Raw genomic sequence first — 122,794 nt, forward strand, 5'->3', positions numbered from 1 at the left:
ATTGAATACTACTACTTAACAAATTTTCTAATAAAAAGCTAATTTATATTTAAGAAAATTTTCCCGTATACAAATCTTAAAATAATTGTAACCCAAGCTATAAAAGAACTACATTATACTTCTATATTTTTAAATAGCCTTCTACATTGCTTTTCGGGACTCTCCGAAATATCTATTAAAAGTAATTACAAAAGTTTCAACCGAACATTTTAGTAAGCGAATTATTATATTTGAGGATGACACACGATTTTATCAGAATTTCAGGAAACGACATGATATTCCCACGGTGCAGGAAAAAATAATTCCATTTAATTATTCAATGCTGTATTATGAGCTCACGCAATTATTAATCATCAATTTACAAGTACAGTCAAAACCGTTTATAACGACATCGTTTACAACGACCTATCGGTTATTACAACCAGATTGTATGGTCCCGTCCGAATCCCTATGAAACTATTCAGTAAACAAACCGCTTATAACAACATCGGATACAGCGACATATCGCTTACAACGACGAAATTTTGACGAAAATGATCTATATTCATCGGCTATAACGACCAACCGCTTCTTGTCTCAGCAAAACAAAACAATACAAACGATTTTAAATAAGCATTGAATGAATATTTAGGCATATTATTACCTACGAACTTTCTCCCAACGAACAGTTTCACCCAACAACGATTTCCGAGGTTCTTAAAAAAATTTTGTTGCCTTTAACGAACAGTTTGATACTGTTGATACTCATACCTTGAGGAGTATGAAACGTAAAATGCAAAAAATATTTGAGACTGGGTTAAAAAAAAAACAGACCAAAATGACTGATTACTTTTGTACCTAATTATTTCGTAATAAATGTTTTTGTTTCTTTTTTGCCTCGTTTACATTTTATAATAGTAACATACCATATTATAACCCATACCTACCTATTCTAGATCGATAACTATGTACATACATATGTACTGTACTTGTGTATATGACATTGCTTATAACGACTATCGGATATAACGTCGGCAACTACACGGTCCCTTCAATGTCGTTATAACCGGTTTTGACTGTATTAACAAAATTACACATGTATCAATACGTAGCATTGTATAGTTTACCTTAAACGTAACGTAAAGGACGAAATAAAAATCTAGGTATTTATGTTTTGTACCTTTTGTTTTACCGTATACCCATATTCGTTAAAACTAAATTAGCCTAATTGTACCATTTTATAGTACAAATCTCTTTTTATTACAGCGTAAAATGCTTTGAGAAAAAGAGACAAAATAGTACCATATTATGCGAGTGCAATTCGACTAACCTAGTCCCTACGGATTTTACATCACATTTGGGTAAAACAGTGAGTGATTTGGTTAGAGTTTTACCTTGCAAATAATACCAACCATATAATAAAGGCGATAATACAATACTTCGTAGTGATTCACCACAATCATTCACAAATAGGTGACCTTGCTCGCTTCTCGTGACCAACTGACCGACGAATTGAGGAAAAGTGCTTTTGGGAATTAACAATTATGAAGTGATAGTATTCAGATGATTCCAATAATTTATAACAATTTGACTCAGCATTAAACATAAGTTTGTATAGAAATTTATGTTCAGATTCTATAAAATACTTTTAATTTTACTACTGACTTTTCCGCTACTTCTGTCCCTTTTTAAATAAAGTATGTATCTGTATCCGAGGTCATAAGGTAATCTTGACGTCACAATAGTGTCAGAGAAACTATCTAAAAACGTAGAAATACATTTAAAGTTCCGAATATTACAAAGCTTTTTAAATTTAAATAGTTTTATGGATTTTATGTATTACTTATATCTGCTAGCATTCAAAATATTTAATGTGTTTTTATGTTAATTGTGTAGGAAAAATCATTGTTGTAACTTTTACATTAGTTAACTGCATTTTTGATATTCATGTTATTTTCGTATTGTCAACTAACTTTGTGTTTTTCTATTAAATTTAAACATGAAAATTCCGAGACAAATTATAAATTGTTTAATACAATTCGCATGAAACCCATTGCCATTTTTCATATTATTTTTATAGGTACCTGTATAGGTTTAGTCTTACCCTGTGATTGTTTGTTGTTTTGTGTGCTCTATGTATTGTGATAGCATTTATAACTAATTCAATGAATTGATTAAACGGAATATTTTAAAAATAACTACAATACCTTCTATACTATAAGCGCCTCCAAGTCACTAAGTCTAATTACATTTCTAACTTTCTATTACTGGGAGACGTTATGTCCTGATATTGCAAGTAATACACACAATCTATTTAATGGCGTTATATTAATAGTACGACAGATCAAAGACATATTGAGAACAGCAGGTGGGACTTGGCCGCGCGTGCGAATATCAGACGCAATGAGCCATGCGCCTGCGTCTGTGCGTGCTTTCAATATAATGCGACAGCTGTCGGCGGAATGATAACTCCCCTACATAGTACTAATACTGACTTGTCTCGATGTTATGTACACAGTTATTGCCATGCGAAATTTCCGCAGTCTTTGGAATCCTTATTCTCTAAATCACCGATTTCTTCACCTCTCATACCATTATCCCACATACGGCTCAGCGCACTGTTTTAACGTAGTGTTTTAACTATTATTAGCAAGAAAGATATTCATCATTTAACATCGAATGAGGATACTACCCGTTTGTCTAAAAAATATACAAAACTCTATCAAAATACAACATAAAAAAATATTTTAAGCCATTTAAACGTTTTCAAAGTCAGAAGTAACAAATTAGTGTATTGTAGTTTCAAATGCAATGCTAATAATATACCAGAACACGATGAATGGCCGGCTAAATGAATTACTAGGGCGGCATCATAAATTTGTCGCGATGGGTTTAATAGATATGCCTAAATTATTAATGTGCAGAAAATGTCATCGGAAGTAAATCTTCTGTAATCGGTTTTTGATATGTCAAACTATATATATTTGAAACTCATTTTCTTTGTATTCCACCGAATCCTGCCTTCTGCCTATACCAAGTGAGAATGTGCAGGTCACGTTTTATACTTGTTCCAAATTTAAAAATCATTTGTAGGTAGATATCTATGGTAAGAGATATGTATAAAACCTTTTTTAGTCTTGAATGTTTTCAAGTGATATTCTTTTATTTTCAAATAGAAATAAAAAAACACTAAAGCTAACTGTGTGAATGCGTGATGACTTTTACCAGGTTTATAATTTTTACTCCTCTACGTCGTTATTCATTGGAGAAAGAGCCACATACAAATATTTCATTATCACTTCTCCTTAAATACACAAATTAATTTTAAGATACTTGTTGATCAACGTTCTTATTTGTTAATTATTTTTATACCTATAGCTTACTTTTACTATTTTGCAAAATGGAGCTGTTGTTCAGAGTAGGTTCGAACCCCGGCTGTGTACGGTGGGAATTTCTGTCTACGTGCGCATTTATCTCTCGTACGGTGGAGTAATACATCGTGAGGAAACCGGCATGACTTAACGCCAAAAATTTACGTGTGTTAGGCACAAAAGGCCTGATCTATTAGAAAAAACGATAACGAAACAGATACAGAAATCTGAAGCCCCAGCCTAATTATTGTAGCTCCTTTCTTTTCATCGCAAACGTAAAATAACGTAGTATGACAATTCAATATTCAATCTCAAAGTTACTGGGTAAGCCTGTTGTCTCATGCTATACCAAAGTGTCGTAACAAATGGAAATGTTTGTATTTGAAAATAGAATAATAGATGCCATATAATATTTGATAGGCATTTCAAAACAGTTGGCGATGGTGTGACGGTGTTTTGAGGATTAGCCTAATCCAGCTCAGAATTTCTTGTAAACAACTGTGTTGTAATCAAAGAGAATAGGTTTTATGTCCTTAGAGATATAAAGAAAACGATTCCAGATTCCACAGCCCGCTTGATTAAATAATCACACATAGGCTTCATTTGGTAAATACAAACACGGTCTTTGTCATCTTTGGTTTTACAGCCGATTGAGAATTCGTTTCTTACGAAGTTGTTAAAAAATATCAATGGCGCTACAACCTTTTTAGGTCTGGGCCTCAGAATTCGGGATCTGTTTCGTGATCGTTTTTTGTAATAGGTAAGCTGGTGATCAGCCTTTTATGCCTGACACACGTAATTTTTTTGGCGTTAAGACATGCCGGTTTTCTCATATCATGATGTTTTGCTTCATGATCTGTTTCATCATCATTTGTTAATCTAATAGGCAAGTTAGGTGATCAGCATTATGTGCCTGACGCACGCCCTCGACTTTTTGGGTCTAAGGCAAGCCTAGCGTTGTTTTCCTTCACCGTTCGAGCGAGTGTTATGTGCGCACATAGAAAAAAAAGTCCATTGGTGCACAGGACAAGTCCAGATGGCCATGATCGTGTTTAAATTCACCAAATGAAGCCTATGGCAAGGGCACGAACTGACAAATAAGTCACCAACTGCTCAACAAAATCATGTTCAATATTCCAAGAGTTATTTGTTACACCAAAGATGTTTAGCTTTGATAAAGACAAAGTATAGTAACCTTGTATTGAAATGCACTGTTTATCGATGCAACAAACTGTTGTTGGTTCATCAGAGCAGTCCTAGCGTCTGTTCTATTCGTGTTTCTAGCTCCGTTTGAGCTGTTGAGGACGGACTATGTATTGGGGCCTCACAATTATGTGTATTTTTGTCTTGTGTTTTAGTAACCGCTTCCCATGGGTTAATTGACGAAGCATTTATTTCAATAACAACCATTGTTTAAATATCACTGTTTCCAACCGGAGGTTCAGGCTTTAATTACCAAAGAGATATATTATTTATTTAATATTTCTTTAAATAACAATAACATTATTAATCAGCTTCGATTCTTACACTGTGTACGTTCTTTACGTAATAATATTTGCCTTTACTTAAATAGTTCATAAGATTAGATTAAAACAAAATTATTCAATATATTATTGTGTAATTATCATCAAGATTTTTGTTTAACTGAATGTGCTATTGCACTCTTAGGGCAATAGCGCACTATGGGCAGCAAGGTTCGCGGCCAAGCACCGCGGCCAAAACCGAAAGGGATTATTTCATACATATTTCTACAACCTTGAGCAATATCATGACAAGTTCTTTAATTATTTGTGGATGAGCAAGTCTTCGTTTGAAGAACTGTTAAGAAAATACGTCACGGCCGCCACGGGCCACGGCTAGTGCGCGCACACTGGTGTTTATCTACAGGAAATTTTGATCTCAGTGGCCGCAACAGCCAGCGACCAACCACGGGCCGCAGATACGTCGCTTCAATCTCGTTAGCCGCCGCGGCACGATGGGGCCGCTGGCCAGGTGAGGCCAGGTGCGCGTGATTCATGGCGATTTCATAATAATCCATCTCGCTGGCCGCTAGTGCGCTATTGCCCTTACACCGGCACGGCTACCGACCGGATTCCCTCACAAAGAAGGTCCCATAATCTTTATTCGTGTAGCGTTTAAACAAATAATAAGAACATTTTAACTCATAATAATCTGGAAAGATAAGGTTGATATGTTCAAGGTTTTATGGGGCTCCTTGCGTCCAGTCCGGCCCTGTTCTATTCAGTGCAATCAAACACGTGATAAACGTTATTGCATTTTGCAAATGCACTTTACTGCATTTGTATCCACGCTTATATTAGTTTGTTTCGCTATCATTTATTTAAACCAACTTCAGTAGATGCATTAATAGCTTTTTGTTTGTACACCAATTAGATTTTAAATGATAAATATCCAGTGGCCCTACCCCTATATAGCACTTGGCCTCATCGGTTTCTTTGATCATTTTTATTTATAGACACGTGATCAGGCTTCTGTGTCTGATACATGTCATCGATTTTAGGATTTTAGACATGTTTTCTCATGATTAATAGTTATTTCCACGATTTAAAATTGAGTAATATTACCCGTACCTATATCGCATTATACGAAGAAATGTAGAATTAGCTCGTATATTATTATAACTTTAATGTTTTATATATAATTTTTTATACAACTTTCCTCAAGTCAAACATAAGTAAATTTAACCTGAAATTATAAGATTTGTTCGTAGTATATGAAATTGTTTGAAACTAGGTATAACTCGACTTTGTATTAAAAAAGTTCCCTCACTATATAAACACACTCGTTCATTACGCAACAGTTTCAAAAGCTACTATTTTCTCCAACCTTCAAAGTTCTGTCCAACGCATTAGGCTTATTTCAAACTAAAATAAATCACCAGAGGACGCAAACTGCCAACAAAGATCAATCAGCTGTAGGGAGCTATTGACAGACGAACTAACAGATCATTTGATATTGAGGAAATATTATGAAATTCGAGACGTCGTAACTGCAAATAATATTGTCTTATTTACGAATTTAAAATCATAAATAGGCATCCTGCTATATCTTCGTGTTAAGATTGCCCAACATTGCGTCTCTTTTCTACATGGGTAAATGGGATTTATGGTCTCAAAAGATTGATGTGCCGAATGGATCTCGGCACCTTCCAGTTACTATACGGTATTGGTGGAAAAAGTTTGCACATATATACAACCTTATTAACCTTAAACAGAGACAAAATATAGTGGATTGCGTCCGTTCACCCTTTGCGTTAGCTGTTTTATTATCAACGCTTAGGCGACGTTTTACCCTGGCCGGAAGAAGAATTGATTTAATTAAGAATTTAAAAAAAAATGTGTGTGTGTGTCAGCTACGACGCACGATTGGATCTTACTCCTTATGAACGATAAAATGGCGATAATGTTCTGTGGCTGTCGACCATATTTTCATACTAAAGGTGGTAAGAATATATGTTTTATAATATAAATGTTTGTAGTAGTAATAAAACGTACCTACATCATCTATGCCCAAATAGGATTTTCTTTCTGTGACCAAAGTTACCTTTATAGAAAGAGAAGAATAAGAATTAACAATATTTTTAGTTTTAATTTCACTGACCATTACTATTGACAAAACTCTTAGACTACAAGCCCATGCTAGACAATCTACTTTTATTGTTTACACCTGTCAACACTGACAATGTTGTAACGTGGCTGTCAAAACGTGAATTCAAAATAGAAAAGTCTACATAACGCCTCAACTTTTCGTGTTACACATAACGCCTCAACTTTTCGTGTTATACTTGATTTTACTCCTCATAAAATGTCCGTACCGGGCCTTATAACTCAAATCGTTTCTTAAGGAGTAAACTCCAAAAAATACTTGGCCATATACAAAAAACTTTTTAAAAAAGAAAAATAATAGAGTCTACGGTTTTGCGCCGGATATTGCGCAGTTATGTCGTTATTTACTTTCAATATTAACTAACAACTACGGTGACGTCTGGGACTAGTTGAAATAAATCCTTGAAGGGATTTCTTCATATCCGATGCTTTGACGATCGATAAACGTATTTCTATCAACCGATACTCGTCATATGCATGGACTAAGAATAAAATATAGTAAATGATTTCATAACTGACAAAAAAGTAATGTGAATATTATTTGTTCTTTTATCGTTTTGAAATTTCCGCAATATTTATTTTATTAGTCTAGTCTATATTTGCAATTACAAGTATACACAATTACAACTGCTGCTAATTGAAATAAATTGGTGTGTGTACCTCTTACATAATAAATACAATTACGAGTAACTTAACCTTTTTATAACTTAAGGCAGTTTTTTTTTAATTTATTGGTAAAGCCGCAAGCAGTAGCTAGTAAAAAATAATTCCGGTTATCTTGAAGTAATCAGATATCTCATACTGATTCAGTCTGTTATGCCTACGTTGTATAATTAGTTACATTAATCCGTTGCCATGAATAACTACAATCATTTAGCAAACTAATACCACTAATCCCACATTAATTTAATATATTATGCACGAATCCTACTACATGCGTGATTCATTTAATAGTATTACATAAGTCGCAAACATCGATTGATCTATCAGTTTTTAAAAGTCATTAAAAATTGGTAAAATTACGCGATTTTCAAGAACAATTTGATGACTGAGACCATGATCTTTGACTAAGACGTCTTGGAACCATGGAATATAGGCGCTTCTGTGCTTATTAATAATAATTAATCGCCATAATGGCCTGGCAATAGTATGACCATAAAATAGTTTTAGTTACAACGTTCATCAAAATAATTTAATTGAATAAAATACTTTAATCAACGTTAAATAAAAAATACTTCTTTGGCGTAACAAGATAAAAATCTTTTCAAAAGTTTTATTCCACGTTTGTAGAAGAAAGTACACTAACGATAGAAAAAAATGTATTTAATAAATTGTAAGTTTTACTATAACCCATTATATATTTAAATATCAAAAAAAAATATTTGGACATTTTTTATTTTAGCATGCAACTAATACATTTTGATATTTACTATTTAATTCACGACCATTGGTTGGAGTTCAGTAGACATGTGAGTTACAAGAGGCTTATGATAGCTAAAGAATGATACAAATATTCTTGTGGAACAATGTCTAAATATCGTACAAATACAGCATCAATAGTTGCATTCAAAAAAATTTTGACTATAGCTAAGTGTAGGGTGTTGGTTTTTTGTGACGGTGTGCGCGCGCATCGTAAAAATTTACTCGCATCAATTTCATCATCGTTCAAAAACCTTTACAAGTAAGCCTATTTAGTTACTTACCTACTTTAGTTATATATAAACATTAAATTATTTGTTTATTTCCAACACACAAGTCTTTCTTAACCTACCTATTTTAAAAATTAAAAATGGATAAAATAAAAAATAAACAATTTTAATAGGTTTGGTCATTTCTTAAATGCTGGCAGCATTTTCTCGCTGTATTGCGATCCTTATTCGTTGAGCGAGGAAAGCACCAGCTCTGGGGTCGCCAACTTACGTTTATAATTAGCCACGCCCAAGACTCTTAACTCCAAAGGGAACACAAGCAAAGTTGCCGCCGTTATAAATATAGTAATTCTCGTAAAGCAAAATATTTATTTATTAATTTAATTATTAGTAATAATTTATCCCGGTTTTACGTATAAAATCAGCTATATTTAGAGTATATCTCTTAAGTTACAATATTCTCGATTTCGAATCAATCTCAGTGAATTTCCCTAGATGCGGGACCAGGGATGGATTTTGATACAAATTAGAAAAATACGTCCCTATGTCAATTGCTATTTTTGCATATAAATTTGTAAATATTTTATTTTTAATTAAAATTAAGTAATAGGTACCGATTTATGAAGTTATCAATCGGTGTCATTGTTAATTGAATACTCAGTCCAAATTTGGGCCAGGAGTATAAAAAAATTACAGAAACTTAACATTGTTAAGATATTATAATATGACTAGCTGACCCGGAAAACGTCGTTTTGCCATGTATATTATTTCTAGAAAACATTGTTTTTGTGCAATAAAAATAACTATCTACAATAATAAAAAATAGGGGTTGATCGTAGAGGGGTGACAATTAAGGGTGGTATGTATTTTTGTATGCTGTATCATAAAAAATTATAAACAAAAAGTTTTGTCCAAAAACAAACTTAAAAATTTTGGTGTAGTACCACCCTTAATATTTAAGGGGATGAAAAATAGATGTTGTCCGATTCTCAGACTTACTGAATATGCATGAAAATTTCCATAAGAATCGGTCGAGCCCTTTCGAAGGAGTATGGGAACGAACATTGTAACACGAGAATTTTATATATTAGATGTAGATATCATTACATCTTGGTATTTTGATAATATGGCATCAGACCAAAATTTCTACATTCTAATGCGGGGGCCCTGATAGGTCAAGATACTGCTCTGTACGGAACTTTTAGCTGTCTGTCCACAGGATGATGGATGTCATCTGATCCGGGAGGGCCTTGAACTTCAGCACTAAGCGCTGTTTTACTGAACCGTTTAGACGAAAAGTAATTTCAGTTTCGTTTCGTCTCTCATAGGAAATAGACCAGTGCCGATAATTTTTGAAACCTAAAAAAATTACAGTAGGATGAAACCCATTAGAAAAGCTGAGGAATATGATCAAAATGAAAGGAAAAATAAATTACGGTCGATCTGAGGTCGGGAAGGGGTAGGGGGGGAGTTTTAAGGGTAAAAAACGGTTTATCTCGATTTCCGGCAAAACTACAAGTCCTATCGAAGAAAGTTAAATGGCAAAGTTGGAGGTAATAAAAAGATCTAAAACTTTTGTATTCACACATTTTTCACATAACCTCAAAATTTATGTGAAAATTTCAAAAAACCAAGTTTTTGGTTTTTTATTTTTATCTTTAACAAAAATTATTTTTTTTTAACGAAATTTGGTGAAAACTTACCTTTCTATGTCCCAAATACACTGTAATTTATTTGATTAAAAATATTTATTTGTTCACCTTATTTTGAATTAATATCGAAAAAACACCCTAATTTTCAATCGAAAATTCTGACGTCAAAATTTCAGCTTTTTTCAAAAAGTTGATGTGCTTTCAGTTCGTTGAAATCTCTACTTTCCTATGGTAAAAAAAAATATATATATTACCATAGTAAATCTTCTCAGAAAACTCAAAAAATCGTATACAGTAACGCCCAGACCTGTCATCCCCTTCCTTACTTCTCTATGAAATACGAAAATTTTAGCCCATCTAAAGGCAAAATTTTTTTTTTAAGTCACTCAGGTATATATAAATTATCTTAAAATAGTAATAAATAGCCATCTGATTATAATTTAAAGAAGATTCATAGAGAAGTAGGGAAGGGGATGACAGGTCTGGGCGTTACTGTGTACGATTTTTTGCGTTTTCTGAGAAGATTTACTATGGTAGTATATATATATTTTTTTACCATAGGAAAGTAGATATTTCAACGAACTGAAAGCACACCAACTTTTTGAAAAAAGCTGAAATTTTGACGTCAGAATTTTCGATTGAAAATTAGGGTGTTTTTTCGATATTAATTCAAAATAAGGTGAACAAATAAATATTTTTAATCAAATAAATTACTGTGTATTTGGGACATAGAAAGGTAAGTTTTCACCAAATTTCGTTAAAAAAAAATAATTTTTGTTAAAGATAAAAATAAAAAACCAAAAACTTGGTTTTTTGAAATTTTCACATAAATTTTGAGGTTATGTGAAAAATGTGTGAATACAAAAGTTTTAGATCTTTTTATTACCTCCAACTTTGCCATTTAACTTTCTTCGATAGGACTTGTAGTTTTGCCGGAAATCGAGATAAACCGTTTTTTACCCTTAAAACTCCCCCCCTTCCCCTTCCCGACCTCAGATCGACCGTAATTTATTTTTCCTTTCATTTTGATCATATTCCCCTGCTTTTCTAATGGGTTTCATCCTACTGTAATTTTTTTCACTTTTTATTTATTTTAAAGGCTATCTGCACTGGTCTAAAAGGACAAGAAAAGGAGAGAATTATTCGCTTTTGTCTCTGTTGCACTGTTGAAATTCGAAAATGGAACTCCTAACTTCGTAGATATCCAATATTGTTTTAGAAGGTATATTGATACTTAAAAAAAACGTGTTTAAAGCTAAATACAATTTATGTTTTATTTATCATTAGCAAGTAGGTGGTTAAATAGATTCTACTCATGTAATGCTTGAAGTGACTTCTTTCTTCAGTTTTGGGCATACTACCAATTTTATTATAGAATTTTTCCAACTTCGTACGTGTGAAAAGTGTATCCCGTGGGATTATATAGGTAGGCGATAACACGGTTTAAATGTTACGAAATGTAGTGTTTACATCAAAGTTTGTTTAGCGATAAATTACTGCTTATTTTTTATTATATTATTTATTTATATATTTTATTATTTTTTATTAGACTGCCTTGACTTCATTGACTACGGCAATCAAGAGGCTTAGGGATTCCCTTACTTTAACTGTCAAGCGAAACCCCACGCAACTGCTAGTGACGTAATATAAATCCTCTCCAAAGAATGTACCGTTTTATAGTCGAAACTTAGGTATTTCTTTAAAAACAACATCCATCATATTATTGTTCTGTAAGCAATACTTTACAACGAATAAATATCAATTTTGTTTATGACCTTATGCATGATAAATATTTATTTTTCTTGAAATCTTCACTGTACTTTATTTTAGATTTATTGGCAAGTTTTATGTAAGTAAAAATCATACAATATGCAATGTACCTATTATGAGAGACCGCCATGGCTAAATCTCTTATTTAGACTTGATAGTTTAGTCCTGGCGAGACGTTAACTGTTTCGGGTTTTAAAGTACAAAAGCAAATGCCTGATCATCGAAATAAATTCAGAAATGCGTCTGCTGGAATATATATATATGTATACTGGACTTAAACAACTATGAACATACTTATGAGCTTTTTATCTTCAAATGAAGTCTCGACATAGGATTTATGCATCAAAAGATGTAAAGGATTTTGATCTTGTTGACTAAAGGTTGAAGTTTCTGGATAATTGCATTGTTTTAGTTGATCCAAAACTAATTGTGCCGTACTTTTTGTAAGATTATGAGAAGGGTCTCAACGCTAAGTCTGACTTCCATACGTCAATAATGGCTTGGATTTTGACATACGGGAGAATTTCACTCAGTTGATAGTTAATACAAGCTTGATTTTTTAATGCAGTTACATTGATGTTCTTAGCAAATAAACGCATACAGAAACTTAATTGTTTAGATCGAACCTAGGTCTTCCACGGTTAATGAAAATAATTAAACAAATACAAAATTCAAGGCTGCTATATATATCTTAATACATTAATTATTTTATATCTAACCATGAAACACTAAATAATTTTACTACTATTTATTCTTAAGAAAACATCAGACTTGGGACAGTAAATATAACTGACATCAATTAAAATAGTTGAAATTCTTAAATGTCACGTTAACAACGAAAACAAATCAAATTAAAAATAACTCTGCTGAATTTATAACAATCCGAAGTATTTAAATCATTAGTAACGTTTGAAACGATTAAGAAGTACGAAGAAAAATGTTTTTGGTAGAAATTTATTTACAGTTTTGGTTGGTTGTTAAGTTTGCATAGATTATACTGTGTGTTTGGTATGTTTTTTTTATCTACAGCCTATTGAAATGTTACACATTAAAGTCGATCCATCTGTTAAGTAGTTGGTAGTGAAAAATCGATGTTTTATATAGTTATTATCTGATAACGTATCTACAAATTAAAACATACTTTTTATCAAAATCATCAATGAAAAATCATTTGTATTTTATATTGAATAAGATTATATAATTAAAAGTTATGCGTTAACATTTAAAAATTCGCTAGCAAATATGATACATAATTAGAAATACTACAGAATCATATTTTTTTAAAATCATAGTTAAATATTTGTATGAATAATTTACCTACACGTGAGTCTTGATTTTAATTCATAAAATTCAAAAGACAAGCTGTACTTACTCGTGTAAAAAACAGACTAAGAACAAGGCGGGAACACACGCCACTCGCATTATACTCGATTGGTTCGATTTTTATCTGTGATAAACCAAAAGCATAGACACTGAGATTGTTTATTACATTTTAATAGATTCAAATCGCTACATAATATTTCATAACTTTTGTCTCCGATTTTAAAATACATACATGGAATTTATAGAGTGAAAACGAGACGGACTTTTGTAATTAAAGCGTTTCAAATACGAGCGCACTCAAGTTCCTTTTATGTTTTAATTAATAGGCTTTGCTTTGTACTCGTACTGTTATTTCGACATGACCGCTACTAAAATGGCTGTGTTACTAATTATACTTAATATACCTATATAATCCAAAGCGAGCTTACTACATATATATTCATTTTCTAACCAATTTTAATATCGAAATTGAGTTTTTACTACACGCAGCGCTAAATTCAGCCAATTATTGCAAATCTTTATTTATTTCACAGAGTAGCCCTGGTGTTTTGCTGTTTATAAATAAGCTTCAACATTGCCCATTTGTGATCCCCGATAAAGCATTTTCAATTTATTCCCTTCGTAAAAATCTGTTCTGAATAAAAGGTAAACAAGATTCAAATAAAAACTTTAAGGCTATTATCGGAAAAGAATAATGTAATAAAATTCCCGCAGACGACAGAAATAATGTAAGAGATGCTGACATAAAAGCCTTTTTTAACGTCAAGAAAATAGCCCTTGTGGATACCACATTACATGTGTTTAAACAGCAGATTAGTGGCCTCAGATACTGATACAATAAAGAATAATTCCAGTTTCCGTTAAATAGTTTAATTCGTATGCTGAAGGAGGAAACCCAGATTGATCTGACAGGTCGGACATAGCGTGAAGGGGAAGATTCGAATACTTTTGGCTACCGGTAAAACGGCTGATAGATACAGCTTCATTGAATAATTACAGTATAATTATTAGAATTTTACACGAATAGTTGCGTGAACAACTAGGCTTCTTGACAAGATTTAAAACCCATTTCAGATTATTGATTTATTAGTATTGATTAGTAACTATAAAACCAATACAAGTGTTATTTTTAATTCTGTTAAGAATCCGACCAGTACCTCACGCATGTAAATACTTAAACAAACTTCATGTTTTTACTAATTTAATTTTTTTGTTAATTTTCATTCTGCGATATGTTTTAAATTACACAAATACACATATATTTCAATGAAAAACAGTCTCCGATTAAATTAAATTCCAAGACAGTAATAGGATTAGACAGACGAAGACGTTTTACTTACAAGCATTCTACATCATCGTCGATTCGACTAATCCTGACAGTTTTGTGTCACATGGCTGACAAATATCAATATTTTTAACTATGGATTTTTTGATAATTCAATTGTTATTTACAAGTCTTAGATAACATTTGCGTGCTGACCACATCATCATCTTTTGGTTTGTTTTATAAATTAAATTCACTTTTGACTGAGTCACGGTATACATATACACAAAAAGCATCTAGATTCTAGACAAAAGGAAAGCTACAGTATCCAAATTGTTTACGATTTTTCGAGATTATAGGGTCGCAAGAGGGTTAGGGGTCGCAATTATCGGGATGCGGATTATGTACCGTTCACTACGTCCTATCATAAAATTTTGAAGTAGAGAAAAAGAAGTAACTGATTGCTGGAAATGAGGATAAGTAATGTTAGTTCCTAAATAAATTTTACTTTTAGTAAAAATTGACACGTTTATTTGAGGAAAAAGTATAATACTATATATTCTTTTGGAGTTTTACAAATAATTCTCTTACTAAACAATTCTTCGTATAATATGATAAAGTATTTAGACTAAAAGTTTAAAAACCAATTTAAAATATCATACCTTTTATTTTATTATAATATGATAATTAATGTGACATTTGGATGCTTATATTGCTAATTGTGCGGGTATTTTTATAATTAATCAATGTTGCATGTACTTTCTTTTTAAATAAATGATTTAATAATTTATTATTTTTACTATATTCTACTTCATATTTGCTATCTATCTATTGTAAGACAAAAATATATTTTCTATAAATTATAACCAGTTGCTTTTATTGTTTGTAAGTTTTCATATAATACAATTCTGTGAAGCATTAACTAGCACAACAAACACCTTGCAAGATTTAAATAATACGACTCGAAAGTTAAAAAATAAGGTTTGCCAACATAATGAAAAGCGCGTCTATTACGCAAATATTCAATCCTTGGTTTTAAAAAGATCTTTTAAACCCCTTTATCAACAATACACAACAGTGTTGGCCAGCTTCAAACATAAAATCGATTTACGCCGAAATTCTACGTGTTCGCTGGTTAGCAATAAAAATATCAGATAAGTTAGTATATTTTCCTTGTTACCCGCAGGGGTGACGCGTATTCCGTTTTTGACATACGAGAATCATGAATCATTTTAAGTTTTCTCTTAACAGTTAATGCCCCATTGAATATCATATACACACAATACACAACAGTGTTGGCCATCTTCAAACATAAAATCGATTTACGCCGAAATTCTATGTGTACGCTGGTTAGCAATAAAAATATCAGATAAGTTAGTATATTTTCCTTGCTACCCGCAAGGGTGTCGCGTATTCTGTTTTTGACAGTTAATGCCCCAATAATGCACATCCGCAATAGCAAACAATGGGAGACTTTATAATTATGAATATATTATATTATAAAATGTTATGTTATGTCTATGTCTAATTAAAGTTTTTCACATATTTTTTTACCATTTTATCTAATTACGAGAAGAATTCTCGAGATGATAGGATAATGTAAGGTACCTTTCCTACATCAACTGTCGGTCTAGAATTTAAGCAATATAATGTCCACTAAACCATACACCACAATGGGGTCAGAACAATTAATTCCGCACGAATTTGCAGCCTACATGTGGGGTGAATGACCGATTACAGACTGTGGTGAATGGCCCATTACGTCTTGGCGATAGGCATAGTTTGAGCGTCGCTAACAAATTGAATTTAGATGTGATTCAATAATGTCTCCATGGACAATGGATGTACGAGAAATATGTTACATTCCAAGGCTTCACTTATTCTTAGATAATATTGGATTTTCTATGTAAGATAGAAAAGATATTGTTGATCACCGACTCTTTCAGTAATATTTATTCTTCTTCTTTTCTAGAACATAAATTTATCTGTTCATTGCCGTCTCCGTGGTTCAGTTAGTAATATGACGAGACCCTTCATACCCCTGAGATCCTGGTTTTGATGGAAAATATCTATAAAACAAACAAATATACAATTTCAAAATTATATCAGATTCAGTTACATGTCCATTCCAAAAAAACTATCCCAAGTCCTTCAGACTAAACACTTAAAATAGCCAGTGGTTACTCAACTAAGCGACGGAGAAAGTTAAAAACAAGTAGAAATAAAACCTTGCAAAAGGGAATCCATGTACCGTAAACTGTTGTTAAATGTGGTAAAAGGGTTCGTATAAAACTCGATCATTTGTTAGCGTGACAGCCTATTACAGTGTTGCCAAATTTATCATTCCAACCAGAATTACAATTAGGGAGAAATATTAAGCACAAATTCTATCAAATAAATTAAGCGTATACTTCCGGTCTTCTTAAAATTGAGTTTAATTATATATTATAGTCACATTTTAGCTTTTAATAAATACGGATAAAAATTACAAGGGTTTCGTAGCGAATAGAGTGGCAGACGAAATATTGTAATATGCAGAAAATTACTCTTTAATTGATGTTTTAATCATTAGTCTGGGATATTAGCATAATGACGAATTAATAACAGAAAAATAACTTGTTTTTAAACGACACTGATGTTCAGTTCAGTTTCAGCATTGAGATATTATTAAAATCTTAGGGTGATTGCGGGTCACTGACATGGCCGTATGTAACTGTCATTGTCATTTGTGACTAGAATATTCCAGGAACTACTAATAAGCTTGGCCACTGCATTTTTTTCCATGTGTTACTGTAATTTTATATACCTAAGTACTAAGTAGGTGGGTCAATTATTAAACAAATGAATTATCTTATATACAACATACAATGATCAGTGTCTCTCATTGTTCTAGCCAAGTCTAGCAATTCTACAATTAGGATTTGCTTCCATATCATAATATGAAATATCTTCTATATTTTTAGCACTTCGGACGACTACATGTTTTTCGTTTTTACAACTTTAAGTCCGAAACGAATAAAGAAATGAATAAGACGGTTTCAAGTTGTTTCGGTTGTTAGGTCAGATCTGTTTTGATTTGTTAATTTATTGTATAAAGCAAATCTCATTTAAATTAGATAAGATTGGTTAGCAGCACTATACAATATACATATTATAATATCTTACACAGTTTCATCACCATAGTTTTTCTTCAAAACTCGTCAAAAAAATTATTTATTTAATTAATAAAGACAGTTATAAAACTTATGTTATAATATTTCATTAGGGCCTGTATTATAGTTGGCCTGGTGATTTAAGCGTGCGACCCTTAATTCTGAGGAGCGTTCGAATCACCTAGCTATGCACCAATGGAATTTTCTTTCTACGGTGAAGGTAAACATCGTGAGGAAGCCGGCTAGCTATTTGTCTATGAAAAATATAATACAATAAGCTAAATAATTGATAATCCCTTATTATAGCTTTAGGTGGACCGTGGCGAATAAACCCAAACATTTCGCTTGAACAAATATATCAACGCAAGATTTACATCTAACACTTATATACGAATTTAGACTTATTTACACGTTAATAAGACTCAAAATAGAATAACGAGTCATTTCAATTAGTCCTGGAGCATTATCACTAATCATTAGAAACTGAGGATAGATTTGAAATCAATTTTAGTCTACGAATTCGGATTACTTTTATATTAGTCTGACAATTGACCGGTCAAAGAGATTTGTTTTATAACTTGGAAAATGATTTAATAAATAAGTAACTTATTTCTAACAAAGCAAAGCAACAATTGTATCAAAATGTTATTAAATAATTAAAATTTGTTCTTGTTTTGGTCTTGGCGCGTTATTAGTAGATTCGCGTCTCTAGGTACTTTACTACTTACTACTTGTAGGAAAATGAAGTCATTAATGATTTTGTGCATTTCTCACTCTAATTACCTTTTTAGAGAACTTTTTCTTTTAAATGCACTCGTGTGACGACACGTTTAAAACAAACAACTTACCATATAAATAAAGCTTAGGTTTCCTAGAAAAGCGGTGCCGTTAACTAACGGCCGTCATTTTACGATTGTTAAGTTTAGGTTTCCTAGGAAAACGGTGCCGTTAACTAACGGCCTTCATTTTACAGTTGTTAATAACAGCCGTCTTTACTTTTTAACATAATGCAAAAAAACAATCATTTTCGCTCGTAACACGCGAAAAACGTTGAACTAATGTTTATCACCGCTATGACGGCCATCATGCAAATCTATTTGACGTTACGGTGACACTCAACGTTCTCTAGGAAACCTACTCCCGATGTTATTTAAAGACAACATATGGGTGACGTCAGCCAACGCTACATTACGGCCGTTAGATAGCGGCACCACTTTTCTAGGAAACCTAAGCTTAAGGGGATTTATTTCAGTCAAAAGTTTTTACATTCTGTTAACCGCTTTCTTGTTTCTAAAAACATACCTATAAACCGCCCTTCATACGTACGTAAATAACCAGACATTACCCCAAATCTGAAACACCTATTAAGCATAAATTTAAGAGTTTTGTTTACACGTCTGCGCCTGGTTTCAGCTATTAGGAACACCGAGCATGTCATTAAAATGTAATACCTCTGTTTGGGAAATGAATTATTTCAGCTGGCACTGTCATGTGTAATAGCTTGGAGTGTCTGAGAATTATTGCGCGAGGTATATGGTGATTATATGATAATACTTCTGAGTTATGAGGATGCCTATATTTTATACGTCTCTATAAGATATCGTTTACTACGTTCTATTTGCAACCGCTGCAATCCGAGATTGTTGTTGATATTTTTTTTTTTTTTTTTTTTAAATGACAATTCACACCAATTGACCTAGTCCCATGCTAAGCTGGTGAAGCTTGTGTTATGGGTACTAGGCAACGGATATACATACATATTATAGATAGATATAAATACATATTGAAACACCCAAGACCTAAGAACAACACCAAATGCTCATCACATCGATGTTCGCCTCAGCCGGGGATCGAACCCGGGACCCATGGATTCGCAGTCAGGGGTACTAAACACTACACCAATGAGTCGTCAAATCATCAAACCATATGAAGAAAATTATTATTAGTATCATTAATAATTATTAAAGTGTATATTGTCAGTTTTACGATCTTGATTTAAGAACTTGCAGTAGATGTAAGTTTAGAATCATTCATAATTCTTTGACGTTCATAAGAGTAGGTACAAAAGCCATCTAAATAAATTTACGTATTTTGGCTTTGACTGGTCCAACCAACAATTTTCTATGAAATACATCTTGTTGGACTATAAAGCAACCGCAATTTTCAATAAATCGTTGACAATTAACAAGCAAGTGGTATCAGTTACAACAGATGCCGTTTTCCGGCGGCCATTACGAGTAACCGACACTCGTATTTGTTGCTCACAATATCGGAAAATTAATTTTCGCGGTCTGAACCCGATGCTCACTCGCTGGAAAACTTATTTGATATTTCCTATTATATATACGCATTTTCAGATTTTCCGCTTATTATTTTTCCTTAAGATTTTATCTTTTATATGAAATATGTCATAATATTATGAAGTCCATTATGGATCAACAAAAAAAAATCAAAATACGTTTATTCAATTTAAATGCTTACACCATTGATAGATTTGGATCTCATGGTACTTGTTTGCATTTAAAATAACTATAATTTCAGTCATGTGTAGTAAACCATAAAATATGTTTATCTGAATTCTAAAATATGGAAAGGTATTTGGCCTTTAAAAGCAAATGGTTTCTTTATAATATTAGAGGAAATGAATAAATGCGTTGTGCGTAATTGGTATCATGCGTAGAGTAAGCCCGCTGTGTGCATTATCTACAGAACGGTTGGGTGATGATAGCACGGTTTGTTACTTCTTTACAGGTTACTTGGGGCCGTATTTTTTATTACTTATCTATCTGTCTTGTAATTGTTTGTTTGTCTTAATTCTAATTTCAAAATAATCTCAAAATGATGTAGCAACGTTTTCTGTGCCTGGGCGCTATCTCTTTTAATTAAATTTTATTATTATCCATCCATTTTGATTTGATTTGAAAGGACCGGCAAAACAATATGAACAACTTAACTTCGTTCAAAATCAGGGATTTTTATTTCTGATATGAAACAAGTTTGTCGGCGATTACAATAGCACTTTCTAATTCAATAAGGACATTTTAATTTAAGGAAACGATATACGAGTAAAGTTTTTATTTATGCAGCCGTAAAATGAATATGAAATACTCTGTATGCACAATAGTCCATCAGGGCCAAACATAGTGGATAAGTAATTTTCTTTGCCACGGTCGTCGTGATGAAATATGCCAAAACTCCCGCGCCTGCTGTGTACCAGCCATATTGTCTCTCATTTTTATGGGAATACACGCACAATGATACAATATTGCAGGCGATTAATAAGTTTCCTAGGTTCTGATCATCTTTTCCTCCTAAAGCCAATGCAAAAGGGATCAAGCCGGAGGCAAGGTGAAGCGTACTTAATGCCGCATCACCACGATACAAATCGGCGTTCAGGCACGGAAGCGCTAGATATCTAGAAGCGGCGTAACTGATCGCATAGGCTGACTTAATATCCTTATTGAATCTTCCACCTGGAAGAAAATTTAAAAAGAGTAATGATTTTTTTTTAATAATTAAAAGCGATCTTTGCTTGGACGTGCAAACGAGCAGGCTAACTATTAACCCCCGTCGCCATTGAACACCAACAACCCCAGGGCGTTACCGGCTTTTATGATGTGGTACGCTCTTATGTTGAAACCCCTAAGTGTAAGGGGCAAATAGTGCAAGACGTTGAGGTAATACTGATTTAACGATCCGTAATGAAAGATAAACAAAATGAAATAAAAATCCCACTAACTCTGATAGTGCATAAATCCGAGTATGCCATGTATGAAGAAGTTGGCATGCATTCCGGGGTGTGTGAAAGACTTGGAGTGCATACGGCCAAGACCTTGTCCGGCAACACAGCACAGCACAACATGCGCAATAGACGCATTAATATCGTCATTATCGCTCATCGTAAAAGGTTACATCAGCATATAAAAATGTACAAAGCTATTGCCCATTTAGCTAAATATTTTTAATAAAAGTTCAATATGAGATCAACAGATCAAAACCCAATTAAAAATAACATTTTGAAGTTTAAACAGAACCGTCATTATATCTTGGACAGTATTATAAAATATTGTTAATATCAGCTGTTGTGTAATTTTGTATCTTTGGAAACGAAACGTCTGTATTATTAGTTAGTTTTTGTAATCTATGTGTTAAATATAATATAATCTATAAATTTAATACCATCTGTTTGTTAGAGTTACCAACTTAGGATTGCTGGCCCTGAAGTTAAGGAAAATAAGATGAGTTGAGAATGAGTAATTGGGGGTATTTTGAACTTCAATGACTAGTACATCACATACATAACCACCACAAAATATATTTGTAGCTAAGTTTGAAATGGTATTGTTATTGTATTAGATAACATTAACGTCAGATTTAATAGGATACAAAAAGCCAATCACAAACAAGTAATTTATTATAAACATGACAACAAAATGAAGATGAAGTAATGTCTTCTTTTTATTAAGTGGATTAGAATTAGAATATATTAATTATTTTATTGAGATGTGTGTGAAATATTTGATTAGAGCTGGTAACACTGTATATAACTTTCGTTGTCTGCTTTCATTAATCCATAGACAAAAACAGGCTTCCATTTTATGCTGAAGGCGTAGGAATTTAGTAAAAATAACGATTACATATAAAAAAGACTCGTTTGAATCGAAGAAGAATCATAAATAAACTCTACTAAACGCAGTTGCAGTGAAAAATGGCAGCCAGTGACTCGGGAACAGATGAGTCACTTTATCCAATTGCGGTACTCATTGACGAACTCAAAAACGAGGATGTACAATTACGTTTAAATTCGATAAAGAAACTGTCGACAATTGCCCTCGCCCTTGGGGTTGAAAGAACCAGATCTGAACTTATCCCCTTCCTCACTGAGACAATTTATGATGAAGACGAAGTACTCTTGGCACTTGCAGAACAACTTGGTAAGTACATACTCTATAGTTTTAAACCTTATTCCTTTGTGAAGGCTAGTTCCGAATATTTATATGCAATTTCGCAAGAAAAATTATCACCTAAGGTCATCTAGGCTTTAAATTACTATAAGCGTTGTTTAGTTTTATCTTTCGTACTGTAATGTAATATTTTGGTTTGTTCATTGTTGACTACACTATTAAACATTCATTATAAACCAAGTAACTGACTTTTTGTATTTTATTGAATATTTATATAAATATGATTGTTGCTGTACACTCCCAGCAACCAAGTGGCAAATATTAATAGCAAATAATAATAAATAAATTCAAAAAGTATGAGGTATATTAAAAATTATTCTAATACAACATAATGTACATTCTTATAGGAAGTTTTATCAGTCTGGTTGGTGGTGGTGAGTTTGCCCACTGCCTCTTGCCTCCACTGGAATCTCTTGCCACTGTAGAGGAGACAGTTGTCCGAGACAAGGCAGTTGCTTCACTCCGAGCTGTTGCTGCTCACCACTCCCCACAGGCCTTGGAGCAACATTTTGTTCCACTGGTGCAGAGGTTGGCTGGTGGAGATTGGTTCACATCAAGGGCATCTGCTTGTGGACTATTCAGGTAGAAATGTATATTAAATCACATTAGAATTATAAATACATGAAAATTTTATGAAGTGAAACAATGCTTGTTAAATCTATTTTCTATTATACATTGGGTTTTTATAACAATTTTCTTCAGTTAATATAAGCTTTACATTATTAATAATAAAAACATTAATATATGTGTAAAAAACATTAATATATTTTATCTTAATTTGTATTAAGATAGAAAAATATCAAAGTAAATAACAAGCCTGACCCACTGTTCTACTACGGGACTTAACTACTGAAATCTGCATGTTTGGGAATTTCATTACAAAGCGCCCTGATTCGTAAAAGGTAGGACTAAGAATGATTGGGACCACGTAAACTCAAAGGTGATATTCTAATTAAAGACTTGAAAACCTAGGTCCATTCTGACATGTAATGATTGGAGACACTATTAAAATTTACTTTATCATAGGTAGACATTTTAAATTAAGTTTTGCTGTCATGTTTCATTTGTAAGGTACAAATAAACTAAAGTACACTACACCTTGAGGACTTCGTTCCTACCAAATATAATTGTAACAACACAGTAATCAAGAAGTGGGTTTTCACCAGGTAACTAATAATAATAATCCTATATGGGACTTTGCCACACAATGCATCCATTTCTTTATTAATTTCACAGATTAATTATTAATTGATTGATCAGTCTTCTGTGCCTGACACATGTTTTTAATTAATGATATTGCCTTAACATTAAACATTGAGGAAACTTGCCTCCATATATAACAAATTTAGGGTTGATTGTTGCATACTAAAGCCACCAGGCCAATACTCCTCTTTTCACTGCTCGTGATATTCTGACTAATTGGTAAAGCTGACTATCTGGCTTATAGAGTCCAACCACATTTTTATTTTACACTCTTATTCTTTGTCTCTAAGATTACTTATAATTGGTAAAGATAAATTATGGTGTGAAAGGAGTTTTTCTTTCGTATGTATTCCTGAAATCTAAGAATTCAGGAATATAGACTTACTATAAATAAAACTATTGCGGTTCTACCACTTAAATGGGTCATAATCGCGGTTTATCACTGGTAACGAACAATAAGAGTGCAGTGCGATAGCTGCATTAAACCTGCCATCTTGAAAATCTTCTATACCTCTTGATGTAAATTATCAGGAATTTTTGGAAAAGTGTTGCTATAGGTGTGATTTTAAAAATACATATTTTTTTATAATTCCAGTGTGTGCTACCCACGTGTGTCAGCGCCAGTAAAGGCTGAATTGAGGGAACATTTTCGCACACTGTGTCAAGATGATACACCAATGGTGAGAAGAGCAGCTGCATACAAACTTGGAGAGTTTGCACGAGTTGTTGAAGTGGAGTATGTTAAGAGTGATCTCATACCCATGTTTGTAACATTGGCACAGGTTAGTTTACAGATTCAGTATTTTCTATGAATACATATAATCCTTCAAATTTAACATATAAATATATCACAAGCATATTTTGATTTGAATAAAAATTTTGAACTGATTCTTCTGCTGTGGTATGTAACAGAAAAGGATAATTAACATTTGATTGTCTATTTTTAGAGTGTGATATCTTACATATGTTCTGAAAGGTTATTAACACTTTAGTGGTAACATCATTGTATAAGTTACTTATAATTTTTATTTTATTCTACATTGCAGGATGATCAGGACTCAGTCCGTATTCTAGCTGCAGAAGCCTGTGCAGCAGTAGCGGGCTTGCTTCCAGCTGAAGACTGTGAACAACTTGTGATGCCAACTGTACGTGCTCGCGCTGGAGATTCGTCGTGGCGTGTGCGATACATGCTAGCTGACAAGTGAGAAATACATACAATAGAATTTAAATATTATATATCTTGGCAAATGAATTTAATACATCCAAAAATTCAACAAGATTTGTAGGTAGGAATGGGGCAATAATAAATTTTGAATAACAAAATAGTTTAAAATTAGTAGTTCAAATTTAACTTAAATCATTGGTAAGCACAGTTTAGCTTGGTTTATTTTAACCTTTGCTTACACTGGTAATGGTATATCCATTACTATATAACTGATATTATTTCCTCTTCATAGATTTGTAGAGCTGCAGCAAGCAGTAGGCCCAGAACTTGCCAGATCCGACCTGGCGCAAATTTTCCAGGCTTTGCTTAAAGACTCTGAAGCTGAAGTTCGCGCTGCTGCCGCTGGAAAGGTAACTACAACTCTTTTTTATTTTAAAGTTGGATTACTAAAATATTACAAACCTATCATAACACATTTCTATTATACATGACATTTGCCGCTCGGCCTGATGCATAAAGCAATATGATTACTATTCTAGGTAAAGGATTTCTGCATGAATTTGGACAAAGCCCACCAAGAGCACATTATCATGAATATGATCCTGCCACAGATCAAGGACCTGGTCTGTGACCCTAACCAACATGTCAAGTCTGCCCTGGCCTCCGTGATCATGGGACTCAGTCCAATAGTGGGACGTCAAAACACCATTGAGCACCTTTTACCCCTATTTCTGATACAACTTAAAGATGAGTGCCCAGAAGTTAGATTAAACATCATATCTAACCTTGAATGTGTCAATGAAGTGATTGGAATACAACAATTAGTTCAATCCCTCTTACCAGCTATCATGGAGTTGGCTGAAGACACAAAATGGAGAGTCCGCCTCGCTATCATTGAACACATGCCCTTACTTGCTGGACAGCTGGGACAAGAATTCTTTGACGAGAAACTCACTGGTCTGTGCATGTCTTGGCTCTTTGACCACGTTTATGCCATCCGTGAAGCGGCAACTCTAAACTTAAAGAAGCTTGTTGAACAGTATGGTCCTGCATGGGCAGAAACAAACGTCATACCCAAAGTCCTAGCAATGTCACGAGAACAAAACTACTTGCACAGAATGACCTATCTATTTTGCATCAATGTTTTAGCCGAAGTTTGTGGCAAGGATATAACTACTAGAGTTCTTCTTCCCGCCATATTGTCTACGGCCGACGATAGTGTTGCCAACGTGAGGTTCAATGTCGCGAAGACTCTACAAAAGATGGCGCCGTATTTAGATGTAGCTGTCATTCAACCACAAGTTAAACCTGTTTTGGAGAAGTTGAACGTAGATCCCGATGTTGATGTTAAATATTTCGCCTCGGAAGCCATTATTGGTATTGCCGGTTAATTAAAAATCATCTAGTATTTATTCCAATATTGGAGCAGTGGTTACTTCATTCCAGCATTGAGATCCACTTATAAATTACAGCATTTAATTTACACGAGCAACATTGTAATACTTAATCATAAATAAATTAAACTACCCACATGTTTTTTCATTTATCTATCTTACCTTGTCGTCTTGCCTTAAAACAATCTAATTTCCTACCTATCTCCTGAAATGCTTATAAAATGAAATTGGCAAGTTGGATCTAAATCGCCTTTTAGGATAGACGTAGGACACATTCAAGTAATAAATAAACTTAGAAGAAAGTACTGCTCTTAACTATTTAGTAAATTGTTCAACAAGAAAACGAAAAAATCATGAAACTGATCAAAAATAGATAACAGAAATATTGCATTTGTGCATGTTAATCGAATTCTGGTAAAAAAATAAATAATAAAGACATAAAACGAACGTGCTAAATGGTTTATCCTTAATTTTGTTAAGCCCTACCTAGACGTATTAAAAAAACAGCCACATCCCATCCTTCCAACGAAAAACAATTTAGGCTCTGAGACAAGAGCAAGAGATCTGTTTTCCGTTCTCTTTTTTTTCTTAAAAGGCAATAGCCTGAATTTATTAGTGTTATAAATTTACGCGTCACGTTGTTTGTCCGCTATGGACTCCTAAACTACTTAACCGATTTCAATCAAATTTGCACACCGTGTGCAGTTTGATCCAACTTAAAAGATAGGATAGCTTACATATATATATATAATTCTACTGTGTGTCACTGAACTCCTCTTAAACGTCTAGTTCGATCTTAATGATTTTTTTGTATACGTTAAGATTTAGCCCTGGTTTAGATTCAAAAATCAGCCCGGCAGATGGCGCTGCAGTCGGTACTTACATACTTTGATATCCTAATCGCTTGAAATATCATGCAGGACGTCTGTGGGGTCCGCTAGTATATTTATATATATATATAACAATTTCTCATAACATTCAACAAACTAAAATTTATTTTGAATATAGCTTTCATTTAAAAAGTTCTTTAGTTATTACTCTTTCTAATAAAATAATAATATCCCTTAACCCCCCTAATTTTGAAAGTCGTTTACGATGACGCGCGCAATAAATTTCACCGTTATGTCTTTCGTTTTGCATTCTCATTTCTCAGCACCCCGACAGGGCAAGTACTTACCTCGTTTTCATACGAGTGTTGTCAGGAATCTCTTGTTATTACGTAGAAATGGAGCTTCGCACTCGCAGAATCTATTACTGACATTGATTGTGCATAAATTCCGATTTTTTTCAAGCGTCATGATCAGGTAGATAAATTATAACCATAGGTTAGCCTTCACATGAGCGAAATAATACAATTATGAATTTCTATACTTTATTTCCATTCAAACAACAGTATCCTAATTCACTTTATAGAATAGAAGCTTTGGAGTGAAAAGGAATTTGGAATGCAACATTTGTTCCTGCGTATATACACGTGTCCTCTCCAAGCTATATCACATATCGTTTCTGGATATTGAAAGCAAAACTTTGCATCCGGTGTTGCCAGTATACAATTTTGCTTTCCCACTTTTGTGCAAATAAAAATTGAATAGAGCGAAAAATATATTGTCTTTAAAACGTTCTAGCAACACATATATGGCTTTAAATATCAACACGATATAATTTTATTGTTACACATGAAATACATTAACTATTAACAACTTACTAATAAGTAATATCTTACAAGGACGCGATACGACATTCTGTTCAATCGTTGTTAATCAACATTCAAATAAATATAGCTTTTTATATGTAAATAAATAATTTAATAAATCTCGTGAAACAGTTTAACTAAAACCATGGCAACCTGTTTATCGAGCCTGTGCTGACTTTACGTTTATAAGGCTCACAGGATAACCATCGCGTCGGCGGATAAAACCTTGTAAGGGGATTAATAAATACCGCGAACATGATAGCAAAGGGCTAAGAAGGTCGTATCAGGGCTATAAAGGTTTTAATGACGCGAGTCTCGAGGGTAGAACTCCGCAAGAGTGGCGGCCGGAATACGCTTAAGCATCTCCTTGGGGAAGATACGCAGGAGTTGCCAGCCGATGTCCAAGGATTCAAACACGGTGCGGTTCTCGTAGTTACTCTGGAAATATTATGGATTTTAGTATTGCTCATAACAATCCAGTGTTGCAATATAGATAAAAATATTTATTGCTTTTAACTAAATAGAACATTCTGTGGTACAGACCCTCCTATTTAAGTGCTGGTGAGTATGCTCTTAATTATTTACAGTAAATTCTAAAAAATATATAATCCTACATTAAAAAAAAACGTACAAAAAAGTAATAAAAAAATAGGCCGTGTATTGTATGTATGTATCTGTATATGTGACGTTTCATTTTTAAACAGTATCTTGTTATCCATTTTAGAATTTACATTGACTTTAGACTAGATATTTAGACTGTAGTAGCTCGTTTTGTTTTCGTTTCACAAATTTCATTAATTTGTGGGTCTAAAACACAAGACATGCTCGCGTTTTTGTATAGCAAAATGTTTTACAAAAATTCTGAAAAAAGTTATAGTACTGTTTACTCATTTTTGAAAAACAGTTGTAATAGGGCAATCGAAGTGCAGATTAAATATAAAATCCGTAGGATATGAACTCACGACCATCGGAGCTATAATGTAGATCACATAGGCTTAATCGCAAACTTAAATAGCTAAAATAGCTCGATTTTACTATCTTATATATTTTTGCCCTAAATAAATGTTTAACTTAAACCTACCGTAAATGGCAACAAAATAAAATATACAGTTAATGTTTTTGTGTTTTATGTATTACCTGCGTGATGAAGTTCTTCTCAAACTTGGTAAGGAACTCGAGGTAGAGCAGGTCATCGGGCGTCAAAGCCTCTTCTCCCACGACGGCCTTCATCGCCTGCACGTCTTTACCAATGGCGTAACACGCGTACTGAAATGTAACAAAATGTTAATCACTTTGTTATTACTATAGACGTGAATGTTTTGCATCAGAGCCAGACTGCTATAGTAATGTAAAATAAAGATTTCATTATACTTCGTGAGAACCTTGGGTAGCTACGGAAATCATTAGTTAATACCTAATTAAGTTAAAGAGTTTTACATTTTTTTAGCATTTACCATTGAATAGTATTCCTCTTTAAATAAAAATGAAATAAATCAGTGGCACTACAACCTTTTTTAGGTCTGGGCCTCAGATTCCATTATCTGTTTCATGATAATTTGTCAATCTAACTTTTTTACTTTTTGGGTCTAAGGCAAGCCTGGTTTCCTACGATGTTTTCCTTCACCGCTCGAGCGAATGTTAAGTGTGCACATAGACAGAAAGGGATGAGAGTAGCACTCTTCGCATCTTAGCCAAATTAATTTTATATTTATAAAGAAAGGTGTTGAAAGCGTGGTAATTATAGATTTATAAATAAAAGTACTCGTTTATGAAATGCATGGTTAGACTTGTACTAATTCGTTATTGTAATACTGACCAGTTGGTTGGAGACTTCAGAGTGGTCCTTTCGGGTCATGCCCTCTCCGATAGCAGACTTCATGAGACGGGACAGAGATGGCAGCACGTTGACTGGAGGGTAGATCTGACGGTTGTGCAACTGACGGTCGACGTAGATCTGAGAATAGAGGAATTAAATATTAATATATCCTTAGTTTGATAGAATTCGTCTAATACCTATCAACATTATTTACTTAGGTCAAAAGACTATTAAACCGAATTTGCTTAAAGTTGGGACTCTAGTCGGAATATAGCCGATTTACGAAAAAGATCTCAATAGAAATTTAGTACATAGAGGTGCTTGGAAACCTAAAAAGATCATAATACTCAAATACTATCCAATTCCAGTACTGGTCAAATTGATAACTTTTTTAACGGTTAGAAGTACACATTCACATATTCACTTTAAAACAAAATTAAAATATATAGGAGATATATTAATTTTTTATATTTCACGCTACGAAGAGACAAGGATAGGAGCATCTTACGTCATTGAGGGTTATCTTAATTATTGTAATTGATATTTAATTTTATCATGAATACATAATAATATAAGCGATCACAATAACCTGTAATTGCATGAAATGAGGCAATACTAACCTGTCCCTCAGTAATATAACCCGTCAAGTCAGGAATTGGGTGAGTAATATCGTCGTTAGGCATAGTAAGAATTGGGATCTGTGTGATTGATCCGTTACGGCCTTCGACACGTCCCGCTCGCTCGTAAATTGTGGCCAAATCCGTGTACATGTAACCTAGGAAGAGAAAATACAAAATTAAAAAAAAAAAAATGAGTATATATATATATTTTTTTTATTTATCTCGAGTGAGATACCACAAGCATGGTCTAATCTATATATATATAATAATAATAATGTTGGTTTGTGTACGCTGAAATTTTACCATGATATATATTCCGCATCAAGGATTGTGTTTATCTATTTTGATTTTATCTTTTTTTTTTAAATTTTTTTATTTATCTCGAGTGAGATACCACAAGTATGGTCTAATCTATATATAATAATAATAATGTTGGTTTGTGTACACTGAAATTTTACCATGATATATAATCCGCATCAAGGATTGTTTTTATCATTTTTTTTCCACATGTATTGCAAAATTAAACAATGTATATGAAATGTATTCTTTGTTTTGTTTCTCATTTCTCAACCATTCAATCACAATGTGCCACAGCGAAGCGTAGCAGGGTACAGCTAGTATAAAATAAAACTAAAAAGTTTGACATCAATTTGTGTTTTCTAAAGCAAATGCACACATTACTCTGAATTCATCAAAAAAAGACATTAATGCTATTTAATAAAATCAAAATTGTTATTGCAAAATAAAAAAACGGTAGAAATCACGTACATATATTCTTACGCCAACGGTAGGCTGTTCCAAATATGTGTATCTAAACTAGAGCCAATCCAATAGATTTTTGACATATGGGATAATCACATAATAATCTGTGTCAAACAACTTACCTGGGAAACCTCTTCGTCCGGGTACTTCCTCACGGGCGGCGGACACTTCACGCAACGCTTCAGCGTAGGAAGACATGTCAGTCAGAATTACAAGTACGTGTTTCTGCAATTAATTTAACATTTCAGTATAAGACCCATTTTTTTTTTTAAAGACAATTCACACCAATTGACCTAGTCCCATGCTAAGCTGGTGAAGCTTGTGTTATGGGTACTAGGCAACGGATATACATACATATTATAGATAGATAGACATATAAATACATATTTAAACACCCAAGACCTAAGCACAACACCAAATGCTCATCACATCGATGTTCGAAGAATAACAATTGACGACTCATTGGTCTAGTGGTTAGTACCCCTGACTGCGAATCCATGGGTCCCGGGTTCGATCCCCGGCTGAGGCGAACATCGATGTGATGAGCATTTGGTGTTGTTCTTAGGTCTTGGGTGTTTAAATATGTATATCTATCTATAATATGTATGTATATCCGTTGCCTAGTACCCATAACACAAGCTTCACCAGCTTAGCATGGGACTAGGTCAATTGGTGTGAATTGTCTTTAAAAAAATAAAAAAATAATGAACACTCAAATATCTAAACTTATACAATATTTGGAAGCCCATGATTTCATACAAATCACACAAAATGGAAGTATGTTGTTGAAGATTTTTATAGGTTAAATTTGTGTTTATTATCTTACCTCGCACTGGTAGGCCAAGAACTCAGCAGCCGTGAGAGCCAAACGTGGGGTAATAATTCTCTCAATGGTAGGATCGTTGGCGAGGTTAAGGAACAGACACACGTTCTCCATAGAGCCATTCTCTTCAAAGTCCTGCTTGAAGAATCGGGCTGTCTCCATGTTCACACCCATAGCGGCGAATACGATGGCGAAGTTGTCTTCGTGGTCATCCATCACTGATTTACCGGGGAGCTTTGAAAAATATTATTAGTTACTTAAGGTATAATTTTCCGTATTCAGAAAAATTTATAGGGCAGATCAATAAATATGTCAATATTCTAGAAATATAAGAAATAATGTTATTTTATTATAAATATGTAGTAGTGACAATCAGATTCCACCACCATTCAAAGTACTATGTGCTAACACAATGCCAAAACGCAGTCTTACTAAAAAACACGGGCAAATCAATTTTTTTTATATTTTACTACAATTATTTAAAATAATATAAAATTAATGAACAAATAAACAATAAGAACACATTTCAAGAATTATTTTAAAATATATTATACATATATGAAAAAAGAGCAATGCCATTAAACTTTTAATTCTTCCACAGCCAAAAAAATTAAGAGAAAATAAAGGAAGCTAATTTCCAATGACTAGAACAATCCCACATATCGCTTTACTGTAAAAAACCTGTAAATACCTTGACAAGACCGGCCTGACGACAGATCTGGGCGGCGATTTCATTGTGGGGCAAACCGGCGGCTGAGAAGATGGGGATCTTTTGACCACGGGCAATTGAGTTCATCACATCAATAGCAGAAATACCTGCACAACACACATGTATTATTTCCTTCATTAAGATTTGGAAAAAGATATCATATTATTAGTGTTTAAAAAAAAAAAATTTAATTACAATACAATTAAATTAATTTTTATTTTTATTTTTAGTGATTTTTGGAATCAAATACCACAACTAAATAATAATGTTTACCAGTCTGGATCATTTCCTCAGGGTAGATACGTGACCAGGGGTTGATTGGCTGTCCCTGAATGTCAAGGTAGTCCTCTGCCAAGATTGGTGGACCCTTGTCAATGGGCTTTCCAGAGCCGTTAAATACACGACCTGTGTAGATAATTGTTTCACATGTTATTTAAATAATAATAATTACCAACTTGAAAAAACTACTAAAGTGTTATTTTACCTTATGTGTTAATATTATATTAGTTACTGTTGGTTAAGTATATTATAAAAAATATTTATTTATTTTTGGATTTGAAATACATGCAAATTCCAATAGTACTTATTTGTTATTAAAACATATTTCTTTAAAACTCACCCAACATGTCTTCAGACACTGGTGTACGTAGAATGTCACCAGTAAATTCACAAAGAGTGTTTTTGGCATCAATTCCTGATGTACCTTCAAATACCTGGACCACAGCTTTTGATCCGCTGACCTCCAACACCTAGAAATATGATTTTATAAACAAATGAACATGTTCCAAAATGCTAATTTCATAAATGTATTGATCTTCTATAAATTAACAGTCTTAAGATTTCAGTTTGGGTCTTTTCAACATACTTATTTAGAGAACATACATATATATGTTTCTTTAAAAAGTTAGGGTCTATTTAAACTTTGTGACAAAACGCCTTTTGTACCCAGTATGATATATTAGTGTACAAATGAATTTAATAAATAAGAAAAATTTGAATGATCTTAATGAAAAAATGATAAGAACATAATATCTTTTACAAAATTAGTTACAAATCAATAGAGCTATCAAACAGCAACAAAGAACCTTAAAAGAAATGGCTCAATGTAATACACAAAAATAATTACCTGTCCTGAACGTAGGGTGCCATCTGCAAGTTTGAGCTGTACAATCTCAGAGAATTTAGGGAATTTCACCTCATCAAGGATTACTAATGGTCCATTCACTCCCGAGACTGTTTTGTAGGCTATAATAAAAATAATTATTTGTTACATAAATCTTTAAGCCAGCAAGCTTGATAGTCATCGTTATATAGAAGTCAGAAACCAGACTATAAGATGGACAGGTAAGGATGGTTTAAACTGAAAGAAATTAAGGTATTTTCAAACATACTATTTAAAAGCCAATCAGCTGACTGATAAGGCCTCTACATTAAAGTTTTGAACAGGTGCACTTAGTATTAAAAGAATTTTTACACTGGATTTTTTATTCTTAAGTCTACAAGCTCATTACATACTTTACTCAATAGACCATCACATGACAACTCACAACATAATTTTTCTTCACACTAATTAATTCCAGATTATCAGGTGTTATTAAAAGAATAATAGGAGAATAGAATGAGTAAAGATTAAGAATATTCTAATTAGAATTTAAAAAGGGCGTATCACAAGACTGGTGATTACGAGTTGCATTAACGTATATTTTTTAAACTGTAGCTAAATTTAGTGTTTTTATTTAACAATTATGTGATATTCATATGATTTTTATATCTAAAGACTAAGGTCTAAAATCTCAAAAGATAATGAAAGTACCCATAACACGAAAGCTTGGGGCTTATGGATAGAAATATAGCCTATTTAAATCTATGCATTTTAGAAAACATTCCTGAAAACTACTACTTTCAAAAACAGTTCTAAATGATTCCTGAAAATCAATACTTTGACATAGATTTTGTGCCAGCCACCCAGACAAGATATAGTAGGTACTCAAGAAAATTATATTACTTACTTAGACGGGGTTGGGAAATGAAGTCCCTGGATACAACAAGGGTATGCTCCTTATTAGCCTGTTGCAATGAGATGGTTTTCGCCATGATTTAGTTTCTTTTAGGCAGGCCGCTCAATAAAACACCAAACTGCGCTGCCTCTTCACCCGAAAACTGACGAATGGACGAATTGTCTATGAGATTTCACGTGCCGTCACGTGATCTATCACAAGGAAAACATTGCTATCGTAAAAATATACAATCACTAACCATAGATATACAAACTGAACAAAGGCTGTATGTAAGGATAGATAGATATAGAAACTAGGGCTTGATACAAAATCACTTTTCGACAGGCGTGACCCATTAACGCCAAATTATTATGAAAATTAGCTAATAATAAAAGTTGAACTAAGTTACTAAATAAATCAAAGCATAAGCTTACGTAATTATTCCCATACAAATTTGTTTTTTGTTTTTGTCTCAAGGCTCGACGACAGAGGCGCGCACGAATAATACCTACTTTTTAAAAAAAGCTTGAATCGCCCGTCACTTGAAACTATCCTAATAAATGTTAACAATCGTAAATTATTAAAACTAATTCTTAGTTTTCGGTAAAATTGATTATACGTACCTACATTTTTATTTGACAGCTATCTCCTTATATTTAAGGGGTAAATTATTTAAGCTGAATAGTTTATTGAGGCATTCTTATTTATTTGACACTTTGTTTTAATACAAAACCGTACTTGTTTGTAATGCAACACATGCAATTGAGAAATAAAATAAGGTAAGCGCAAAAAGTGCAAAACTAAATACAAGTAAAGGCCGATTTACATTATCTTAGTGTTTAGGAGAGTGCTTTAGGATAGTACTTTAGTTGAAACATGTAAACGCTACTTGCTTTAGTAAACGCTACTTGCTTTAGTACGGTTCTACTTGACTTTCAAGTTGAATCAAAATAGACGCTTTTTATTTTTGTTTCAAGTGATACCCCTCCCGCGCCCGCGCACCCCCCGAGATCTTCCCTCGTTGTGTGTAAACACGTAATTTAGTCAAATCTTTAGGAGAGTGCATAAGTGCCGTGAAACGCGTGCGTTTTTTTTTTATTTTTAAAGATGGCCAAATGGTCGGAAGATACAACTATTAAATTTGTGTCTGAATATGTTGTTCACGAATGTTTGTGGAACGTTAAAAACAATTTATACAAAAACAAACCGGCTAGGCATTCGGCATACACTGCCTTAAAAGAAGCTACATATTTAGTTTATTTATTTCGAATAAAATCTCGTCTTCTATTTGTTCCATAACTACAGTTAGTATTTTACGTAGAATAGATTGTATTTGCCGACGTCGTTGCGCGTTTTTTGTGGCGCTGTAATGATACTCTACTGGAAGAAATGTAAACGTTCACTCGCAACGGACTAAAGCACTAAAGAACTTGCCTTTCAAGTTGTACTAAAGCACTCTCCTAAACACTAAGATAATGTAAATCGGCCTTTACTATAAGTATCCAATAACTTAAACAATAACAAAGACTAAATCAAATATAGACCATGGTAAAGGACACATGAATTACGATAATTTCTAGATTATGTTAGGGATACGATTTGGACAGGTACGGTATGGTGCTTCTTAGGTAGGTATTTAAACGAAGATACAGTCAATTAGCAATATGATACTTTTAGTTTCATTGTTACCAATAAAAATAGGTCACTACACCAAAATCATACAATAAATAAAATATAATAATCTAAATTTTAAATATATATATTTTTTTAATTTGATATTAAAAATAATTATTGCTTGAAAAATCTGCACTTAAGTATATAATAATTTTATAATTTTACTAAAATTGATGCATTATGCCACAACCCTTTATTTTATTTTCCTAAATGCTCCATAGGTCTCGATCCTTGGCGACCATCTTCCAACTCGTAAACAATCCCATCACTCTTAAATCCTACATGCATTATAGTCCGGGAGGTAGCGTTGCATTTTTGGCAGTGATTTTACGCCGACTATTTCTCTTCTTTCACTATTAATCTCGAAATACTTATAACTGAATCAAGCGCCAGCTGGCGCACCTGCGGTGGGTGTGGAATTGGGAGGTTGCGAAAGAAGTAAAAAAATTAAAAAATTAAGTAATAGTACGCTGCCTGAAACTTTTTCCGTAAATAGTTGATGTCATACTGAGCACAAAAAAAATCGTCAGCTGCATCGTGAAGGGGGGATTATGCGTATTTTTTTTACCTCTTTCGCAGCCTCCTACACCCGCACCCACCGCTACTTGAGCAGCTGACGGTCGGTTCACTTATTGGTCATATAAGATCAACTATCGATGTTAATATCAGCCGGCTTACTATGACTTTCGCATTTGCAACGCTACCTCTCGGACTATTATTTACGGGACAACTTTTGTGCCACCATAATATTAGTGTGGTAAATTGTTTGCAACACAATAAAATTAATATCAAACATAAACCACACAATATAAACTCGTATGTAACGTACAGTAATTTTTGTTTAATATACGCAGAAATACTATTTTTTTGCTCGTAGCAATCCATTTTGACATACGAGTTATATTAGTTATCTGACGATTAAATTATTAAAATAATGCGATATGTTTAAAATTATATATAATTATGTTAAAACATTTTTTGGTCAATAATATTAAAAAGTTATTGTCTTTGGCCGCCTTATATAATATAGTCCATTGAAACGTTACAATTTGAGGGACAAACTGAACATTTGTTAATTTTATTAATGGGACATGTAGAGGGGGTCAATACAAGCTTAAACCCAAGTTTGTGGGGTTACCTCCCTTGTCCTGCGGCCGCCATCTTCGAAAAAGGGGTGAAAACACGTTTAGGTTTAGGAGATATAGCCATCTCCTAAACCATCGTACAAAAAATTTATGAGAACATATTTTGTAGAAAATTGCTGTGCCTACAATTGTATTCGTTTGATTTTTTATCATAAATCCAAAATTAAGCAGCACGATGAGGTTCACAATATTTCGACAGTTCACAATCTCGCGAGATAGATTACGATCTAACGGTGTTGACAATTTTACGGCGACATATATAAGTTAAGCTACTTACTAGATTCATATTTAGTTTATAAAGTAAATAACCCAACGATGTAAATGTATTTTTTTTTTGTATTTCGCGCGTATAAAGTGCAAATCTGGGACGTCGATCTTTGGTTGGTCATGACACCTTCCCCCGCTCTTAGGTCCCCACTCCCCGTCCTCCTCCATGCCGCAATGCAATGTAACGTTCAATTTTGTTGATAGCTGGGGGATTGCCGACCGCTCAGCTGTTACTAAAATTTCGTATTTGTCCCACATTTCGTTTATTAAAACTTAAATTATTACACCATTGTGAAAATATTAAACTTAGTGAATTAGTAACTGTTAGGATTAATTCAAATATCGAAATAGATCAGTGGACATGTCTGTGATAGGAAAAATAATCGCGCCTAATGTGTCGTATAAATTCGGAAAGTTGGGTGCGTCAATATTACCGGCGAAATATAAACGTACTTACTTTACATACACCCAAGAATTATCCCAACCTCTTGATAGATTACCGGAGTTTGTGACTGCTAAAGAGGCGTTTGAAAAATGTCTGAAATCTGGTAAGACATTTTATACCTACCTACTAAATTATTTTAGCAATTATTTGCCGTGTGGCATAAAGCAATCAGCGTGAGTCATCTGTTTGTATCTAGATCCCTTGCATATTTAATTAATAGAAATCCAACCTTCCAATTTTCCAAGGATAAAAAGCTGAGTAGGAAACAATATTTTAGTGGTTTAGTAGAACACCTACTGGTTCTTATTAATGGACTTTGTACTTGTTGACCTCTTAAGTCAAAAAGTTTTATGTAAATGTTCTTTATTGCATGTTTAGTTCAAATTAAAATACATATTACCTCATATGACATTTTACAATTTTTATTCCCTAAGTTAAAACTAAATATATCTGTAGTCATTTATTCCACTTTATTGTACAATTGTGTTAAACAGAACACAGTTATTGGTGAGCATGAATAGATGATTGCCCTATCATGATAAACTGGGGCTTAAACAGTTAACAAGCGGTATATAGGCAGTTAATATACATTGATTATTTGAACCTTGGAAGACAAGTTCATATTACTTTAGGGCTTGCAATTTGTAGAACTTAAGTAACATTAACTCAATAAAATAACATCAATTTTTTTACATCAATTTATTTATGAATATTTTTAGACTTTTGGTAAACTAGTGAAAAATCTTTGCATTTGTTAAGAAATGATTTTATTTAAGACAATAAAATTAGTTTTTTAAATATAAAAAAATGCCATGGCATATTATTATAATGCATGTATATATATGAATATAACATTGCATCAAACATCTCACTGAAAAACAGAAATGTTTTATTAATTATTTACAGGTATTTCTAAATTACATCTTATATGCTTCAGAGCATCAACACAAAGTCACATATACGTATGAGGTAAAACCTAAAAGTATTTAAAACTATACCAGCTCTTGTGAGCCTTGGCTCACACTGGAAATTAGCATTTTGTTGTGATAACAATAATATGTGTACATATCACACATACAATATGTTTATAAATATTAAAAACAAAAGTACCTTAGTAAAAATTCTTTATTTGTCTGCAAAATTAAGTGAGTGGATATAGAAGAAATCTGTTTGTGTACCATGTATGAAGGGTCTAAGGTTCATTCACCTCTAACCTGGTTTTTACATGTTCCCTTTGTAATAAGGTTAAGAACAATTTGTCGCCATTATAACCCTTATTGGTTCAATATTTTTACTAGTCTAATGAAAGGAATCGTGAAATGTGGGTATTTATGTAAATGACGAAAATTGAGGATAACTATGACGTCCTTTGATAACAATTACCTATATTGAGAGCACTCAACAGGCAATTAATCATAGGAACTATCATCTTTAGTATGATTATAAATGAACGCAAAACCAATTGCATTAATTTGAAAATGCCTTTTTAAGTTTTTGGATGCAATAGATGATTATGAATTTTAATAAGTAAGAATAGGTTTTTATATAAAAACGATTCTTATTGCAAGTTGCAGTGAAGTTTGTCTTAGCGATATCGATACGTTTACATAATTTATAAATTGCTTACACAACACAACTAACGAGTAATTGTACCACTGTACTTATTGTCTCCATGTAGACAATGTTATTTTTTTATAAAATTGCACAGAAGTATCCATTAAATACGGGAAAATAATGATAAATAAGCCTCATCACTCAAGCACTAAGCTTCAAACATTCATCCATCTTTACAAATCGATACACATTCAAATTTTAAATGTGTGTAACACTTAAAATTTTATACAAAAATAATTTTATTTTTTTCCAAGGACCTCTTATAGAGTATAGTGCTCCTTCAAACTAGCTTCTTCTCTCCCTATCTTGAGCATTTTTCTCCCAATCTCCCCACCAACTTTAAGCTCGTCAACCTACCAAGAGGAACGCGCTCGCGCAGAACACAGAACATCCTTGCGATTCTGTAACTCACTTTTTGAACTCTCAGCTTTCGCAGCGACGGTCGCGCTCAAATCAGTCCGTTCGTTCTTCTCATCGTGAAGCAGTCATTTTATCATTTGGCATTCTGATAAGGAGTGAGCTTCTAGTTTTTTGTTCATCAGAATGACAAATCGTAAAATGACTGCTTCACGACTGATTTGAGCGTGACCATCGCTGTGAAAACCGCAGTGAGAGTTCGAAAAGTGAGTTACAGAATCGCAAGGCTGAGCACACAGGAAAATACTCCATATTAATAGTACGAGTTTCTCCATAGGTTTATAATTACAATCGTTTAATCACATTTCCAAACATATTGTTTATGTTATCCCTTATCGTAGAGGCGAGAATAAAAAAACGTCAAATACTCCAGAAATTGTATGGGTTATCAAGATTGTGACTTGCTGTTTTTAAAGTATAAACTTATCGCTTTTATTGCTATTATGAACCTTTTTAAGGCCCAATTATGCATATTTAAATTTACTAAAATCTAATAACGCCTGAGCAGTATGAATTTTGGATATTTTTATGTAGAAAAGACTTTCAAATATGCTTCAATGGAATTTAGAACAAACTTGTATACGCATTTATAATATCAAGTTACATATCTGTTTTTTAATAGAACGAGCATACGTTTTTTGCATTAATTGACTTACTGCCCCTAGACATATACAATGATAGAAGCCTCTTAAGTTTTCATTAAGGCTGTCTTATTTCTTTGGAAATAACTCCAAAAAGTATAATATAAAATCGCTAATTTGCGAAAATGAACTGTACAAAAAAGGATTCATTTATGGAATTATGAAGGAATTTTTAAGGAGTAGGTAGGTACCTCTTGTTCATATTATCAGATAAACATATCCTAGTTATTCATTGTCCACAATACTAATATTAAATTTTCAATAACGAAGCAATATGTAGTATTATAAAACTATATCTTGCACTAATTGTTTATATACTGATACTCGTAATTGTATATTTCGATATATTTTTATATTACAACATTGTTGCGAGTTAAAGACGAGCCCACATGCGTGCCCAATCTTGATCTAATTATAGAAAACACGATGCGAATTTACGTGTTATTTTGAATCAAAGCAATCAACCAGATATCATTTGATATTTTTGTAAAATTTTAACGTAATTCGCTACCTTTTGTATACGGGTTCGAGGTATTTAAATGACGATTCAAAATGATTTTTATACAAGTCTCTTTGTAAAATGTAGTCCGATAAAATTTGAGTCAAGCTTTAGATAACACATATAATCACAATAACACAAAACAGGAGAAATATAAAATAAATAAAGACAAATAATGCTAAAATCGGCGGTCTTACTGCTAAAATCAGTTTCATCTATTTCATTCCAATATAAACATAAATAAAACTTAATTATGTACTTTATAAGCAATTCAATTTATATTTAAAAAAGGTTCGCAAGAATTGTTTTATTATTCTGACAGTAAGTTGAGGATAAATTTTGGAGGCGACCGTGGCATGGATCGCATTTTAGATAGGATGAGGTCTAGAAATCTTTCCTGTAAAATGATTCACGGAATGCAGAAAATGTGTAAATTAAAGAGCTCCAGGTCAATGTTGGATCTTTATTACATCAGTAAATAAAGTGAAATTAATCGTATTTATAAATGCTATATTTTGCCATATGAATATTTTAATACTATTTTGCGTAGTTGGGATTTCGTAATACACATACGTACACCGTACTACTTATTTAATTATTTACTTAATGTGTTACGCCTTAAAAGTAGTACTTACTATATCGTGGTTCGAATCAAATTATAATAACTAAATTTGAGACATATTTCGTTCCAGGTCAAACGGTGTTCTCCCAAGGAGCTGCAGCCACCCCCTACCGACTACTGGACGCCATGACAGATGTCGGCAAGGATGCTTCATTGAGAGATATCAAGGTCGTCCATATGCATACAGAGATGGACGCTAAATATGTTACGCCTGAGTGTAAAGATATTTTTAGGTAAATGACATTATAAATAAATACAGAATGATGGAATTTAACGTTCCTTCATTTAACCCAATTCATGTGACCGTAATAATAATAAACTACCGAAAACAATTTTCACTTGAACTACAAAACTGGTTACAAAAATTACTTATCAATATCAACTTATCTTTACTAATCTAATTCAATATTAACTAATCTAAAACTATTCTTTACAGTAATACGTACAATTAGTAATTATAATTATATTATTTTAGCAATAATTCAAAAGAGAAATGCGGGCTTAAAATTGGGTATTAAATATGTATTTTGTGAATATTCTCTTTCTTCCTTTACGTATATATTTTAACTGTAACAATACCTGTCCACGTGGTATTCCTTAATTTTTGTACTAGCTGATCTGAAATTATCGTGATTCATGTGCACTTTATCTTTTTCATGTGTCCTTTTTAATTATTTTCCCTATCACTTATTACTATGTTTGCATATGTTTTAATTGCTTTGTTACTATTAGTTCGCATTCGTAGTTTAATTTTGTTTAAATAATTAAATATGTCTATATGTTTTGCACTTCTTGTGCTCACCTTATATATTTTTTTATCACAGTGGTGGCCTGAAAGCATCGCTCGAGAGCGATAATTCCGCCAGTTGCTCTCCTTTTATTTAATAATTTTAATTATACGATATTCCAGTAGTTTTAATAAATAATATAATATTTTTTATTTTGGTCTATTAATCAAGAAAATATTATTTTGTAAAACGATTGATTGACTTGCCCATTAATTAGTGTAAAGCGACACGATAAATCATTTGGTTTTTCAAATCTTCATTAGACAAATATAATAAAAAGTATAATATCACTCAGGTGTTCAGAAAGCCCAATATTTGTTAACACGTTACAAACCTGTTGTCGAAGGACGAATTCAAATTTAAACAAAATAAATAAAACAAGAAGCAAATTTTCATGTTATTAGATAGAAAAGATATTCTAATATAAAATGGTTAAACTTATAAACATAAACTAATAATAATAAAATAATATACATTGAAATAAATAACGAAACTTAACATAAACTAAAATATATCATTAAAAGGAGTCCCTTTAGGCAAGGTTCCGAAGATACTGGCAGCGTTCCCCCTTAAATAAGTGAGACATAAGAAGCCGCTCTCCGACTTGAACCTCGTTATTAGAGTCACAAAATCACTATTTTTGAAGTTATACTTCTTTAGGCGCGTTATGAAAAATTTATGAGAGTGAAATTTTACGATGCGCGCGGACCGTGACACAAAATTAACAGAATGAAGTTGCCTACGGAAGATGCTACGGCATTGGACATAATTTAAAAACAACATTCAAATAATAATAGAATTTATGTTACACTTAATGTGAGAGAATAATGATAAATATTTATTTATTTAATTTTTCAAATGTAAACTGAACTTTATTGACTATAATGACTCCTTTTCCAGTCTTTGATAATTAAATTGTAATTAATTATTTGCATGCAAAAAAAAAACTATTTTTAATAATGCCAAAGAAGTATAACTTACATACGCGTACATAAGTACACGCACCCTTTTTTATCATATTAGGTACCTACATAAACACATAATAACAATAATAAACGGCTCGAACATGAACCTTTCCGCCAACATCGATTTTGTGTTTTAACACGTTCGCTGCGTTACGAGATCTATCAGATCTCTTGCAGGACTTTTGTATTGTGCGTTGAACATAATCGTGTTTTTTCACTCCTTGCGGGAGGGTCTAACTTGTAAAGTTCTTTAAGGATGAACAGGACAAATATACATATTTGCTTCCTACTTAAAGCTGAATTCAAGGACATTAAAAAATAAATTAGAGATGGATTAGGTCCCTAACGCACAGTTTTGTAATTATTTTAATTCCTTGCGTTAGGAGATATGTCGGTACTCGTGAAATCGTACGCCTCGTAGACGCAAGAGATGGAGGATGGGATTTTTAGTGTTGTCCTAGAATCGACATTCGGGAAGTCGCGGGCACGTTTTGGAAATAACACTCGCGTATATACCAGCGTGTTGATTATTTTTGTATGATAAAAAAGTGTAAAAAACCTATTTTATTGCTGAGGTTTCTAACAAAAAATCAACGCCGGATTATACTGCTGCATCGTCCAGTAAAATATTTGTTTTGGAAAATGTTCAAATTTGCCCCCCATTGACTAATAATGACAGTGATTCTGATTATGAAATATTTAACGATAAACCTTTTTCGTTGGAGCACACGCAGTTAAACAGCACTGACGCTTCTAAAAAAACTAAACGAATTGTTACCATTTGCGCGTAATGTACAAGCAATCAATGTGCTTACCATGTTTTAATGAAAAACACTTTGCATAATTAATAAAACTTTTAGAATCGATAACTGAGATATTATTTTATTCCCATCACTACTTACTACACATATTGAACTATCTTCGGGTGCGGTGCGAGATACAATCGATATCTAATTTTTTTTTGGTATTTGTAGTTTATTCAAATGTCGTAACTGCGTGCGAACCTAGCAAAATATAAAGCAATTAGCTATCTTTCACCCACAAAAAATTCAAAATATATGTCATTGTTTTTTGGAAGATATAAATTATTTTCAAAAGTGTATTTTTAGGAGACTGATTAGGTCTCAAACGCACCAGGGGATAGGCTTGTTACGAGATCTTTTAGGTCTCCAACGCACCAGCTGAAAGTTCTTTAAAAATGATGGCGCAGTGAACGTGTTAATAAATATAATAAGTAGGTACAATTATAAGCCAGAGCGTATCCTTAAAGTCGACTAATCTAACCTGTAAATTGATAACCATGAATTATGTATATTATATAAAACGGTTAAAAGTGTAATAAATGCAACATAAAGCATCTTATAAGGTAATTGACATTCGCTTATCACCAGTATTTGTAATCCGATAAGATTTCACTTATCTCGACATTGTACAAATATCTTTGACAGTTGTGATGGTATAAAAATGATAGATTCTATTATTATTTGGAATATTGTGGATCTTAAAAGTCCTAGGAGCTTTGAATGCTTTACTATTTTGAGGCTGATTTAATTGTAGCACAACTCTCTTCAAGTTTATTCTATTGTCTAAATTGTATATGTTAATAAAAAAGGTTCAAACTGCTTTACCGGCAAGAAAGCCCAACTAACTCGCACATCTTCGCAATCGCAATTAATATTTAACTTAATAATATTCATTTATAGCATTTATAGCCAATGTACAATTTATCTAAATGAAAGTTCACAAAATCACCGAGATAATACATATAACATCTAGGACTGCGGCTACCTCTCAATATTTTTCCCATCACGACATTAATAATATAATAACCCGGTCAGTAAATACTTCGTATAGGAATAAACAATCTATAGCATATAGTAATCAAATATGTTATTTTAGATCGGTATCACTATTTATGGCGGCGAATGTTCGCAAGGCAGTTTCTGAAGGGCGGTCTGACGCCATCCCCATATTCCTGCAGGACATCCCCAAGCTGTTCCACAGGAAGATCATCCAGCCTGACATCTCCGTAATTCAGGTGGGTTATACTGATGAAATTTCAATAGAATCCGGAAACATGACTTAACTGATAAAGGGAGCGTTCAAGTATTACGTCACGCAATTTTTGGAGATTATTGACCCCCCCCCCCATGTAACGGGCCGTAACGTTTTTCTGTACCCAAGTACAGTATTGTTCCCAAGTATAGTAAAACGTTTCGTGACCACCTAGTGACTCTTTATAGCTAAAAGTTACCATTATGTGGTGTAAAGTACTGGAAAGTCGAAAATAATATTAACAATAACGCGTATTTCAATCCCCGCCCCGCATCGTAACTTTCTACAAAAAGACCTCCCCCCCCAAATTCGTTACGAAATACTTGAACGCTCCCAAAGACAAAAAGTAATTTAGTAGAACAGTGTAAAACAAAAACTTTTTTTCTGTATCCCTTATAAGAATAATTATACTTTTTTTACAATGAAATGTTTTCGTTCGTTACAAATTGTATTAATTTCAATTTTCAATTTTTGCTTCCTTGATAGGTATCTCCCCCAGATCAGCACGGCTACTGCAGTCTGGGAACCTCCGTGGACTGCGTCAGGGCAGCCCTAGTTAACTCCAAGATTATTATTGGTAAGGGCATTTTGGCTTTCTTGATTCAAGAGTTCCAATTTTTGACCAATGTAATTTTGTCCTACTACGGTGCTGTTTATTTTTTTTAATTGCTAAGCTTAATGTTAACTTAAATACCTATTATGACAAATATATCCACCTAGTTTATAAAAAAAAACATTTTGACAGAAGATATATTTCAGTACAATGTAGATTTTATGACACGTTCTCATAACGATCTTGCATGGTCACGAAAGAGGATGAATCGAGAGACGTATGTCAGTACCGTGTGGTGATCCGTGGTCTCCGCCTACCCCTTTCGGGAAATATTCATATATTTTTAATACGCACCGCATAATATAAGTTTTTATGAATGCCGGTCCAGATATGTTAAGGGCGATGTACAATTGAATACTTAACCAGAAAGTAGTAATGAGCGACGATTCTACTCTCCGGTTTTTTACACGCTTTATATTACCTTCACCTGTATGTATGTATGTATGTAACCGACTCCTTCGGACTCGATTTTGACCCACTTTTAACGGACAGATTTAATTCAAACTTTGCGCACCTGTCAAAGATCGATGACAATGCAATAATCCGAAAAAAAATGAAAAAAATATAAAAAATTTAACTGAAAAATAAAAAATAAAATAAATATAGTTAAAAAAAACTATAAAACACGATTTTAAAGCACATCAAACTTAAAAGTGAAATATAATTCCTAATTGCTCGATAAACACAGAGCGCCCCACGCTTTTTCACAATAATACCAGTATTTTTTGTTCATTACCATTTTCAGTCTAAATTAGGAATTATTTTTCACTTTTTAGTTTGATGTGCTTTAAAAGCGTGTTTTCTAGTTTTTTCAACTATATTTATTTTATTTCCGTCTAATATTGACTAAATACGTTAAATTATTAAAGAATGTTGCCAGAAAATTGATCTAAATTTGTATTATTATTTCCAGCCCAAATAAACTCTCACGTGCCTCGCACATTCGGTGACGCAATCATCCACATTTCTCATGTGGACTATGCGGTACAGGACCATATTCCATTACCTGAACATGGGGGTAAAGGGGGAAGTCCCGAGGAAATGAAGATTGGACAACTTATAGGAGATAATCTGGTTGAAGATGGAGCTACTCTGCAAATGGGTAAGTCTTTCTCCATTATTTTTGTTTGTCAGTTAATGCAGACTGTATCAAGCGTTTTAAATATTAAAACTCGCCCTTATTATTAGTTTCGAAATATTTTGAGACAAAAACAAACCTCAAATAAGCGAAAGGAGTGTTGGCCTAGTAAAGTAAGAGCTTGCGTCTCTTGCGTTCGAATCGCAGCGTGGCCAGAGCCTTATCAAAATGAAACAATAAATAAGAGATACTTATATCTTTATGTTGTACTTTTAAATGCTGGACCATGTCGATTTGACATAAAAATATATATAAATTAAGATTTACAATAAATTACCAAAATAGAATCACCGACTAGAGTCTTTAAAAAACGACTTGGTGTATTACTTTTGGAAAAAATTTACTATTCAATAAATAATTATTATTTGCGTGAGACAGTGTAGTTGATATCAATTTAATAAAGTATGATGTGATATGTACGATACAAATAATATAGGAATTGACTTCGACTAATAATGTAAAATGTAAAATTCCTTAAGACAAATTTGCGCGCCATTGTGTGTGACAGAATATGCGAACTTACGACCACCTTACACATTTTTGTACCATATTCTTGCAATAAATAAATTATTATTATTATTATCATTGAAAGCTTTAATAACGTCATAAGATGTTTAAGATTTATAAAATATAAATCGAAATATTAAGGGTTAGCAAGGCAGTAAAAAATATATTTATTGTATGTTCCAGGTATTGGCAGCATCCCGGACGCGGTGTTGTCATCCTTAAAGAACCACAAGGATTTGGGTATTCACTCTGAGATGTTCAGCGTCGGAGTCATAGACCTTGTCAAACGTGGCTGCGTTACCAACAACAGGTAATTTTTTGTACTGATAAGAGGCCGTTCAAGTATTACGTAAGCAGATTTACTGCAATGTATCCCCTCCCTTCCTTTTATCAGCAAAGTTCTCAATAGTACATAAACGTATTATTTTTTTGTAGGAATCCTCGAAAAAGCATTTCGTTTTTAAGCATAGACAATGTTAGGGTAATATGTGTAAAAAAAGAAAATAATTACTGTCGACGTAGCAACCAAATAAGAAAAAGAAAATATACTTACGTAATACTTGAATAATAATCGTTCCTATGTACCTGTTTATATGTTACCTGTATATGCAATCTTTGAAGTTAATACCCTCTAGCCACTTTGGTAATTAATGACAATTCGTGTTATAGAACCTCTATAAGTCGAACATCAAGGGTGACGCCAAAAAATTCGAGTTATAGAGTTTTCAACTTATGGAGGATTTCGACTTAGGCGGATTTTGATTCGACATAAAGAGTTTGAGGTTTATTCTTATAAATTTTTTTTGTTCGAACAATAGAGATAATAATAAATTCCAAATGATCAAGTTGTAAAGGTTGTAAAATAAAACGTTCCTATGTTCGAGATACAGAGGTCAAATTTAATTTTTCGAGTTATAGAGTGAAAATATGTACCAAAATGGCTTGGAGGGACTCGGTGATTATTTCGATTAACAGAGGGTCAAGATTTCAAGTAATGGAGGTTTTGGTGTTTAAAGGGAAGGGAACAAAACATTTTTTCGAGATTTGGAGGTTTTTGACTTATCGAGGTTCGACTTAACGAGGTTCTACTAGGAGACATTTTTGTCCGTAAAATAGTTAACAAATAAATAACATCGGTATTATTTCACAAAGAATTTGAAATAAAAAAAAATACTTTTAAATTGCATAGGTTCCACTCTAGTAACATGTTAACATAACCATTTTATATTTCCCAATTATATCCAGTTTGACTTCGGTGTGAATATGAAAATACCGTTACAATAATCTCAATCTACTTTACTTTGAGTGCCTCGAGGTGAAATTAAAAACACTGTATAAGTGTATATATGTAAAAAATTTTTTTTCATATTTTCAGAAAAAAGGTCCACAAGGGTCGCATCGTCGGTTCGTTCTTGGTCGGTAACCAGGAACTTTACAGTTTTGTTGACAACAATCCGTTTATTGGTGAGTTATTTATGCCACTGTCCCGACACGGCTGCTGTATTTATTTAAAAAAATATTAAAATAGATTTATTTTATAAAGCCCGTGTTACTAAAAATTTAATTTAGGGGTGAAATAATATCCTAAATTCATGCAGTAGGTTTAAAGTTTATTCATCACAAACACACAAAAAACTTTATGATATTTGTATAGAATTCATACAAATAACTATCCTTACTCATAACATAACTTGAAGATCGTCCTGTTTTTATAGCCAGTCATGTAGATTTCTCTATAGAAGAGAAATGTCAAATGCGCTCACCATAAACAATTCTAGAACTTTTTTCATGGAATTAATAATATAGAAACCGGGCGTATAAAAATATTTAATTACTGAGAATATATAATATAAATAAATATGCTTAAAAAATAGAGATTAGCAAAACTGTGATATTTCTTCGAAAATCAACCCTCAACCTGCGTTATCTGGTATTGATATACTTGAAGAAGGGTTTAGTGTGCAGTAGGGAAGTTTTCAGTAGAAAAAAATAGATCATAAACAAAAATTGGTCATAGTCCATGAAATAAAAAAAAGGTTACTACTATTTTTACTTAATTAGCTTTATCTAAACTTATTTACATCCCCGATCAAGCGATAAAACCTTCATAGAATATTTTGAAATCATAAAAAAATATTTGCAAAAAGATTAATATTTAAATGTTTTTCCAGAAATGTTGGAGATTGATTACGTTAACAACACGCATATCGTGTCGCTTCAGCCTAATATGACTGCTATTAACTCGTGCATAGAGGTCGATCTCACTGGGCAAGTTTGTGCCGACTCCATCGGTAAGTAATATTAAAAAAAAAAAAACAGTATTGAGGAAAGGACGTTACCCTATGTTGTTCCCACGGATGTAAGTGCGTGCTCCTATTTCACCATGCCTCCTGCTGATAGAGGACAAATCTTTGTTTTTAATTTTTTTTATTATTATTAATTATTTAAGATGTCATGTGGAACATGGTGTAATGGTCGCAGCTCTTTACAAACGTTGTGTAAAACAAAAAACATGGCGATTAAAAAGTGTGGCGGAGAGTGAGAACTGGCAGTAAATGTAAAATTAGAAGCATTTCATATATATTTTTATTTTTGACGTCATAAGTGTGTTACCTATATGATTTTGAATTTTGAATATCTTTTATAGACATATTTTGTATAGACAAGTTGAAATACTGCCTGACGTGTAGTAGATTTTCTCACGATGACTTTTACCATATAAGTGTTAATTACGCACAAAGAAAGAAATCTACCGGCAGTTAAATGCACAATTCATTATTACCGTAAAATGTTTTTTTTAATAAGATATATCCAAATTCAATGTTTGAAATTAATACGAAATTTCCTTGTTTAAACTTTTTCTATTGTTCTAAATGTCTAATATGCCCTTTAGGTACAAGGATGTACTCGGGCTTCGGAGGTCAAGTGGACTTTATCCGCGGTGCGGCGGAATCTGTAGACGGGCGTGGTAAGCCCATCATCGCTATTGTCTCTGCTACAAAGCGTGGCGAGAGCAAAATTGTGCCTACGCTTAAACAAGGTAAGTGGCTAAAAATGACGAAGACCGTAGAATTTGTTAGATTTATTTAAATTTATTTCACAAACAACATTACTCATCGCGTAACAAATTTATTTTGATTTAATAAAGATATTATTACATATTATGTTTAATATGAGTGATAGAGATGTAATAAGATACATATGATTAGAATTTAAAAAAAAAATGTTTAGAATTTAACGCAAATGTAATTTCCCACAGTACAGTTTTTGTATGGTAAGATATGGACAGAAAATATATTCTATACTGCATTGCATTTAATGTATAGTATAAATATTAAATAAAAATGGCATGTATAGTGATATATTAATTCCCACAGGTGCGGGAGTAGTATCGACACGTGCGCACGTCCACTACGTGGTAACTGAACAAGGTATCGCATACTTATTCGGTAAAACATTGCGTCAGCGTGCATATGAACTGATCAAAATCGCTCATCCAGACCATCGCGAGTCTCTCGAAAAGGCAGCGTTCGAACGACTAAAGTGTATGCCTGCGCCCTAAAAAGCCTATAAAGTGACGAATATATTGAAATACAATAACGACTATCTATACAATATATATAGAGAATAGCATATATTAAATCTAAATTATGGTTTCCTGGTAGTATGTTCACTTTATTGTACTATCTGTAAGTTTAATAGCTTGGAACATTGGCGCTTTTCTGTTTATTTACTATGTTTGATAAATATCAAAAACCTGTTATGGTTAAGTGACAGTTGATGGACATTTTGCTGTTGAATATTATGAGAAGAGCTTGCTCTAATTAATCCTTTTCACCACAAAAGACACTTTAAAATGTATCCTATCACCGAAAGTCTTACATTTACTATAATAACACTATAGTTTTCGATGAAATAAATTGAGAAATCGTCAAAAGAATATCTACAAAAAAATAATTGAAAATTGATTTGTTTTTTTTCTTGTTAGATGTTATAAGTAAGTAGATTGGAATGATCATAAATAGGCCTAATATTTTATTTGTTTTTCTAAGAATATTTTGTATTTATTGTTAAACCTTTCTTTGTAAAAATAAGTGCAATCAACGAATTTTTTTTACAATTGAATTCCATTTTTTAGGCATTTGTTTTTTATATTATTTTATTATTCAGTAAGTTTTTAAATGTTTTTAGCTCTGTTTATAGGTCTTAATTAAACGAAATATATGTTAAATAGAAAATAAGAAGCAGTCGTTAATTAAATAAATATACCATTAAAATAAGTGTTTTACTCTCTTATATATTTTATTTTAAATTTCTGCAACTGAGTAAAAGTGTAGCAGTAAAATTTTAACTGTTGTATTTATACTTTAGCTTTGTATATTGGAAGAAACAATGACATGAATTGTGTATTTGAAATTTTTAAACTAAAATAATATTTAATACAAGAATTTGTATAGAACCTAAATATAGCGGGACTAGTAGGACTAGTAACAGGTCTACTATATCAGGAACAAGTAGTAGAAAACTCCCAGTGGGACACAGTTTTCTACAATAGTATCGCTTCTAAATAATGCTTTATGTTTTCATTATTAAACTTTTCATATATCGTCATCTTATTTTCGGAATTATTATTCTATGAGTCTATGCAGATTTTTTTTGTCAGCAACACTTTCATTTCTGTAACTTGACAGATGACAACTGATAGTATTTTAGTAAATAACAATTTGATTAGTTGAAAGGAATTTGTACAATCTGTCATATTTTATTTTTCCATATTTTCAATATATTGGTTTTTAATACTATATAAATCTAATTTTTTAGCAAGAAATGTTAACGCGTCAAAATTAACTATAATAGTGATCCCAGCCACTACTTTTTTTTTTTAATTTTAATTAAAGATAATAAAAATGTCGTTTATGCGATTATATGCACATGCAGACTGTCTTGTTGCTGGAAAATATAGGATAAATAGAAGAATAGGTGGTGGTTCTTTTGGTGATATCTATTTGGGAATAAACATTGGAAATGGCGAGGTGAGTGATAAATTTTGCAATGTTTGTCTTATGCGTTTAATCTCGAGAGCACTTATTGCTTACAACTTTATTTATGTATGAGAGATATCTGGTTTGAGGTTTTTTTATGCAATTCCTGAGGAATTGCAAAATGATGTATGGGCATGGTTCAAAATACAAATATTTGGTGTATTTCTTAAGTACCTTGTAACTCATAAATTTAGATAACATCTTTCTCAATTATTGGTATTTCAATTAAATCACCTTAAATAAATTATTTTAATTAAATGATTACTCATGAGTAATCAAAGATAAGATAGAATTTAGATCTTACAAAACAGTTTTCTACATGATATCATTACCATACCATATTAAATTAAATGTATTAAGAGTACTAAGTAAAACTATTCAGCAGGTACAATTAAATGTTATTTAATTAATGCTTCTATTAAAAGAGAGTATAAATTTGTGTAGAGAATTCAATTTCTATGTTTTCTACTTTCCTGCAATTACTAAAGCAAAAAATTGTAAATCATTTTGTTTCATTTAAATAAAATAAATATGATTATCAAAAAACTGTTAGCAATTTAAGTTAAATGTCACATTATTTATATTTGAAAAAAGATTTGAACTTGTTTACTTTCCCTCTTATGAATCAAATAGATAATGAGAATGAGTATGTCCCAGCGGGCATAAGTTATATGGGGAGCTAGTTTAGTGTATGTATATGTGTTGCAAGAACTTAGAATTGGCCATTTCATGGAATGTCAACTATTTTTTTTAAAAGATTTATTGAATATTTAAAAATATTTCAATTACTGTCTGGCCACTTCATGATATGGCCAATCATTAGTATTTAGAACTATTACAGGGTACAAAAATGCAACAGAAACAACATATAAACTGATAAGTATTAGATATGTTGTAGACTATATTATTTACATGGTTATGAAATACAATTCAAACTCATTATTATTTTTATTGACAACATACTTCAAAATGAAAATATACTAGTCATACTCCTTTATTATATCACTTTATTTTTTTAACTTAAGAAAATTAAAAATTTGAATTTTTTTTTAACAAATATACCAAACATTTAATTATAATGTATTAAATAATACGGCTAATCAGTTAAAACTACACCCTTAGCATATTTGTAAATACCGCCATCTGTGTTGTTGTTGGCACGGTTAAAATAATAGCAGTGTTGCCAGTTTTAATGTACTACTATTTTAGGTTGTGAATATGAAAATCATTCGCTCATTTTACTTCAAGTTTTCTAAAAGGTTGTCATAAAAAAAATACTACACGTAGATGTCATGTTTTTCATTCATTTATTAAATGATTTAACATTCAAACTTATTTGTAAAAACGGAAACTCTTTAAAACTTACATGTGCGTCGTCAAAAGAATTAGTAGGAAATATTTGGTAGCGGTCTGTAGAATTGGTAGGAATGATTTTCTTTATGGTCGATTTTTAAATGTGGCATCACTGCCATTGTGACGTCACGTAAAATAAGCTGACGACACCTTTTTACTAATCGCCTCAAAATGAATTTTATAGGAATAGCGTAGCTTATTTAAAGTGATTTGTGTTTTAATCAAGACTAAAGACAAAATTGAAACGTGTATTTGTGATATTTCGTGTTAGTGCGAAGAAATTTATTATAAGTTCGTGACAGCGAGTGATGAAGGCAGGAGAAAATGGCGATGTTCGAACGCATGTTGATAACCAGAAAACATTTAGTAATAGCTGATAAATTCAACCTCGTCCGCAAAATTGGCGGCGGGAGCTTTGGGGATATCTTCTTGGCGATATGCATTTCAGACGGAGAGGTAATTTCTTATACACTGACCCTATATGCCATTGTTAAGTCTACATTACGACACCTTACTTCATTTTAAATCCTGTTGTACGCGATGATTTCTCCTGTTATAGGTTTTATTAGTTTGTAAAGAATGATATTCTCATTCAACCTATCGATAAAGTCAAATCATTGTCGTAACTGGTGTCTTTAGATGGCTTTTTCCACCTTGATCGTCGATTGATTGTCTTTGTCGTAACATGAGAAGAAATATCACTACAGATGTTAATCATTTGTCTATTTGTGTGCATAGAATTCAGAGCAGATAAAGCCCATTTGCTAATGGCGCGTCGGATTTTCTTGTTCATTAAATATTTATATTTGTTTGTCCCTTTATTGATTGTAAAAATAGTATCCATATAAATTAGTAGGTCATACAGAATATCCAATAACTGCTTATTACAGAAAATCAAACTGGTTTAAATTACGTAGCAAGTAGTTCTTAGCAGTAGCATATTGTTTTTATTCTCAGTTTCAAAATACAAGTTTACTATAATTTAGGTCATATTTAAATTAGTAACAACTTAGCAGCTGCTAGGAAACAAAACTCAGTTATCAAGTGTATTGTTTCACATATATAAATGAAATCTATAAATATCAAATCTTCATATATTTTAACTTTTATTTATTTAATTTAAAATATTGTAAACAAATATTACTTATAAGGTCTCATATTTGGATTCATTCATACATGGCAGAACATATTCAAGGACTTGATTCTTGTGTAATTAATTGCATATTGTCCATATTATGTAGTTGATAGTTTCTTAAGTTTGATTTTGTTAATGAAGTAATTGCTGACCGTTTAAGAGTTTCAATATACAAAAATTTCATTATCAGCTGTGATGAAGATCTAAATTAAAAATGCTTTGAGTTATAACTTGTAGCTTCTAGAATTTGATGCATTAAAAATTTGCTTATGCAGTGTTTTAGCTGTTTATTAGCCTTCATAAAGAGAAGATCTTTTAAGATATTTAAAATTATAATAAAATCTTCATTTATACTTGCATATACACACATCATAACATGTTTATAGCTACTTAAATATTTAGTCTAATTTGCTACCAAGGTGTACTTGGTATTATTTATTGCATATTATGAAAATTATTGCTATTCAACCAAAGAGTTTGAAATAATGTATGTACAGAAACCCAAATAATGATTTTAAACCAAGCGTGGTGTACCAATATGTGGTATTGTGTAACTGATTAAAATTATGGTACTTTCCTAATGTCAGTCCTTTTTTATTTGGTAAGCCATGTTATAAAAGTGATTAGTGCTAGCAGGGAATTATTTAATGACACATCAATTTATATAAGATTATGATTAGAAATAGCCTTGGGCACATTGGTTATTGAGTATAAGTGTCAATTCTACTGTTTTATTACTCTTAGTTATAAAGGTAAATTCATTTTAAAAAATGTTCTTTTTGTAGGAGGTAGCAGTGAAGGTGGAGAGCATAAAGGCTCGGCACCCACAGCTGTTATATGAGAGTAGAGTGTATAAGATGCTCCAAGGCGGTGTTGGAATACCACATATAAGGTGAAATTTTTATTATGCTTTGTTTTTTGAAATCATTTACTCACAAATATCTAAATGTTGCAAGATTGGCCTATAGTCTACTAGTTTCTAGATGGTAAGTTCATTTCAGGTCCTGGCAGTTTTCATTGTTAATTATTAACAAAGCCAGTAAACATAACTCTTTAACTCATGAGAATTGTCTTACAGATGGTTTGGATTCGAGCGGGACCACAACATTCTAGTGATGGACTTACTGGGTCCCTCACTTGAGGACCTCTTTAACTTCTGCTCACGGCAGTTTACTATCAAGACTGTTCTCATGTTAGCAGGTGGGTTTTATTTTCCATACATTTGTCAAAATTTAACTATCCTATTTTGACTGCATTTCACAAGACCACTTTACACACAAATCTACTTAATAACTATTGATTTGGTCCTGTAATGTAAAGACTTTTTCATAATAATATTTTTTTTATTGTATTTAAAAATCATTGGTTTTGCATCAAAACACAAACAATTTCAAAATTTTACAACAAATATTTTTATATAAAAAAATAATTTTTAAAATATAATATAATTTTTTTATTGACTAGTAAATTGAAAAGTATTGAATTCAGGGTCAGTGGTAAGGTGAGATACAACTTGGGCCTTCAGTTCAAAGACTTGAAAAAATTTATTAATTGGGTTTATTGTTGGCAAGGATAGCTAGAAAATTGTTATGAATAGTCACAGGTTTATATGACTCAGGTTTACATATTTTGGAAGTGATTTGCTGTTAGTGCATATTTTTGTTTAATATTTAATAAATCTATCTCCTATTTCAAGTCTTCAAATCTTTTGGCCTGATGATCTGGCTAATAACAGTATATTATATAGCCACAGGGCTGTCTTAACATATTGACGTCTACCTTAGCCCTGCAGTTTTACCAGTGTAAATTCCTAAAGCCTACCTCGCCAAATGGACAATCCAACCCAAATAGAATTTTATTAACTAGAATCAGTAGTTCCTGAGATAAGCGTATTTACCAAACAAACAAATTTAGCCTCATGTTAGTATAGTAGAATTTTCTTAAGATCGAGTTAGATAAGACCGTAGGTATTCACTAACTCATTAAAAGTTTACTTTGTTTTTGCACCAAATTTAATTTTTAAATTAAAATTAGTAAGAAAATGTCGAAAAAAGTAACCACGACCTTTAAGCACGATTCCTAAAAACTGTTACATGAGCGTGTCCTCAGCGGTTTCCGGTGACATTGCATTTTGTGCAGGTGTTTTTACGTGGGAACTTGCGACATACAATTTGATTAATGTCAGCGTAACAGACCTTAGAAATTGACGATGTCTATTTCGGATTAAAAAAGTAGTAGGGGTAACTCCCTTATTTGTTTCATAAAAATAAACTATATTCATATCAAAATATGTTTATTGATTAATTTCATCCTGTTATTTTATTGCATTATGTGTCTTCTATTGGTATTTAGATAGTCTTTTACAAATTCACTTATAGTTCTCTAAAGTAACTGCAGGCCCACTACCAACACTTGTTGGTAGTGGGCCTGCAGTTACTTTATGCAAGTCATGTCTCGATACTCGACCAAATCACCTTTCAAAATCGTTAACGGTGGTTTTTTATTATGCAACTAAATCATACTTCTTAAAACTCTCAACTATTATTATAACTTAACTGCTGACATTTTCTTATCTATAAAACATTTACATTTTTCTAAACGTTTTTATGGGAAGATCAAAGTATCTATATATATATATATATATATATAAAAAGAAAATGGTGTTCGTTTGAGGCTCTTTCACGCTTAAACCACTGATCGTATCGACATGAAACTACCACCATTCGATGCGAAATTTTTCCTAGATGGTTTATGGCTATTTATTTTTTATTTCTTCTTTCTTTATTTTTTATTAATTCCAACGTTCCTTCATTTTTTTATTGCTGTTTTACTTTTATGAAAATTTATGTATACGGACTTCCTAGAACGTGAAAACGTCAACATCTGTCAAAAACTCGATTTTCGAAATATTTCAATTTTCTTAGCGGGAAGTTAAAAAGAAGAATAATAAAAATATGAAAAAAAATTAAATAATGAAACATAAAATTTATTTTAATTCGTCCAGCAAAGCGGGCGCGAAACGGCTAGTTTTTTAATAAATGAAAATTTAAGTTATAGTTACTCTTCCGCTTTATAGTTTGAAATGTGTCATTCTGTAGTACCATAAGGAGGAGGTTTTATCTTAATGTTATTTCAACGAAGTATGCACTTAGTCTTTAGCGAGATATTCCTTCTGTAGTACGAAGGAATAACTCCCTGACAGACACAGCTTCTGCAAAACATTCAAACAGCGAGTGAAAAGAATATTGTATAAATTGATAGTAACGTTTGACCTCACCATCACTGCTGAATTTAGCGGTGTGACTCCAAATTATTGTAATAAAAATCAATTATTTTTTATTTGTTGATCAAATATGTTTGGTAATTAATTGAACCAGGCGTTACTTTGCAGAAAACCATTTTATGCTTATGTAAATTACATGTATATAATTGAAAGAACAAAAATAAAGAATTGAGACACACAACCTGCGAAGCTGCGGGCGAGACCATTCCACTCAGCCATAGAGCCATTGGGATACTCCCTCAAGCTATGTAGTAAACTGCATGTGCTCATCAGGGCCATTTGAGATTTTGATATTTTTCTGAATGTCTCTGAAGTGAACAAATATAGATCGATGTTAATATTTAATATAATCATGTTTGTACAAAGTAAAACGCGAAAAAACATATCGAAGGAAAACTTGTTTAGCGTTTACTATACTGATTTTTTCTAAGTCTATTGTCTCTGGTAGAGACCCCGAGGCTGTAGCCCCGGTAACCATCCCCTATATCTGGGGCTGCTCACCATGTTACAATTAAATCATGTCTACAACTTGATCAACAGATCAAATGCTGGGTCGTGTGGAGTTCATCCACTGCAAGTGTTTTATTCACCGCGACATAAAGCCGGATAACTTTCTTATGGGCATCGGACGACACTGCAACAAGCTCTATATGATCGACTTCGGTCTTGCCAAAAAGTACCGAGATCTGCGCACACGCTCTCACATTTCATATCGCGAGGATAAGAACCTCACCGGTAAGTTTAATTTAATTTTTGAAATAATAATTTGATGAAGCTGCTATTGTTATTATGTTATTTTATATAGTATGAGCTATAACAGCATAAACGTATATGACTTCACCTTCATTGATTTTGTAAATTGCTGTCCTTAGAGGGTATGAGTGTACAAAAAACGCAAGAACTGTGATTAGTCAAACGGACGTAAACTACAGATATTGTTGACCAATCACTTTCAAACGGAGCGCAAAATCGTTTTACATTCTCAACCCCCCCTTATCTTCGCTATCGTTTAATCATTTATTATTGATTCACTATCATTCAATGGTTTTATATTTAAGTCAAAATTAATATTATTGTCTACACGTAACGCTGTGGTAAAATTTATTTTATAAATTTATTCCAAAATCAAATTTGTTCTTGTTCAAAAGATGGTACATCCACGGCTGAAATTGTTGTGTACATTGAGTTGGTTCACAAGCTTGAATGCCACACACGTAGCGTTTCTACGTATCTTTATATTTTCCTGGATATTGTGATTTGTTCATTGTTTAGGGATAAGATACTAGGTAAATTCTAGCCGGAAAATAATTAAGACATGTAATCATCACCTACTTGCCTCAATGACATTGACCAATATGGAACCAGCTGACCAATTAAGTACATATTTCTAAACCAATACGATTTAGCTTCCTTTAAGAAAATCAAGCGTACTAATTCTGGCAACGCCAGAAGGATTGTAAGTGTCCGTGAGCGGCGGTTTCACTTACAACAGTAGAATCTTTCCAGTTTGTTCGAAGATGTATAGCTTTAGTAGTTTTTGATGTTTATGACAAAAATGGTTATTATTAACTGAAAGAACTTTGTCTCTAAATAATATAAAAATAAGATTAATTACGAATAAATAATCTTATCAAGTATTTCGATTTTTTGAATGATATTGGAACATGACGGAGTTGCCAAGTAATGTATCAAAATATTCTTCATGTTTTGGACCTGACTTAGATACATGTAACCTAAATATACGAAGTCGCGGGAAACTAAATACAAAATAAAATCATACTATTACAATGAGAATACAAGGTTGGTTTCGTGTGAAGCAATACGTAAGGAGATTTCTAATTTGTGTTACGTAACATTTAAATGTTCGCAATGGTGAGTCACATGGCCCCAAATTTCAGCGAACTAACCGTGAAATTGGGTTTTTATAATCCTTTCTTTAGAAAGGCGTTTAATGTGATTGTATGTACGCACCTAATAAATGAATTACCTATCATGAATGTATGTGAGGAGACATGGAGCCGGTACTTCACTTGCTCTACTAATAAACGTTGGATCATATTAAAAAATTTACAGTATAAGAACTTGCAAAAAAATCGTGATAATCTCACATCTCACTAGATGTATTTTTTATTTTTTATTCAACTATTATATTAATCCTTTTTTTAATGAACACTACGCTGGTCTTGCAAAACATAGATATCTATATTTAGGCAAAATTTTGACAAACACCATAAAACATATAAAGTGCCCTGTAAACGATCAAATTGTTTGTCAAATTTTACGTGTTTGTCAAATTATTTGATAGTGTACTGCTGTGATTGACGCGTTTGTCAAACATTCTACGTGTTTGTCGTGTTTGATGAAAATCTGGATTGATGTCGAGTTTGAAACAAGATCTCACTCGTTATATTGACATCAAGGAGGACGCTACGCTCAGTGACAATATGAGTGTCAATATTACTAACAAAGAATTTATGTTGCATTTCATATCTGTTTATCCTGATTTTTTGTAAACCTATTTCTTTTTAGTAAACCTATATTATTTTGTATATCTTTTAGCAAGAAATAAAAGGCTTTTATTTTATTTATTAAATAAAACCGTATGGAGTATAGTCAGTAAATCTTCAAAAGTTTTATGGTCCATGCGCAGGAAGTTTGCGTAGTCTTCAGGTTCTGTACGCAATATTTCCCGTAGCAAATTCTCGTGGGTATATTTATCTCTTAATTTCAACCATTCTCGACTCCATCGTCTTCTTTTTTTTGTCTTGATACACAGTGCTAGAGTCAATGCCAAAAATGCGTCATCTGAATCGCTCGGCACGGCGACGTCACGTCACGAAAGGAGAATCTACTAGAAATTTAACAAATTTGATAGATATTTGGTTTGATCGTCTAAGCTATTGTTTGATGAAAACGTGAAGTTTGACAAACAAGTTTGTCAAGCAAATTTGATCGTTTACAGGGCACTTTACACACGTGGATTAAAGATATCACCGTATTGGTGCTTATTACCATGGAAACCAATCCGGTAACCATGGTCTGATAATAATTGAGCTGTATGTCCCTTGTTTGCTTGTACGTGGGTAACACTGAAAATGTTTAGAACTGGCCAGTTAGAAATATTGCTAATGAAAACTTTTTTGAATTTCAATTTTATGACTATTTGGCAACCTAATGTAGTATATTGCATTCATTTGTCATTTGTTTTTGTGAATTGGCGGCAAATCTAAAACTCTTGTTACACGCGAAAAATTTTTCGATCAATGATTTATTATGACTTTCGTTGTGGGCTTGTGGACTCAACAAAGCTATGATAGGTTGCGATTAGCATTTTTTAATGAAGCCCCACTATTTACAATTGGTTTAACGAGTGTACGCGTGGACGTAGCAATCTTAATGGTGATCCGCGTGATGGACGTCCTTTAACAGCGACTACTGAAGATAACATAGTGCTGTGCGACGCAGGATAGATCATAGAGGAAGAGAAGAGAGTGATCTATCAGCAGATACGGGCAAGCCTAGGCGTTGATAGTGTCGTTCAAAAAATATTACACGAACATTTAGGCGTCAGGAAGCTTTGTACCAGATGGACTTCTCATACTTCCATGACCAGAAACACCTTCGCATGGACTGGTGTCGCCAAATGTTAGATAAGTTCAACGGCGGTAACCGAAATGCTGTATTTGACATCGTCACAGGTGATGAAAGCTGGATATATTGCTACGAACCCGAAACCAAAAGACAATCAGCTCAGTGGGTGTTTCAATCAAATCAAAACACGTTTATTCAATTTAGATGCGTCTTAGGGCATGCTTATGAATGTCAAAAACGTTTACAAAATTCGCGAAAGAGCAAGACTACGCCATCCGTTCGCAAAACTACCAGGAGGCCTTGTTCTGTGAAGAACGGGCAAGAAACTCAGCAAGTTTTACCCTCCCTCTACATTACAATTATTATTCAAAGGAAAATTCATAAACCACAACGTCATTAAAGTTACATTAAAAAAAAACTGTTCTGTGATTTACCACATTCACCATTACACACATATTCACAACATTTCAAAGATAACAAAACAAATTATAAGAATATAATAATTAGAACTATTGCCAAGCGTTTTTATCTTCTACGTAGTCATTAACTGTGTAGTAATCACTAATCATTAAGTGTGTAACCTTTACAATGTGTTTTGAATCTGTTTTAAGGCAGGTATTTCACTAGGAATCATGTTATAGCAGCGTATACTTAGGCCCATAAATGAAGTATTTATTTTCTGTAACCTGTAAGATGGCTGGAAAAGTTTTCCCTTATTTCTTGTATTCCTATTGTGAATGTCACTGTTCTTTAAAAGATACACCAAAGAGTCCACACATAATAGTCATTAAGATTAACGTTATGTGAAAAATATCTATTCTACCATTTTCACACATGAAGTGCTAGCTCATTATAATAATAATTTCGTACAGGTACTGCTCGGTACGCATCAATCAACGCGCATCTTGGCATTGAGCAGTCGCGGCGGGACGACATGGAGTCGCTTGGCTACGTTCTTATGTACTTTAATAGGTTTGTGATTTTTATTCCGAGTTTACACGCAAGAGGCCGGAAGGCTCTTACACTACGCAGAGCAGTGTTGGCCTACTGGCTGCAGCGTGCGATTGTTATACCTGAGGTCGTGGGTTCGATCCACGACTGTGCACCAATGGAGTTTCTTTCTATGTACGCATTCAACATTCGCTCGAACGGTGAAGAAAAACATCGTGAGGAAACCGACATGTCTTAGACCCAAAAAGTTGGCGTGTGTTTCAATCACAGGAGGCTGTTTACCTACTTGCCTATTGACATGAAACAGACATCTGAGGCCCAGACCTAAAACGGTTGTAGCACCATTGATTTATTTTTTATTGCCTTACACGATCGATTATAAAAGAAAGAAACTCTAAGTTATAAATCAAAATCGACATTTCACTTCTAACTATATTAGTCAAGTGGAATTTTGGTGAGAGCACCAGGTATTACGCATTGAAGGAGCTATACTCAAAAGACAATGTATGAAAGTAATCTATTTCAGATTCTATCATCTAATTTGTACGTATTTCGTTTAATTATAGAAATGATAGAAGAATTTACATTATAGTTGTTAGATTGTGCGTTCGACATTATTTTTTTTGAAACGCCAGTGTTCTTTATCATTAGTAGCTTAGTATTTAAGTAGAATTTTCTTTAAAATGTGTCAAATACAATTGGTACTGGCATTTTGAAGATATAACTCTAGAGAAAGAAGATTCAAGTAATTGTGTTACAGAGGATCGCTGCCGTGGCAAGGTCTCAAGGCCATCACCAAGAAGCAGAAGTACGAGCGTATCAGTGAGAAGAAGATGTCTACCCCCGTCGAGGTGCTTTGCAAGGTACAGTATATATTTGTAGTCCCGTGTTCACTCTGGCATGTAGACAGACACTTTCTCGTGTTTTCTTGTTTTTTAATGCAAGCAGGTGTTTATTTTTTCCGGAAATCGAATCCGCATTAATTAACCAAAAAGCCACGGAGGCGCTGCTGTACAATGTGATTGAATCCAATCACATTGTACAGCAGATTGTTCCCAATATATTTCATTCATTTGCTGTTGAACTTTCTCACAAATATAGGAATAAAATACCGTTTTTTCAAAGCAAAATGTAGTTATTTACATGACGACATATTTTAACTGTATGTTAATCTTTGCCCTCGTCGCTATTAATTAGTTACTATTTTGTGTCATAATTTATTGTTTTAGTGCAGACTTTGACCCAAATATGATGAAATTATAAGTAACCAATATTATATTGGTTACTCATAACGGGTTATGCAAATCCTTAAATGACGTCACCGCTACATTTCAAGTACCTAGTTGAAGTCAGTAATTTTGGAATTGTGAAAGATTTCAGGCATTTCCTACAATACATCATATAATTAAAAACATTTAGTACATTATAACTTTAATATTCTTAAAAAAAAAAAGATTTTAAGGTTATGACAGGAAATTTAATAAATAAAGTAAATGAGAAATAAAAATACGGAACTTATATATCCACCTAAATGATTGTGTTTCATTATAACATACATGTGTACTATTCTGAATGTCGTAACATACTTTTTTTTAAATGATTCCTGTTTATATAGAGTATCATCGGCTTAGCGGCTTCAGCATAACTACTGAGAGTGAGATTATACAACTTACGCAATAATAATTGTTTTCATAAATGTGTATAATTATAAATGTATGCAGGGCTTCCCAGCGGAGTTCGCGATGTACTTGAACTACTGCCGCGGTCTCACCTTCGAGGAGTCTCCCGACTATATGTATTTGAGACAGGTGAGTTGCTACATTAGAAAATTAATGTTCCATCCTTTTGGATCGTGGATATTTAAGACAAATAAGTGATCATCCTAACTTAGGTTGAGGTATGACTTTTCCTTGCGATGTTTTCTATAATTTCTACTGTTTGGGATTTTCCGTCTTGCATCTTTCGTAGGTTAGATTTGGTTGTTCATTATTTCAATGAATTGTAAGTTTTGCCCTAAGTGTTTTCTAGAAGAATATTAAGAATAAGTAAATCAATCCAAAGTCTTTATTTTAGTTATAAAAATGATCTGCTATATATTAAAATACTGCGTATTATTAACCATTTATATTATGTCTGACGTATAAAGAAGTATTAATATAAAAAATTCCGTTGTGAATTTCAGTTGTTCCGTATCCTGTTCCGCACGATGAGCTACCAGTACGACTACACGTTCGACTGGACCGTGCTGCGCCAGCGCAAGCAGCACAACGAGTCTGCCACCCTCGGGGCGGCCGCTGGCGCAGCGCCCGACCGACGCTCGCCCTCTGTGCAGCGACGCCAGCCAGCGCCGCATCCACAGCCGCCGCCCATTAGCGATGTAAAATAAAAGTCATTTAGAAAAATTAAACCGACCTCGAAACACCTGGCAACATTATCTATATAGGTACCTATATGTCCCCTCTAGAAATGAATACCTGTCCATATCTAGAAAACTACTAAAGCTATTTTGATGACATGGACTGGTCATCATCAAATGATCGTCATTAATTTGACTTTTGGTTTTCGAGAAATTTGTGGACAAACCTATATATACTTACTAACACGTGCTTGCAATATTATAAACTCTTGCAAGAAAACGGGCACCTAAGGAAATTTGCGTTCTAAGGCCGATTTCAGTTAATTAATTTTTTTTTAATGAGTTTTTTAAAACCTACGTATACTGCCAAACAATAATAAGTGGTGGGTAATAAATACAAGATTATTTTCACTTCACTCATATTAATTTAAAAATAATCGACCTTCTGAGGTCGGAACGTAAATTTCCTTACGTGGCCCGTTGTTTCTGCAGCAGAATATTATTACTAAAATATGAAATCCCAACAATGTCACATACATATGAACATCTAACGTACTCCTTTACATTCGCATTTGACACGTAGCTTTAATATATCTTTGGCTAAGTGCCCAGGGCTGGTAGGAGTCTGTAACGCACAATAGCAATGCTATCAATGCTACGGATATGCAGAGAACTAAATTTCACACAAAAACGTAGGAATCGTATTGGTATTGAAAGTTTAAAGCAGGTAGCCATTGTCAATTTTTACTTGATGTCCATGCGCTTAGAATTTTATAGTACAAATAATACTTATTAATATAGAAATAGGCTTCGCTATTCAAGTAGTGTAAAAATACGCCTACGAAGATCTTGGCTAGGTTTCGATTTTACGTATTGTTCGCGATGAGAGTGCAGACCCAATACAAGTCCTTACATGATTTCTAGGTAAAGTCGGTGCAAGACACGAAAGCTAAGCAAGTAAAGGGCCATCAATCCGGGAGCCAGTTGAAGTTAAAACTAACTGCCATATCTTAAAAGTTTTTTCATATTTGGTGTACAATTTATAAGTGCGAAATTCTTGCGATTTTCCATAAGTTCCCTTCATCTTTGAATTAATAAAAATACTTAAGAACTTTTTTTCCACCTTATCTAATTTTTACATGTTTACTTTGCATTATTAAACAACTGTAAAATTTACTGATATAGGTTTAAATATATAAAGTTCAATGTTTGTGTTGCGGTGCCTGTTAAATTTATTTATTAAGTTAAAAATAGTTTTTTTATTCTCACTATATTTGGGATTAAACTAATTATTATTTTTTATACCTTTAAAAACTATGCGCAAGTCTGCATTAGTATGTCCTGTCAAAAATTTATAGTCAAATTTTGTTTATTTGTATTTAAAAAAATGCATAGATTATTGCACTAATGTTTCGATAGTCTGAATAAAATAGGAAAAAATTGAATAAATTACAAAAGAGACAGTGGTTTCTAAAACATAGAAATGTGTCAATTATTATAATTAGAATATTGTGAATTTTGTATAAATTGAGTAAATATTATGATGAATCTTTATATTTCAATTATGTAAATATGTTATCAGAGGACGATTCGAAATGAAATGGTAATTGTTTATGATTTTTAGTAGAGTTTGTACAAACATAAATAGTATAACGGTTTAGACGCGTTTAGTTAGGAGTAATAATACGTTTTTTATTTAAAATTATTTCATTCTTGGTATGTTTGTGATATTTCAGTTACTTTTGAACGAAGCTATATTAAATTATTTCATATTAAATATGATGTTAGAATAAATTAAATATATCATTGTAGGCTTAATTCGAAATAATTAGCGTTTCATAGGGAATCATAAGTATTCATATTTCACTGTAGAAAAGTTAATAATTAAGTGTCAGTGTTTGCGATATTATATCATAATTTTTTAAATTTCCATTTCAGTGAAAGAGATTACAACGTTCGGCAGCGGCAGGCGGCCCGGCGAGGAAGCGAGCCCGATAGCGTCTTGCGACGTGTGTCAGCTGTCAGCTGTCACGTGGTGTGACGTGCCGTGTGTACGCTGCCGGCGTAGTGTTGCATCGATGCGACGATATTGAAGTGCGAATTAAAGTGTTGCGTATCGAGCCCGTTAGCTACAATTGGCTAAATTTGACCAGTGCAGTATTACTGCTTCTGATTTCAAACACAAATGACCAGATGTGTCACAAAAATAAAATAAAAATTTGTTACCATGGTTATGATGTTTTCCTATGAAAATATTAGTCCGTGGTGACTAATAACGTACTAACGTACGCCCTGGTATTTAATTAAGCCGTAAAATTTAACAGCCTCCGACTGAAGATAGCGCGATGTCGGGTCATATTTGAACTAGTGATGCGCAATAACAGTTGGATCGTCAGTGCCTATAATGGCCAATCTGTAGCTAACGGCCGTCTAGTTCTATTAACGAACGCGTGGTGATCGTGCCCTAAGGAACACGAGTGGATTTGTGCGGGAATAACCGCCAATGAACACTATTATTTTTTATTGAGGCCTTTAATTTAAATAGTATAGTGATTACGGTCCCGTATTTAGCTTCAGTGATTTAACCTGTCCGTGAATATTTCTTATGTTTTTTGTAACATTTATTATTTAGAAACTTATTAGTCCATCGATTTTTATATTCATTGACATGTATAAACGTTGGGCCCCTATTCTCACGAGCGCACGACTCGCTTTTGGACTGAACGCAAAAACAATGTCGTGCGACTGACGTGCGGCGGGGGCTATTAATTAATTGATAGTTCGATAATTCTTGAATGTTAGTTTTATCCTTATTAGCTAGTGTTTATTGAATTTTAGTACGTGGTAACGGTCGCGAGCGATTATGATACTGTAATTAACAAATTATAATGTAAATAAAAATTAGGAATATTCATTTAGCGATGCCTAACGAGATGGGCTTGTAAAATAAAATTATAAGCTGTTTAATTAATTACTTCAGTGTCAAATATAAGGGCTACTTAAAGTACTGTCATATCGGGCAGCTCCTACATTTGACTTGTGGATTAATACGTGTGCTCGCGGGCGATATCAAATTCGGATTGTTTCAGTCGACTGTTAAACACCAATAAAATTTGACAATCTCAATGTTTTGCTTCTCTCACATCTCAACTCTAACCGAGATTGCGAAAAATAAGGTGTTCGCTGAATGCTCTAGATGGATATCGAAAGGTTATTAACTAATAATATAATAGGTTTCTTGTATTAAAATGCGAAAAAGTGTAAAAAAAAAAACAAAAAAATAGCATAGGACTTAAGAGAATATACCGGCGCGTCCCATAGTAGACTCATTATTTTTTCACACTTTCGTTAACATTGCAAATATGTCGGACGCGACGGACTTCGGTACAATTGTATCGTATATTTTAACTGCAGGAGTTTTGTAAATACAAGAGTGTTTTAACTTTTATTTTTAATAGTGTGTTTGTGTCGGCAAAAAGATGCGCACGAGTCAATGTACGTGTGGTATCTACGTCACTGCCGACGAGTGGTCTCGCTTATACGGCTGGATTCCACCACAATTTTTTTACACCTATACAAAAGTGTTATGGCGTTTAGAAAAAGCATACAATATTAAATAACCTAACAGACGTATAAGCGAGGCCCGACTGATGCTGGATTAATTAATTATTAATCAAATAATATTTAATTCATTGATTAATACAGCAGTATTAAATTTTTAGTTTGAGTGGTTAACGGAGACAAAGAGAGCCCATACAATGACTGGAATCTGTGACCAATTTCATTTCATCTCGTGATAATATGGATCTCACTATTCCTGATGTTGAAAATAAGTTACTTCATGCTGAATTTGAAAGTTGAATTGTCTCCGATGTTTAATGTACTGCACTTAATAAATTAAATAATTATAAACATACTTGTTGTTTTGTTTCTTCCACTGGATTTAAGAGCCACACTTGTTATACTTCGATAATTAGAAGCAGACCCGAAATTAAGTAAATATATTTGTTTTTGAACCGTTTTCGCGGGAATTAAACATCCGAATACAGTCATTTTACCAATTTTATTTAATATACATAACTGAAATTCATAACCCGATAAAAAATCTTAAACTTATGATTCGACTATCGCAAATCCTTGTGATATTTTCAATGACATCGGACACCTAAAGCAGACTTCAAATACGATACTTTGTATACTACTGGTGAATTCTATGAACTAGAAAAAAATACCAGGGAAATATAATATAATTTACAATTTTTATTTATAATTTTATTTGCTTTGATTATTATTAACTATAGGACTTTGATATAGGATGAAACAGATGAAGTCACAGGCCTCTAGGATACATACAATAATTGAGTAAAAACTACATTGAGCAAAATATAATTAGTTCGGAGCAAAATTCATTGTTTCATTAAATTTAATGCCAGGAAAGTTATCGGTATGTAGAGATATAACGTATAATTAGAGGCTCGCCCGTTAAAATTGAATAGCAAATGGTTTTAAAAAATATGTCGCCATTTGATATTTCGCGGTTTTATCTTTACTGATTTATACTGGACTTACGCGATCAACCGTTGAACACGGCACTCAACAGCCATTTATGATGTGGGACCTTTGTAGAGCTAGGGAAAGACTCCCTGTTCATAATTTATCTTTAGGCAAGTATCTCTACCTGACACACTTGACACAATATATTACTGATTTTTGTCTTTACTGAGCGAGCAAGTGTTAATTGCGCACATAGAAACAAAAATCTAATGATGCAGTCAGGGTTTACCCACGATGTCAGGGTTGAAAGTCGCGCACTAGGCTGAATTTGAATTATTATAAATCTAGGCACTGTAATTGTTATTGTTTATATTAAAATCTCATAGCCTCGCTAGGTAACTTAGTATTTTATATTTATAAAAACAAACATACTATAGACCAATTCTCTGGTACGCCCTCAGGGACGACAGCATCGACGCGTGAGCAGGCTGCCCGGTTAAGTCAATGTTCCCAAGGCTACCTGTGCCTTGGCTATTCGGAGTTTGACAATCCGTTCACACAGAACTGATCTGATCCACATAATTGTATCACCGAGGACTGCATTTCAGGCGCGCTATTTTATAGTCGGCTTCGGTTTTTAAAAACAGTTTAATAACCCTGAATAAAACAGCAACATTTTATATTATTGTTTATTCAACATCATATTACTTACAGTATTTAACAATAAATTCAAACAGGTGAGGAGTTTAAACAAATGAGAGTATTAGGCTTTATACACACTAATGTTTCTAACACTAACCACATTCGGTAAAACTATTAATTACTTTGGATATTTATATTGGGAGTTAGGCTCCACAAACACGACGATACATAGGTCATGCTAAATCAAGGCCAGAATTCTCCAAAATTTGTACCTACATATTATTTTAAACAAAGTTATTGATTGTTTAACTGTTCCACCCCGCATCTTTGGTAATAGAAAAAAAAGTATTAACTGACATAACGTCGGATGACTCTTACCCCTAAAGTAAAATTAGATTAAACCAAAAAACTGTGATTATATTGCATAAGAGAAAAATCAATAAGTTTTGTGGTTTATTTGCACGATTCAGACTTTATAGTAAATATGTGGATAACCAGACACATACCAAGCCTAATTAAAGCCAAAGCTACATGTCGATCTTGTAATTAAAAGTGTCGTGTAAGTGAAGGTGAGTAGTATAAGACGGTATAAAATTTAACAAATAGAAGTGTTAATACATCCCCTACGAATCGTTAAGAAATTTCCATCGGACTTTGTTCTTATATCTATAAAATCTATTACATCATAGTATATAACCAATTTCACAATTTTCATATTGCTTTTAAAGGTTACTTCTCATTATACCTGCATCTCAATGACGTCATAATGCAACTACATAAAGCTAAAAATACGCGACGTATAAATAGATGCAGACACAATGCCACCGAGTTATTAATATAAACATTCATTAGTAGGAAGTAAAATAAACATCTGGTTTTTTTCAACACTGTATTATTTTTATAATCATTGACAGACCTTCAATTGTCTTTGGTTATCCCGAAGGTGTCATAATCATATCTAACACTAGCAATACTTTCCTATTTAGACATGAATATTGTGAAAAAGGTACTAAAGATAATAAACTTTGAAGAGATAACAAAGATTTAAGAGCTAATACAAGTGACTAGTCTTTATATATAATCTACAAGATGCGTTAAAAATGCTAATGATTATTAAATTATAATGACTAGATTCTGCGCAGTTACAACACTTATAAATTACGTGGCGTTAGCGTTACTAATGTCATTGTCGGTCGCCATTTTATTTAAACTCGTATAGAACGCATTTGGCATTAATCATTAAAAATAATATTGAATGTATTTATTTGATTAATTAACAAATTTTATGAAACAAACATTTAAAATAATAATAGTCCTTGTAAAGTTACCAAACAGGCAATGAATAGAACAATCCAATTTACAATTGTGGACCTCTATTGTAGAACGCTTTAATAAAGCTATTTAACTAGAACGTATGTACAAGATGTTTGTTCCTATTGTTGTACTTGTTAAATACAAAATAGCACTCTACAATCTCTAGGCAGTGCGATTGCGTCTCTACAAAGAAAAATAATTCTATTTTTCCTATTAATTTACAAACCTACAGAGAGAAAATGGATTTCATCAAGAACATATTTTGATTAATGTAAAAATAAGTTATTGACTTGACATGCGATCGTTAATGAAATGTAAAGAATGTTTTTTTTTCTCTATTCACTTTAATTGACTTTTATAACATGGCATTTCAATAACAAAGATTAACATTTAACAACATTTAAATTAAAGTTTTGAACAGAATATTTTTTAAACACCTGACGTTTCTAAGATAAATTTAATTGACATCTGATAGATAAGGAACTTTTCTACTTGTTTCTTGGGATGACCTATGAAATAAACTTACTTAAATTATTTATTGCGTCGAAGAAGGACTATTTCGATTTATATTTTCAACAGATCACCACCAAACCTAATGATAAAGATAGACCTAAATCACACTATGGGGTAAAATTGAGTTTTGAAACCATGTCTAATGGACAATGGCAGCGAACATAATATATATAATTAGGGCTTTGACAGTTGACATATTCCGTTTTAAAGCTAAACATTGGTCTTTAAACAGGATAATTTAAATGTAATACATGTTACACAACATTAACTACTTATATACACACATTTATTATGATGAGTTCTAGCAGATACATAGACAATTGCTAATATACCAATAACATAAATATAAACTATAACTTAAATAATATTGAGCTACCTAGCATTGCCTAATACAATTATATTAGAACACACATTGTCACTTTACGACTAGTTAAGTTTATCAAGGGGCGTTTTATTTTTAAATAAATGAATCTTTAGATTCAACACAAGCTTTAAAATTTAATAAGGTAACATGTAACATATTTTTATACGAAGATAAATTTGATTGAATAATAAGAACACTATATGCGTCTACACATTATGCTATACTATTAGATATTGTGAAGGTACGTACCTACTGATGGGATAGGGAGAGCTATTCAAATATTTATATATACCTATATATAAATATTTGTAGAATTAGGTAGACAGGCTAACCGCAAAAAATATATATTTTTTTTAAATAATAAATTCAACTTACAAGTTTTTTATGATCTGCTATAATCATTTGTTTTCATAATTTCACTGTACTGAATTAAAAGATCCCCAAATGTACATAAAACTGTTAACTCGAAAGGAAACTATTTTCATGAGGTAGAGAATACGCTTTAAGTTTACACTAAAACTGAATAAATTTTAAAAACAAAATGTAAATATTGTATATCTATTAAGTACCGTTAACTACAGGCCAATTGTTTGATAAATAAAAATATATTGTCTGCTAGCATAATATAATTCGTCTTTTGTCGATGTATTAATTTCTGAGTGTGTTCTGTATATCTTGTCTCGTAGTGTAAATAAATAACTCTTCATTTTGTGCGAACATAGGTAAATATCTAACCGGTTCCCATATTAAAACTACGTGAAATAAATGTTATTCTTTACAGTCGCTCCAGGATCTTATGCCACTTGATAAGGGACATGATTGATCTTACTTTATATACTATTAAGAACGCGTAACTTGTAGCAATGTATGTATGGATGTTTAGGTTACAATTAATATGGGAACACTAACTACTCTAAAGAAACATCAAATTGTTAAACATTAAATTTCAAATTGATATTTCAAAAATTTATGTGTTTTACAATTAACATTAACAAATAATAATTACTAACTATTATTGTCGATAAAATGTTATTGTAGACAATACACGTTTATATAAATTCATTTTTTTTAAAAGTGAAACACAGACGCTCAAATTTGATGTTGCCCAAACACTTTTAACCAAATTAAAAATTTACTAATTACTAAATGTATTTTCTTACATAGAATCGTCAAGCACGCAAAGCTGGTATATACCTAACTTGAACTGAATTACTATAGCCCGTATGTTACGTATACAACTCATATCTAAATAGTGAATTGTTGTGTAAACAAATATGGGGTTGCAATTATTAATGACTAATAAGTCGTTTAAAAGAATCAATATCTAATGAGTATTTTTATGTAATGAAATCACTTTCTCAATATCAAAAAATATATAAAGTTAGTTCTCAGTGTCATGTTAACATCGTTCATTTGACTGCATAAAGGTGCTCAATCCACTTTTTATAGAGCTGTCATCAAATAATATAAAGTGTATTTCACAAGCAGTTTAACGGTTTTTGTGAAATTATAGTCTATAAATTATATTTAAAATTCAATTAGACGGTAGCCGCTCGTTAGTTATTTGTAAGATGGACGAATATGATGTCGCATAGGTACCGGCCAAGTCATTTCGCCTAAAATCAAAAGTTTTGGATGAGGCTTTTGGACTTAATAAGTTGAAAGACAGTCTGGTGGGTGGAAGTCTCCAAAGATATTCAACTCGTAGAGACTGGCGAGCGTGATGAAAAGTAAGTACCATACCTGTAAATTATAAATGAGTATTAAGTATTTGTTTTATATAAATGTAACTGCATGTATCAGTTTGTATCCTTCCTAAGTATATAACAAAAAGTCTATAAGTGAATATTGAAAGATACAAATTATAGTTATGGCCCCGATTTTAATACGAAAACTATACTTCAACTACCATCAAGTTAAATATTAAAAATAATATTTAAATCAAGTACTAGGAATGTTTGAAAACATGATCTATTTTTAGAACTCCATATGATATTAGGAACAAATTTTAGACAGCTTAGCAGGGAAATGCTATGTCTCAAACTTTGGGGTGAAATTTACTTTAAAGGTTTGAAATAACAGGTTGATATATTCGAATAAATTGTTTAAAAGGCTTCTTAATAATTATAGAAAGAGATATTACATTGTATGGCCAATGAGGCAAACAAATTCGAGTAATTATAACATTTTAGGGAGTTGGATGTTAAATCATGCAAATAGCAATACCAAACAAATTTAGTTAAGAAAGGGTATTGCATTTCTATTGTACGTAATTATTAAATAAATACCATTAGGACTGCACCAAATTTGCGATCCAGTTTCCAGCCATTGGCGTGTGTTGCAAGCACTAAGAAGATAACCGTAGAGAATAGCGATAGGGTAGAGTATATCAGACCTGAAAAGATCGACGTACTGTAATAAATAATTTTATAACATTAAGATTAAATACAAAGTATAAGGTTTATGGAATCCATTCCAGTTTTTAAAATAAAATTGAAATCATGAAAACCTATTAAGTAACACAAAAGTACAAATTACACTAAGTATCGAACGGTATTGAATATTATCGTGGTGATAATTTTAACATTTGGTCATCATAATATATAGGTATCAATTATTTTTAACCGTATCTCCACATAACTTTTCCGTTTTTAGACTGATCTCGATGGTACAGGTGGTCAGTTGCTATTTTTTTACTTTATAAATAACTTTAAAAAAATATTTTTTTTGGGTGATATAAGTGTATCCGACATAGACGCAGACTGTACAGAAACCATAAATATAAGAAGTGAGCTATAATTTTTACCTTTGCTGATGACATTGACGTGACTTCCGGGTTGTATGATGGCTGTTTGAATGAACCAAGGCAAGCCAAGACATACCAAAATGTCAAAAACATTGGACCCAACTGCGTTTGATACTGCCATATCACCATAGCTACAATCACCAAATATAATAATAACCCTTAGATCTTTATAAATATTTATAAACTTTATATTTATTGAAAAATCCTTTGGCGCTAGAACCCTAGATATTTTTATTTTTGAGCTTCCTTGATCGTTTTTCTTTATACTTATGAACCAACCAAAAGGCATTGATAATTTTTTTCAAAATAGGTTTTCTTATCTTGTTTTCCATGACTATATGAAGAAATATTAATTGCATACCTAGATCGAAACATCACTGTATCTAAACCAGAATAAATAATTTATAAAGATATTGATGTAACTTCAAAAAGCATTTAGTATCAGCCACAAATGCCTTACCCCTCCTTAATAACAGCCAGCGAGGATAATGCGTCAGGCACCGAAACACCAGCTGCTACAAATGTCAGTCCCATTACTGTGTCTGGGATGCCAAGAGTGTACCCTGCAACACCGGAATAAATTCCTTTAGGTCGATGTCTGCTTTAACTGTGCCTCGCGTACTACCGCCACCGAATCGTTTCTTGTGGTACAAAGTGTATATGGACGTAGTAAAAAAGGATACATTAATTTTATCAATTCAAGATCTTTGCTTTAATATATGGGTTTTTTTACGTGAGGATAAAATAAAAAATATAAAAAATAAAATAGGTATGTTTATTTTGGAACATAAGATAAGATAGGTACATGTATCACTTATTCCACGTTTAAATTTGAATTTTTAGGCATCCCTGCTCATCGGCAAAGAAGACAGAGGGTGTAGGCCGAGAGAAAAAGCCGGCGTAAAAAACTCGGCACTCTTTTAAAATAGCAAATCAATACAGCGTATAATAGTATAGCGACTACATATTTTTTCTAATCTATAGTCTTTATGCGCAATACTTACCAATAACAGTAATCATCCAGACCATAAAGTAGGAGTAGAAAGAGATCCACAGCATGGAGATGATAAAGGTAACTGGGTACCAGGGCCCACGGTGATCGGGCATCGTGTGTCGGCATGTCCAGTGGACGGGGAAGGCCACATACCAGCAGACTAGTTGTACCGGATCTGATAATATGTATCATAGAGTTGAGATACAAATGATAATATTGATAAATATGTATAAATAATAGTCATTTCAAAGTGTTCAGACGCTAGCCCTCATACGTTTGTGTTTCGGACGATGCTAGGAGCTTCCATGGTACATTTATAGTAGGTAAAAATCACAAAATAAATACAAATACTAATACTTAATTAAACAGTCGTATAGTTTCTCAAGATTTTCACTCGTTTTTAGAACATTTTAAAGAGTTCATGCTACATATGAATTTCATTATCCTGTTTTAATTATATTGTACATACGTACAGGATTTTCTATTAAAATTGACTAGACGCAAATAAGTATAACTATTGTATAACTCACTTGCTCCTTCAGGCTTTATAAGTGGGTTGACGGCTGTATCAGGGTTGTAATCCTTTGCTTTATAGTAAGCAGGAACTGCGGGCTATAGAAAAAAAAACGTACAAGATACCTTTGATTGCAAAATTGTTTTTATTTTTTGTTTTATATGTGTACTGCAAGGATTCATTCTCGGTCCTATTGTGTGTGTTTGTATACTATATTAATGATCTTAATTTTATATTGACGTGTGAGATAGTTTGGTCCTCACATGATTCTTGATTGCCAATTCTTCTTGACCGCTCTACGCCCATAACTGGGAACTGGTAGTAAATGTAAATTTAGAATCAATTTAACATCTTTTCTGTTAACGTTCATAAGTGTTCTTGGTTACCTATATGAATAAAGTCAATTTGAGTTTGAGTTTGATTAATGTAGAATAACTTCTACAAGAATTGGGTTTTAAGAAATAAAATAAAGCATCAGCGCATTATCGCGATACTCCGGTCGTGTTGTCGACAAGGTAGTTGTCACAAGCAGTTAGAGTTATGTAATAGAAAATGCAGTCTTTGTAGGTACTTCCTTCTGCTACTTTCATAAATCATTCGTGGATGGCCAGTCTCATTTTACTAACCTGCTGTGTTTGTTGTGGCTGTTGTTCCTGTCCGGGTGTTGATGGGGTCTGTGCAGACTGTTGTTGCTGCTGCTGTTGTTGTTGGTTCATCGCACCCCAGCCTTGGTTTGATGGATTTTGTTGCTGTAATTTTACATAAGGGTAGTTTGTATTGTCGTTACTGTTTAGGATATTTTTAGAGTTCCAGCAGAATTTATCATTCCAAATCTTTTTCGGTCTTTATAATATCATTTCACAGAATAACCACCAAGATGAAATTATAAAATTAAAAAAATGAAGTTATTTTTCTCTAAACGAGTTTAACTCGAACCAAACTATAAACTCGAGTCAAACTAACAAACTGTTAGAAGAAATCCGAAGAAGCATTCTGGTTGTATGTCAAATTAAAAAAAAAATGTTATCGAGTTTTTAATAATTTAATTCAAATATTACCATTGATGTCTCCTGGTCCCAGGCATTGTTAGGGTCCCAAGTGGAGTTGGGGTCCCAAACGGGGGCCTGCTCAGCGTGATACGCTGCGTTCTCATATGCACCGCTAGGGTTATACGCTAGAAAAAACAAAACATAAATTTGTCGAAACTCACACAGATGACCTTAAACTCGAATAAACACAGTCAACCTTGTAAGTTTACTAATAAAAACATAAATTTCTAATTGTGCACTGAGCTTTGAATATAACAATTTGTAACTTATTGAAACCTCAAGGTTGGACACTCAGTCCATACAGACGTAACAAGTAGTAAGTAGGTATAATAAGCGATTATAATGAATATATAACATACTCATACGAAAATACCACCGAAATTTCATATATAAATAGAAACTAAATAAATCCATGGACTTACGGGCTGGTTCGGATGATGATTCCTTTTGTTCTCCTTCCACGTTGGTGTAGGGTGAAGTGCCACCAGGCACCGGAGCTGGTACTCCGCTCCTAGTACACATAGTTTAGATGAATGTGGATTACCATACAAAATAAAGGAAAGAACACGCCAATTAATATATGTACTGGAATAGTGGAGAGTAGCGGATGTGCATAGATAAATCCAAGGTAATGGGCCAATTTTAACTAATGTATGAGAAACACTCTATTAATTTCAAAATCACTTTTTATTAATTAAAATTTATCTGTAAAATACACGATTGAGTACATAATATCAACTAGCACACAGTTCACACCGAATGTTGAATTTTAGATCAATGTTTGGTGCTTATTACAGTCGGTTATTGAAGGTCAGCTTACATTAAACGAATAAAGAGCTAGAGCTAGAACACAAAAACGCTTTGAAGATACCGCTCAGGGGCGCGAGCACTTCCGAACGCGCAAGAACGTTCTAAGCAACGCGTTCACGCGCTATAGCGTCATTTACATCGAGCGAGCAGTCTTAGAATATTCCATAGTATCTTTGGGTACGCACTGAGAACAAGGAAGGAATGCTCTACGCCTTACTTGTATGTGACGAGTGCTGCCTGTTCTTCCCGCGTTGGTAGTTTGAAAGGCAATGGCCAAGTCAACACCCACGCCTCTAATGCCGTGTTGAACCGCAAAGCCACGCAGTACACGGCATACATTATCAACATGAATAAAGCTTCCGGCCTGAAAAAAAATAATAATTTAATCTTAATGAATTTAGAGTATAAATCTCGACATGAAATTCAGTCAGATTTTGCATTAATGGTTGCTTTACGCATGTACTTTGACTAGGAAATTTACATAAAAAACTACTCCCGCCTTCTATCTATCTGTAAAAACTTACCAGGACACATAATTGTTTGCGATGGTGCACAGCATCACCAAAATTGAGATAGCGTAGAAGAAGCAGTCGCGGCATAGTGGCCACCAGTTAAGATGAGAAACTGTACCAGCGCATAAAGCACATACAGAGATCACGAACATTATGTTAAATACCGCTGAGCCAATGACACCCGACACACCTGGATTGACAAAAATACATTACAAAATTTAAAATACAAACACCTCATCAAAAAACAAAAAAAAACACTATAAGCTTTTATCATTTTGTCTTTCAAGTCCCCTAACCCGGATGGAGGAAGAACCAATTCTGTATATTTTATAACTTTTCCCTTAAGGCAAACAGGTGAAACTATTTTTACTACTAGAAATAAACCAAAGACCTCTGTCGTATGCAGTGTGCATTACCAATTGAGAGGCGGCGATTATGTTCACAATGTTCAAAGTACCCTAAATGTCCGATAAGCTTAAGCTTAAGCCTGATTGTCTGTTTCAATGAAATTTGTTTAAGCTATGTAATTTATAAAAAAATAACGGATATTAACTTACGCAAATTTATTATAATTTAGTTAACTCGTTTCAGGGTAACTTACCAATATCATCTTGCGCGCAAAATACTCCTATGACGACGGTAGCAAGTTCTGGTGCGGAACTACCCGCAGCCATAAAGGTTGCACCCGCTACGTCTGGAGTCAGCTGCAGCTCTGAGTATATACATATTTAATATGTAATCGATTTTGAAAATTATAATAATATACAGAAATAAATTGTTTTCTTAATATTTTCCATAAACAATGGCGTGTTTCGTTAGATTATCTCTTTTCATCACACTGTAATCAAACTTAATTTGTTGTATTATCAACGTACTTTATTAACTCAACACCAACATTTAAATGACATAATAATGCTTTGAATGCTACACAAGAAGACGAACTTAAATAAAACTGCGCTATAATTAATAACTTACACCACAGACGCCGATTACGAAAATGTTTGGTTATCTGTAGTCCGGCTTAGCGCAAGCGCGGTGTGCTTGGTTTTGGCGGCACGCATGTTTTAATAAAGTCTTCCTAGTCTATGGTAGTTAATTTTATCAAAGATACGAACTCTCTCTTTTTGGGGTTGGTTTAAGGTTATATATAATAGTAATAAAATGATATACCTTCGCAAATTCTGTCAAGACTGCTCACAAAATACTCGTCACATACAATGGCTAAACCGATGAAGGTGAAAACAGCCACGATGACGTGGAGGATCAGACCACCATGCTTTCGAGCGTTCTGACCCATGAGCGGATGCGGGAACTATGAAGAAAATATTACTTATTAATTTCATTTTTAAATATATTTATAATTAAAGTAATTATTTATATGTTTTGTAGGTAAGAAAGTAAACAAATATTCCTTAAATATATATTTGCGAACAATTATTTCGGATTGATAGACACATGAAACTAATCCCCTATTTGGCTTAAAAGAACAAATTTGGGTGGTTGCTTTTGTTTTAAGTCTTTAAACAACCGTTTGTCTCCTTTTAGTTTAATGTGGAAGACCAAATTGGATGAAAATAGAAATAAAAATGTTTACCTGCTCAATTGCGGGAGGAGTGCAATTCCTAAGTGGATGTACAGTAGCTATTGCTTCTTCCATTTCTTCCAATATCTCCTCTTTCCGGATCTCTTCCGTCTCTTTGTCCTATAGAACATTTTGTTTACTAATAATTTAATATTATGCACGAAATATGGTTTGTAAGAAAGTTACCGAAATTTTATAATATTCATAGCTTCTCTCGCTTCTTCGTCTGCTAACATTTTTAAAATCTAGGAATGAATTGTATATTCTAAAAAAATTAGATAAAGTTCTTTGTTTTAATATTAAATCATTATTAATTATTATTAATTTATTACAATGTTGAGACACTCACGTCAACATAGCCCGCATCTTTTTGTTTCTTCTTTTCACCTTCGTCATCTTCTTCTTCGTGAAGGCCCTTCATTGCCTTCTTCCCTCCCTCTGTAGCTTTTATTTCCTCTTCTTTTTTTGTAATTTCTGGTGTTACTCTCTGTTCCACTTCTGCAATAGAATAAAACTTGTCAAGGATTGATAGGGAACATCTGTATATTATGCATTCGAGAGAACCACAGAACCTGATTTCATTAATTTTATCTTGACTTGTCAAAACGGCATATGTATATCAACGCTACGTGGTGGAATTTGTATATTTTCACTTTATAAGATCCAATCTATGAAGTATTCTTCATGTATGGTTTAGTAATCATCATTAGTATTATCTATTACGAGAGTGCATGTGGTTGTTCTAGTCAAGTGTTATGCGCTATTGTAAATAAAACTATGTAATAAATTTGTTCCTTACGTTTAACGCTTTGCAGACATATCAATGATAATGTTAAGTAAAAATAATATACCTTTCTGTTCTGTAGCCAGGCGTGTAACAGGTGGCGAAACTATATCACTAGCTGGAGAAGGTCCAGGCTCGGAGGGTTTACCCAATACGGCTTGGAAGACGGAATATGCAATGAAGAACACTGACACCACCAGCCATCGGTGGCGACGAGGCCGGCGCATCCTCTGTAATATGACATACGGAAGCATTAAGTATTATCTCTGAATTCTAAAGTATTACCTCACCGTTACCTATAGAAAAGTTATATATTTTATTATTCACATATAATGGGTGTTTTTTTTAGAGGTATAGAACTTTAAATTGCAATAAAACAACGATGGATTATTGGACTGTCATGATTTTTTTTTTATTTGAAAGATAATCTTGTGGCAATACATTTAAAATATGATTTCTGGCATATGACTGCCACGGCTGGCTCGGATATAGTCAAGTATATATATTCAATGACTGTATATCGAAGACTATTGTGATGTGTACTAATAAAATAACAGACAAATATAATTTTACTAGCTGATCCGGCAAACGTCGTTTTTCCATGTAAAAAATAGGGGTTGATCGTAGAGGGGTGAAAGTTAGGGGTTGTATGTATTTTTTAATGCTGTGTCATAAAAAAATATCTAATAATTAAAAAAAAAAATTAGGTATGGACTACCCTTAACATTTAGGGGGATAAAAAATAGATGTCCGATTCTCAGTTATGCACACAAAATTTCATGAGAATCGGTCAAGCCGTTACGGAGGAGTTTAACCACAAACACCGCGATAAGAGAATTTTATATATTAGATTATACATTGATTTGTTAGTGTGCATTGGGTACATTCAACATTCGAATACAGAAACCGGAAAATAATAGTAACAATATACTTACATAACGTAAAAATTTATAGAGCTGACTAAACTAAAGTAATGCTGGTGTTTTATAATAACCTAAATAATGTCTACTTATTTTAGCCCAACAAACTTTTATAACTGACCTTTACGGTATGTACTTTGACTGTATATAGCTTTTATATATAAAGTTGTTGGAAGCCAGCCAAAAGGCCTATCTGTCTAGTGTAGCAAAAACTGGATAAATTTAGGTGAAAAAATGTAACTGCTACGAAACTTTTCCACATTTCTTTAGGTTCCAGAACAAACAAGCAAGGATTTTCATTTATTCTTCTAAATTCGTTGTAACTTTATTTGGTGAAAATACTTTCATTTTAAAATGACAATATATTATAATATCTCATATGTCTTACAGATAAGATATGAACGATGCCACAGTCACAAAAATATAGACATAATAATAGATATATATAAAGTTAGATACATATTTATTGATTTTATAAAAATGAATTTATTTTCCATCTTACGCTTAACACCATCAAAATTTTTTTTTTTAAATTATTCAAAATTGAATAAATTCATAATTTTTTTTATCTTACTCATAATACAAAGAAACGTAATATAATTTTGTAAGTTAAGACATATATATTATCAGACATGTTGTATGTCGCGAAAGATATTACAGTAGAACCTCTATAAGTCGAACATCAAGGGAGACGGCAAAAAATTCGAGTTATAGAGTTTTCAACTTATGGAGGATTTCGACTTAGGCGGATTTTGATTCGACATAAAGAGTTTGAGGTTTTGAAACAAATGACTGGCTTAGCTAAATTTCAAAGGGATTCAAAGTGAACACCTGACACAAAGCAAGCAAACACGTGTTTCCATGAGTCATAAATTTATTATTGTATACTCCTAAAATGTTTTCTAAGAAACAATAGTGTACTCACATTGTCGGCAAGTTCTTAAAGTCGGTAACTTATTTTTGTTCGAACAATAGTGATAATAAATTCCAAATGATCAAGTTGTAAAGGTTGTAATATAAAACGTTCCTATGTTCGAGATACAGAGGTCAAATTTAATTTTTCGAGTTATAGAGTGAAAATATGTACCAAAATGGCTTGGAGGGACTCGGTGATTATTTCGATTAACAGAGGGTCAAGATTTCAAGTAATGGAGGTTTTGGTGTTTTAAGGGAAGGGAACAAAACATTTTTTCGAGATTTGGAGGTTTTTGACTTATCGAGGTTCGACTTAACGAGGTTCTACTGTATTTGCAAAATTAATTGTTTTTGCCAAAACTACAAAATATCATACTCATGATGTTTTTATTAATACGAGATCAAAGCCAAAACAATCAAAATATACACTAGCTGACTGAAATATATATACACTTATCTCATAAGTGATGTAATCCTTATATACGTACGTAGATAACTTATATATAGATAACGCTTTCAGTAAATCCCACAAGGACTATACATTCGAATCATAAAATTTTACAGAGCAGAGCTTACGTAAACAAAGGTGTACGCCAAACCAACCAATAAGAAAAATACATAATAGGATTCAATTAGATGAACGACAATGAAGACTTTATTGATTCAAGCGCAACACCATTACGTGGTTATTACAGTGGAGGTGAAAGGGGTGGCAGAAGTTGAACACTGGTGTAACCCCCTGTATCCTCATTCACGTATTGTCGCAGTTTATATTAGTTTTCCATCGCGCTTTATTCTTTACTGACCTTTGACAATATTTTCATATTATGTTGATGATAAAATATGTTTAATTTAAAAAAAATTAAATCATGAATATTGAGTGCATGACATATGACATATTCATAAAAAATCTTATATCGACCCTGTTGGTTAACCAGTTATCAAATTCTCTAGTCGCTATTATTTTTTTTATACCTATATCACGTACAGATTTCTGTGTTTTTTTGTTTTTATACTCATTATTTTCTTTTTTGATTTTGTTTTTGTATATGTTCCGGTAGTACATTTGAATATGTGATGGTACTTTGGTGTACAGGTTGTCCCTGTACTTTCACTAAAATTATATTGTTCAATCAATAAATTAAAATGTATGATTTACGTAAATATTTAGCTAATATTACATATAATAGTTTGCTGTTTATGAGAAAAACGCTAACATATCGGCTAGAATCATTGCTCTAGTTGGGCTCGTCCTGGAATACGCTAGGGAGAGATCATCTTGTTAGATCTACGTGAGTATTATTTTTTTGCGTTATAACTGATTTTAATTTGCTCTGAACTATTCGTAAAGTTTATCCTGTATTGTTTAACTTGATATGGAAAGTGTAAAATAACATTATCTAAAAGTTTAAACCTTTATAAGCTCTTATATTAAAAATGCTATAAATAAAACGATTTTATTCGCAATTTTCTTTGAGCTCAAAGCTCGGTAAATTCGCTTTAGGTATCTCGCTCCAGTCTCCCCTTCACCGACCGGAATGTAATGCTAGTCTACTGAATATATTTAGCTGGACGGGTTTTATTACGAAATTAATATAGGTACTTAAATTTTTCATTTTATATACCTATGTTACGCGTTACGCACACATTTCCTAAATTTAATGTTTAGTCAAACCTTTCTCAAGAAACGTATTTCCAAATGCTGGGAATTCAAAAATAATTGAGGCTAAAACGCAAATGCGATTTGCCACAATTTGTTTAAAATTGTTGGTCACAAATAAGCCGTAGTGCGTTGTTGATTAAATTGTTGGTGATTGAAGTGAATCAAGAAAAAAATGTGGTGGTGGGAATGGGATGTGATGATCATTAAATGTTAATAAGCTACTCTAAGTGCGGCCGTCACGGTCGCTGTCTGGTGTAATAAAGTGGTTAGGTTAGGTTAGGTTTTCAGTTATGTGAAACTGTTACCGCGCCTACCGTCCATAGCGAACAGATGGGGCTGTTGGGTTTTAGTGGGTAGGTGTCCATTGCACCATACGGACCAAGGGCGGATCCAGCTTTGGTGCCAGGAGGGGGTCACATAGTCGTGGTCAAGTCAAGAACTTATAATTTAATTTTGATAACAATAGATACAAGTAAAAAGTAGATATTTTATTAATGTACGTAAGTATTGCACTTAAAAATATTTATTCTTTATTGTACACTTGAAAAACTTAACACATATTATTGTGTACATACAAGTTGGTCCAACTAGTGACGTCAATATTTTTTTTAGATTCCTCACTCCTGGGGTCATACAAAAATACCCCATGTATGTTCCGCGATTTTTTGTAGTTTTCGGGTTATATTTTTTTTTGTGTTTTTTTAATGTTTTTTGCCAGCGAGGTTTCAAAAATTCCTATCTTTTTTTGTTGTAGGTATTTTGCAGTTTTTTTTTCTGTGATATGATTGTCTTAAATGTTGTTTAAATAAAAAAATATATCAGCTTCCTAAAATTAGTTAAAGCTACTCAAAAATGGTTTTAAAGTTAGAAGTTTAGTTTTTAGCTGGATTTGTCCAAACATTCGACTTCAATTTAAAAATACAAAAAAAAGTTTCCATAGCTTCTGGCTAAATTTAGAAACTCCCCATGGTTCTAAGCTACTAAAACCATAGAAAAAAATGGTACTTATTTGGTATTTTTTTGTTGTCAACTTTAAAACCTTTTTTGAGTAGCTTTAACTAATTTTAAGAAGCTGGGATTTTTTTTACTTGAACATCATTTAAGGCAATCATTTAACAGAAAAAATACTGCAAAATACCTACAACATAAAAAGATATGAATTTTTGAAACCTCGCTGGCAGAAAACATTCAAAAAACACAAAAAATGTATAACTCGAAAACTACAAAAAATCTCGGAACATACATGGGGTATTTTCGTATACCCCCAGATGTGAGGAATCTAAAAAAATTTATTGACGTCACTAGTTGGACCAACCTGTATACACATTCTCTTGAAGACATCCAGAGAAACACTATTCACCTTTTTTTTTTAAAGTGGAATCTCGCTGTTGGCCTTTAGGGCCTTTACAGCTTAGCTCGGGCTGTTTTGGCGAGCTTAGCTCGGCCTGACTATCACGTAGGGAATGAGCCTATTTATATTACATAACCGTGGTGAATGATTCGTCATAACAGCTAGAGGTATGTCGAGGGGTATTACGCTAAACTTCGCAAAAGTGAAGAGATGGTACGACAAGGGATCCCATCAAACAAAATAGAAACAGACAAAATACATATATTTTAATAACGAAATCAATTTTTCTTTAACGCGTTTTCCCGAAACGCGTTATTACGTCATTTACGTCAACGGGTACGTTTTCATGAACGTGGAGAAGTGCCAGTCCGGTTAGGCGATCTTCAACCATTGAAGATCTTAGCGACGGTTTAATTCTGCGCAACGTAGAGAAAGACCTTTCTGCTGTCGCTTCGCTGACAGGGTAGTGTATCCAGTTTTCATATATTAGGATACATATTGATGTTACAATTTAAAATAAGACTATGTTATGATATGATGAAGTTTAGTCGTTCCGATTCCGATTGAGGCAAGGTCTAGCTAGACGTTTCATAGCGACAAACCCGCGCAAGTGTGGCGCGGAAAATTCAAATTTTCGATGCGTTCATTCCCAAACGTTTGCCATCTTACAAAGTTATTATATTATATTAAATTAATTAAATAATGAAGGTGTGTAGTTACATATTATCTGTATGGAGACAAATTTATATATAAAGTCATTATGTTCAATTAGTGGTCCACCTAAGTCCTGCTCAGGGGAGGGTCATGACCCCCATGACCCCCCCCCTGGATCCGCCGTTGATACGGACTGACTCCCACACTCCCTGCGCCACTTTTAAATCGTTGCCCCGGCGCGGGGGTCAGTAAATTGATTTCCCAACAAAAAAAAAAAAAAGGTTTTCAGTTATGTATTTAGAATAACTAATAATTTTCTTTTTTCTGATATTATACAAATTTAATAATTTTTTTAGAAGTATACAATAATATATTCGTGCTTAAGTATATTAGCCATAGTATAGTTAGATAGTTTTTCATGAAAAAAGTACCTTGTCTTGTCGATTTTATTTCTATTCGATTTACGTATAGTTCATTTGCCAAAGAGACGAACAAATTATATTTTGTTATGGGTTCCAGGGAAATTGGCTGCATGATACCGAGACTGGGCAATGCCACACGGCAATCATGAATAAGTGATCCTTATGATTTCGTATTATTAACGACACCCGTATTAAATAGGCCTAGGTTGAGTAGTTGGTGTCAATTGTAAGAAGGGCAAATAGATTAAACGAAGCCTTACTTAAATGCAAACGCTTTCATTGTAAAACATTACTACGACTGCATTATGAAAGAAAAAAGAAGAAAATTATAAAGAAATACTACCCATGACATCTACCCTCAAAAACTTGGGTAAAAGAATTACAAAATTAGAATAAGAGAAACGAAAAGAACCCTGAAAATTCTATTTTCAACAAAATGATAACTCTGTTTTGTTTTTAAAATTGGAAAACTTTATATAGATTTTCATACAAGATTTTACGACTTACAAGCCAGTTTTGTAGATTTCAATTCCGCGAAAAAGCACATTGATTTTCAGAGTTCAAGGATCCTATTCTTAGATTTCGATGACAGAAGAGCCGAGCCCGATTCGTGATTGGATTAGGATAAGCCGCCCCAACTCCGCATTATGTTATCTTTTTGATTGCTATGGATTTGTCCCTTCGAACAAATTCGATAAGTTCGTTTCGTTCGTTCGTTCACATAATATATATATATATATATATATATATATATTATGTGAAATTACTAAACGAAGATTAAGTATTTAGGTTAGTTTCACACATTTAAACGAAGGTACTTTTGCTTATTTAAATTGAGGTTTTATATCAATTGATTATATAATACTTACATTATCTCTTTTTACATTTTACTTTGCAATCCATTCCGGACGTCGAGGTGATGCGGGTGGAATTTCGTATTCTGCCTCGACGTCCGACGATGAAACTGCAGGTATCCAAACAACTCTACTGAACCCATAGTATGCCAGCCTTTATTCTTATAAATATTCATTTACGTTCGTCGACCAGGGAATTATTAAAACGTCAGACTATTCCTATAATATTACGGAATTTCTTTTTATTATCCTTTTATGTTCTTGTCGGCGATATAGCAGTGACGTAAAGCGTCTATGTGCCGCCATATCACGTCACAACTTCTTAATGGTGCCGCCATTATTGATTCAGCTTACGTCATAGTCATTTAAAGGAGACATTACCCGAAATATCTGGTTACTGTTAAGATTTAATATATTTTCTGCAAATCGATATTATATTCATTGTATTAATTAGCGTATCTGGGAACGTAAGCTCATCCGTTGGATTATCAAAGCCAGGTATCAGCAGTGCTTGCCAGAGATTATTTCAGTTGTTACTTTTTTTTTAAATAATTTAATAGACTTAATAATTACGCTGATATTCTATGCCTGTAAATTGAATTTGAAGGTAGCCAACCACGTCCAGCGTACTAACGAGACGTGACCCTTCTTCAATTTGAAATTTGTTAATGATTAATAAAAGGAGTTAAGTACCACTCAAATAGAAACGGAATATTTCAGTTTCCATCGGTGTAGTATCTCTTTTTACGTACTAAATATATATTAATTAAACAAAATAACGTTTTATAGTTTGCTTTTCATAAATCACGCGTTTTAATCCAATAAACTCAGCTGTAAAAAACTGTTCGCGGTAATGTCAAGTGAAGCGGTAACAAGTTGACCCCCGCCCCGACACCCGACCCCTTTTACCCGCGTGAATGAGGTCATGTTCCATATCTAACACATTTCGAATGTTTTTATAAAGGTTACTGTTCATATAACTGTCATTTAAATCTTTATGTTTTCTCATTTCAAATGTAAAATTAGAAGCATTTAATATGTATTTCTTTTTGACGTTCATAAGTGTACATTATACATTATATATTACTTAGTATCTACATAAATTGGATTACTTTATAATTTATATTTTCAACAAAATAAACTATAGACACATAAAACTAATAATAAAATAATATACATTGAAATAAATAACTAAACTTAACATAAACTAAAATATATCATTAAAAGGAGTCCCTTTAGGCAAGGTTCCGAAGATACTGGCAGCTTTCCCCCTTTGAATTGCTAGACTAATTCTTTGTCCGAGGTAGCTGCCAGATCTTCGGTCTTCTGTGATGTCGACTAACCTTTTTGAAATTTCTTTAAAAAGCCTTAAAGCGCTAGGACCCCACGGACCAAGGGTCTCGACACCGAATGGGACAAAATCATATTCTGAGCCCAGACCCCTGTATTTGCATGCTTTATTTTTTTCAGCCACTTCACAAGCCGCACCAGCTCTGTAGTTGGTTCCATGTAGATGGGAAGGGGCCAGCGTGTCTGAACAGGTTGCATCCCATACCAGTACCCGACCCATCTTCCATGGAATCAAATCTGTCATTTTATATGAATAACTTCTATGGCTACAGTTAATATACTGGGAGAAATTTGTTTAATAATGACTGACCTATACAGCCGGCTTTTGTATGTTATATATAAAAAATGTGAAAATGTAGTTTTTAAGGAAATTTTGGCTGAAACTTGGTTTAGCCCCCGACGTCGTATGGAAAACAAGTACCACAATTTGAATAGTCTCGTCTTAAATTGTTTATCGTAGATTGTGTTCATACTTCATTCAGCCATTCAAACGCGATTGAGTCTGAACAATACAACGAAACATTGATCCAGACTCGTAACTGAGATTATACAAAATTTTAGTAATCCGTAGATAAAACAGCTTCAAATAAATAAATAGAACTTGACGTTATAACTTAAACAGATATTCCTAAAATAGTTGATAAAATCATTGATCTTGTGACCTTTAGCTGATTAAAGGCAGTCTTTCTGCGTATCATATTAAAATTATGTTACATTTTCGCTATCTGTTCAATATTGAGATTATAATTATATAGTCTAGCCCAAACATTAAATATATGGAAACTATAATGTAAATTAAACACGAAAATTCAATACTTATTTTGTGTTTGAACTGGCTCGTAATTTTCCTTTTATACTTCTGCTGACTGCTACAACTAGTTTAATATCTAGTTACCGAATACGTTTCAGCGTTTAGACCTATTAACATTGATAAATATGTTTTTAAAAACATCTTCATTCTTTTGAGGATTAATACATGGAGGAACTGCGGTTTAAACGTATCAGTGCTGGCTGAATAATAATATTTAGTGACGCAGATTGACCTTTGGCCTTTGTGTTCATTTACGGGATTTTAAGTCAGATATTTAGGTATAGAAAAATATGCATACTCTGGATAAAATTACGATACGTACCTAATGCTCTTCTATCACAGCATACTTGATGTAATATAGAATGCGTTATCAACCTAGCTAGCGGTTGGAAGGAAGATGGAAAGAAACCTACTCCCAAGAAATATCTTTCGATATGGGCGGATGCCAATAAAGAAAATGTGTACATTGTCCCACTTATACCAATAATTGAGTCATATACAATTTTATTGATGTAAATAGTGTGTAATAAGTTTTTTAACTATAGTAACGGGAAATTGGTTTTTGACAAGTGAAATATATTTTTAGCTTTCGAAATTGTTGTTTAATTTTATCCTAATTATTTTTTTTAATGATTCTTTAAACAATTTGACTCATCTCGTCAGAATAGGAGCAAAAAGTTTTGTTATAAAAAATTTGCTTATTTATTCGCAATCTTCATTATTTTTGATCAGAACTTTGTTACATTATATGTCACAATTACTCGACGATAAACTTAAAAAGATTATCCTTATTTCTATAATTGTATAAAGTAATAATAATGATTATAAAACTATGTTATAACTTACGAAGAAATGTAATTGGCAATTACAATATTATATGAATTGATTAATTGATGAAAAATAAAAACAAGTTGATTCGATATTATTATCAAATATTAGGTTTTCTTCTCTTTTTGCAAAATGAATTGTATTGTTCTGATTGTCTATTCCTTTGTGTTTGTTTGACATGAATACATTGGCTAATAAAAGGCTGAACATAAATTAGAATATTGCAAGCATAACTTTTTTAATAAAGTCCGTAACTCACCGAAGGCTGCATGGCTGGCTACCGGCCAGCTGTTCTCAACCCTGCTATTAATACCACTCGGATATTGATTTTCCCCGGAACAGTTACGTAACTAACACACACCAAAGTTGACTACCCCTGACGCTATCGGCATTCATCTGAACATTTTAAATGAACAAAAGCTATTTTAATTTACTAATTATTTGTAAATGGAAGGCGAGAATTGACTTCAGGGTTTTATACAATTGACCAAACGAACTGAGACGCCGAAGGCTTCACGTGTGAAGGCAGTGGCGCCACCGAGCCTACTACTGGCGAAATTTGGCGACTGCGCAAAGCCCATACTATTAAAGTTACCTTTTTCTATCATAAATACAACTTTATATCCAAGTAATAAGACTCATTTTTCAGTAAATGTAGTAAAACCCAATGCTTATACATAAATGCTTATTGGAAGGAGATAAAGCTTAAAATACAGTAAAACCTGTACTTCGTGGTCGTTGGTTATTTTGTTTCAGTTTCATGCATTGAAGCAGACATTCTGGCGTCTACGTCACTGCCGGTTGTAACTTTACTCAATAAAAGCTAACATTAAAATTGACATTTAATATCTATGCACTTAGTTATTTACTAGACGAATTTTTATATATTGTTACTAGCCGTTTCCCGACCGCTTTGCTGGGCGAATTAAAATAGGAAATAATAATAAAAAAAGTAATAATGAAACATACAATTTTAATGTTTCATTATTACTTTTTTTTCATATTTTTATTATTCTTCTTTTTAACTTCCCGCTAAGAAAATTGAAAATTTTCGAAAATCGATTTTTTAACAGATGTTGACGTTTTGAGGTTCTAGGAAGCATCCCCGAATGTTTCCGCGGTGAAGTCCGTATGTAGATATAATTTTTCATAAAAGTAAAACAGCAGTAAAAAAATGAAGGAACGTTGGAATTTAAAAAATAAATAGCCATAAACCATCTAGGAAAAATTTCGCATCGAATGGCAGTAGTTTCATGTCGATACGATCAGTGGTTTAGTGGACCATTTTTCTTATATATATATATATATAGATAGATTTTAAGTTACAAAAGAAAGTAATTTTAACGTATAATATTTTTAAAATTCGCAATATAGAGCCAGTTTTGTTAGATATGCTATATATAATATGTGTATATTTTCTTCAATAATATAACTAGATTAATTCTGTATTTCTTACAGAATTCTTTCGTAAGAATAATTTTTAAAACCTATCCTTTACGGTCCGGTATTTTTAACTAGCTTAAAAAAAGATTATCCAAATCACTTAATAAAACTGAATGATTCCATAAAGGGCTTCAGCGAAGTACATAAGTTAAGTTGGAAATAAAAACAGTATTTTAAAACGAACAGCAGAGCGGGTGGGGTAATACCCAGAACGGTGAGAAAGATCTTAAAATTTTGATATTGATGTATTCTTCAAAAGCTTCTTTGAAAATCGGTGCCTTTAAAAGGTGCAGCGAGTTTTTATTTATAATTATTACTATGTAAGAATAGGTTTAGAATATTGTAAATACTGTGTAAGAGTTTAATTATATAATGGTATGTATACCTCTTCCAGCAGAGCTGGTACTTTCCTCGCTCTACGAATAAGTATGACAGCGAGGAAATTCTGCCAACATTAAAGGTACATTGCTACAGGGACCAAACGTTTTACATTTGTTTATCCATTTTTAATTATAATTATTATTACTATGTAGGTTAAGAATATTGAAAATACCTACTCTGTATTTGTTTTTTATTCAATATAATTGATGTAATTTTGTCAACTTGGTTAGTACTATCCGTGTATGAATCTAAAATCGGAGAAACACACATTTTCATCACATACTAATTAGATGAAAAATAAATAGCGCCAAAACCGAGTATTGCGGCGCTATCACAGAATAAGCCTTAGCCGATATCACCTTTTGTCAGTTTCCGCTAAGGTCTTGTTCCTTCCGTTACTTCCTATTAGAATTATTAACACAGGATATTATACAATTGCTTTCTTTTATACTTATAAGATATAAATACTTATTAGAATATGGGTACGCGACTTAGAATAGGAATACAACAGCCCCAACTTATTCCATATTTAACTCTAAACGGTTATTTTCGAAGGAAATAATCAAATCGAATTGATTTTTAAGATCACCTATAAACGCACACAAATTGCAAATTTCCACACTCAAGTCAACAAGTAAATTATTAGTACATTGTCTTGTTTATTACCTACATAATGTTCATCGTGTGGTGTAATCCGTTTCGATTATATAATTAATATTTTTTTACCTAAAAAATCTAGATTATCAATAAACTATTTTAATAAAATATATCTAATGGCTTAAATTAATAAATATAAAAATATTTTTGTTAAAACAATAACTTACTTTGTATTTTTTTTCAAATTTACCTTAAAATATTTACAAACTCATTTGCAAAGAACTATAGCGCCACAGTGGCAAGTAGCGGAACTAAGGCTACTATGAACACAGCACTTTTCACAGATTTTCCTGCACTTAGATCTTTAATTCCAAGAACATCGCGCATTATATTAAATTCAGGACGACCAAGGATCACAGGACCAATTAAAATTTAAACTTTAGGCCCTCTAATGAGTGGTGTAACAGCTAGCATAGATATAGAACTCATGTCAATAAAAATATGTATTTGTCTTTGTTACACATATTAACCAACTTTTACAAGATATTTTTTTAAATTCCAAGTAAAAACAGCAATGACTATTATTATTATTTGAACAACAGAAAAAAACATAGAGGGCTTGTTTTATATAATTAGATTCGTGTGTTCACACGTCACAGATTAGAATAAATGTCATTGTTATATTTATGATATCAAATGGTGTGGGGTTGTTATGTGGAAACTTAAATGTATGGGTGTGGCGGAACAGATGTGCCGATTTTAAGTCGCCACAACAGTAAGCATTTTTTGTCAAATAGAAGACCAGGAGTGGGTAGAATAATACAGTTTTAAGTTATTAAGCAATAGTCTCATTGTCTACCTATGTAAATAATAGTTATGGTGAGCGTCTGTTAACTGTTCGTTCATATCGTAATTATACTTTGTAATGGGATATTTAACTAAAAAATCCTCAACCGTAGTCCTTAGATTCTTTAAAAGAGATATTAAGAGTATAAATTTATATGAATTCACCATAGAACAAGTAAAAACGATTCTAACGGCCCTATCTTTATCTAATTATTCTTGAGTATGGCTATGATCCTTTAAATAAATAAAATTAAAGTAATTGCACCATTTTAACTAAAGTACACTTCCTCTGTCGGTCAAAAGTGTTTACAAGCATTGAAATGAGACAGCAGACAATTTTAGTTAAAATAGTGCAATTAGTCTGATTGGATGTTTACAAGAACGAGGTCATTTTCATATTTTTAATGTAATGTTACAACAATATCGCTTAACTACATAATTGGTGGTTTCCAGTAACATTTTCAGATGCGTAAGTATGAATTAATTAGTCATGTATTATTGATTTGAGCGCGAGCGCCGCTGCGAAAACCGCTGTGTGAGTTCAAAAAGTGAGTTACAGAATCGCAAGGCTGTAGATCGTTATGAAACTCATCTAATCGTATTTAAGCCCTTTATCACATCTATTGGCGTCATTTTAGAAACTATGGTTAAAGCCGCATTGTACATGGATTTAGGATCGTTGTTGAGTAACCATAGAGCTGTCACATAGACAAGTGTAGGACTATGTTTGAATTATTCTGAATAAAAAAATCTCAAGTAAACTAACGTTGACAATTACATCAAGATTCGTCACACTCTCTCAGCCCCGTCACACGGCTTACAAAAGTCAAATATTCAATTATCCTAAAGTTACCAAATATTATTGCAATTATTTATAAAGTTAAAAAACTAATTTCAACCATATTGCTATCGCCATAAAGTTCATAAGGAAATTTGCGAAAACTATGCAAGTACTTAGTATAGATGACAATGTTGAAAGGATCATGAGTGCATTAGCCATTGTGGTAATGTACAATACATTCAATAAGTCAACGGTTCAGGACGTACGTTGCTTATAGTTCCTTGAAAATGAACCTTAAGACCTTGTAATACAGGTCAAATAAAATTGTGAAGATATTGTATAGGTTTTTTGTCGAGATTCGCTAAATTGGGTTAGGATCTGAGCATTATGTCGGATTATTTGACACTTCAATTTGAGAGGTTTAAAGGTATCACGTTTTGTTCGTAATGCGATTATTTTGTTTGTTATTGTTTTGGGGTGTTTTTGTTTGTAACAACAGGTGATGTTTGAATGAATTTTTCTTACGGTATTACTGCAAGACGATAAAGCATTTTAAAGTTGTTTCGAGATTAGCTTAACAAGTCTTTAAAGGGGCCAAGGGCATTAGTTACAGTACTAAAAACCATAATTTTATACTACACAGTATAGTATAACGGTGCATACAGACTTTATAACATATCATGTTATACAACATTGCTATACAACATGTTTCAGATAATGTGGACACTGAATGTTATAATAACATGTTAACCCAGCATCTACGTTTTTTTGTTTTTCTTTTGTTATTTAAAATGGTTATATAACATTGTTATATTGCATTGTTATTCTAATGTGTACAGTATTGTTTTATGTTATATGTTGAATAACAAGGTTACATAATGTGGACGTGTTATAAAACACAAGTTATATAATATGTTACATAGTCTGTACGCACCCTAAGAGAGAAAATGATGATAACTTCTATTTTTCATGAATCTTAGTGACGATAGAATAGTGAGTACTGCAGGTGAAGACTTGGGTATCAGTATATGTTGCAACAATGTGTGTGTTGGCGCGGAAGACGGCTGACCGCGATTGGCGCACGTGTGGAGTTTAAGCTGTCAGATTGCGAAGCATCAAAAAAACTTTTATTCTATTAAATGTTCGTAACTTTAGTAAATAAATGATACATATACTGATATGGAGCATCTGAATTTTAAATGTAAAAACATTTATTACTCAAAATGATTAAATAATATTAATACTATACCTATTACCTTAATATAAACATGATATATAAATATATTTTATAAATTAAAAATAATAGTTCCTGTGGCACAGTACCCTGAACGCTGGCTGCTACGCTGTTCACGAAAAGCTCTACTCCCAGATAATGTCTACCCGGAGCCTACATTATTAAATCTTCTTTTGGATGGTCCAGGAATGTCTCCAAAGGAAAGGTAAATGAGAGACTAGAAATCAAGCCGTTTGTGTTACGGAATTTTGTTGCCATCTTTAGCTTATTATACAGCTGCAGCGGTGAGACGTTAGTTGGCAGAATATTATAAGTATTTTACACGTGAGATATACCGTAATGATTCTTATTCTATTACCAATTGTCTAATGTTAAATGATTCTTACTTACAACATACACGTCCTTATAAAAATCGTAGAATAGCTAAAATAAATTAAATGTTTAAAAATCACTTTTTTTTAAAGAACTGTGGACAAACGGGCAGGAGATTCGCCCGATTTTAAGTGCTAGCCGCCGACTTTGGACACTCGATTATGTTCACGAATTCATATTTCTTTTAGTAAACATAGGTATTTTCTAAATTTATTATATGTTAATAATAAGCCATTTGAAAATATTCTAATAACAGTATTTATTTAGTTAGGATGACGCCATCAAGTAGAAAAAGATGTCTTCAGGAAATTTTCAATTGGGCATACCTAAACATTCTATATTTCCTTGGGGCTTTTCTTCGTCAACATCTCTCACAATTCAGCGAGTTAGTCAAGTCAAGTTTAAGCTGTAAAGAAAACATAGTTATTTATATTATATGATAATTCATTAACTAATGTTATAAATTATATTTACACAATTAAAAGGAATTTATTTTTTATATTAAAGTTACTTATAATTTTCGAGTTATTGGTTGTTTTGTCATACCTTTTTTAAAGGTTTTATATCAAGAGTTCTCTTCTATATAGGAATTAATTTTGGATAACAAATTTATAAGTTAAAGAATTTGTAACCCTATAATTTCAAAACTAAAATTTTGTAAATACCAATATATTTTACACAGACAATTTTAAGTAGTAATTTCAGAATAACCATTATTCTTCAATGTTGACGTTCTGGGATATATTCACACAAATTAAGTAAAACTGATATACATATATACTGATAGCCAAAACTGCTGTGATTTAAATATTCAGAACTAAAAGGCAAAATTTAGTTAAGATTCTTTCAAGTTAAGGTTTATATATTCGTTAGTAGTACGATGTATATTTCGGTGTATTACTTAGATTGATTTAGAATATGTATAACATTATGTTGTTCTATACTTTAAAATAGAAAAAAAAAAAGCTTTACAACTTAAATAAAAACTGATATCATATGAATTTACTTTAAGTATTCAAATGCTATACAAAAAAAGGTATAGGTCATTCATATTAATACGACCGATTAAAATACAGTAAGTAACTTTTAGCGTTGTTTGAAAGCGTGTACGCTCTCGTGACTTCATACTTTGCAAAACCAACATTGAATTATAAAATATTTGAAAAACGCACATTCGCATAACATGATCATTTCAAACTCAACACATTGTTACTGTCGGCGTGTCAAAGGCGCGGTGCCTTTGCACGTTTGACAATCACTTTGTGAACTACAAAGTGGCCGAGATTACCGGTCAAGCATTTGATGTGGCGAATTATTGTTTGGCCTACAATACTATTGGCAGGTACTGTGTTTTTTATGCAATTTTCAAGCGGCACTATTAACGATGTCATCGATACAGCCTTATATTTGTTTGATTTGTTCTTTGACAAAGAGCGACCATTGAGTTAAAGGCAATAAATGTTGTTTAAAGTAGCTTTTTGTTAAACAGAGTAGATTTAATTTTGCTTAAAATTTAGTCGTTGAATGGCTTTTAAGCAGTGTTACAATGATTAAATTAGAAAATCAAATGTTCGCCGAACTCGATAGTAAAAGCAATTTTGTTTCCTACTAACTACTCATGATTTGTTACTGACGTTTATATTCTTCTCTATTCCATTTTGTTCTAGTAGGTTTAATTTTAAAATTTATTAAGTAACTAAAACGCAAATTTAATTTGTCAACTACTTTAGAAGAACGTTGCATTCATACTGATTGCTTTTTAAATGATTAAGAGCATTAGTCTTTATATTGGGGATAAAAGTTTACACAACTGTTGGCATTTGACAACGACAATTAGCTATACAGCTAGTAAAATATCTAGAAATTAATATTATCCACATACTACTACTATCTAGATAGTATATTTAGATTTCTCTTATTTAAACAATCAGAATATCTGTATATTTATAGGCAATATAAGAAAAGAGTTGAATGTTACCTTTGACAATGGTGTTCAGGCGGGGCGGGGCTGTTTGATAGCACCTTGACAGTTGACACCTCCGCGTCGGCGACACTTTATTGAAACCACTCAAGCGTGAGGCTTGTGTGGTTATGTCAAACTTAACAAACGGATTTTGCAATAGTACCTGGTAGAGAAGCTTTGATCCACGTGGTTATGGCGTTATAAGCTTGTTGGGAAAGAATAAAAAAAAACTAAACATGTTCGATGTTTTTGCTTCTTTTCATTAATATTTTTCTAACAAATTATCGAATATCACTCATTGAATTGTCTTTATTTATGCGAATAATTTAAACAATACAACTGCAAAGTTGTGAAACTATATTGTTTATATATTATTTTATGCGATAACCTTTTTATCAAATTTTAAAAATACTATTTCATTGTTATATTTGAGTCATGTACACTGTACAGCTCTGTATTGCTTACGGTGATCAATCACAGTTTTTGAACTCTTCAAAGAGTTATCGAAGACAAATAAAGATTGATTTGACAATTTAATGGTTCAAAAATTAGTACTAGTAAGTTATATGTCCGTCTTATAACCTTCAGACAGGCGAAACACTCCAATTTCATTGATTATATTTTTTGTCTCATTCATAAACTTAGGCTCAATTAGTTAAAGATTTAACGCTTAATTATTATATGCAAAGGGATAAACTGAATCAAGACGACATTATCTTAAAGAGAAAACCACTCAATGAATCCATAGATCCTGGGTTAAAGATAAGCAACAATAATTATGTCTAGTAAAAACTGCAGTAAGCTAATCACCTACTCATCTTCAATGCATTTTGTCAACGTATAATATAACAATACATCTGCTCCATACCATACGCTAAAGATAGCAAGGCTTAAAGCAGTGTTTAAGAGACCTTCATTGGCGTGGAAACTGTAAAGTTCAAAAGATATAAGTAGCCAGAGGTCCAGAGGTTTTACACTAGAGATTGTTGTACTCCCATTGATAAACATAGTTTTAAAAGCGGTTGCGTTCTTTAAAATATCTACGTGTAAAGAGAACGCGCAGTCTATGTTTTATACTGAGTAAAGATATACATAACTAGCGGCCCGTCCCGGCTATGTTCTTTAATATTGTGGAATATTTTTTCTTCTATCATCAATAGTTTACGCATGCGATGGAAGATATTTTAGGTATAGGCTTTTTATTATTTTTACTTAGATATTTATGATCGTTAGCCCATAAGTTCATGAACTCTACTTCAGCCCAGTAAGCGAAACCTTTTATACAATTTATCGATTACTATCAGTATGTCACCCTACCCAATGTGTCTAACCCTAAATCTCCCATCTGAAGCTAGGGTGCCTCGCTCCTCCCCCTAAACCAATGGGGTTCGACTCCCGACCGCACAATCATGTTATATTTCATTTTTATTCAATTATATTGAGTATTATTACTTGGCTTCCCGCTTTCACTATCATGGCGACGACTTTAATTAAAATTTGTTAACATTTTTTAAATACCCAAGTAAATCTTTGACCAAAGGTAAAAGGCAAAGTAATATTCTGATTTTTAAAAGAATTAGATATTGGGAGAGATCTGATAACGTTAATATCTATTTCTTTGTTAAGTATATCCTTAATAACTACATAATATATTACACTATAAAAGATTGTACATGAATAAAATATTTTCGTCACAATATTCTAAATGCTGTTTAGAAGTTGTATTTTAACACTAAGATCCCTGATTCTTAGCTGATAAACCATAATTTGGCAAAATAGCTCAAACTTTTAGTAATAATTATTTAAGATAATTTAAGATATTGACTAAAAAGGCACAAAACATTGGCTACTTAAAACATAACTATGCAAAAATTAATTTATACTGATTATTATTAATTATAATAGAAACGAAATTACTACTAAGATAAATATAGCTTTTGAATGGTATTCGTTAATCTAGTATACTACTACTAAATATAATAATACCTATTTGCGTAACAATTAAAATTTGAAGTATTTTCAGTCCAAACTATTTCACCGATGCCAGCCTTTTTATAATACATTCATGTTTCTATACTTGTTGGAATCTTTTAATATATATTTTTATAAAGTATACTATTTGATATATTTAGTCAACATATTGAACAAAGAAAATAATCTGGTCAGCGTGAATGGCGACACGAGGTCTCTGAGTCTCAATGGGCACAATACTTTGTCACCTATCTGTTATTTATAGCCTGTTTTTGTTCTTAACGCTAAATTCACCGCGATATGCCAAAATATGGACCACACCGATACCTTGTATACAGTGTGCTCATAAGTATTATCAATTTTTTTCGGATTATTTCTGTTGTAGTACGAATAATTATCAGTTCAGTAACTCTGTACTTTAATACCCAGTATTGGGCTGTTTTCGTTCCATCTGTATTTTTTTTCATAAAACAAGACGTAGATACAAAAAAGGTTTAGTTTCGTTTATAATTCAAAAGTAAAAGTAAAAAAAAATCATTTAATCGTATAGGTAACATAATGACGTACACTTATGACTCGTTAATAAAGAAATACATATTAATGCTTCTAGTTTTACATTTACTGCCAGTTCTCAAATCAAGGGCGTAGATCGGAAGAGAAGAACTGGCAATAAACTGTCCGCCACTCTTTTTATAGCCATTTTTTTTACACAACGTTTGTAAGGAGCTGCAACCATTACATCATGCTCCACATGACATATTAAGTAATTCATAATAATAACATTAATTAAAAACAAATACTTGTCCTCTATCAGCAGGAGGCATGGTGAAATAGGAGCCCGCACTTACATCAAAGTTACACAAACATTGGCAATCAATGTCTATTTCCAGCTGAACTTTTATTTACTAGTACATTATTTTAAAAATAATTATATAGAGTAACCATTTAGGATTAGGTGTTGAAAAAGTAAGTCTACAATGCCGGCTTTGATGTACCATCGCCTTACAAGCTGAACATTTATGTAACACCCTGTGTAACACCTACTACTCCATTCAAGTTCACTGACAACCGTAGTAAACGCAACGACAATACAATAAAAAAAGATGAACCAAATTTGATATTATAGAGTCGTCACGCAGATTCTCAATGAAATACTAAGATGTATTCAATTTCGAGATTTATATCTTTATAAAGAAGTACTGTATATTAAATTGTATTGAAACATACGTGATTTATATACGATCGCCCGACCACACTTACGTGTTAAGTTATTATTTTCTTTCTGATTTTTGTACACAATACTTAAGCCAAATATTATTTGTCCTTCAGGTCACAAATAATATCAAATAAACGTTTGTGGTTGTATCTGCATCCTATATTTTTAGTAAAATTATACAATGGTTTAGCGTTTGTAACAACGATTTTCACCAAAGATAAAACTAATATACTTAAGCTACAGCGAGGTGTTATTTCATTTAAATTTATTTATGTCAGAGAAATCACATTCATAACTTTTTCCTTTATAAAAAAGTGGTAATGCCTGTGTGGACATATGGCATTAGGCATCGGGGCTGTACCGCGAAAATAAATTTAGAAATAATACAACGGTTTCAGAACAAGGTGCTTCGGGACATTGTCAATTCTTAGGATCTTCTACTTTGGATCAATAGCAAGGATCTCAATATGGATACAGACCTAACCATGTGAATGCTGAGGCAATCCAACTTCTTAATACAACGATACGCTTAAAGAGAATTAAACATTTTGCGTTACTAAATAAAACCAATGTAGTGAATTATATGTGCAAGTGCGGTATCTCGGACACACGAACGTAGTGTCAAAACATTTCAGAACAAAGATTAATGAACATTGACTTAGTTTAAGCTATTTACAAGTATTGTAAAAAATTAAGTCAAAATAATATTATTTATTAGCCATAATTATTGTATAGGCTAGATTGTAATTCATGTAAAGTCGCACTTTCTTATGTGAACTGTATTGTAGAAAAAATATTGTATTTTCGTAAAAAATATTTGAGGTTCTAGGATAGTTTTATAACTTTTTCCTGGGTGATGTGGTTAGTGTTAAAACAGATTTTTACGATAACAAGATGTTAAGAGTTAAGAGAGAAATTAATTGGGTAGGTTTGTAACTTTATTAAAATTAAAAATACCTAATTTTTAATTTTAAAAATTATATATCCCTCTTTATAGCCGACCAAGTGGTTCTTATTGTTTGATCGTGTACATCGGTTATAAAGAATTCATCAAAAACTAATTTAAAAAACTGCCAAATTCACTTCACATGATTACTCATATAAGTACAGACTACATCAGGAAATTAAATTTCATTCAATTAACTGAAATCGACCTTAGAACGTAAATTTCCTTAGGCGCCCGTTTTTTGCAAAAGAGTTTAGTATGCGTACTAATACGTCTTCTAACGTTAAGATATAGGTATATCTTAACGTTGATAGACGTAAGGTATAATGCTTTACAAACCAAGGCATTGTTACATGCAAGTCCAAAGAACTACACAATCATATTTCAAGTCTCTATCGTTAGTTTCAAAGAAATTCAACGGGACTAATCGATCATACGACTAACTATAACATTATAAGAGATGAAAAGGCGCGACGTTATCTTAAAAATAGCCGTAATTGAGTCAGCCTCTCTGTATGTCAGGTTTGATCAATCGAAAATTTACTTTTATACAATTTGTTTATAACATGATATCTCATGTTCTCATATTTTTTTATTTTTTTATTATTTAAAATAATACTACACAAACTAACCTATACGAAACTACAGTCAAAACCGTTTATAACGACATCGTTTACAACGACCTATCGGTTATTACAACCAGATTGTATGGTCCCGTCCGAATCCCTAGTAAACTATTCAGTAAAGAAACCGCTTATAACAACATCGGATACAGCGACATATCGCTTACAACGACGAAAGTTTATCGATATTCATCGGCTATAACGACCAACCGCTTCTTGTCTCAGCAAAACAAAACAATACAAACGACTTTAAATCTTATTTATAAGCATTGAATAAATATAATAGGCATATTATATACCTACGCACTTTCTCCCAACGAACAGTTTTAGTCAACAACGATTTCCGAGGCTCTTAACGCTGTAACGATTTTGCAAAAATTTGTTGCCTTTAACGAACAGTTTGTTACTGGTGATATTCATACCTTGAGGAGTATGAAACGTAAAATGCAAAAAATATTTGAGACGGCTAAAAAAAAACAGACCAAAATGACTGATTACTTTTGTACGTAATTATTTCGTAATAAATATTTTTGTTTCTTTTTTGACTCGTTTACATATTATAATATTAACATACCATATTATAACCCATACCTACCTATTCTAGATCGATAACTATGTTCATACATATGTACTGTACTTGTGTATATGACATTGCTTATAACGACTATCGGATATAACGTCGGCAACTATGCGGTCCCTTCAATGTCGTTATAACCGGTTTTGACTGTATTTGTTTTGTTTAGTTCAGCAAGTGGAAGACCTTTGGTCTCATGATAGAGGTACTTTGACAAAAATAACTCTATGACGAATCACGAAATAGAGGTTGTAGCGCTGCTAGATTTTTAATGATGTTTATAAAAATAAGGACGAAGGATTAAACATGCAGAACGATTTATTTTATACATATAATCCAATAAATAGGTCTACTACACTCATCATAAATAAAGTTTTTTTTCGTTTTACGTCTGTTTTGGAGTATGACTAAATCTCAAATTTCGTATTTTCAGTGTATAAACTATTCTTTTAATTCACTATTGTAATGGAAAGAAACTGCCATGTCAATAGACCGTTTGAAACCAGAATTCGCGATAAATGACAGCGGAAAGCGGACAGATCTATCTTGGGAAAATTACAGAAGGATTTTACAAAAACAGATTATCGCACGTTCAGGGAGAACACCAGATTTTTTATTCATTTGGAATTCTATTATTTTTTATCATTATAGTTTGAAGTTTTAGACAGCCCATCAGGACTCCGTAATAAACACTATTACACTAATTTCTTTATTATTATTTAAATCTTGTATGTTCGAATCACGGCTGTGCACCAAAGGATTTTTCTTTCTATGGGCTCATTTAAAACTCACTCGTGCGGTGATGAAAATCGACGTGAGGCAACCGGCATGTTTTAAACCTCACAATGGGAGGATTATGTCAGGCACAGAAGGCTGAGTATATAAAGAAGATGGTCACGAAACAGATACAGAAATCTCAGGCCTTAGAAGTTGTAGCACACTGGTTTTATAAAATATTGTCTTTTTTTTCTCAATCGTTGTGCAATTAACAAAAAATAAAGATAATATAAATATATTCGTTTTGAAATTATCTAACGAAAATGCATGTTTAATGTTTAAAAACTTTATTTCTCATTACAAAAAAAAATTATTTTTATTTACATGACAAACTTAATATAATATACGAACGAGATACGCGTCGCCATCAGCTATCCCAATTTTAGTCTACTAGGCTCATTCTAATATATATCTTTAATGCCCTTTTGAATGATAAAATGATGTATCACTATCACTATCGTATGGTGATTAAACCTTACCTTGTGAGTATTTTTACAGTATCTGGAGTATTTTGAGTGTATACGCTAGTCTGACAATCAGAGCTTTAATAGAACACGTGAAAACAAAATAATAGGAATATCTAAAGCGTTATTAACTATTACATAGTACGCAAAAATGTATACAACATAGATCACGTTGCAAAGCCTCTTTTTGGGTGTGCTGTGTGGCATATTAAACCCTACCATGTTATACAAAAAAATGTATATTTTAGTTTGGATCATATGGGATAAAATATACTTTCATCAAACAACTGTTGGATTCTTGTAATAGTTATCAAAACTAACTTAATAAATTAAAAAAGTTTTTAATCCTATGGTTAGTGAACATGTTGTGTTTAACATAGCTTTTCTCGTCATCGATCTTAAGATCTATTTAATACATTTAATATTATGACTTATATAATTTCTGATCCAGCTGTAAACAAATAATTTCATAGACATTATTGAGATATTAATTAGCATGTATGTAAATAAAATAGTTTAAAAATATGTTTTATGAGAAGTACGATTTAATCTTGCAATCAATCAAATACTTTGACAGATCGCGTAAAAATCCACAATTCGTTCAGAAACCGATCAAAATGTCAAAAACGCAATCAAGAGCACCTATTGTGCGGTTATATTTGTTTATCAATTCGTGTATTCGATCAATTTTGACGTTTCGTTATTGAACAACAAGATATCAATGTTTTGTTGTTTTTTTTACGGAATTAAGCTTCTCTGTGCCTTGCATGAATTAAATTTGAAACATTTTTAAGTTGTTTCTAAGAAAAATTACGGTATATAGGACCGCGTACGTGTACTTAAGAAAATACATCAATTTATATGTAAACATTTGGTGTTTAATTAAAAGAGGCATTCAGTAGAAAGAAAATTGTCAATTCTCCCATAAAAGTAAGCAATTTATATGTATAAAGGACATCGCATGTGTATGTAACATAATGGAAACCGCAACAATCGCCAAAACCATTAAAACAAACGAGGATGCAGCTGCTAGGGCCGGGACCACTCGTACGGAACGCTCTGCCCTCGGCCCGCCTTCCGACCGCGCACAAAAATCAACATAAATAACATTACACACCCCTATCTCAAACACTATGACAAGTATCACGTAAGTAAACATCACAACTACAAAGATTGCCCTGCAAAGGTAGACCTTACTGTCCTTATCGCAACAAATATAGTTGCGTGAATTTTGACAGCGTCATAGACAGAAAGTGTAAGTGGATTTAGAAGTGTGCAACAATTGAATACTTCGTCTCTTTCGTCCATTCAAAAGTATCCCTCTTCTTTTGGCTTTTATTAAATTTATTGTTAAAGGAATGTATATAAAAGTTGCTGAAACGAGAAAGGGTCTCAGTCCGTTTTTATAATCCAGTGTGATATCTTGTTGCGATGCTGTCTCAACAGAAATTTTCCAAGCTTTTTAGACCTTGGGATGTCAGTGAAAATGATGAAAGAATTAAGATAATAAATGGTGATAATATAAAAACTACGAGACCAAAACAAACATTACATGAAAAGCGTGAAAATCGTTTGAGGAAAATTCGTGGCATTTTTAAAAAAAGCGACGGCAATGTTCACCAAGATTGCACAGTTTCAACGACAACCGAAGATTCAGAAGATATAAAGCCGATATTTTTAGACAATCAGTCCCCAGTACAGAGCCTCACTCAATGTTGCGACAGGCTTTTAGACGAACCCGCAAAGAGTCCAAAAAGTGACGTTAAACCTACAACAAAACATGAGGAAACATATACTGCGTACCCCCTTCTACCTAACACATATCCGGGCTATACACCAGAATACCTTTCTACCGATATCGCCCAGACACTTGGGATCCCGCCAACAGACCCATTACTCATAGAATCACTTGCTCAAGGGTATGCAATGGAACTAGAATACGCAAGAATCCTTCAACAAGAGAATGAAGCGAAGCTTATGAATGCCCGTAAACAACGCCCAAAGAAATATAAATGTCCTCACTGCAATGTGGGCTTCTCCAACAACGGCCAGTTAAAAGGCCACGTAAGGATACACACGGGGGAAAGACCATTTAAATGTGATGAAAAGGATTGTGGGAAGACGTTTACAAGAAATGAAGAACTGACACGGCACAAGCGTATTCATTCCGGAGTCAGGCCCTATCCATGTCAGACTTGCGGTAAGAAATTCGGAAGACGGGACCATTTAAAGAAGCACACGAGGACCCATTTTGTACAAGCAGAGAGAATGCTGCCAGTCTTCGTTCCTCTTTCTGCCATGCCCAGTATTGGTGGTTTTCCTTATTTGTATGGATATTAATCTAAATAACGGTATAAAAGTTTTTTAAACAAGTGCCAGAATATACAGACATTGAAAAGAAGATAAAACATATATTTTTTATAATAATATTTCCTAATCCGTAGTTGTAAATGAGAAATATAATAATTAAGAACCAAGGTTGTGAATTATCTGTACTTATATATGTATATATAAATCATTGTATAAAGAGTTTATTAGAGTTTGAAAATAAATTTTATTTTACATAAATAACTTATTTTTACTCTATCCTTTCATTTATAAATATTTTAAAATAAAAATACTTTATGCAGCGTTTGTAAAAATTTATTTTTACCTACTACTACAATTATAACCAAATCAAACGAGTATGTAACACACGTTGATACATATATACCTTTATATATAATATAGTATAATATGTGTAATATAGTATGAAAAGTTACGGGAAATATCTAAAAACAAATTAATGTGCTTCGTTCTTGATGTTAACAGATAGGTAGCCGCCATTTATTAAATTTCTTACTTCAAGTAATAAAAGCACGTTTAGATCTTTTTTTATCAAGCCAGAGGGTTTTGAACCAATCAAAAATATAAGAACATTAATTTTACAATAAAGAGTCAAAGAGAAAAAAATTTCACCGCGAGAAATGAAAAGTGAAAACGAGAGTATACATATTATATAAATTAAAAATGTATTAGTGAATTCTTAAATCATTATTTTTTTAATTCAATTGTTGCGTGAAAGTCAAATCAATTATACCTAACTTGTATAATGTAAAATTTTGTTTAAGGATTTGTTCAAATAAAAGTGGAATTATACCAGTACCAATTAAACCATACCATACACGTAATATACGTTTGTTTTGACAATACAAATATGTACATACCTACGTATTTTTACTGAATACCTACTTTTCTGTATCAACTCTTTAACCTTTACTATAAAATATAATATAAAATAATTTGATACAGAGTTTTAATCGGTTTGATATTTGTCTTGAAAAACTGTAAATAATTCCGTTGGTTTCTCTATATAAAAATACAAATATGAGAAGAACCGAGTTATAATCTACTTATATCATTTTATAAGAAAAATAAACCAACATTGCAAAGAAAGTACATTTAGATCGATTAATTATTAAAATCCGCACGATCAGCCATATGAAAACAGGCATGCAAATGTCATAGGACATTTTCATAATGTCCAATAATAAGTTAAGTTATTTATAATTGTTAAACTTATGGTCTAAAATCTAAATACTCGCCAGCGTCACCGTATGGTCTATATAGGCACCTCGCCTCACTAATATTAAAAAATATAATTATCTATTATATTTTAATATCTTTTCGTCCATTAATACATATTCATATTTTTTCAGAGGCCGTGACGATACGGCCGTGGACACACTTCCAGAAGGCTCACAAGTGCGTTGCGTTCTTGAAAAACCCTAAGCCGAATTGGTTCGGAAATATTTCAGCTGATTCCATATAGCGGTGGTGCGCGGCAAAAAGTGCTTTAAAAAACTAATTTGTTATACGACGGACTTCGAGGAAAATTACGGGTGAAAATTCATATTCTGCCTCGACGTCTGCCTAAAGATTGCCCGCCTGTCTTTTTTTCAGCTTTCGTACAATATTTGTCGAAAATGTAGTATAAAGCAGTTATACCTATAGCCTCGTGCTTTGAATTGAACAACAGACAAATCACATCTATTCAATATAAAACGTGAAGATATAACAACAAAATGCCTCTATACAATTCACATGGCCTTAGATCAATGCATCATGTACGTCTTTATGAATAACGGATAAAGAAAACAACAAAAGTACTTCCGGCGAATATCTATGGACAGATAAACAATTAGCGTTTCGCAAAATATTTTGACTCTGTGTCATTGTGTCATGAGAACACTTGCGTTTTGAATGAGCAATAAAAAATCAATCATTTATTGATGACAGCTACAGGGAGTGATGATTGCTATAAAGAATTACACTTTTGAAATATACAATTAGTTATAAATAACTTGTTAAATAATAAAAAAATAGTAATAAACTGAGTTTAACTAAAGGTATAACATATTCAGAGAAAAAGACTTGCGAAGTGTCAAAGGGCAATAGAAAGGAGTCCTTATGCTTGGAATAAGGTTGAGTCACAAAATCAGAAACTCGGATATTAGAAAAAAAATACAAGTTAGGTAGGTAGGTACAGATATACTAGCTTGTATAGACAGAATGGAGATGGACAGGTCACATGGTGATACAAACTTGATAAATGAAGCAAACTGGTAACTCTTTAAATGTTAATCGTGTAATTCGGAAATAAAGGATTTATTATCATCATAACTTATTTTTTTCCGATTATGCATATTCAGGAAAATATTCACCAATCTCTTAGCGTGGGTGTTGTTTGGCAATATGTTTACGTAGTTCATTTATTTTGCATAGCTATACTTCAATAATTCATATTTAAACCTATTATAATATATATCTCAAAGATATAGTCTTCATTATAGAATATGCATGAATAAAGCCCCTTTTATTTCCAATCATGACAAAAACAAATTATAATACAAAGCTTAGATTATTTTACATTATTATACATTTTTTCTTTTGCTTGCTATCCTATATCCTAGCTTCCTTCAGTACCGTCGATTGGAACCCCTTCACAGGTAAAGGGCGTCCTCCAGCTTTTTCCTTTCCTTTCTTTCTCCATTCGTTTCCTGCTACCGTTTCTATTTCTTCTATCCACCTTTTTTTTGGGCGACCTCTTCTCCTTCTTCCTCTTGGTCCTTTCCATACAGTTGTCGAAATTCCATAGATAAAATTAAACCACGTTGTTTTTAATATTAACTATTTCATACCATATTTCCTTTAAATATTTTCACTGGCTTAGGCGTAAAAACATAAAGTATTAAAAAAAAAATGTGTGTGTACTAGGTGTACACACGTAAGAAGTGAAACTTCTTTATGACCTTATTTTTCGAAAAATGATCTACTAAATATATGCAACTTTACAGAAATTGGTTAAGTAAAGTTAAATTAGATAAAGTTTAACAAAAGGCTTTTATTATCATAGACATGAATACAAATACAATTATATCATTTTAACTTATTGCTGTACTACTATGTAGTACTAAGATTATTACAGAATTTCATTAATTGTAATAGAATTATTAGTATTACTACTTATCATTGTTATTGTTATTATATATTTTTGTTACTAATGGCTTCGAATCTCTTCGGATCAACCGTGGTAGGGACAAGAAAAAGATGGCGCGTAACCGAAAAATGTGACAAATGTGTGTAAATTTTTTTCCAACGCCGATAAAGAAGTTTGACTTCAAAAAGCAACATGGCGCGTAACCTGCTACAAAATTTCTCCCATACGTCGAAAAAGAAGTTTCACTTCAAAAGATGGCGCGTAACGGAAAAATGTGACGCGTAACGAAAAAATGTTACACTAAATTTTTTTCCAACCCCTATAAAGAAGTTTCACTTCAATACCAACAATTTTAAAGCACATTTGCATTTGTTTTCTTCCTTAATCAACCTTTATTACAAAGCCTGATGTATGCGATCTTTAAGAATTGTAATTTCATAAATCGTAACGCGCTCAATAGACAAAATTCTATATAAATCTATTACCTGTCCTTTGCTCCTTAAATTAGTCTAATTCCCACGTGTTTCGTTTTCAATGCCTTAAACTCCAATGTAATTCGGAAGTCCGCGCCCAGCATGACACCAAGCTTTTCGAAGAATGAGATGTCATTACACCAATTACGCAAATGTTTATCGATTGTTAATGGTATTGTTAGTTATGGGTTGTCTTTTAAATGTTTTGTCCTTATAAAAAACCATTTGCTTTGCGTTTAAGTAATTAATTTTATACATTATCACTCTCATGCATTAACAATTAACATAGTATTAAGTAATATTATTACCCATTGAGGATACAAAATGATTTGCATTATTGGTAGGGATTATTTGTTACAACCATATACTTTAAGATTTTGTTATATCATGATATACATATCTTTAGTTTAACATAGCGACACATACAATCCGTGGCTACAATCACTGTTATACCCTGAAATGCGCTAACGAATTTATTAGCTATACTAATTCGACATTCCCGTGTAGCCTAAACATACTATATGCATATAATACAACTATTGTAACTTGCTTACTAAAAATACAACCGTGGGAGAAGTTTAATATAAAGAATAAATAAAAACTTAAGCCGAAAAAACAATTTTATTAATACGATAACCCGCCTACGATCTTACAAATTCGCTGTCAATAATTTATTGCTATCTGTAAAAAATTGTCTGCGGGAGCAGGTGAACTGTGAATGAATGAACGCTAGCTTCAAATTAATGACCGGGCCAATGTAAACATTTATTGTCTGTGGGAAGGCCACGAAATATTTCATTCATGGCCATAGGACACAAAAAGGGAAAAATGCAAAAAGGATTTCTTATTTCGTAGTCTAGTCTTTTATATTTTATTTGAACGGTTTTTAAGTCAAAATCTTTTTTTATGAAACCTACATACTATTTTATTTCATGTGTTATGTTAAGGATATGCGAAAAACTATTCATACGTTTGTTTTAATTAGTCTTTTACTTAACAGGTCGTTCGTTCCGAGTTCTGGTCGTAGGTATACCAAGGCAATCCATCAATTCCATCAGCGTAATTAATATTTATTCGGTGGAGGAAAATGTTCTGAAAACCTGCTTATCTCAGAAGCACAGGAAGACACAGAAAAATGCAGAGGCCATCCATCCATTAAGGATTGTAGCGAATTTGGATTGTCAGTTTCTGACTAGAAACTTGTAGCTTGGCAATCTGTAGCTTAACAAAAATAAACAGCCTTACAAATTACTAGTATTGATAAATAGGTGAAATTAGCAATTTATAACTAACATGTTTAATATTTTGCGATGTTGAATAATTTATTAATAAAAATTTTCATTTATGGCATTTTACAGTAGGTACCAATAACATTTTGTATAATTATCGCATTACTTTTACAAAGTCATAGATTGTAAAAAATACACTGACCATAAATTAGTAATGGCCTGGGAATTTCAGTCAGGTGGGCATTGTCACGCCTACGCTTAGAATTTTTTTTATTACCTGACTACTGCAAGCCAATTACACTGGGGTAACCATATTATTTATAGTTTCACGATAAGTTCTTGACTTTCAATTTTGTTAGCGATATTTGAAGGTATGTATATGGTTTGGTTATTACTGTTTCGTATATAGGTCGTATTTCAAGTAATTAACAGGTAAAATTGAATTTTAACATTAGAAACGTACTTATTAACGATTGACAACGACAACATAAAAAGGAATTAATCAGTAATCCTATAATCTAAAAAAAACATAAGTTATAGATAAAAATGTATCCCGTATATAAATGATTTAGTACATTATATTTTTTATTCGTTTATTCATCATGGTCACCGTTTCGTTGCTCAAATAGAGTGCTAAGGATTGCGTCCACAATATAAATAACGTTATTTGCAGAGGCCATTACACTACAATGCTCATTCATGATTTAAAATGCAAAAAGCTGCAATTTTATTCTCACGGGCAACACTTGAACTTATTTTTAAATTCGTTCTGGCAGGTTGCGCGCCAAATTTTTACGAGTTTGACATTTGACAGTTGAATGGTTTAATTTTTTACTTGCCGCCTAAAAAGTGATCGATTCGTTATGATTTTGTATTTGTGTAATCGAGCTTTTTGACTTTTTACACCTTGTAGTACTCCCACGCCATGTTTCTTACACCCAAGACTATCATAGATATTTAAGCCAAAAAGAATGTCATTGAAGTTAGAGCTTTTTCTTTTCTTCAGATACTATAATTGTATGTAACCCATTATTGGGCCACCAACAATAACCAAACACCGGACCATCACCACCAGCAATACTATTTTTGCAAATATATGCCATTTTAAAATTATATTTCACCGAAACGAAAATACTTTAAAATTTGTGCAATCAAAAAAATGTAGGTAGTTTATTATGGTATTTTTATAATAAATGTCGATTAATTCAAAATACGACATCAATTTGACGATAACGATTTGCGAACGGAAGGAACAACTTACAAAAGAAACAAAATGGCGGCCACCCAGTGCGCTGTTGTCGTTCTAATGATATTGTATTGAATTGATCATAAACTAATTATTGCGGTGAAACTTGACAATAAAGAAGAAGAATAAAGTTGATGCTTTGGGAAAAAGTTAAATGTGACAATATTAAATGGCCAATTACTGTTATATTTTTATTATAATGTTCGCAGATTTAAATGGGTATTGAAAATCTTAGCGTAGTGTTAACTAAAGTTGATTTTCAAATATTTTTATTTAGAAAATATGTTACTTGCGAAGAGACAAATAGCGAGGTTAGCTCCGCTCATACTCTCGTAGCACTGTCGAAATATTATAATGCATACCTATTTTCCCATCTTAGAGTACCTATTCAAAATTTATAACATAGACTTAAGATTAGATAATGCATAGAGAAGGTATGTAAGCTAAAGTTTAAGATAACCTTTCTGACGTTTATAAGTATTGCCATAATAATAAATTAAGTAGCAACAGATCGAGTCAGCGCACAATAAATCATAAAATAACAATTGATCGTATCGCATTGTGTCTTCTATCGCTCAGTCTATGGAATTGCACAATGCTGGATCAAAATTATCTGCGGTCGATATTGCGTGGAGGGTCCGCGTTTATCTAATTGTTAAGCAGTTTAACAATGATATATTTTAATGTTACTTAGGTGTAGGATTTTAAAGGATCATATAATACACTTTTAGCGCGGAGGTCTAGGTTTTAGACTCTTAAGGAAATAGTTAAAAATAGGTTTGTTTCTGCTGGATTTTGCGACAGACAAAAGCAAAATATATATAAGTCAAAAATTTATTATCAGGTTTTTAAAAACGAAATTGACTATAATACTTTCATTTACAATTCATCTTTGTAATGTTCTCGTAGTTGTTCATTATAATCTTTTAAAATAAATTCTATTTCGGTGTAGTTCAGTCCTAATGCTTCAAAATTAATATCTTTATTATCTCTTATATACTTATGCATATCATTAAATATATTCGCCGCAGACTCCTTCGATTTATATAGCTTCATACAATACGGCTTTATATTTTTCATCAGTTTAAAAACTGGTGCTAAAACCTCTTCAGCATTTTCGCTAATCGTCACCGCGACTTTAAAAATATTTAGAAGGCCATCACAGACCATCACAGTAGACATTCGTTCAATCAAACCTATCATCTGATACATTCTAAAATTCTCATAGTCGATTCTGTTCCTTTGATCTTTGTTCCGCGCAGCCAAATGTTCCTCCAGTACCGTGTTAAACAGATCTAACAACTTAAAAACAACTTCAGAATCTAGCTTCGATATTTGCCTATAAAACGGCTCCAGGCCTTTTACTTTCATCACCCGTGCTTGTAACTTTGGGTTATTTGGAAGCCAAAAGTAGAGAATATCTAAGGCGTGTGCTTTTAATGCCAAATTGTCATCATTTTCGAATACATCTAGCAACATATCAACAATATTGATCGGTAATAACGTGTTAGTGGTGGTCGGTGCTGACTTAAATAATGTCTTAATAAGATTCAAAAGCTGCCCTCGTAAGGAGTCATATGTTGTTCTTATATTAGGTATGATGACTGTGTCAACACCATGTACTTTGAAGAATGCATATGTGTTGTTCTTAGCGGCTATAAGTTCAGTTAAGTCACCTAATAACCTAGCGATTTCATCATAGAGTTTTTCTGTATCTTCGATAGGAACTATACTCTCGCGACGAGCCTTCTCAGCGTCTATGGTTAGTCGCTCTATTTTTCTGATAGTTTTCTCTACATCATTTACCGACGTTTCCTTACTAGTTATATCTAAAATAAATTATATAAAGTATTAGAAATAATTTAAATTAATAAAGATTAAGAGTAATAAAGCTAAGTTCCTTAAGTCTTTGATGTTGAAAAGCGTCAAATACACATTAGGTCACCATTGTCTATACATTAAAATTATGTATTTGTAAGTAATAATATAATAATACCTTCGAATACCTCCCCCTTTGATTGTTGAAACACACAAATTAATATAAATAATATAAGGAATCGCCACATCTTTCTTTTCTTTTGTAGGTTCTTTGAGAAAATTTAGGATATTTATTGACAGTGAAATTGTCATTCTTATAGAAAAAATCTGTAAAAATTCAAAGAAGGTAGCAAGAAGAAAACATAAGAATAAGGTTTCATTGCCTATGAATTAAGCAAAGGAGCTAGCAATCACGTCAAGAGGGTCACACAGTAAAAGAAACTATTGAAGTTTACCCTTTCCATTGTTTCCTTTTTAAATATTTTAATAAAAATCTCAATGACGGAATTGTATTATTTTATAACTTAGCTAACAGCCTAAAATAAACGATTAAATGAAATACTGTTCACGCCCAATGGATCACCGCCCTAAACCACCATTGCTGGTGCACGGAAAATACTATACAGGATATACTACATACTATACAGTTAAGGAAAACTGAGATCGCAGAAAAGCGTATATCAAGATCTCACATAATATATAAATATATAACTATGTCCAGCAACGTAAAATCATACGAGAGAGAGACTATTGCCACAAAGCGGTTATAAGCAGTATATTACAAGATTAATTTATTTGACTATACTGCCCCATTACTGTTTTATTACTAGATATGTATTTCATTACTGTCCTGCCAAATATTGTACATGATAATTACATAGGTACAAAAATTGTCAATGCTCAACAATTACTTAGGAACTAATACTGATATGAGCGCTTCATCAACAGAATCTTTACCATTCAAGAAATTTAATAGAAACAGAACAAGGTATAGCAATCCTGTTAATGAGACTCCAATGGCACTTATGTATACGCGAGTCGGTGTGTGTGTCTTTCTCTGGTGTTGCCATTTTAAAATGGATTTTGGCAATATGTATTAGCAAATATGTTTATGACGTATTGATAACTCTGACCATATTTTGATTTTTGACATCATTATCAACATGATAGGCAACATCTGAAACGAATGCAGTGAAATTTCAAGGAATATTGTTTAATAAGCTTATTAAGGAAGGATTATGGAAGACCTAATAAGGTTGACGTCATGTGATGATGGGCGATGTTGTTGCTTGACACCTCGTTCCAGTGTGGTGCTCATTTCTATTATAGGACAGGTTTGTACGTAGGTATCTACGCAGGTTTTAGAGAAGCCATAACTTCGTCCGAGATATATTTTTAAACCTGGTTTCGATTCGCGGTTTTATTAATTAATTGCGTAATAAAAAGAAGACTGGTCACTTACAAGTATCAAGAAAAAATACTTTACAATTTAATTTGAAATTACGTCACTAATATCTTCCCCATATAAATGTGTAGACCCCAATTTTAGGTAACAGGAACAAAATATTTCACTCTAAGGTTACATTTGGATTCATTGAAATATGTTACTATTACTGGTATGCTTGAAGTATACAGCTCATGCTACATAATGCATACAGGTTACCACAATAATTGTATTGCGATAGAAGATAGATAAAACCGACGACTTGTTTAGGTACCTATAACCACTTATTATCAAAATGACGCAATATGTTTTCCCTATATAAAGCATATCGTGTCACCTAGCGGCGAGTAGCAGAAACTTTAACATTGCAGGTAGGATGCTTATTGGAAATTGTGTCCAATTATGGTAGTGAATGTATAACCAGCCCACGTCATGTGGACACCTTACGGAATCTACTATTAACATTCTTCCAAATGGCAAATATGCTACTCTTATTAGGATCTATTGTAGTAAGTAGAATCAAATGATATAATATTGTGTATTAGTCTAAATGGATGAGATAAATCGTTGAAAGAAGCATCCAAAAATTATTCCAAATACAAAAATGAATTCTGAAAGTTAATGTGAATTGGATTATCAGTTCAGGCTATGACTGTCTCATTAGTCATTTAGCAATTCCTACTAGCAAACGCTAAAAAAGTTAAGAACTAATGATTATGTGTACTATGTATATACATATAACCCACTTTTTTATGACATTTGATAACTGGTAAAATGTAGTTTGAAATTGTCCTTTATCCGTCAACTTCAGCCTTAGTCGCGAAACAATCGTTTAATATATTAAGGTTTTCCACCCACAGTACGGAGGATTTCTTTATAAAATTTATTCTAACAAGACAATTTAAGTCTTGTACTTATGTAACTCTTTAGCGGCATTTTTATAATAATTAGTAAGCACTTATAAGATAATAGTGGAGATTAAATTTTAGGTGCATTTTATTATACGAACTTTCATATATTTGGGTTTTAACGTTTACTTTCCCTTTAAGGAATATGCCTGGCTACTGCGAGTGTACTTGTGGTACACTTTAGCGTTCATCGTTCTCGGTTTTGTTGTCTCCATCGCTGGATTTCTCTACCGTTACCAACATCATGGCGTGTGGAGTTTGGCCTTCTTGGTACCAGAAGTCACTTTTCTTTTCGGTACATATTTAATCTTCATAGTTAAAATACCATATAACTATTCTCTGAGACCAATGCGAATAGAAAAACTTGTAAAAATATTATTAACGCGTATGGTGATGTTGCTTGAAACTATACTCGATAAATTGTCACTCAAAACTAACTTTGTCTATAAAAATATATCAATAAAAGCTATAGAATCTTGGCCCAAGTCCCTTATTGTAGGACCACTGGATTAATATAAATATCTGAGATTAGCACATTCAATCAAACAAACTCTTCAGTGCGTAGCGCACAGTAAGCTGCGCTAAATTTGTAAGTCGTCGAAGGAATTACCTACGCATAGGTTTTTACCCATACGCAATTTGTCGCTTCATATTTAAAAATCAAAATCTCATTTATTCTTATAGGTATACACTTTTGAACGTCAGAAAAAATGAACTGTTGTAAATTTAGATTTACTGCCAGTTCTCAAATATGGTCTTACATTGCTGTGGAAACAACGCTAACGTAGTATCATATTGTGTAATATGAAGAAAGCCCGGTTTTAACACTCTTTCCATTAAAGCATAAATATTTGACAAAAACTAACGAGTATCTTAGTTGAGAGAGCTGTTGGAATGACTTTTAGGAGGGGTGAGCCTTGTTATACCTATATTATGGGTCTTACGTTTCTTATATTGATTGCAGTAATGTACCGGTGTCTGCCCTTAGTGGATACCTATCGAAGACGAATTGAAGTAATCGGGTAGTGTAAACCAATAAATATATATAATATACCTATACTAAGATAATTGTTCTAGTTCTACGTTCTTAAATCATTTGTAAGCCGACTGCCTTCATAGGAATCTTTACCTAAGTTTCATAACTTAGGTAAAGATTCAGAGACGGCCTAAGCGCATAAAATCTTAATAAATTTGCTGTGCACCTGAATTTTTTGCTTTATATGTTGTTTGAAGGAAATGCCATTTCTCATAAACGATCAAATTCTAGAATTGTATATTAGAGTGTAAGGATTTGGGTTTATAAAATAAAGTATACTTTCAAATATGTTTTCCTTTAATATTTTGTACTATCTACTATATACAAAGTGAATTAAATAGAAATACAACAACGTAAAACTAACTTAACACTCGTAGAAATCTCTTCTATTCATCTATTAAAATAAAAGCCTAAACTATTTATATTAGTTTTCATGTTTAAGATCCGACATGAGGCGTTCGTTTTAAGGCATAGAATCCACGACGTTACAACATAATGTATGAGAAAATCATTCGTACAATTTGTTGTAAAGCCACAAATTTTTTGCGAATGTTCTTCTGATATTTGTTGACACGCTGCTGGTAAAAGCAGATAGCACGATAATATACGTTTCGTTTTCAATGGATATAAAAAATTTCATTAATAATTGTAATACACATCATTGTTTCTCCACTTTAAAATGTAAAAGCGTTTTGTCTATGGGATACTTAACTACGTAAGGCATCACTGAATTATTATGTCGGATCTTATAAAATTATTCCGGCTTTCCGACGACACATAAAACATCCAATTATTTTAAAACAAATAAATTCAGCCTTTTTATTGAATAACAAAGATCTATTTCTATTAAAAAAGTGAAGGCACTTCGCGCCGAAACTTTTTCATGTGCTATACCAGAGCCGCGTTATGACGGCGAATTTAAACTACAATAATAGGATTTCAAATTCGTTAAGATAGTTTGCACTTGTCTCCAAATAGATATCAAAACAGCCTTCTTAATGTGGCTCTGGTCATAAAATAAAACATTAAGGCACTATTACGCCAGTTCAATGCTAAGGTATTTGTGATATGCTATAAAAACTATTTCAACTGGAGAATTTTGGAATGACAAACTTGAAGACGTATTTCATGCAACTCGTCCTGAATATGAAACAAAAGTGTGTAGAGAAAATGAGTGATACTTTAGGAGTCCAAATAAGCCACAGAACGAACGTTTCTAGAAATTTTGGATAGCGACGATTAGAAAAAAACTTGTGTGTACTTATGTACACGCGTTAGAAGTTATACTTCTTTGGCGTAATAATTTTCTTCGAGCACTTTAGAGCGACGTTACCCTCTTCGAATTGCATTATTAGATGGATTTACACATTAAAATGGACAAGATAATCCAATCGAAACGATATTTATGATATTTTACAAAAAACACAATATTTTTTATCACATTGGAACGGGTTTTCTCGTATAGAAATCATTATTTTGGTTTAAATTAAACACGACGCTAAAAATCTCTACGCCGTTACAGACAATTCAACTAGTCGATAAAACAGAGCAAGCGCCAACTAGCGGCCCAGACTGTTTTACCGACGTTTGAACAGATATTCAGGTTGTCGGTTTTTTATGACGGTGTCCGCGCGCATCGTAAAAATTTACTCATAATTTTTCCCTAACGCACCAAAAGAAGTACCTATAACTTCAAAAATACTTCTCATCTTTCAACCTCCATTGAGTGCTTGGACTTGACCAACATTTCCTTCCGTTCATTACAAAAAATCTCTCAGTTGATTTATTTAAAAACATACATTTACTATTTAATGTTGCTAATCGTACATTGTGTTACAGTTAACGCACAACGGAACAATTAAGTGTCGAATTGCGGAAATGAGTCCACTAACCCTAACCCTAATCGTACATTGTATGCGTGAGCCTTAAAATCACAAATCCTGTCTTTAAATATATAAATCAATAAACCAATTACGATAAAAAAGCTATTACTTAACATTACACTAATATTGGTCGCGTGAGATTTGAAAAACATGGCCTACAGTCCATAGTGTACTAAACGCGTACGTTTACTAGATACGTACAATGTATACTTCAGTGTACTAGACACGTATGTACACAATAAATACTAGTGTACTAACGAGTATGCGTACGCGTCTAGTGCCCTACGATTACGTTGGGAGACTTACGCATTTTATCCTCTATTTTCAGTATACCTTCACTTGTTCGCAAAAAAACAGCTTTACTATTAATTTAAGAAATATTAAACGTGTAAAATATATGTATGAAGTATTTTGTTGTATACAAACAGTGTGAAGTTTATGGAACTTCATTTTGTTTAAGGCCAAACTCGCTAAAACGTCAAAACAACTTAATAGACTTCGGTTGGTTTGGCTAGTACATTGGGGTGCGTCTACATCTGGCCGCCCGAGCACAGTTCGCCCGCAATCTAAGCGCTGTACGCGATCAGCGCGCGGGCGGCGCGCTAACGGCTCGCGTCTACATTCTGTGCACGCCTCAAGCTAACTCCTAACTTACCCGCTCAGTTCGCTAATGATAATAGCTAATGATGCAGCAATTATATTAAAAGCATCGTCCGACATCTTCGAAAGTCCTGAGCCAGTAAATGGAACTGTAAGCGCGAGAGATGAGTGCGTGCAGATCGCTCGCCGAGCGCACGCCGTGACTGCACATTCTACAGATGTGGACGCACCCTTACATATGATTCTTTCCATATGAAGTAAACAGATTTATTTCGTTCTCCGATTATTAATTATCATAAAAACATTTATTA

At 32.6% G+C, this 122,794-nt stretch overlaps 9 protein-coding genes and 1 long non-coding RNA gene across 13 annotated transcripts; 5 read left to right on the forward strand and 5 right to left on the reverse strand.

The window, feature by feature from the left end:
- Positions 1-20,846: 20,846 nt before the first annotated feature.
- LOC125054521 lies at positions 20,847-21,805 on the reverse strand. Its single transcript, XM_047656476.1, has 2 exons — positions 21,526-21,805; positions 20,847-21,259 (listed from the first exon to the last, which is right to left on the reverse strand). The coding sequence occupies exons 1-2, from the start codon at positions 21,683-21,685 to the stop codon at positions 20,865-20,867; spliced, it is 555 nt and encodes a 184-aa protein (XP_047512432.1). The 5' UTR covers positions 21,686-21,805; the 3' UTR covers positions 20,847-20,864.
- A 530-nt stretch (positions 21,806-22,335) lies between these two features.
- Positions 22,336-26,648, forward strand: LOC125054405 (serine/threonine-protein phosphatase PP2A 65 kDa regulatory subunit). Its single transcript, XM_047656277.1, has 6 exons — positions 22,336-22,720; positions 23,098-23,332; positions 24,549-24,735; positions 25,000-25,154; positions 25,411-25,528; positions 25,658-26,648. Exons 1-6 carry the CDS (start codon positions 22,495-22,497, stop codon positions 26,507-26,509), a joined length of 1,773 nt encoding a protein of 590 aa, XP_047512233.1. The 5' UTR covers positions 22,336-22,494; the 3' UTR covers positions 26,510-26,648.
- Positions 26,649-27,870: 1,222 nt separating this feature from the next.
- Positions 27,871-35,115, reverse strand: LOC125054944 (V-type proton ATPase subunit B). Its single transcript, XM_047657094.1, has 11 exons — positions 34,945-35,115; positions 34,062-34,180; positions 33,555-33,684; positions 33,209-33,340; positions 32,918-33,042; positions 32,230-32,460; positions 31,526-31,628; positions 30,642-30,796; positions 30,022-30,159; positions 29,343-29,471; positions 27,871-28,643 (listed from the first exon to the last, which is right to left on the reverse strand). Exons 1-11 carry the CDS (start codon positions 35,027-35,029, stop codon positions 28,506-28,508), a joined length of 1,485 nt encoding a protein of 494 aa, XP_047513050.1. The 5' UTR covers positions 35,030-35,115; the 3' UTR covers positions 27,871-28,505.
- Positions 35,116-38,203: 3,088 nt separating this feature from the next.
- LOC125054946 (4-hydroxybutyrate coenzyme A transferase) lies at positions 38,204-52,599 on the forward strand. The gene is made up of 10 exons (XM_047657095.1): positions 38,204-38,566; positions 42,327-42,489; positions 45,909-46,047; positions 46,551-46,641; positions 47,591-47,779; positions 48,506-48,632; positions 49,698-49,786; positions 50,494-50,613; positions 51,216-51,362; positions 51,700-52,599. Exons 1-10 carry the CDS (start codon positions 38,380-38,382, stop codon positions 51,882-51,884), a joined length of 1,437 nt encoding a protein of 478 aa, XP_047513051.1. The 5' UTR covers positions 38,204-38,379; the 3' UTR covers positions 51,885-52,599.
- Positions 52,600-53,061: 462 nt separating this feature from the next.
- On the forward strand, positions 53,062-69,949 carry LOC125054323 (casein kinase I-like). Of its 4 annotated transcripts, none has more exons than XM_047656128.1 (9): positions 53,062-53,355; positions 56,638-56,744; positions 56,931-57,052; positions 59,676-59,870; positions 63,599-63,698; positions 64,438-64,540; positions 65,399-65,485; positions 65,860-66,054; positions 66,958-67,574. In XM_047656128.1, exons 1-9 carry the CDS (start codon positions 53,230-53,232, stop codon positions 67,045-67,047), a joined length of 1,125 nt encoding a protein of 374 aa, XP_047512084.1. In that variant the 5' UTR covers positions 53,062-53,229; the 3' UTR covers positions 67,048-67,574. The 4 variants fall into 4 exon arrangements, 3 of the variants coding, with proteins under 3 accessions (XP_047512084.1, XP_047512083.1, XP_047512085.1); XM_047656127.1 differs by lacking the exon at positions 53,062-53,355 and adding an exon at positions 54,812-55,173; XR_007117696.1 differs by lacking the exons at positions 53,062-53,355; positions 66,958-67,574 and adding exons at positions 54,813-55,173; positions 67,972-69,949 and having other exon boundaries at positions 65,860-66,120.
- Positions 69,950-73,968: 4,019 nt separating this feature from the next.
- LOC125054532 (probable sodium/potassium/calcium exchanger CG1090) lies at positions 73,969-92,712 on the reverse strand. The gene is made up of 17 exons (XM_047656496.1): positions 92,439-92,712; positions 82,479-82,641; positions 81,977-82,125; positions 81,640-81,747; positions 81,216-81,357; positions 80,647-80,757; positions 80,058-80,235; positions 79,751-79,897; positions 79,146-79,234; positions 78,733-78,848; positions 78,301-78,423; positions 77,691-77,772; positions 77,171-77,335; positions 76,627-76,729; positions 76,167-76,297; positions 75,649-75,755; positions 73,969-75,103 (listed from the first exon to the last, which is right to left on the reverse strand). Exons 1-17 carry the CDS (start codon positions 92,448-92,450, stop codon positions 75,011-75,013), a joined length of 2,019 nt encoding a protein of 672 aa, XP_047512452.1. The 5' UTR covers positions 92,451-92,712; the 3' UTR covers positions 73,969-75,010.
- A 5,363-nt stretch (positions 92,713-98,075) lies between these two features.
- Positions 98,076-100,107, reverse strand: LOC125054925. Its single transcript, XR_007117794.1, has 2 exons — positions 99,812-100,107; positions 98,076-98,239 (listed from the first exon to the last, which is right to left on the reverse strand). It is a non-coding gene; the product is annotated as an uncharacterized LOC125054925 (long non-coding RNA).
- Positions 100,108-107,732: 7,625 nt separating this feature from the next.
- On the forward strand, positions 107,733-108,707 carry LOC125054865 (Krueppel-like factor 9). The gene has a single exon (XM_047656998.1). It carries the CDS (start codon positions 107,799-107,801, stop codon positions 108,705-108,707), a length of 909 nt encoding a protein of 302 aa, XP_047512954.1. The 5' UTR covers positions 107,733-107,798.
- Positions 108,708-115,641: 6,934 nt separating this feature from the next.
- LOC125054673 lies at positions 115,642-116,922 on the reverse strand. The gene is made up of 2 exons (XM_047656689.1): positions 116,791-116,922; positions 115,642-116,623 (listed from the first exon to the last, which is right to left on the reverse strand). Exons 1-2 carry the CDS (start codon positions 116,858-116,860, stop codon positions 115,674-115,676), a joined length of 1,020 nt encoding a protein of 339 aa, XP_047512645.1. The 5' UTR covers positions 116,861-116,922; the 3' UTR covers positions 115,642-115,673.
- An 804-nt stretch (positions 116,923-117,726) lies between these two features.
- LOC125054574 lies at positions 117,727-120,288 on the forward strand. The gene is made up of 4 exons (XM_047656552.1): positions 117,727-117,946; positions 118,428-118,565; positions 119,106-119,259; positions 119,929-120,288. The coding sequence occupies exons 1-4, from the start codon at positions 117,851-117,853 to the stop codon at positions 119,988-119,990; spliced, it is 450 nt and encodes a 149-aa protein (XP_047512508.1). The 5' UTR covers positions 117,727-117,850; the 3' UTR covers positions 119,991-120,288.
- Positions 120,289-122,794: the final 2,506 nt, after the last annotated feature.

The sequence above is a fragment of the Pieris napi genome, chromosome 12 (genome assembly GCF_905475465.1).
Source record: "Pieris napi chromosome 12, ilPieNapi1.2, whole genome shotgun sequence".
Lineage (NCBI taxonomy): Eukaryota > Metazoa > Arthropoda > Insecta > Lepidoptera > Pieridae > Pieris > Pieris napi.

Bases quoted from the DNA above. Each gene is read 5' to 3' on its own strand.
- LOC125054532 (XM_047656496.1), bottom strand. The intron at 82,126-82,478 runs GTATATTATTTT...ATTCTATTGCAG, and splicing joins CCTGGCTACAGAACAGAAAG to AAGTGGAACAGAGAGTAACA. The intron at 77,336-77,690 runs GTGAGTTATACA...ACATATTATCAG, and splicing joins TATAAAGCCTGAAGGAGCAA to ATCCGGTACAACTAGTCTGC.
- LOC125054323 (XM_047656127.1), top strand. From the start codon at position 55,042: ATGGCGATGTTCGAACGCATGTTGATAACCAGAAAACATTTAGTAATA. The intron at 64,541-65,398 runs GTACAGTATATA...AAATGTATGCAG, and splicing joins CCGTCGAGGTGCTTTGCAAG to GGCTTCCCAGCGGAGTTCGC. The intron at 65,486-65,859 runs GTGAGTTGCTAC...TGTGAATTTCAG, and splicing joins ACTATATGTATTTGAGACAG to TTGTTCCGTATCCTGTTCCG.
- LOC125054574 (XM_047656552.1), top strand. From the start codon at position 117,851: ATGGAAGACCTAATAAGGTTGACGTCATGTGATGATGGGCGATGTTGT. The intron at 117,947-118,427 runs GTTTGTACGTAG...TTAACATTGCAG, and splicing joins TCATTTCTATTATAGGACAG to GTAGGATGCTTATTGGAAAT. The intron at 118,566-119,105 runs GTAAGTAGAATC...TTTCCCTTTAAG, and splicing joins TCTTATTAGGATCTATTGTA to GAATATGCCTGGCTACTGCG.
- LOC125054405 (XM_047656277.1), top strand. From the start codon at position 22,495: ATGGCAGCCAGTGACTCGGGAACAGATGAGTCACTTTATCCAATTGCG. The intron at 23,333-24,548 runs GTAGAAATGTAT...TTATAATTCCAG, and splicing joins TCTGCTTGTGGACTATTCAG to TGTGTGCTACCCACGTGTGT. The intron at 24,736-24,999 runs GTTAGTTTACAG...TCTACATTGCAG, and splicing joins TGTTTGTAACATTGGCACAG to GATGATCAGGACTCAGTCCG.
- LOC125054946 (XM_047657095.1), top strand. From the start codon at position 38,380: ATGTCTGTGATAGGAAAAATAATCGCGCCTAATGTGTCGTATAAATTC. The intron at 46,642-47,590 runs GTAAGGGCATTT...TATTATTTCCAG, and splicing joins TAACTCCAAGATTATTATTG to CCCAAATAAACTCTCACGTG. The intron at 48,633-49,697 runs GTAATTTTTTGT...TCATATTTTCAG, and splicing joins GGCTGCGTTACCAACAACAG to AAAAAAGGTCCACAAGGGTC.
- LOC125054521 (XM_047656476.1), bottom strand. From the start codon at position 21,685: ATGAGCGATAATGACGATATTAATGCGTCTATTGCGCATGTTGTGCTG. The intron at 21,260-21,525 runs GTTAGTGGGATT...ATTTTCTTCCAG, and splicing joins CGGATTTATGCACTATCAGA to GTGGAAGATTCAATAAGGAT.
- LOC125054673 (XM_047656689.1), bottom strand. From the start codon at position 116,860: ATGTGGCGATTCCTTATATTATTTATATTAATTTGTGTGTTTCAACAA. The intron at 116,624-116,790 runs GTATTATTATAT...AATTTATTTTAG, and splicing joins AAAGGGGGAGGTATTCGAAG to ATATAACTAGTAAGGAAACG.
- LOC125054865 (XM_047656998.1), top strand. From the start codon at position 107,799: ATGCTGTCTCAACAGAAATTTTCCAAGCTTTTTAGACCTTGGGATGTC.
- LOC125054944 (XM_047657094.1), bottom strand. From the start codon at position 35,029: ATGGCGAAAACCATCTCATTGCAACAGGCTAATAAGGAGCATACCCTT. The intron at 33,341-33,554 runs GTGAGTTTTAAA...TTATCTACACAG, and splicing joins AGTGTCTGAAGACATGTTGG to GTCGTGTATTTAACGGCTCT. The intron at 32,461-32,917 runs GTATTTACAGGT...TATTTTTCAAAG, and splicing joins GTCAGGCCGGTCTTGTCAAG to CTCCCCGGTAAATCAGTGAT.